The 126831-nt window shown below is 53.1% G+C and overlaps 6 protein-coding genes across 7 annotated transcripts; 3 read left to right on the plus strand and 3 right to left on the minus strand.

Annotated features, from left to right (window-relative positions):
* Positions 1–36367: 36367 nt before the first annotated feature.
* Positions 36368–53075, plus strand: RUSC2 (RUN and SH3 domain containing 2). Of its 2 annotated transcripts, none has more exons than XM_086629432.1 (11): positions 36368–38339; positions 40706–41494; positions 42025–42225; positions 43504–43647; positions 44732–44808; positions 46790–46964; positions 48159–48264; positions 49321–49367; positions 50754–51729; positions 52420–52593; positions 52895–53075. In XM_086629432.1, the coding sequence occupies exons 1-11, from the start codon at positions 36368–36370 to the stop codon at positions 53073–53075; spliced, it is 4842 nt and encodes a 1613-aa protein (XP_086485558.1). The 2 variants fall into 2 exon arrangements, with proteins under 2 accessions (XP_086485558.1, XP_086485559.1); XM_086629433.1 differs by having other exon boundaries at positions 36368–38237.
* An 8849-nt stretch (positions 53076–61924) lies between these two features.
* LOC104373568 (receptor-type tyrosine-protein phosphatase S) lies at positions 61925–88447 on the plus strand. The gene is made up of 29 exons (XM_086629766.1): positions 61925–62027; positions 69328–69510; positions 70058–70285; positions 71129–71371; positions 72451–72693; positions 74065–74355; positions 74708–74805; positions 76175–76354; positions 76538–76665; positions 76789–77035; positions 77313–77352; positions 77895–78000; positions 78181–78248; positions 78527–78669; positions 78809–78896; positions 79642–79712; positions 81034–81070; positions 81822–81919; positions 82087–82203; positions 83343–83500; positions 83579–83714; positions 84459–84608; positions 84767–84866; positions 85405–85484; positions 85918–86052; positions 86490–86615; positions 87197–87354; positions 87617–87752; positions 88367–88447. Exons 1-29 carry the CDS (start codon positions 61925–61927, stop codon positions 88439–88441), a joined length of 3966 nt encoding a protein of 1321 aa, XP_086485892.1. The 3' UTR covers positions 88442–88447.
* Positions 88448–90922: 2475 nt separating this feature from the next.
* Positions 90923–98446, minus strand: LOC104384739 (uncharacterized). The gene is made up of 11 exons (XM_086629502.1): positions 98300–98446; positions 96619–96861; positions 94975–95265; positions 94618–94715; positions 93055–93247; positions 92756–92867; positions 92387–92633; positions 92070–92109; positions 91691–91790; positions 91565–91611; positions 90923–91022 (listed from the first exon to the last, which is right to left on the minus strand). Exons 1-10 carry the CDS (start codon positions 98409–98411, stop codon positions 91569–91571), a joined length of 1479 nt encoding a protein of 492 aa, XP_086485628.1. The 5' UTR covers positions 98412–98446; the 3' UTR covers positions 90923–91022; positions 91565–91568.
* A 3509-nt stretch (positions 98447–101955) lies between these two features.
* On the minus strand, positions 101956–113149 carry LOC104374306 (uncharacterized). The gene is made up of 9 exons (XM_086629233.1): positions 113038–113149; positions 106816–107058; positions 104360–104650; positions 104044–104141; positions 103633–103825; positions 103102–103210; positions 102656–102702; positions 102174–102245; positions 101956–102035 (listed from the first exon to the last, which is right to left on the minus strand). The coding sequence occupies exons 1-9, from the start codon at positions 113147–113149 to the stop codon at positions 101956–101958; spliced, it is 1245 nt and encodes a 414-aa protein (XP_086485359.1).
* A 5946-nt stretch (positions 113150–119095) lies between these two features.
* Positions 119096–120379, minus strand: LOC104377653 (avidin). Its single transcript, XM_086629719.1, has 4 exons — positions 120308–120379; positions 119677–119887; positions 119198–119318; positions 119096–119129 (listed from the first exon to the last, which is right to left on the minus strand). Exons 1-4 carry the CDS (start codon positions 120377–120379, stop codon positions 119096–119098), a joined length of 438 nt encoding a protein of 145 aa, XP_086485845.1.
* A 3469-nt stretch (positions 120380–123848) lies between these two features.
* On the plus strand, positions 123849–125219 carry LOC147526321 (avidin-like). The gene is made up of 4 exons (XM_086629630.1): positions 123849–123956; positions 124088–124295; positions 124774–124894; positions 125177–125219. The coding sequence occupies exons 1-4, from the start codon at positions 123885–123887 to the stop codon at positions 125217–125219; spliced, it is 444 nt and encodes a 147-aa protein (XP_086485756.1). The 5' UTR covers positions 123849–123884.
* The last annotated feature ends 1612 nt before the right edge of the window (positions 125220–126831 follow it).

The following is a 126831-nucleotide window of genomic DNA, read 5'->3' on the forward strand; positions in this document are numbered from 1 at the left end:
CCAGTGCCTCACCACCCTCTGAGTGAAAAATGTCTTCCTTACATCTAATCTAAATTAATCTAAATTAGACAGGATTATCTTAAAAGGGTGTGTGTTTTTTTTCCTTCAGTCCCTTAGGGCAAGCTGTTTTGATATGGAAAGGCCTGAGACTGCTGTTGTCCCTAGGGATGAAGGACAGTCAGACTTGTCAGTCTGGTGCCTTCTTTCCAGCAGACCTGACTGGCGTTTAATGCTTCACCTTCCCCCACCACTGCACGCCTTTGTTGGCGATGTATAGGGAAAAGAGATGATGACCAAAAAGCACCTACCCCTGCTGGATTTCCCTGCAGTAACCAAGGACAGATAAAATAGGAGGGCAGCAGCATTATTCTTCTCCCCTGGCTGGTGTTTAGGCACAACCATTCCCTTTTTAGCCCACAGCAGCTGGGGTGTGCCTGCCCCTTTACACACAGCCACCCACCCTCCCCAAGCTTGCTGTACCTGGACTTCCCTCCATGTGTTTGAGAGTCTCCTAAACATGACAGACAAGGATGTCAGGCCTTATGGAGGTGGTGGTTTACTTATGCGGACTAGCTCAAACAACAAAGTATGTTTTAGAGCCCCTCTTTATCCCTAGTTGCTAAGCTGTGAGGAGGGAAAAGGGTCCTCTAGCTTTCCCTCCTTAGCAGATCCTGCTGTGCTGCCAGTGGGTGTATAAATAGTGCCCACAGTATACTATTTTGGTGACAAGCTCTTCCCAGAATTCATCCAAAGAGTTATGTGAGCAAGTGTTAAAAATAACAGCAAGCCCTGCCCAAATGCTGGTGTCCTTTCAGCCAAAGTGTTGGAATCTTCCAGGGAGAGCAGCCTTGGACCCTTGGGAGGGGGCAGCAGGAGGGGGTCCGGCAGGGCTCCCCATCTTTCCATGTTCTAGCTGCTCTGCTGACCACAGAGGACGCTGACCCTCAGGTTGAGCAGATGTGCTGGTCACCAAGAGGATGTGAGACTTTTGCTTCTAGCTAGGTTATTTCCTACTGAGCTTTCCCTGTGCATTCTGAGTATTATCACTAGGTCTGATGAAAGGTGCAGGAAATGCCAGGAGGGGTTAACCTGAGCTTTAATCTAGCCTGCTGCCAGGGACCTGCTGGTGGCCAGATCTAGCCGCTTCAATAAAAGGTCTTGGGCTGCAGCAATGGCATATGTAGGGATTCTGACCTTATGTTAGGTTTATCCTGAGGACTGGCAGGTGGAGATTAGTTTAATTGTGGAAGTCCTATTAAATCTGTATGTCGAATTAACAGCTATAACTGTGGACATTCTTGCTATTCATATAAACACAGAAGCAATTCCAAAATTCTACCCATGTGGTGGGGTCAGTGCCTATAACTGAGGACCAGACCATACTGCAGAGATTGCTGGGCGACCATGCTCCTTGGGCTATGTGGCCACTGCGGGGTGCAACGACCGCTGAGGAGCTGGAAGCTGCAGTTTGTTTCCCTCAGGCTGGGTTTTGCCTTTTGCTGGTCAAGTCCTGTGCTAGGTATGCAGTTCAGCTGCTCTCATGCTGCTGCAGCATCAGCTGTGTGCTGGAAAACAGGAGACCTCACTGGAAAACAGCAGACCCCACTGTGTCCTTGTGTTCAGTGTATGGAGCCTAGAGCTCACCAAAGCGCTTCTTGGAGGGCTCATGCTCAAAGAAGTCCCATGTGAAGACAGAGATACTCCTGCTTGCCGACAGACGATGTGGTTCCGCTCTTGCCTGGTCTAATATGAGACGCAGAAGTTACTCTCCGTGGGAGTGCAGCCCTCATTGCTGTTACACGGCTTAATAGACGGAGCCTTGCACACAGAAGAAGAGGAAAAGAGCCAAGATGTCTCCTGGCTACAGACCTGGAGGCAGTGCTTGAGTTGACCTGTTTGCTCTGAGGTGAAGACAGCAGCATCATGGACAGGGAGACCACACTTCTCTTTCAGATGCTGGGGTTCAGGGCTAGAGCATTAGTCCTCCTCTGTAGCTGCTCATGTTTCCATCCCCAGATACATCTGTGCTAGTTTCTGGCTTTGCAGAGGAAGGGCCAGATGCTTCTACAATCTCTGAGCAGTTTACTTTCAGAAGGGCTGGATTTGTTTTAAGCTGACACAGAAAGGTGCTGTGAAACCAGCAAGCATGCATAAATTGCTGCAAGGGTCACAAGCGCTGCTTGGCGCTCCATGCTTCACCTCCTCTGATATGGGATTACTGATTCTGGCGGACGTTCCCAGGGATGGAGAGGAGGTCCTGCTAAAACGTCGCAACCGAGAGTTTTCACCAGCCATTGCACTGAGAATGAGTGAGAGCAGAGCAGCCACTTGTCTTCTGGCTTGGATTGTTGTATCTCACCTGTTCAGCCCTTGCTAGACCTCCTCCCCATCTCACCATTTAGTGTATCTTCTCTTTTCCTTGCTGTGTTGCAAGTTGCTCAGGGCCATGTCCATTCAGGTTTTGGATATCTCCGTTGTGGAGAATCTACAGTCTCTCCAGGCAATCTGTTCCCTTTTTTGACTATACTCACAGCACTTTTTTTTTTCTTATGTTTAAATGGAATTTCCTGCATTTCAACTGTTGCAGTGCAAACATGAAACGAAGGGTGCAAATGTTGCTTTTACCACTACAAGACATTTGTGAGGCAAAAGACTTGCCAAGAAAAAAGTGTATCCAGAGGAAGGGGAGGATTTGACATATAGGTGATCATCACAGGTCTGTCTCTTCTATGCTAGCGCTGTATATACTATGTAAGAGTCCTTCACGGTGCTGTTTTCCACAAGTTGTCTGTAAATGCTCACAGCTAACTCGGTAAATCCTTCTGTGTGGCAAATTACAGTCATTAAATACGAGACGTCACCTCTGGCAAGAAAGCTCCTAACCCAAAGATTCCTCAAGATCTGGAGAGTGTTCTGGGTACACGTTGCCACATAAGCTCTCTCTTCCTCTGTTCCTCCACACACAGCTGTTTTGGGCCACTGCTGGAGACATGGTACTTTGGGCTGGTTGTACCTTTGGTGTAATGCAGAATTGTTCTTCCTCATGCACAGGACGGAGTGCTTTCTTAAAGGTGTGTTGAAAGCACAGACTTCAGAATAATCCGGAGATGGAAATATGTCATGGAGATGCAAAGCATGTTTCAGTTTTTCCAGGAACATGCTATGGACAATCAGTCCTTCATCAGGGGCTTCCTGCTTGCTCCTCCTGTTCCTCTCCTATGTCCAGCTAGCAAAGGAGGTCTCTGAGTCACCAGCATTGCTGCTTATTATTAGACCTAAGCTGAGGCTCATCATACATTACAGAGTTCTTGAGGGCTCTTTCAGGGCTCTTTCCACCCTGGCATGCTCTTATTGCCCTGGCTGGAACGTGTCTGGCGTGCATGGGGACACATGACCTTGTTTGTCGTCTTTAAGCACCTCTTTGCCGGATGTTTCTCAATAATTTTCTGTGCAGTGCCAGAGCCCCACACCACAGTTTCCAGCAGTTCCTGAAGTGCTGAGGTATCTCCATGGGGAACCCTGTAGAGCACTGCACCCAGCTCTTTTGTCTGCTTCACATGAGGCTGAGCCCTGTTCCAGTCCATCCAACACAATCTAAGCTTGGCAGGTTTACCAGCCATCTCCTGTGACCTGCTTTCCCTTCGGGATCTGCCTTGTCGCTGGTACCACATCATAGGCACTCTGTGAACCTGAGCTTTGCCTTTGCCAGCTTTGGGTTCTATCTTAAAGAACATGGCAGAATTTCCTCCCGTGCATGGATCCTCTTTATCCCTATAGCATTTGCTTCACCATGGGTCTTTCTCCAACCTGAGCAGTCGACAGGCACGTACTTACCATTGCTGCCTCTGTGTGCTGCCTGAGTGTGGGACGGCTGCCTGTTAGTGGAAGAGGTCTTTTGGAGGAGGTAGACCTTGCACAACTGGCTCCACAGCAGCTAGGTGCTGCAGGTTAGACTCTTTGTGCCAGCTAAGCGTACACCGATAAGCACACACAGCCAAAATGTTGTTTGCTTAGTCATGGGCTGACCTGACATGGGGACCTCGAGTGCCACTGACTGATGATCCAGGACAGCCTGCTCTATTGGATAGGAAGAGGTTAATAATAACCAGAGAGAAACTTAGAAGGGTTCTCAGCTGTGGTCAAGGATCGTCTTCAATGAGACCAAATTCATGAGAAAAAGCCTCTTCACTGGGGTGGATGAAAGGAGGATGAATCCACCGGCTGAAAGCTGATGCTAAGCATATTCCAGTTGGGAAAAAAAACCCAAAACTGCAGTATGTTTTTAACAGCCAGGTGGATTAGCTACTGGATCAGCTGGCATGGGATGCTTTTCTACTCTCAGGCTATACCTGTAGGTTTGCTGTGTCTTTCCAGAAGCGTGTTTCTGTTTCTCCATGTGTTCTGCCTCAGAGAATAAACTGCTCTAGGCTTTTAATCCTGCATTAGAGGCTTCCTGCTGCTCTGAGTCAAACAGAAATTATACAAGAATAAGACCTCCAGAAGCCATATAATTACATCTTCCTTCCCGGAACATAGTGGACTGAGGCTATGCCATTACTTGTGTTTCTTCGTTTCATCTCTTTCTAGAAGATCGCAGTCCAGTCCTTTCCCTCCATCCTGATGCCATGTCACACTGGCTTGGCCAAGACCCTAAGATGTACATTTGTCAGTGGCAAACCCAGAAAAAGAAATTATTTCCAATTTCTGACGCTAAGGGCATGTGAAAACTAACAGGAATGCATGCCCCTACTTAAGTATACTTCTCCTGTGAAGCCAGGCTGAGTTGAGGTTGTTCAGCCTGGAGAAGAGAAGGCTCTGGAGAGACCTTCTAGCAGCCTTCTGGTACCTAAAGGGGGCCTACAAGAAAGCTGGAGAGGGGCTTTTTACAAGGGCGTATAGTAATAGAACAAGGGGTAATGACTTTAAACTGAAAGAGAGCAGATACTGATTAGATCTAAGGCAGAAATTCTTCACTCTGAGGGTGGAGAGGCACTGGAATAGGTTGTCCAGAGGGGTCGTAGATGCCTCATCTCAGTGTTCAAGGCCAAGCTGGATGGGGCTTTGAGCAACCTGACCGAGTGGAAGGTGTCCCTGCCCATGGCAGGGGGATTGTAACTAGATGATCTTTAAGATCCCTTCCAACCCAAACCATTCTATGGTTCTATATAAGGCAAAGAGCTTCTGAGACAAACAGGACCATGCAAAATATTAAGAAAACCAGTCTTATCTCCTCACTGCTATGGTGGAATAATGAATGGCTGCTGTCGTCTGTTATACCTGATGTCTAACCTAAACCTCCCTGTCTGCTCCTGAGGAGGCCCATTCCTGCTGTGGGGGATGTGGAGCACAGCTCATTCACTTGTTCTTGGCAGCAGCCTTTTACGTGTTTCAGAACTGCTTTCATGTACTCTCCAGTTTTCTATGGAGAACTAACCTGCTTGCTTTGCGATTTACTCCTCTCTGGTTCTCCTTGCTCTCTTTCAACTGTCACCACTTTGTCCATAGAGGACGTGTCCATGAGGCACGTGCCAGGGTTGGGCACAGTGGAAGGATTACTCCACGTCTTGCGTGTGACGTGCCTATTTATACAGCCCTACATACTTTCGCCTGCTTCAAAGCAAAATGCCACTCTTGCTCAAGTTCTGCCTGTGACCCACGGTAACCACAGATGCCTTCTGAATGAGCAGGTCATGCGTGATGATTATGGGTGGGGATGTGCAACCTCTGCTGTGTGAGGTCTCATGGTTATGATTATAATTTATGTCACTTTGATGTTTATGTGTAGACCTTATCCCTTCAGCTAACAGTATCAGTACTGTAGATGATAGAGATGAAGGGTAAAAAACAACTGCTCCATCTGAGAGCCAGCAGATTAAACACACAAGTGGTGGATGGGGTCTGCAGGATTTAGCAACAAGCAAGCATTACAGAGGCTTTTCAGCAGAAGTTTTCAGTTCTAAGATTCTCCCTTAGCTCTCCCATTTCCTCTCCTCTTTGCAGCTTTTCTAGGTGCCTGCTGGCATGTAGGAGCTCAGGAGCATGGCCAGTCTGTTGGGTGGGACTGGAGTCCTGTGTCTGCACATCTTGTGCTGCCAGTGAGTGATTCTTGAGTGTACCTTCAACAGCCTCTTCTAATCACGGAGTGCTTTGCAGAAGCACAAGCTGGCCAGACATTGCTTTATTTGCCACTAAAACGTAGCTAGCTAGAGCAAGTAATGCTGCAGAGCAGTGCTATGTGTCCAGTTTGGGTAGTAAGTGGAGAAACCTAGGGAAAAAAGTCAGTGCAAACAACCATAATTAATATCACATGTCTCTAATAAACCAGCGGGTGGTTATGTGCTCCCTGGGTTTCGTTGCTGAGGTGGCAGGGCGTGTTTGAGAGCAGGGAGGTCTTCTGAGGACTCATTTTGTGGTGAGCTGACGGATCTCACTGCTTGACTTTTGGTGCTGCCCCGAGTGGTGATGGCAGAGGAGATGGCTTTGGCACGCGCGGAGCGATGTGAGTATGGCTTTTCCACGTGAAATCCGGAGCAGTTTTCATACTTGCAGTTGCCTTGGAAAACTGGAATACTGATGACTCAGTACTGAAGCAGGAGGGCAGGAGGCTTTTTCCGTTCTTGGCTGTGGCCTCGCCTGTGTCCAACAGCGATGTTTTTCTTCTCCTCTGCTTGCTCTTTCCCTGCTGCGTCCCTTCCGTCGCAGTCTCCGTGAGCAGAGGCTTGTTTGCAGTGCTGTCACCCCTGCTTTGAGTCAGCTGGGCGATGCCTCTGGAATGGGAAGGGAATGTCACTTTGGTGTATGTCGCGGGGTCCATAAGCGGGGTCACCTTCCATGCGCGGTGCGTGCTGTGTACACAGCGATCTGTGGTTGTACTTGGTATGTGGACGGTGAACCGTTTCAGGGCTGCAGCCCTGCAGCTTTTCAGCTGCTTAGTTGGAAGTACGTGGTTCTTATTTGAGGTCAGAACACAGACCGGTGAACATAGCAGAACTGTGGCTGCCAAATTCACCAGCTCCAATATAGTATGTAATATGACAATTTAAGGTTTTCCCTGTGACAGTGGGGAACTAGTAAGTTATGGTGAAACTAATGGGTTTGGTAAATTGTGCTGTAGAGGCAGCATTAATCCCATTCTGGAAAATATTTTTAATAGGAGTGAAGCCAATAACACCTTAATATCCACGGTTACCATGAGTGACTCAGAACAATTGATTGCCGGATTAGAGGGTGTGCCTTCTTTTGGAATCATACCCTTTCTGCCCCTTTTGCCATGGCTTTAATTGGTGAAAGAGTTTATATTCCTGCTCAGCATATCACCACTGTCATCTGAAGAAGCTGGGTTGCTGTTAGAGCTGAGCTCCTGCTTCAGACACTCTGAAATCTCAGGCTGGATCAGTTATGCCTAGGCTTTGCTTTAATTCAGGGGTTTTGGTACAGCTTTATGAGCTTTGTTCATCAGATTGAAGCTGAGACTTCAGGCATGATTCAGGAGCTACTCTGTTGTTTCTGTCCTGATTTCTCTCTACCTAAAAGTGCTCAGCTATTTCTTTGTGCTCCTGCTTGGGGAGCGGTAAGTAGTAGTGCTACAAGATCATCGGTGGGGTTGTAGGATTGGTTCTGCCTTTCCTACAGCCTTCCAAGCAATTCACCTCTCCTTGCTGTCCCAGTCTCCAGCACGTGAAATGTTGATCACAGCACTTTCCTAGAAAAACAGTACGAACCTACTAGAATCCTGGGCTGGAAGGGACTAGGGTCAGACAGCTGGCTGAGGGCTGGGTTTGGTTTCCCTGTAGACATCTTGGTATTGTAGAGTTATGTGGAACTGAGCCCAGCCCTGTGGGGAGCCTTGCCAGTGCTAGCCCTATCTGGTAGTTGTGACTTTTTATGGAGCTTGTGAAAGCCGCTGTTCTGGGCAGTGAGGCATCAGTTGCTGGTGATAGGAAGGGTTTGACTTTAATAAAGGAAGGTGGAAATCACTATCGTGATTGGGATGAAGGATCTACCCAGCCCAATGTTATTTTTTCAAAAGGGGTTGCTAGGGAAGAGTGAGAGCAGGTCAAGCAGATATCATATCTTAATATTTTTTTTCAGGGAATTAGCTAAGTCTGTTATATTTTATCTGCTTAGTAACCTGAAATGGATCTCTCAAGTGCTTGTTCCCTTGACCCTATGTGGACTTTTTTTGTCCATCATACCCTTTGCTGAGAAGGAAGAGCAAACAGACTAGAGGAAGATAACAGGAATGTTGAGAGGAGAGCTACTCATCTGCAGGGAAGTTTTTAGTAGAGAGTAGCCTCAAAATGGAAGCTCTTCAATATGTCAAATAATGCTCTGAACATTAAAAAGTAAGATCTTGCCAGCAATGTTTCCTAAAGATACAAAGCTAGGAAGCGACATCAGAGGCAGTTCAGGGTTATTCAGCAGGAAGAGCTTGCATGTCCTTAAGGGATAATCCAAATGGGAACAAGATAGTTCAAAATCACATGGCTGTGTGCATAAGAAATAAGCAAAAAGATCAGCACCAGCTGGGAGCTCACTGGGGAAAGTGAAAGAGACGGGAAAACTCAGTGACGTGCAGGATAACTGTGAGCATCTAGTACGATGCAGTCATGAAAAAGATAAATGTCATCCAACATGACACGTTGGGCAAGATATTTGTAGCAGAGATGGGGAAATTTTAGCATGTTAAGGCATGGTGAGACCTTGCTGGGAAGACTCTGAACATTTCCAGACGCTCTCTGAAGGCTGTATGCAAACTGGGTCAGGTCCAGAGAAGGGATACGGGTATGATCAAAGAAATGGAGAGCCTACCTAATGCGAAGTGATTAAAGAACTCAGATGATATAACTTTAAACACAGACTGGACAAACACTGACGTTAAAGCTCATTTTTGGAACATGAGTGAACAGGGGTGTGCTGCGCATGGGTAAAGATAAGCTAGAAATTTAGAGAATGTTCTTAAACATCAGAGGAATGAATTTGAGGAATTAATTCTGTTAGAAGACAACTAGCAAGCAATGAGAAATGTCCAATTTTGGGGAAAAAAACAGCAGTAACTTTCTCTTTTCAAGCCATTTTCCTATTTGGAGGTGTGAATCCTGCCTTGGGTTGCTAGCCCTGTAGAAATCAGTACTGCTGTTCTGGGCAGCAGGCAGAGCTCGCTGGGACAGGATCGTCACGGGGGGGGCTGGTGAATCCTGCGGTTGTGAACGTGTCTGCAACCAGCATAGCTCCACAGACTCCTGGCCTTTGTCCTCAGATCCTCTTGGCAGGCAGGCTCAGTGGGGATCACTTAGTGACCCCCTGGGGAAATGTGAGGACTGAGGGCAGGCATTGTCACTATGCTAACGTGTGCTTTTATCCATCTGCTTGGATTTTTGACCTCTCGTTCAAAAGCTCCCATATTTGTTCCCAATGAGCAGAAAAGTTGTCAAGCATGTGTTGGTAACGATCAGCCTGTATTGATGCCTGTGTGTTCGAGAGAGAGATGTTTGACCTTGAAGGCCAGGGCTCATGAGGATAGAGAATTATTTTGGGTTTCCCTTCTGAAGATTTTTAAAGTTTTCTGCATCTCTTGCTTTCCTGTTGGCCTCTGCATTCCGGTCCCCCTTGCTCCAGTTAAGCAGGACCATGCTCGTAGTTCAGCTCTCACCAACATCCCTCTCTCTGGCGTTGCTGAAGTGGCCTCAATGGTGATGGACCCACCTTGGCGATGAGCTGATTGTTGCTCGTACCACCTTCTGTTTGCTTGAGAGGCATGGACACATTGAAGGTAACGAGGACTAGGTCGAAATATCCATCCTTTAGGAGGAGGTGGCAGGCAGCTCCTGGTGCTGGGTTATAGCTGTGCGCTGCAGCCGAGAGGCAGCAGCCCTGGGGCTGTCTGGCCGTTGCGAGGGTGGTCAGATTGTGCACCACGCTTGATGGTGAGGGGTGATTAAAGACCTGATCCTCCCCGGCGCTCGGTGTCAGAGCTACAGCCCAGGCAACCGGCGGGGATTGGAGCTGAGCTGTTTCCAGTTCACGTATCACCAGAGCAGATTTGCAGCAAACGAGTGGGAGGCTTGGGCTGCTGGTGAATGATTTTGCTGTACAATTGCAGTAAAAATGGAAAAGTTCCTTCTTTCTTGTATATGGAGGCGTGCTGACCTTAGCGGCCAATTCCTGCATGGCCTGTGAAGGAAGGAGCCCGACGCCAAGACAGAAATGTGTTGGGCTTTTTTTCTGCCCAAGTGTTCTATTTGTGTCCTGGTTGTTGTCAGCAAACGCTCCAGGTGCAGACACGGCTCGTGTCCAGTGTGAGTGCAGCACATGGGGCTCCCTCAAAGTGGTGAGCGGTATGCACCTCGTTACTGGAATTCACGGGTCGGAGAACCTGTTGTGCATTGAGTTCTTACTCCCTTGGAGCAAGGGGGAGGGAGGCGAGATGGCAAAAACCCTGCCCGATACCCAGGATGCCTGTGAGTAATGAGACTGACGTTGCTCGATAAGTGATTTTCTCCCGTGGAGCTGCACCTCGCAGTGCTGGGGGGTGTGAGAAACACCTGTCCCTACCTCTCCAAGCCAAGCAGGATGGAGACCCCTGTTACTTTAGGGACAGGAGTGTTCTGACACCTCCATCTATCTCCCTCACCTCACTTCTCTAAGGAGTGCAGTCATCAGCCTGCACTCTCCCTGCTCCCCTCCCTGCATGAGACTGTGGAGCCAGCCATGCTCCCCTTCTCGCACCGACTCATCTCTGTGATCAAAGAGAAGTCAAATCCTAGAAGACAGTCCCCAGGAAAGAGCTTTCTTCTTCCTCGTTAGTGCCTGTCATCTCTTACTGCCTATGAAGGTTTGGGACAGCGTGTCAGTTTTTGCCACTGTCACTAAGAGTGCCAGATGCCGGGAGAGGGATGCAGCAAAGGAATGCGTGCTGCAGAGGTGCACGGCCACGTGAGCTTGGGGTGGGGGGAACGTGCTGAACGTGTTTCGGGGAGAAGGATGCAAATGTTTATATTGGGAACAGGTACGTAAACAGGAGTGTTTCTCAGGGAGCCCCTTGTCTACTGCGTTGCCCTGCCCGATTTTTAACAAAACAGCCCCCGACTCCATCTGCTCTGGGGTGCATGTCTGCTGCACAAGGCAGGCATTGCTGTCAGTGAGTTGGTTAATGCCAGGGTCCTGTGGCAGGGACAGGGATGCAGGCAAGTGCTCAGCCTGCCAGCATTTATACCTCCTGGCGTCGGCATTGGCAGTGCTCATGGAGGACTGGGGAGGGCACTGAAATAGTTTCCATTCTCCTCTCTGCTGTGGGAACGGGTCTCCTGGGTAACAAATGCTCCTTGTTCTGCACAGAGCTCTGCAGCTGAGACTCTCTGTCTCCTTCCTCGCTGCTGCTCCCCGACTGTCCCAGCTGAACGGGCCGGAGATGTCTGCTTGAGCCTGCCTTAATTAACGCTGACAATACAATGGGACTGTCCATACGGGGGTCCGGGGGCTGCACGCTAATGGGAGTACAGTAAATGGTCTCATTTACTGCAGCTCGGGTGGAGCAGAGCCCGGCAGGACTAGCTTTGTGCTTGCTGTAATGGCCAGGCGAGGAGGCACGTCCCTCACTCCCGCCTCCTCCCTGGAGCTCGTCCCTGCTGCTTGAGTGGGACCAGGTGGTGGTGTGGGCTCCGAGCACCCAAGGAAAGGCAAGCAGCGAGCTGGGGAACATGAAGGACCGTGGATGGGGCAGATGCATTGGCCTCTTGGGAGGGACTGACAGAGCCTGAACTTTGGGACAGGCTGACGGATCATTGCCAGTGTTTCGGAGGTGAGTAGCGGAGGTGCATCTGCGATGCTGGCTCCGGTGCACACCCCACAGCCAGCCCAAGGCCCTTTCTCTTTTCTCACTGGAAGTGTCTCTCTGCAGGGGGGAGTCCTGGACTCCTGCCTCCGGTGCCCTTGGTGGGAGCCATCCACCAGCCACTGTGTTTTCAGTCAGACATCTGATTTGAATCTTACCCGAAGAGGTATTTTAAAGGTTTCTAGTGGTCTGGGATCTGAGACAATTGGCAGACGCTTCCAGTAATGAGTCTAACATTTTTCTGGCGTAGCTTTTTATGTTGGCCTTTCCAGAGGGAGAAGCTTCTGCAAAGTATTGTGTTGTTGGGGCTGTTGTATTTGTTTTATTTGTTTGCTGCTTTGGGTGTGTCATGGCATAGAGCAAAAAGTACTCAGGCGTGTGACGGTTCTTCATTTTTTTGGACTATGTGTCTGTGTGACTTTTTTACTGCTTCTCTGACTGACCCACTACCCATGGAGCCTCGGTTTAGGAGATGTGGTTTGGTTCTGGCTCGTAGGAGTTGCTTTTTCCAATGCAGACGCTCCATTTTCTAAGCTCGGCTTAGCTCTGCACAGGGCAGTGGCTGTAGGAGTGGGGCTGGATGGCAAAGTGCAATAACACAAGTGGGTCCCTCCAGGATGGTTGTCTCAGGGCAGCCGCTCCAGCGCTGGAGACATCTCCCCTGGTATAGCCTGGAGCCCCGGTGAGTTTCTGGGGTCTGTGGTCGTGCCCAGACTGTGGTAGAAGAACAAAAGTAGCCGCGTGTGTCCCTCGGCGAAGCTACCTGTGCTCTCTTGGGAACTGCACTGACCTGCCTATGGAGCAGGTTGCAGCTGCCTCTGGTGGAAGGGGGTGATGAAAAAATCTTTTCACATGGCCCCAGGACAGCAAGAGAGCCTGGGCTTTTGCAGGTGGTGATCTCTTGTTTCTGGAAGAAGAATCTGCTGTGGATCACTGTGCACAGATGCTGGGATTTAGCCCAGGTGACGCGCAGCATTTTAATTTTGAACTGTAGTTAATAGTTGCTGGGATCTTGATTTGAAATTCCCTGTGAATGGGGATTTGATTTGAGATTCCCTGCCTCTGTCAGGTGGGTTCAGCACTGGGGGAAGTGCTGGTGGTTGTATCTCGCACTGGGGGTGGCTGCATTTCAGGGATGCTGTGCGGATACTGTTGATGGAGCTCTTCAGGACAAGACACTACAGAAATATCAAAGAAGCTTCAAGAAGCTTCTTGTAGTTTTCCTGATCTCTCAGTTCTAAGTCCTCCCATCCTCCTCCTCCTCCTCCTGTGTGTTGCTTTGCAGACTAGCATTTTTATCTCCAAGGGTTCTAGCTGTCATTATCAATGGTAGGAACAGAGTACTCTATTCCTTTTGCTTTCCTTTGCAAAGCCAGGAGAAGAGATCAGACAGCTTGCAGCTACCCAGCATCTGAAACCCAAGCTCATCACAGAAAAAGATGTGGAAGCTCTATCTTAGGGCATGGGCTTCAGTCTTTTTATTTCTCGTTATGCTACCTTCATGATTTCCCAGTTCCTGTAAGAATCAATCCTCCACCTTCCAGCTCGACTTGTCTCCCCTCCTCTCTGTCTCCACTCCCTCCCATTGCCTGCCTGGTCTGATGTCCCGCAGGGACTGATGGCAAGCTGGAGCGGCAGTGCTGTGGGCATGCTTGCTCCTTCACACGCAGCCACGTCACGGCAGCAGCAGCAGCAGGAGCATTGGAGATGTGATTGCGCAGACCCTCTGCATTGCCGGGGGTGCAGCTGTGAAGAAAAAAAAAAAAAAAAAAAAAAATTAAAAAAAATTGACTCTGTGTCTCCCACAGCATTCTGGTGAGAGAGCACAGAGCTGGCTGGAATCCGAGTGCTCAGCAGTGCCGGAGCAGAGCGTGTTCAGTGAGAGGAGACAGGGAACGGAGGATCTGTGGAAAGGTGAGATGGAGAAACTATGGGGGTGGACGTTGGTCGTACTGTTGGGCTTCGGGCCGTTTGTCCTCCGGCAAAGCAGCTGCTTTGTTTTTGTAGGGATTGCCAGCTACCCGATGAAGCTTAAGGATTTTAGGATTGCTTTGTCTCTCCGGAGGCTGCGTTGCTTGGAACTGCTGCGATTATAAGGGACGAAAGTGAGTGAGGAGGCTGGTGTTGCTGCGCAGAGCGTGTGTTTGTCCATTGTAGCTATGAAATAGTGGTTGTCATGCCCAGGGCTGGGTGTGCAGGGGCGAGCCGTGCTTCGCCCCGGCGATGCAGTCGCACAGCTCTCCATTGTGCCTGCCATGACAGCCCAGCCCGTGCAGCTTGTTGTGGTCCGCCGCCTCCGTGCTCCCTGTGCATCCCTGGCAGCGATGCTGCTGTGCGGCTCAAAAGCTGTTTTGACAGGCAGCGCTTCCATGAAAAGCCAGAAACAAAGGACACAGACAGAGGAAAGCCTACTGTCAGTGTGCCTTTTGGCTTTTTTTTCCTTTTCTTTTTTTTTCCTTTTCTTTTTTTTTCTTTTTAAAATAATGGTAAATCAATTGCTCAAAGGCGTTAAGATATAATATTATGGTGGGTAAAAAACACTGCTCTTCTGCTAAGAGATACGCGGGGCTCTGTACAGGCTGGAGTCCTTTGTGTTGCCAGGGTGTGTCTGTGCTGGCTGTGTAGATGGATGCTTTCTCCCTGCCGCTTTTCACAGATCAGATGAGACAGGTTATCTAGGAATGGAGGAATTACTGCTTTTAATTACTGAAATGAGGGGTCCAGGCTGGGTACCAGTTTCTAGAGCTTAATTAAATGGTCTTGTTATAGCCAAATCTCTCTTTCCCCACCCCCCCACCTTCCTTCTTCTTCCCTCCCCCACCCTCTGCACAAATCCTTCCATCCAATTGCCTCTGTAAACGCAAAGGCAGAAAGGCTTGAACAAAGAAGGGTATATGTGGGAGAGGGGTATAGATGCTGGAGTGGCAATGTTCAGGATGACAGTCAGCGAGAACAATAAGACAAAGGTACAAAAGAATGAGGTTTCAGTGTATGTGTTACAGTGACGTGACTGTAGGGGAATGTACACATGGGAATGTAGTAACAAAAGGGGATAATCAGCAGCTGCAATCTTTTGGGGTTATGGAAGATGCTGAGCGTATGGAGTTGCAGTTGCAGGTGTTTTGGGGGAACGTGGTGTTAATGGGAGTCCATTAGCATTGATTGTTAAGGAACAGATCATACAGGGTCTGGATTGATGGGTGTCATCATACATAGATGTCATTCCATACACATAGAGGTGTATGGAATATGGGGGATGTGGAGATCTGTTTTTTACCTCTGGACACCTAAAGCCTTGTATACCAGTGTTGCTAATGAGGGGGCTTGGTGGGTCTAACCTACTCACAAAAGCTTTCTGCAGTTTTCCAGTGATGCAAGAATAATACAGATAAAGCATCTTTAGGACTTGTGAGGAGCAACAGGACAGTAGGAAGAATGTCAATAAAATGGTAAATGTTTGGCAGAGCTGTAGAGGAACCTCGGAGCGGAAGAGACAGGTGTGAGGGGCATTGCAGAGCTGGAGGAACAGGGGGGTGTGGGTCAGAGAACAGCAGTAGAGGGCACCGAGGGGGATCCAGGGCTGTCATTGTCAGGGAATGTAAATGTATCATTTGTACTGTCATTCTCCAGCCTCTCACTGTGTTCCCTGGCATGGTCAGTGCTTGTGCAGCCCCAAGGGGTTTGTGGAGGTGGGAGCGATCCTCAGCCCAGCCTCTTCTGCAGCGGTTTTCTGAAGGAACCATTTTGCTGCTATAGGTTCTCCGTTGGTTGTTCCTTCTCTATGCCTATGGAGAGGCAAGGCTTGCTGGCCTTTACACCTGGTGAAGAAGATAAACCCAGAGTTTCAGTGCAGGGTGCCAGGTGAGAAGGAGAGAGCTTCCAGCAAAACCATGGAGCAGGGTGCATTCTGCTCACGGCTCTGTCACAACGTTCTGGAAACGCCCATGGGGCTTCCTGAACCACAGCTCCTCATCCCCTGGAAACTCTCTCTGTGTCCCCAGGTCCCTGTCCCATTCAGTCCCATGGGAGCAGGGATACGGTCATGCAAACGTGTACCGGAGTGCATTTGTGCTGCTGCTGCAGAATGGGCTCCTGTGGGAGCTTGGTTGGGGGTAACAACAGCACATGTGTGTGTTCATAGGTACGTTGTGGCTGGAGGATGGGACATGCAATGAGACATACCTAAGCAGGATACACATGCTTGTGTCAGGGTGTAGAAGAAAAATTGTGTGTAGTTTGTGTGTAGAACGCTTGCCTGAAGGAATAGAAAGAAGGTGAGGCAGCCTCCTTCACTGTGTGGGTTGAGAACACTCCCCGGGCCATGTGGACTGTTGAAGGTACCACTCTTACAAGAGCATCTGTTAAGCAGTGAGAGTGCACAGATAATCTCTGCCTTGAGATGCTTAAAAGATGTGCAGGAGCTTCTGGTGACTGGAGCTGACCAAAGTGGTTCACAGGAGACAAAATTGCTGCCGTATGTCTTCCTTACTGCATCGATGCAGAATGCTGGAGAAAAAGTGCAGCTGGATCTCTGGATCCGAGGGACCTGGACCTGCATTGCAGAAAGTGCAGGTAGCCCAGGAGAATATGCAGTGGACTCAGGAACGGCCTGCCCACAGCTCCGTTGCCACCTCTCAGGTGTCTGAGGTTGTGATAGCAAACAAAAAATGAGTTCTCTGTCCCAGAGATCTTAATTTTCTTCCAGCCTGATGCTCCTGGTGAGTCAAGGTCTTACTCTGGTATTATTCCTGATAGCCAGACAATAATCCACATTTAGCAACCCCATGTTGTGTTTTGCCCCGTTTTTCATTTATTTCCCAGACTTATTATTCTTTTCCAATGTTTTCTGAAAGCCTTATGTAGTATTAAGGGCAGGCTGATAGATCTAACATGGGTCACTTTCCTTCCTCTTTCAGAACAGGTACAGACTTTACTTTTATTATTTGCCAGTCACACAGCTTCCCCTCTTTCCTCTCTTTTGTCATGGGTATTTTTATCAGAAGCCCTGTTGCCAGCTGAGATCATGCAACTATTCTTTCATTGTTCTGGGATCAAGAATATCTTGTCCCTCTGACTTGAGTGGATTCATCTTCTTGAATTTGTTTCCACTTCAAAAGCTCATTTCCTTTTCTGCACCCTCTTTCCTCTGTATTATCTAACTTGTCGCCACAGCTTCAATATTATTCTTGCCAGAACAGCATCAAAGATGCTGTTTTACTTACCTCTAATATCCTTCTTGGTGTGGTTATTCATTCAGATTGGTCAGGAGCCCTGCTCTTCTAATTTCCTCACCTTGCTTGATAATACCAGATCTTGTTTTTTTTTACTTATGATGTACATTCAAAGTCTTTTCTGAAGTATGTCTCCAAGCTCTTTGTTCTTGTTGGCTTTAATAACTATTTTTCCTGATATGCCAGAGATCTGCTCTTTAAAAATTAAAAAGGCTTTGTTACAGAGCTGTTTGCTTTTTACCCTTCTGTTTAATATAAACTAGGTCAGCTTGAGATATTCAATCCAAAGCCACTTCTGTGTCTTAGATGCTGGACTATCACTCCTCTCAGTAGGCATGGTTTTGATAGATCGCTGGTGCAACCCAAGGAAAGCAAACCAAAAGTGAGAGGTGTGGAGATCTGTGCGGGTCGGTGAGACGTGGAGGATTGGAGATGGAGGTGCTTCCTTGTCAGCTATGGAAACATGGGATAGCACTCAACGAGAACATTTTGTCCCCACATTTCTGGAAGCCATTAAAATCCAATTGGTAGTGGGAAAAGTCGCTTGTCCGCTACCTGTGCTGCCTCATGGGAAGAGTTCCGATGTGGATAAAGCGCGTCTGGCAGTCCAGTCTGTAAGTCCGAAAGAGCCAGAAGTTCGCCCCATTCCAGAGCTATGTGAAAAGCTGCAGGATGAGGCTTGAAGGAGCTGAGAGAGCTTGGCTGTTGGGGGTGAAATCCATAGCAATGATCAATGACAGCTGTGTTGGTAACGAGCCTTAGCAGGGATTTGTCATGTTATCTGCTGAGCAGGTTCCCTGCGTGCCCTAGCACTCCTCTGAAAGTTGGTTGCTCTCCAAAGAGAAAGAAGCAGGCTGTCAAAATGGCTCTAGTCCCTGTTTCTGCTCCAGTTTTCTCTCCTGATGAAGATGATTTTGATGCTCATTTTCTGAAAGAAGTGGGTCAAAGCAGGGACATACCTGTTAAGGTGGGTGCAAGAGCCAGCAGTCCACAAACTCTTCCTCTCCCCACCACAGTTGTGTTGCAGACTCACGATCGTGGAGACAATGGGGTTTTTTCTGTCTATCAGAGGCATACGAATATTTCATACTGGGCAAGGCTTCTGCTGGATATATCAGCAGAAAGGGGAAAAAAAAAATTAAAAGAGACTGCAGTTATTAACTCCTGGAAATGAGAGAGAGACAGGAGGCAGAGCTGTAATGTAGGTGAGTGGCCATAATATTGGTGACGGCAGCTTCTGGCTCTGGATCACCCTCTGGGTTTGAACTGCTGGGAGAGAGACTGTGCGTTGGTCTTTGTGCAGTGCTGAGGGTGTGGGGCTGGCAGTAACTCTGGGTGATAAATAATAAATATTTGAGTGGTGGCAGCAATGCTTTGTACTGGTGCTTGGAAAGTGGTGGGAAACCGGCACAGCCACCAAACCTGCTCTCTGCTCCAGCACAAAATGCTGCCTGGAAGCAGAGACTGTCACTGCCCTGTCGTTGCACTTTTCGGGCTAGTGGCACAGGTACCTCAGAGTGATGAGAGCTAACTGTTCCTTCTGGCAAGAGGGTATTTTTCTCCTCTGTCAATTACAGGGGAAAAAAAAAAAAAAAAAGAGCCTGTAGACCTTGACAAACATGCAGCATATTTTCACCTGATACTTCCTTAGGACCCACTGTTACCTCAGACTAGACCATACTGTGTTCTTGGAGAAGGGTGGAACACGTGGATATGGGATGGGTACTGAACGGGGAGAGTCTCCCTTCCCCTTGATTCCCAGATGTTCAAGAGACTCACCTGAGCACCTGTGGCTTGGCAAACACTCAGGAGCTCTCCTGCATACCAATGCCAGAAAAAAAAAACAGCATACAGTTGCAGGAAAATGAGTTTTTCATGAGAAATCAAGTGGTCATGTGAGGTTTGAGCTGATGAGTTGCTTAACTGTGATGCAGCCAGCCCTGGGGAAAATTTGTGCTCCTGAGTGTTGACTAACACAGTCCAACAGGTTTTTTTAATTCCACAACTGGAATTTATTCTTTATAAACTGGCAGCAGGTGCCATCACTTCTGGAAAAGTGTGACCTAAATACATTCAGTGAGCAGGTTCTCCATTCTGCTCTGCCTGTGTTGCTGCAGGAGCAACTGCATGCTTACTAAGCCTCCTTTCACCTAGTAGGTGCAATTCACCTGAATTGTTCACCAGGCCACCTTCTTTTGGTCCTTCTCTCGTTTTCCCATGGTGCAGAGCAGGGACATGTGCCTCGTGCTGCATTTTCATCTGTTTTCTGTGTAACTCAGATAGCGTAGCTGTCCTCACAGATGTCCTTCTCAGCAGGGAGAATGACCTGTCTGGACCATTGTGCTAGTGCCATTTTCTATTCTTAGTAGTGAGACTAGTTCCAGTGTCTGCTTACACAGCGTTTTTCCTTCTAGTCCCACCCTCAGACCTTTTCCAGCCTGCATATGAAAAGATCCAGTGGGAGATATTAATAATTCATATCTCTGGTCTCAAGATATTATTGGCCCACACAGCATATCTTTCTTGGCTTTGCCTAATTCATTCTAATGATCAGTACCTGGAGTGACGCATCTGCTCTGGGGTTTGGTTTACTCTGGTTGACTTCTCCTTCACCACTCGTTAGTATGTGAGTTGTTGTAATCACTTCTAAGGGATTTCATAGAATCATAGAATGGTTTGGGTTGGAAGGGACCTCAAAGATCATCTAGTTCCAACCTCCTCCCTGGCTTATTGTGAGCAGTGATTGTAGCTTGACCCTTCTGAAGTGGATTTGAGCATGCATCTGCACTTAGCTGCTTTCTACTGGCAACAAGCTGTTCTCTCTTGTCCACAGCCAGTGGCATCTAACGTAACCTACTGCTGAGTTTTGTCCTCCAGCTACAGGTCATAGGGCTCGAAATGGCTGTTGAGGACAGCATCTTCCTTTCCCAGATGTCTCCTCCTTGCCTTCAGCTCCCAGTCGTGTACCTAATTTTCATTTCTGCAGACACTTCCTACTTACAGTTACTGTATTTATAAAGCACTCTGAAGGTGGTGACTACTTATTACAGTAATCCTGGCAGCCTTTTCAATCCCACATTCTTCCTTTCCCTCTTTCCTCTTAGATTGGCTGTTTTGGGGAAGGACTAGGGGAGAGGAAGGGTGAGGCTGTGTGAAGCACAGGGGAACCTCAGACATCCCTGGAGGTCTCTAGAGCCTAGTACAGTAGGGCTTACCAGTTCATGGCAAACATAACAGAGGAGGAACTGCCAGAAATAGGTGTGTCCCAGCACTGAGAAGCAGCGGCATGAGGGTGGTTAAAGCACAAAAGTGGCAATGCTCTTGTCACATGTCACTTGTTGAGGCACTGATAGTAGTGGTTGACCCATTGGGGTTGCTATCGTCTGTGCTTCTGTTGGTGACTTTGCACAAGCTTTAGAGACTCCAAAGAATGTTTCCATCTCCTTAACTCTCCCAGGCTTCGTGCAGCTGATATGATTTGATACTGCAGGGTGGAGAAGCACCCCAAACTGAATCAAGGCATTTGTGTTTGTCCTGGAGGCACCGAGAGTTGATTCCGCTCTGTACCAGAGCATGTTCCACAGCAAAATTTTAGTCTACTGTCTTGTTGTCTGTTTAACCCTTGGCACAAGTCGAGGTTGAAAAGACAACACAACGACCTCTTGGCCTGCCCATCAAAACAAAAGGGGAATCTTCTTTCATGGAGGCAAGCCACCAGATCTCACTGGTTTAATGAGGAAAATTCACCAGTGTCAGCTGAGTTCTTCTTTTTAACAGACAGAAGAGCTCTGTGTTTTGGTTTTAGTCTGGGATTTACTGTGAGAAGAATTTTGATAGTGCACTGGTGTTTATAGTTGGCACTGAGACCTCAATGACCTTTTAGCTGCCGTGTTCTTGCCAGTGTGCAGGAGCGCAACAGGATAGGGGGGAACATGGCTGGGACTAAGGGTCCACGACTCCCCTTGTGATTTGAACTTAGACTTAGGATTGAGGGCCAAATTGGCCAATGGAGTATTCCATATCATGCAACGTCATGCCCAGTATAGAGATGAGGGTTGACCAGAAAAAGGGGCTTTTGCTCTTCCGGGGTCTCTCACTTGTGGTGTCTCAGGGTGCTATCTCTCTGTCACTCTCCTGTTGGGCCTCATGCTCATCTGGAATGGCAGTGTCAGAACTTACCTGGTTTGGGATCATTAGCTGGAATGGGACAGGCCTTGGTCACCGGGCATTGAGCAATTACACTGTGTATCACTTGTTTGTATATATTATTATAATTGCATAGATATATGATTCATCATCACCATTATTATTATTATTATTCAGTTGTTCTTATCTCAAACCAAGAGTCTCCTTCCCTTTTCCACTTTAATTCTCTTCCCCATCCCTGGGGGCGGGGGAGGGTGAGCGAGCAGCTGTGTGGCATTCAGTTGCTGGCTGGGCTAAACCACAACAACCATGGAAAATATCCTTCAGTCCAGACCTTAGTCAGACATTGAGGACCCTCTTATGTCTTGGAAGACCACGAAGAGTTTGCATGGGGACATGGAAAACTCTCCCCAGACGCCTACATCAAGAATTTGTGCAAATTGGGGAAGCAAACCCCCAAAAAACCACATTCCACAAACAGTGAAAAGAAACTCCTCTCTTCAGACAACGGACATGTAAGAAAAATCCCCTGGTTTCTTCTAGACTAGTCTTGTTATAAACCTTGATTTTTTGAGCTTGATGCTAAGTTATGTAAATGTGTGTAACAGAAAATAGTCACAAAAGTACACTTTTTCACGTTCCAAATCATTAAACTGATTAAATTGATTAAATTCATTCCAACTCATTAAACTGATGTCATTAAACTACAGAAAGTACCTGGATGTCACCCTGGTCATAAGGGACTTTATTTGCTGAGCATCTGTATATGAATGTTAAGCTACATAAGAAATGGAATGGAAAATTGTGCTACAGAGTCTTCTAATGTTGATACATAAAGCAGGAGGCATCCCACTGTTGATTGGGAAACTCTGCCATTAGTCACCCCAGCTCAGAAGCATGACTACAGAGTTGGAGGGAACTGAGAAACTGCCCAGGAAACTGCACAAAGTCCTGGAAAACTCGAATAAGAGGAGATACTGAAGAAACGGGAATTATTTGTGTTAAATGGGAAATTGTAGGGTTTGTGATATGAAATAATGAACGGTCTGGAGAAAGACAATAATGATTTATGAGGTGTTCTTTTTGTAACGTGGAATTATTACAGGAAATTAAGGAGGATTATTTGAAACTGGTGATAGGAATAATTTTCACATACTGTGATTAATTAGTCCACGTATCTTGCTGTCAAACTTCAAAGCCCAGCAATATTCCCAAATGGCTTGGCATTTGTGTGAATAAGACTACCCGATGTATTTATAGTACGTGTTCAGAAGTTACAGAGTTTTGAAACCTCCTGGTTGAGTTGAGGCCCATATCAGTGCAAGGTCTTAGGAGAGGCAAATTCTTCCTCACTGATTCTTGCAGGTACTTGTTGTCTTCTCTGAGATACCTGGTACAGAAAGGGCACAACAGCTTCAAGAAAGGTGGTGTCCAAATGTGAGTGTGTCCTAGCTGGGAACATTTGGGAACTAGAGTCTTAGAGTGTCTCCTCAGCCCTCTCAGAACACCCTGGAAGTAATTAGAAGCAGAGTGGTCATCCCTCCAGTAGACTTGGTGTGTCCCCTGGGACTCTGACCTGCTCTTCCAGGACAGGGCCAAGGATCATCCCCATGCATCCTCTGCAGCCTAGCAAGACTTTTCTCAGCAGAAGACCTTGGTTAATCCAGGGTTATCAGATTTAGTTAGTTAGACCCTTAATGCTCTGTTGAACCCAGTCATTCCAAGCCTAATTAGCACATGAGCTGTCTTGTGGAGCGATATCCTAAAATAAACTGCCCCAAATAGTGCTTTACAAGCTGCGTTTGGTTTGAGTTGCCAGTCCCTGCGAGGGATAAGTTTCTCCTCTCAGAAGAAAAGTATGTGTAATCATTAGGAGTGCCTGGTCTGCTTCATAAGTATTTTATTAAGGTTCTGGCTTGCCTTTTGTTAGTTCTGTTGCATGGAAAATATTCTGTTACGTAAATTGATGCTGCAGTTTCATCCAGATCCTCTTGAGTTCTGCCTTGCTACTGGCCATGAGAACATATAAAAACACCCACATATCAGGAGGACACTTGGAGAGAGGTTGGTGACCAGACCAAGGACCAGGGAATACTCTTGTACATGAGCAGAATTAACAGCTTGGGACGGCTCAAAGGGGTGGCAAACATAGTAGAGAAGATGATACTGTCCCTACCCTAGCTACTGTCCCTACCTGTCTGCTACAGGCCAGCCAACCAGGAGGACCAAGTGGATGAGGTCCTCTATAGACAGATAGGAACAGCCTCATGTTGACAAGCCCTGGTCCTCATGGGGGACTTCAACCACTCCGATAGCTGTTGAAGGGACAGCACAGCAGGGCATAGGCAATCCAGGAGGTTCCTGGAATGCGTTGGTAACTTCGTTCTCCAAGTGATAAAGGAACCAGTGAGGAGAGGCGCTGTGCTGCACCCTGTTCTCAGCAACAAAGAGGGGCTGGTGGGGAACGTGAAACTCAAGGGCAGCCTTGGCTGCAGTGACCATGAAATGGTGGAGTTCAAGATCCTTAGGGCAGCCAGGAGGGAGCACAGCAAGCTCACTACTTCAGGAGAGCAGACTGGCCTCTTCAAGGATGTGCTTGGTAGAGCACAGGGATAAAGCCCTGGGATAATATTCAAGGATCACCTCCTCCAAGCTCAGGAGCAGTGCATTATAACAAAGAGGAAGCTGGGCAGAAACTGCAGGAGGCCTGCATGGATGAACAAGGAGCTCCTGGACAAACTCAAACACAAAAAGGAAGCCCACAGAGGGTGGAAGCAAGGACAGGTAGCCTGGGAGGAATACAGGGACATCAAGGGCAACAAGAAAAGCTTCTGTAGGTATGCGATGGATAAAAGGAGGAAAGGAGGACTAGGGAAAATGTGGGCCCTCTCCAGAAGGAAACGAGAGCCCAGGTTATTACCCAGGATATGGAGAGAAGGCTGAGGTACTCAATGACTTTTTTGCCTGTTTTCACTGGCAAGTGCTCTGGCTGCACTGTTCACGTTCCAGAAGGCAAAGGCAGGGACTCAGAGAATGAAGAACCACCTGCTGTAAGAGAAGATCAGATTCAAGATCGTCTAAAGAACCTAAAGTTGCACAAGTCCACGGAACCTGATGAGATGCATCTGCAGGTCCTGAGGGAACTGGTGGATGAGGTTGCTAAGCTGCTATCCATCATATCTGAGAAGTCATGGCAGTCCAGTGAGGTTCCCACTGACTGGAAAAGATGAAACATAGCCCCCATCTTTAAAAAGGGTAAAAAAGGAAGACCCAGGGGACTTCAAGCCAGTGAGTCTCACCTCTGTGCCCAGCAAGATCGTGGAGCAGATCCTCCTGGCAACTATGGCACATGGAAAAAAAAGGAAGTGATTGGTGACAGCCAACATGACTTCACTAAGGGCAAATCCTGCCTGACCAGTTTGTTGGCCTTCTACGACAAGGTTACAGCATTAGTGAGCATAGGGAAGAGCAACTGTCATCATCTACCTGGACTTGTCCAAAGCGTTTGACACTGTCCTGCACAAGATCCTTGTCTCTAAATTGGAGAGACATGGATTTGGTGGATGGACCACTCAGTGGATAAGGAATTAGCTGGATGGTCACACTCAAAATGTTGCGGTCAATGGCTTGATGTCCAAGTGGAGACCAGTGACGAGTGGCATTCCTCAGGTGTCGGTATTGGGTCTGTTGCTGTTTCACGTCTTTGTTGGCGACATGGACAGTGGGATCGAGTGCACCCTGAGCAAGTTTGCTGACAACACCAAGCTGTGTGGTGTGGTCGACAAGCTGGAGGGAAGGGATGCCATCCAGAGGGATCCTGACAGACTGGAGAGGTGGGCCTGTGAGAACCTCATAAAGTTCAACAAGGCCAAGTGCAAAGTTCTGCACATGGGTCGGGGCAAACCCAAGCACAAGTACAAGCTGGGTGGAGAATGGATTGAGAGCAGCCCTGAGGAGAAGGACTTGGGATTGTTGGTCAATGAGAAGCTCAACATGAGCCAGCAATGTGTGCTTGCAGCCCAGAAAGCCAACCGTATCCTGGGCTGCATCCAAAGGAGTGTGGCCAGCAGGTCAAGGGAGGTGATTCTGTCCCTCTACTCTTCTTTCGTGAGACCTCACCTGCAGTACTGCATTCAACTCTGGGACCCCAGCACAAGAAGGACATGGAGCTGCTGGAGCGAGTCCAGAGGAGGGCCATGAAGATGATGCGAGGGCTGGAGCACCTCTCCTATGAAGACCAGCTGAGAGAGTTGGGGTTGTTCAGCCTGGAGAAGAGAAGGCTCCGAGGAGCCCTTATCGCTCTCTACAACTACCTGAAAGGAGGTTGTAGTGAGGTGGGTGTCGGTCTCTTCTCTCAAGTAAGAAGTGATAGGACAAGAGGAAATGGCCTCAGATTGTGCCAGAGGAGGTTCAGGTTGGATGTTAGGAAAAATTTCTTCACCGAAAGTGTTCTCAAGCATTGGAATAGGCTGTCCAGGGAAGTGGTTGAGCCACCATCCCTGGAGGTATTTAAAAGACATGTAGATGTAATGCTTAGGGACACGGTTTACTGGTGGTACTTGGCTGTGTTAGGTTAATGGTTGAACTCGAAGATCTTCAAGGTCTCTTCCAATCCAAATGATTCTATGATTCTGTGATTGTACAGGCTCCTAACTTGCTATGAGAGGGTTATGAAACACGCTTCTAGACGTAAACTCTTCCTATGTGGAGGAGGGTGCCTGTGATCGGTGAGGGGAACGGAGCAGCTGGTCGCTCATTTGCCCACTTTGCTTTACCTGTCTGATTCAGTCCACAGATGTCTGTGTTCCTCTTCTGAAAGCAAAACTTCCCTGTAGCAATTGATCCATGAAGACTAAATGTGTTCATCTTGCCATTGCTTCTTTCTTCCTCCTCATATTTCTGAGCTAGTGGCAACATTTGCCCTTAATTTTGTCTTTCTTGAGAAAAGCTTTCTTAATAGACGTGTTTTGGCCAGGGAGGTCTTGTCAAGACCTGCTGTGTTGTGCAAAGGGTAGTTCTAATCTTTTACAGTCTCACTGTGGTCCAAGGATTTGTTCCCAGATTGGAAGCTTCTTGTCCCATCATCTTGGGAATCATTCTGCCTTTATTTTTTTGCCCACTCTGAATTCTGCTGAAGTGACATTCAGACAGTATTTGGCCATGATTACAAAGGACTTGTTTGCTCAGGGACCGGGCCAAAAAAAGGTCAAGAAATGCACAGTATGAACAGTAATCAGGCAAATTCCCTTTTCAAACCTGTGTGCCACAGGGTCCTTTCCTCCAGCTGCCTTCAAGGGACTGCAAAATCCAGCCTGTGGTACAAAAGCAGTGGGATATGAGCAGCAAAAGTGTATGTGACCCTGATATCCTTCAGAGGGCAGGATAAATTTGATGAATTAGTCTTCACCAGATGCTGCTTTTATTGGGCTGATGATACTCAGCCTTTTGGCTTCGTAGCGTGCTACCGTCCCCAAATTAGGGTGCTGCCAGCCTCCTGACCATAGAATTGTTTATTGCTTATGTCTGCTTTGGAGAGAGAGAAAATTTCTTCCTGTGTATCCAGTTTTTGCTTCTGATCTTGGCAGAACTACCTAGAGCTAGGAAGGGCTAAAGTTCCCTGCAGTCGTAGCAGAAGTCAGGACATAGCTGTTCTTTGAAAAAACTATTTAGATGTGCAATGTGAAGACCAAAAAAAAAAAAAAACAAACCAGGCTGCTGCTGGGATGTTTTCTATTTGTCCTTGATTTTGGAGCTCCTGCTCTGGTTGCACACAGTGTGTATTAAATGCCATGTTGGATTGCATCATTTTAGAATTATAATAATACAGCTCTGCAGATGCAGGCATTCTGGCTCTCTGACAGAACTGGTGCCCATCACTGCTAACTAATGCCATACCTGCATTGCTTGTCCTGTTCGCTGAGACCTGGCTGCCCAGTCCTGGTGGCAAACCATTGCAACACCGCTGTGTTCAGGTCTGAAAAGAATGCTGCTGAGGCTTTTTGACATCTCTGTCTGCTTTATTTACGGTGGCTTGTGGTGTGATATGTTAGTTATTTCAAGAACTTGGCCCTGCTGTGGTTTTACTTCACTCTCCTGTAGCCACCTTTGCTGCCTGTTCTTCTTTTGCTATGTTGCTACACGAGGTAGTACATCTGTAATCTGCTATCCCAGAAATGTTTGGTTTTCACTTGGTTTTACGTGGAGATCTGGGCTGAACAGACAGTAAACGTGATTTTACATCCTCTAAACTGGGTTATCTTAAGACTGAGTTCCTTATTTCTCAAGCTTCCTCCAGTGATCACCGATGCTTTTGCCTTGCATGGAGCGTTCAGGATTGTTTTGGTGCTGTGATTCCTGCAATGCATGGTCTGGACAGAAAGGAAATGCCAGTTTTAAGCAGGACAGAGAGGAAGCAATAGCGAAGATATGCAGCCATGGAGTGGCTGGAATGTGTATGGATGTGCTGACCTGTACTGCAGGCCAGGTTGGATGAGGCTTTGGAGAACCTGGTGTAGTGGAGAATTTCCCTGCCCATGGCAGGGGGGTTGGAACTAGATGATCTTTGGGGTCCCTTCCAACCCTAACCGTTCTACGATTCTATGATTCTATAAGTCATGAAGGTGATAGGAGATCTAGAACTACTTGAGATGGAGCTGTCCTCATGTGCTTTTTCTTTGTGCAGATGAAACTTACTTCTGAAATTATATCTTCCCATAAACCTGGGATAAGCAGGGCCTCTCCTTTGCCATGGTCTGGGCCACACCAAGTTGTCTGAAGCCAGATTCCAGTAAATGTTAGGGAGGAAAGTTATGAGGGCCCAGTTGAAGTGATTCGTGACGTCTCATTGAGAGATCTTTCCAAAATATAGTATTCTAGGGATGCTTCAGATCTCTAGAAACCCATGAAATCTCCAGCGCTGTTGAGAATGTCCCCATTGGTACAAAGAGTTCGTGTCCTCCTCACTTCTTGTTGTGACCTCGGGAGCCTTTGCCCCTGCAGCGCACCCCTGAGCAAGAAGAGCTGCTCATTCACCTTTGCATGCAGCCATATAACGGACTTTGGGAGAAGCTTTGTTGTCTTGTGTGCCTGCAAGCGCGGCTCGGAGAGCCGGCTTTGGTGCACGACGCTGCACTGAGTTCAGTGCCTGCCTCCCTCGGCACGACGCTTTATCCCCTGCCTTGCTGTGGCTGTTGTGGCGGAGTTTTGAGCTCGTGTCATGCAGGTTGGTGGGAAAACCTTCAGTCCGCGCTTCTGCTGGCTTCGACTCCGCTTCACCCACGACTGCGGGATGTGATTTTGTCGCTGCTCAGCTGCAGCCCCTGGTTCTCAGCATCCTCAGTTGGGCAGGTCTGTGAAAGGAGCATGTTCATGGGACAGCCAGCTGATAGTCACAGCGCTGCTTTGCAGCAAAGCCCTGCTCAAACCTGCGCGGTTAAGGAGGAGTTAACCTTGGGCATCTTAGCGACTGATTCCACCCAGCTATTTCATTTGCTTGTAGGATTTTTTTTCTTTTCTGCATGGGTTCTCCAGCACTCTGGGAGCCCTGCAGCAGCCAGGCTCCTGCACCCAGACAGATCCACATTTCAGAAAGGAATTGTGTCATTTCTGCTCTTGTAAGGTCCTCAGTGTGCTTACAGAGTGCTCAGGCAGAAAGGTGCTATAGAAGTGTAGTCGCTTCTCCTGCTGCTGCTGCTATTGGAGTGTCTGTGATAAAAAGGGATTTACTGTGTCTGCAGTTTAATTCAGCAGCAATGTCAGTGTGATATTAACAGCTAGAAACATCAGTCTTCTTTTTCCTCTCTGGATTTTCACATAGTAATTAGGAGCATATGTGGTGGGGACTGGGGCAGAGGAGGCAGAGGACGGCCAGTGGGGAGAAGGAGGAGCAGGTTCCAGCCCAGATCACCTCAGTGGATGCTCGTGAGTCACGGCCTATAAGTGGCTCCTGCCGAGTGCCACATGCCAGATGATGAATCACGGGGCAAGAGAGCACAGAAATGGAAGAAACTGGTTCGGTCACTGTCCAGATCCTGTGTTAGCTGTTACAGATCTGCTGCTTGAGCTATTTCTGATGTCTTGTGTAACTCAAAATGCCCAAAGCAGCTGGGGCTTCTTTTCTTCTGACTGGGAGGCAGCACCTGCCTCCTGCCAGTTGTGTCATCGGCAGGAATACACATACTACCTATTGCTTATTTCGTCTCCCGCACCCTCTGGTCTCTGCTGGCAAGCCCCCTGTCCCTGAGCTGCGCAGCTCCTCGCTTTCCTGTGCGCAAGGGCTGTGATTGATCGTCATGTGCTGCAGTTTCCATTTTGAACACATCATAATCCTGCATAGTTCTGGGATGTCATGATATATTAATCACAGGCTTAGTCAGACTGTCCTGGAAACCACTGGAAAAAGCCCTGGCCCAGGCAGAACCTCATCATGGAAAGAAAAGAGAAGTGGTCTTTTCAGGAATGGCTGTTCGCTCAGCACCACAAGAGGAACCAGCCTGAGCTGAAGCAGAAATTTAGGAAGTATTTAGTCTTTCCATCTTGCTGCAGCCCCCTTTAAACACTAAATGCTGGAATATTCACCCTGGAACCAGACAGACCACCCTCCCTGTCTCCCTGTTCCCGGAGGCAGGGAAGGAGTGCTGAAGTCTAACAGTTTAGGGTGAGTCAAACAATTAGTATTTCCTCTTACACCTTTTGTTTCATTAAACATGCTGGATGATTTACTAAAACATTTAATGAAGGCGTGAATCTGGCAGAGATGTATTAGCTGGTGAGAAATAAATGGATGTCAAAACAAATACCACTAGCTAGTCCCACCCCACAGCAATTTACAGGCTTCCTCACCTCCACCCTCTTCTTACTCACCCTGATGGTTCAGGCAGGTCCCCAGGCCACTCATCCAGTGCCCCTCGCCTCATCCTCTACACTCACACTGCTCCCTGGATGCCCTCCTGGAATTTTCCTGGGTTTTTTTAAACCATCCAGTGCTTTCTGGCAGCTTTTGGAGTGGCAAGGCTGGGGCAGGGCTGAACTGCCTTAATGGGATCCTGGAAACTGGTGCTGGAACCAGTGAGCCCTGAGATCCCCCAGAACGTCTGAAGAGTGGCTTTTGTTTTGGGTTCATCTCCGAGCCCTTTTGCCTGGAGGTACACTTACAGCCAGTAAACTGAATATATTTCTCGCCGTGGAGCGAAGAGGAGATGTCTGTATTGTGTCCCTGTCTGCAAGCTCACACAAACCATTGCTTTTTGCAGCATTTCTGCTCGTGCTTGTTCTGTAGAGCTGTGCAGTTTCTTCAGGCATGTTAATGTGAATGCTTTGTACAAGTCAGGGATTCATGTGGAACAACCCTCAAAGAACAGACAGTTCCAATACAGAAGGATTTTTGCTGGCTCATCTATGAAACTGAATGCCCAGCTTTTAACCCTGTTTTTCCGTCTTTCACCCTTGAGTGACGTGATGGATCTTGGTCTTTCTAAGGATGATGAAACCATAGCCAATCAGAAAGAGTCAGCAAGAACCTTCACAGTTAAAGGTTTGCATTGGGCATTCAGTTTCATAGATGAAGTGACTGAGATTTGTAGAAACAATAATCTATTCAGAAAAGCCAGCCTCCAAAAAGCCAGCATTGCCTCCAGCTGACAGTTCCAATGATCTTGCTCCTGCTGCTTCATCCTCTGTGCTGTATGTGCAATCTTTTTGCATTTAAATCACATTTATTTCTTAAATTTCTGCATGCCTCCCCCAGTATTGCATTACATTCTGTGAGGAAGCTTGTGTCACTGTGTGTTGAACCCCGTCACCCCACATGCGCAGCTGACAGCGCGGAGCAGAGCAGAGCTGGGTATTAAACAATCGGTGATGGAACTCCAAAAGCGTAGCTGGAGCGGTGACAGATAGTGAGGTATGCCTGGAGGTATGTGACCACCACATCATCAGCACTTGGAGGCAAGGCTGTGTTCGCACTAGCCCCCTCTAATTGAAGCAGAGCCTTGCAGGTCAGTTTGGAGCCAGCTCTGATGGCTTCTGCATCTAGTGGAAGGTGTCCCTGCCCATGGCAGAGGGGTTTGAACTACATGATCTTTCAGGTACCTTCCAACCCAAGCCATTCTATCTTTCTATGATTATCAGCAGTGTCGCAGAGGCAGGAGGTTGTACTCCAGAAGCCATGGAGCTGCACCAGCCACCCTTAAATTAGCACAGTGTCCTCCGTCTCGACAGAGAAGGGATTTGGGGGCCTCTCTGTAGTGCTCAGCAAGGACTTATACAAGGCATGAAGTGCAGAGCCTGAAGGGCTCAGCTCTGCAAGGTGCTGCCTGCCACTGTTATCTGCAACGTGCTGCCTCCTTTCTAAAGTGCAGACAGGGCTTGGCAGGCAGCTCTCAGATCAATGCTGAGCCATCCTTTGTTGCTCAGCATTCGCCTCCATCTACTTACCTAACGCTTTGCCACATCTAAGGAGTCTTTGTCTTGTATATATTATATACATGGGGGTACAAGTATTGATGAGCAGTTCCACACCACACCATAGGTCCCTCACAAAAAGCCATCCTCTGCTCTCTATTATCTTGACTGGAATGAAGCATCCACAGCTAATGAAATGTCTGGCCCTCTCCTTCTCCAGGTAACCCTTAGCACCTCAAGAAAGAGCTGATGGGATAACCCATATCTCTCATGTAGCAGCAGATGGTGTCAGTGTGGAGAGTGCAATTTTGACATTTGCAAATAGAAGAGCTGTTGTACCGATGTGTCTAGAGTCATGGTGCTCCCTGCATGCCTCCCTGCCTTGCGCTGCCATACACGCTTTTCTGGGCAGGGATTGTTGCTGGATGCTGTGTTTGCTGTTGTACGTGTAGGATTGAGTAGGATTCAGCACACTGTGGGCTCATGCTATTGAAAATGATAAATAAGAAGAGTGAACTGATTTGGCACACAGTGTTCGGGTACAGACTGCCTATCCACATCTGGAAACTTCCCCTTGCAAAGAGGTGTGAGGGCTTTACAAAGAGCTGATCAAAGCCAGTAGAATCTGAAACTACACTGCTTGCTGGATTTTATGCCCCAGTGTCAATCCCAGCCTACCAGACCCTGGAGAGGATGAGAGAGGATCCTTCTACAGTCTTCCAGAATCAGAGGGGGAGAGTTGAGGGATGGAACAAGCCACTGAGGGTGTTCTGGTGCGGGAAACTGAATAATCCCTGTGCTGGCAGTGCCGTTGCCAGCCTCCTTGCATACCTAAGACAGGAGGAAGCCAGGAGTGGTGTCTCAGAGAAGAGAGGAGGGGTATCTAGGGCACAAAAAAAGTCATGCGTATCCCTAGGGAAGCTGTCAGAACGGCTCCTGGCAGGAGCTGGCTGTGTGCCACCTGTGATATTGGACTTCAGAGCCTTGTGCTGGGAACAGCGTGCGGGTGCAGGCAGAGTGGGCATCCATCTGCTGCAGCATCTGTGAGAGCCAGTGAACCGCGGTCCAGCCGGGGAGCCTGTGCTGCCACTGAAACCAAATAGCTGGGCAGAGCTGCATGTTGCAGCCAGAGTTCCAGGGAGACAGCTGGGAAATGGCTGTGTGTCAGCTCTCTTGACATTTTGCTGTCAAATGTCAAAGTGTGCCTGCACAAACCTTCTCCTCCCACAGCAGCTTCTGCACCAATATGAAGTGTGTGTTGCTTAGAAGGGCTTGTCAGCAGATTGCTGCTGATGCTGGGAGGTGGCTCCGAGCAGCCGTTTCCCAGAGGCAGCGGAGACACGGTACTTCAGCAGTGAAGTGCGCTGTCATCACGGTCTGTATCCTCAAAATGATGCTTTTCAAGTGGTTGCATTGTGCCAACATTCAAATTCACAGAATCATAGAATGGTTTGGGCTGGAAAGGACCTTAAAGATCATCTAGTTCCAACCTTCCTGCCATGGGCAGGGACACCTTCCACTAGATCAGATTGCTCAAAGCCTCATCCAACCTGGCCTCGAACACTTCCAGGGATGGGGCATCCACAACTTCCCCGGGCAACCTGTTCCAGTGCCTCACCACTTTCAGAGGGAAGAATTTTTTCCTTAGATCTAATGTAAATCTCCCCTCTTTCAGTTTGAAGCTGTTGCCCCTTGTCTTATCACTACATGCCCTTGTAAAAAGTCCGTCTTCAGCTTTCTTACAGACCCGCTTTAGGTAGGGAAAGGCTGCTAGAACGTCTCTCTAAAGGCTTCTCTTCTCCAGGCTGAAGTGCCCCAACTCTCTCAGCCTGTCTTCATAGGAAAGGTACTCCAGCCCTCGGATCGTCTTTGTGGCCCTCCTCTGGACTCTCTCCAGCAGCTCCATGTCCTTATGTTGGGGGCCCCGGAGCTGGACGCAGTACTGCAGGTGGGGTCTAACGAGAGCAGAGCAGAGGGACAGAATCCCTGCCCTCAACCTGCTGGCCACACTGCTTTTGATGCAGCCCAGGATACAGTTGGCTTTCTGGGCTACCAGCGCACGTTGCCAGCTCATGTTGAGCTTCTCATCAGCCAACACCCCGAAGTCCTTCTCCTCAGGGCTGCTCTCAGCATATGTAAACAAATATATATAAAATATGTAAACATATATATGTAGCAAAGCCTTATGGATAGATGTGATCTAAGCACTGCAATCAGCTGCAAAGGCAGTAACAATGGCAGGGGATGCCTGCATGAGCAGATAGGCACTGTGGGACCAGCTTTTTTCCTATAGTGCTGAGGAGAGGAAAAATAGGGGCTCCTGCTTCTACATATACTATGAATGGTGCACAGGGTCCAGAATGGGGCGTGAACATTACCCCAGCTGTTGAACCCCACTTCCAGCATGTGCACGCATGCTAGGCACAGTCAGGAGCTGCGGTTACCCACAGTGGTTCTTAGACAATGTGATCTTGGGAATCCCTGATGTAAAAAATCTACCCCCAGGAGCCAGACTGAGGACAGACTCATTCCTTTCAGCCTCTGCGGCAGCGGCTGTGGGAAAGGAGCCAGAGGCTCATGAGATAGTCACTGAAAGGAGAGTGATACAAGCATTAAGGGTGATACAAGCATTAAGGAGTCTATAGGTGGGAGAGAGTTTAGAATCTCTAGTCCAGCTGGATGTGATCCCAGTGGTCCAGGTGACCTCTCTACTTCAGAGCCTAATCCTGGGTGAAGCATCCCAGCAGAAGCATCGCTGAGGGTGAGTGTGCCCTTCACATAGGTCTCATGATGATCTCTGGTGGAGTCTATGAGAAGGCTTGTCTGTTTGCTAACACTGGTGTCAGCATTACCTTTTACATCACTGAGTGTTTACTGTAAGCACTAGGTCCATTTCCATCTTTGTATATTTTTTCCTGCCAGCATCATCCTGTGTCTGTGAGAAGGACTAATATGCGTGGGAGGAAAGTACTTCTTTTGATCATTTTTTTTTTAGCATCTTATAATTGCTATTCTTACGCCGTGAAGCTGAAAGAACTGAAGTTACTGATCTTTCTGTGGAGCTGTCTCATTGCTTACACTGTTGTTTTAGCTTTACTTATTCCACATTTCTTAGTTTCCCTCCTGGGCTCCCATGTGCCTTTGCAGCTCTGCTCCAAATCCATTATCAACCCATAGTCACAAATGCTGGGGTTAGGTAGGCAAAGACAGACACTGTGAATGCTCCTTTCCAGAATCTGAAGGTCAGTGGTGGCAGCAGACCTGGGGTTCTGGAGTCTGGAGCAGGATCTCGGTATGTGGTGTCAGGGTGCTGTGAGCACTGAGGATGCCCGAATGAGATACGGGGTGTGGATTGCTGACCAAGGGTGTTTGGGCCAGGGTTTTCAGAGCAATTGATGGATCTATGAGAGCACTAGGTAATTTTTTAATCCCTCAGGATCATCCTGGATCACTGTTGTCTTTTGTGGTTTCTCCCTCTCCTTGCTGCCTTAGCTACCTCCCATGCATGGGCTTCTCTGATGTGAAGGGAAGGCAAGAGGGAAAACTCCTCCAGACTGTCCTGCAGGCGATTGCAGGTTGAACGTCTGGGTTAGGTGGAGAAGAAGGAATGAATATGTTCTCTGCTCTCCCATATCGAATGCTGGTGAACATCTTCCTCTAGTTTTACTGAGCACTGAGGGAATAGGACTCTCGGTGCCTTGCCTGTGCAGCTCCTGGGACTGTGGGCTGTGGCAGTCATACTGCTGTGAAGTGCAGCAGGTGGTAACATAAGCAGATAAGTGCCACAGATAATGTGGCAGAGCGTTAGAGAACTGTGAACCGGGCAGCCCGGACCACAGGAGGAACCAGTTTGAGCTCAGGTTTAACCGTCAGCAGAAGGCAATGTGCTGTATGAGACCAGCGTAACCGTCACCAGTGACTCCCCATGGCCTCACTGAAGTCATCTGCTCCTTTCACATGGGAGCCCCTTGTAGGCATAAGTAGTTGCATACTCTGGCATGTTCCCCTGGCACCATTAAAAGAGCTCAGGACCTCATGGGTGCTCCTGGATTTTGGAGTGGAATGATTGTTGCTGCTTTCCTGTTCCAGTCTGTTCCTACTTTCCAGTCTGAGCCTGGGCTTGTGTTTCTCCAACGTTGCAAGGTCTGGCAGTGCTGTTCAGTGTTTGGTTCTTGAAGGAAAGTTCGAGGTACCTAAAGGCAGGCAATGATACTGAATCCAGTGTGAGAAGTCGGACTGCTCTCATCAGAGCACAGCACTTTGTTTCAGACCCTGGGCCTGCATGTTTTCCTGTGAGTGTACAGTGCCATCCGCAGTGAGGTCTTCATTTGGCCCAAAGCCTGTGCAGCCCTTTGGCTACTTGAGTGGTATCAGTAGCTCACTGCAGATAAGCTTGACAGGGGTCAGTGGGAAGCACAAATGTTGTCCCAGGAGTCTGCAGGGAGGGGAATGTGTTTGTCTTACACTGTGATGCTTTCTTTCCCTGAAGAAGCACAGCTCAGGACCTTGTACTTGAGTACTTGTGCTGACAAGGACCAGTCTTTTTAGTGTGCCTTCTTTGAATTGAAGCCTTCAGTCGAACCAAGGATGCTTTAAATAGTTGCTGCCTTTCCTGAGAGGTGACTTCCTTTGTGTTTTTGTCTCTCTAGGTATCTGAATTCCCCCATGAGAAGTGTCCTCCCTGCCTCTCATGTGCAGCCCTACCTGTCCATGGGTAGCACCAGCTTAACTGATGTCCTGAAGAGCATTCCTCACCATGGATAGCCCACCCAAACTGACTGGTGAGACGCTGATTGTCCATCACATTCCCCTGGTGCATTGCCAGGTCCCTGATCGACAGTGCTGCTCCGTCAGCAAGAGGACCAATCCTTTCTGCCAGCCAGAGCTCAGCGTTACACGGACCTCTGCCCTTCCAGACAGAGACCTTTCGCAGACTGACTCCCTGGTGTACAGTAGCTTTCTCCAGACCTCCGAAACCTCAGCAGAGGCCTCAGACAACAAAGAAGGCAAAGCGAGGGATTTGATTGTCCCTGGTGTCAGTAAGCGACACAACCCTTTCCTGCTGAGTGAGGGTGAAGACCTGAGCATCTTTGGGGATGACTTGGGTCAAAAATCTTTCCACCTTCACAACACGCTTGTGTCAGGCAAACCTCCCTTTCATCTGCAGGAGCTGGCCTTGCCCCCTTTCCACCTCCACGACTCCAACCACATTGTGAAATCCTGGAACATGGCCAGCCGGTCCGGTGTGGTAGATGGGCAAGAGGACAAGATGAGCAGTGACGACGTCCAGAAGAGGAACAATGCCAACAGGTGCCACCAGGCCTCAGAATGCATGGAGCTGGATGAGTGCAGCTGCCATCGCGGCAGCTCCTCCAGCTTCTCCTTCGACAGTGGTGACCAGGAGTGGAACCAGAACACCGGTGAATCACTGAGGAATCAGGATGCCCTGCACAGCCGGACGTGCAGCTGTTCCAGCTCAGAGCTCCAGCACTGTCGCTGCTACAGTTCCTCAAGTCAGTCTGAAGCGATTGACCAACAGATGGGCTACATCAGTGACTCCTCCTGCAACAGCTCCGATGGGGTGCTGGTGAACTTCAGTGCTCTCTACAACAAAATGAATGGCCATTCTCGATCTAACCTGAATTCAGCCAACCTGTCCTGTGACTCTTCCTTCTGCAGCCACTCAGACACAGGAGCTTTTTACCTGGATTTGCATTCGTCACCCACAGAATCCAAGATGTCTTGCGAGTCGCATCACCCAGAGAGTTCAGGGAAGGTGTGTGGATGTCAAAGCTCCTCCTCACCTGTCCTTGATGCTAACTGCAACTCCTACCACCTCCACTGTGAGCCTTGCACATCAGAGAGCTCAGACCTCACTGCCTGCTTCCAGAGCCAAGCACGGCTCGTTGTGGCTACTCAGAATTATTATAAGTTAGTCACGTGTGACTTGTCTTCCCAGTCATCCCCCAGCCCAGCAGGATCTTCCATAACTAGCTGCTCGGAAGACCATACCAAAGGTAGCCCAGCCCAGCCCACTGAGTACTATCTATTCAGAAGACCCGACCCGAGGCAAGAAGAAAGCAATGGGGAGTGCGGTGAAGAGGAGGCAAAGGGAGAAGCCACCGAGAACATGATTGAGGGTCAGGTCTATGTGAACGTGTCACCACCTAACCTCAACACAAGCCGGCAGCGCTCCAGGAGCTATGATCAGAACCTGGACAGGAGCCCTAGCAGCAGGCTGGGCTCATTGGAGCGCATGGTGAGCTGCCCAGTCAAGCTGAGTGAAAGTCCAGCAATACCCATCCAGAGCTCCCCCCCGAAGCGAGTGACATCTTTTGCTGAACTGGCTAAAGGCCGGAAAAAGAACGGCACCTCCCCACCACTCCGGTCCAGCGGTGATTCCTCCTTGGAGTTCTCCCCTATCCCTGAGACACAGCGGGATTGCCCGTCCTTCCTTGAAGAAAGAGCTCGCCGCAGCCAGAGTCTTCCACCCATGCCTTTCGTCCATGGCCTGAATCGGAGCTGCGAGGGCTTCTGTCTGAATCACGCTTTTGGGGACAGCCAGGCTTTGTGTTCCACCAAAGACTCAATCTCCCGTGAGAAGGTCCCCAGTGGGCATGGGGCAGGTGAGCAAGCCTCTCTCTCCCTGCTGACGGAGGCAGATGCCAGCTTCTCAGGTGGCTCTGCCAGTGGCCACGGACAAAGAGATGTTAGAGCCCAAGCAGATGGTAAGGAGCCAAACTAGGCAGAATGGAGAAGTAAAAAGAAAGGCTGCTCTTTGGGACATGAGGAAAGCAGCAGAGGAACCTGCATGGCGATGGGAGACCAGTGCCGGTGCAGCTTGTTTCCTGGTCTGCTGCTCGCTGGGACAAAGCCCTGCCATGCTTGTTTCAGACCTAGATCAGTGCAAGTGTCTTGTCCTCATATTTGTAAAGCCTCTTGAGGGTTTGTGCAAACGTCTCATGTCATGTAAGAGAGGACACAGCATTAGTACTCAGGGTCTGTGCAGCTTCAGGGATTGTCTCCTTTCCAGGGAGTTGTACTCCCTTAGTCCATGAGAATCACCTGCCTTTAGCTGCTAAGACAGAGATGTGAAGAGGCTCAGCAGAGCCATGTTCCCAGCAGATGAAGGAAAGGGAAGCACTGAGGAGATTTTAGCCTTTCTCCTTTGGAGCCACATGGGGTAGAGATGGGGAGGGAAGAGGCGTAGCCAGCAGTCTTCTATCAATGCAGGGTAAAGGAGCTCACAAAGTCTCTCCCAGGACTTACAGCATGAGTCCTGCAGAGATTAGAGGAGTTGCGGTGTCTCTGGTGGAATATCCTGGTCATATCCTCCATAGTGCGTTGGATTGAAGCAAAGGTTCCTATGGAGAGTAGCTATCCCAGCTGCCTCTGCAGGAGAGCTTCTAATAATATATTAATTGCTTTCCACCTTGATATTATCATCACTTGTCCTGGCAAGGAAGCTGTGCAACAGCCCCACTAGAGGCATGACCATCTTTCCAGCAAGGCAGGAGACCTCTGTCTCTGCCCTAGACAGTTCTGGAACCTGCTTCACAGGTAAGAGCCTGTCCAATGCAGGGCTCTGACCAGCTGTAGATAGCTGCAGTAGATAGCCCCTAACATGCCAAGGACCAGACTGTCTCCCTTTAATGCCCTGGAGATTTCTGGCAGGAGATAGGAAGAACATCTCATTCATTGCCATAGCAGGTGTGAGAGAGATTTTGGCCTTTGGAGCAAGAATTTTTTAGGTATTGTCCTGTTTGTTTCTTGAGTCTTGAACATGTGCTTGGTGTGGAATGTCAGGGAAGGCAGGTCTCTCCTGGGAGAAGGCAGCGTGAGAGCAGCCCTCTCGGTTTTCTGGGGGAGTGCTTGGGAAGAGCAAGAGCTGGTCATGGAGGAGGGGGCAGACAGGAGCTCTCAGGGCAATATATCCCAGGGGTTCCTGCACCCCGTGCTGCAGTCCCTTCCTCTGCGCTGTGACCACTGTGCACAAAGCCTGCCTGCGGCTGGAGACAGGCGGAGCAGCCTCGCACCAGCTGGGAAGCAAGCCCTGCCAAAAGCTAGCTGCAGGGACAGCAGCCTGGCACACCCCATGGGCAGCAGGTGACACCAGGGCTGTGCTGGGCACGCTTCCTTTGTCCCAGGATTTGCTGTGGGCTGGAGGAGTTGGGGGGGAGGCAAGGCACAAGGTGCCGCGCTGCACTGGGATGCGGTGTGGCTGGCAGTCAGGGCTGCCAGTCAGACCCACGTATGCATCCGGCGTCGTGTGTGTTGTGCACTGTGTGCACAGTGTGTCACGCTTCAGCTGTGTCCCGTGGGATGGTGTGGCCCCACCAGAGCCTGGACGCATGCACACATAGATCAGCCCAGTGCGCTCCTTAGGACATCCCCATCAGTTGTCAGCTGTTTTCTGGAGCAGACCTGTCTTTTCCAGGGTTGGAAGCTTCTCTAATTCTGCTGTGGTCCTGGTTTGGTTCGGAACACCCTGCTTGGGTTTGGTACAGGCAGGGGGAACAAAGGGATCTGTGTGCTCCATGGTGGAACAGTCGCAGGAGAAAGAGGAGGGAGGGAGAAGGGGAAGCGAGTGGCTCTTCCGACAGCACTGCATGCCGTGCTTGTGCTTGGCTGGGTGAGTTGCCAGCAGGTGTGAGAGGGGATGGTCCTTTGGGATAAGAAATCTCACTGTGCTGCAGGGCACTGGGCTGTGCCTTTGTGGTGCTGCCTGGGGAGAGGCAAGTCGAGGGCAGGCACCTGGGGCCATGACTTTGTGCTGTCCTGGGAGCAAGGGATGGGGAAGGGGCGTGAAGCTGGTGAACCTAGTAAGAGAGACAAGCTCCTGGTGCAGCACTCTATTCTTCTGGACAGCTGTCAACAGCTGGAAGCTGCATTTGGGGCAGCATGTCTTCACTCTGCCAGCTCATGATGTGTGTAGCTGGTTCAGACTTGACCCTTTCTGCATGTGTCACTGGCCTCTAGCTCATCCTCTTCCTCCTGTAGCTGAGAGCACATTCCCTTTTTCCTGCGATCTGCTGGGCTGATAATGACTGTCCCTCTGCCCATCCTCATGCTCTGTTCCCCTTTCCCTCCCCAGGTGGTGGCACAGACAGCAAGCCTGTGGTACGCTACAGCAAGGACCAGCGTCCCACAACTCTGCCCATCCAGCCCTTCGTTTTCCAGCACCATTTCAGCAAGCCACCTAAGGCCCGTGCCCTGCACAGCCATTTTGCCTCCAGCCTTTCCCAACTCTACAGCTTGTCCAGCAACCGTTCTGCCAGCCAGCAGATCTCCTACAATTCCCAGTCCTCAGCCTCTGCCATCTCAGCAGAGCAGTCAGCGGCGGTGGGGAGCCAAGCCCACAGCACGCTCCTGACCCAACGCTCCGTGGACGGAGCTGCCTCCCGCGACGATGGCTGTGTTAAGAAGCCTGCTCCCGAGACGACCCGGCCGTCCCCCCTGGGGAGTTACTCTCCTGTGAGATGCAACGTGCCTTTCTTTCAAAGCGTGGACTCCTCTTCCTCGCCCACGACGGAGAGAGCTGGAGAGAGCCAGCCCCCCAGGAGCAGGTCTTGCCCGATCTCCGCCAGCCTGCTTCCCACAAGGTCTTCCCCTGCTGTCAGCGCCATGCAGCCCTCCCAGGCCACCAAAGCTGATGCTGTGAGGCAAAAGGAGAACCCCAAGCCGGTTCCCAAGAAAGAGGCACCACTGGAGCCAAGCCCACCGCTCTCTGAGTACCGACTCCACAGCGGGTCCCTCCCACCCCTCTCCATGGGTGGTATGCCCCTAAACAGAGTGGGAGGCCACGCAGATCCCCACTGGAGAAGTGGCAGTGAGACCAGCAGCTCTGGTCCCCTGAGCAGCATGGGAATACGGCCCCTCAATGGTAGGTACTCATATGCCAGGACATGCTAGTCTGGAATATCTCCGGCTCCCTATGGCTGTGGCTGCTCCCTGTAGTACCAGCCTCCCTTATAGCCACAGCCCGGGGCAAATTTACGTCTGAGTGCTGCAGTGCCCAACATCCCTTACTGTCACTCTGCCTGCAAAAGAAGGTCTTACGCTAAAAGCATGTCCCTCCAGTCCCGACTCCCACACTGTGTCTCTGGAGAAAGCAGCGTGGAGCTGCTGATCTTACAGCACCCCAGGCCAGGTGCTTGCAGCCCAAACCTGCTACCTCTATGCCCACAGCCACGAAGCCACCCGGGCTCCTGCCCTGCCCTGCCAGGCTGTGGCATCTGCCTCCCTTCATGTTGGTGTGCTAACATCCTGAAATGCTGCTGGGCTTTTAACTAATATGCTGTCTCTCTTTCTCTGTCCTTCCTCTTTCTCGTCCTCTCTCTCCCTGTTTCCCCTCCACGTCCTCCCGTCTGCTCGTGTCCTCCCATCCGGTGCTCACTGCCTGTGGCATCCTAGCGAACCACCTCTCCCCCCAAGCACTGAAGTGGCGGGAGTACAGGCGGAGGAACCCCCTCGGTCTGGATCGTGTTTCGGGGCTGGCCGGCTTAGCAGGCAGCCTAGACAGGAGGGAGCAAGAGCCTCGACTGAACCGGGGGAACCCCGTCTTTGAGCTCCCTGGCGCTCTCAACACCAGCCATTTCCACTGCAAGCTAAACGGTGCGCACCACCTTTCTGCTAGGGGGTCTTGGGAGGTGACCTTGTGGTTCAGGTTTGGTATCCGTTGTGGTTCAGGTTAAGTATCCCTTGGGGCTCAGGTTTAGCCTGGCTTCATTACAGCTCTGCCTGCTCCAAGCAGAAGAAATGATGCATCTGCTCACAGCGGGGCCAAGGAGTACAAGACAAAGGTGGAAATTGCCTCTCTGATGAGTACAACCTGTGTGGATCCTCTCTTCTCCATGAGATGAGAGCAGTCAAGTCCAGCTCTGGGCTGGATTGAAGGGGAAAGCGAATGGCCCAAGAGCCTGCTCAGACCTCAGCAAGTGCTCCTGGACTGTGTCCAGTGTGTAGTTCATGTACTGCACAGGAGCTGTGTCTGTGTCTTGGAGATCTTGTGTCTGTGCCCCACAGTGTCCGCCTACCTGCCCCAGCCCTGGTTGCATGCTAAGTGCTGGGCGGTAGCTTTCATGGGGCAGCTGGAAACACTGTCTGGCAAAACTGGCTCCGTCTTCTCCATGCACTGCCCTTAAGGTCCTTCCTGTCTTCCAAAACCTGTGCAGGAAGGACTGAGAGGTGCAGGCTGCTTTCAGTTGAACCTTTGAGAGCTCTCCAGGAAGAGCAGTGTGTTCTGTCTGTGGGAGAGCAAACGTTCTTCAGGCCAGCCCCAAGTCATGGAGGCAATTCCCCAAAGCTCTGAATCTCACTTTGCCAACCCAAACAGTTTCTCCATGCCTCCTTCATGGGAACATGCCTAGCACAGAGATGGGGAATCAACCAGATGGAAATCGAGCACATGAAAGGGCTCGTGCAGAAGTCACACCTTGAAAACAGAGGCCATCCCAGCGGACAGACAGAAGACATGTCATTTGTTGCCTGTGCATGCCTGTGTGTCACAAGTAGGGGTTCTATCTGTGCTCTACTTTTGATGCCACTTGCTGGGGCTGTCAGCACAGCAGCCCTGAGAGTCTGGTGCAGCAAGGTTTCCCTCAGCACCAGCCCATAACGGTGAGCCTCCCACAGCATCTTCCAGTACTCACAGGCTCCCACACAAGCTGGAGCTAGATGTTGGGTGGGCTGTGGGGTTGAACTGTTCAGGTTTATGTTGCAGACCGTTGCTGGGACAGTAACATGCCTGTAGCCTGGCTGTCCCAGTCTTGGACAGCCCAGGTGAAGACTGCTGTTGGTGCAGGTTGCATGTGGGAAAAGCAAACCATGTGGAAGAAGCTTTGGTGTAAGGACTTGGGTCTGATCCTTCTCCTCCCCGTCTTGGCCCTGCAGGACAGTCTATGAGGCAACTCCAGCTTACCTACACTGACTTCTTCCCTGACTACTTCTCACTAGCAGAGAAACCCCCTGCTGAGTTCTGCCTCTCCCCAGATGGTAACACAGAGTCCGTCTCCATTGACTTGCTCCAGAAGAAGGGTGAGTCCATGCATCTCTTGTGGACAAGAGTGTGGCATAGCACAGCATGAGGTGAACAGTGCTGCTCTCTCTGTCATCTTTGTAGACATAGTGGTTTCTTTCCCTGCCCTTCTCTACTGTAGCATCATAACTACGTGTCCCTGGACTGATGGCTGTTTCCATGGCAGGTTCTTGTGATTTCTGCACCAAGCAACGTGTCACAGAATGTGTTTGAGCTGCTTGTCCCAGGAAGTATGATTAGGAAGGATCTTAAGTCCGCAAGAAGGGTCAGAGAGAGCAGGCAGGCACGGGATTATGACCCTAAGGCAGGACGTGCTGCTACCTGTCTTAGTATACAAAGGTAGACCTGTCAGTCCGTGTGATGTTGCAGACGTGGTAGCCCTAGATTTTGTAAGTATAAGGTCTGTTGGGTCCTACATGGTGAAGTATTTATGTAAAAGAGTGGGAGAAAGGATTCCAAAGCAGGACAAGATGGCTGTGATGAGACTCATGCTGGAGGCAGGGTTGGGGACTGGTTTGTTGACAGCTGACTCGGTATCATTTCAGAGGCAAGGGATGTGCAGAAAGGTTCCCATGCCTTTGCCGGCTATGTGTTGGTGATTACCAGATGGCAGCTTTACCCTCTATTCCACTCTGTTCTTGCGTCATACTGATGCAGATGTCAGATTACCCACCACTGGCTTGTTACTGAAAATCAATACATAGCTTGCCCAATGCATGGCTTCCACCCTGCTACTCTGCATTATCAAAAGCAAAAGACTTACTGCCTCAGACTCCATTTCTCATCCTTTAAGGGATGGTGTGTGGAAGTAATGGTCTCTGTCTTTTGGGAATATTGGCAGGGTATCTTAGGATTCAACCATTTCTAAATATTGTTCTACTGTCAGGCTGATGGGTGAGTGTTGGAACTAATAGGGGTAGATTTGGTGAGGAGTTAGGAGGGGCTCTGCATGCTTCTGGCAGAGAGGGCGCGTGCACTGACGTGGGCTTGAAATGCCCTTGCCTGATTTCTTTGTGAAGGGTTTGGTCAGGGTCTGTCCTAGAAGCCCCTCAGGCAGCTCTCTGACTGGGTCTTTCCCTCTAGGTCTGGTGAAGGCAATCAACACTGCTGTTGACCTGATTGTGGCTCACTTTGGAACCAGCAGGGATGCAGGGGTGAAGGTAAGTAAGTCTTGACTTTCAGTATGGCTTCTGACCACCAGGAGTGACACGGAGAGGATGGGGAAAGATTACCTCTCCATTCTTGTCCAGTTCAAAAGCTATGGGGTATCCAATTAAGGTAGTAGTACCAAGAGCAAAACAAAGGCGATGGTACATCATGCAGCAGATCGTAAACCTGTGGCAGTTCTTGCTGCATGATGCTGGAGATGATAAAAGATTATGTGGATTTAAGGTGAGATCGGAAAAATACAGGGAAAAGAAATTCATTGAGGTCTACTAAACACATAGGAATAATGTCCACCTTAGACAGTCTCTGAGTCAAAAGTATTTGTAGGTTGGGAAACTGTTAAGGGGAAGCTATCATATTGTATATGTTTGCTCTGGTTTGACTCTTTCTCATGTACTTACTCATGACTTTTTATGAGAGAAAATAAGAGGCCAGCTGGACTTCTGGTCTGACATACCAGTTCTCTTTTCTCGTATAGTGGAGAGTTGCATCTCCCTCTTCTACCCATCCCCCGACAGTGCAGTGTCCCCAGTCCCAGGGCTCCATAATGATAAAAAAGTGCACCAGTCATTGCCCACCTGGGGCAGGTGGGCATCCTCTATAGCAGCCCTTTACCATGAACCCACTAGCTTCAGACTGCATCTAGGTTGCCCATGGAGCTGACTGTCCTTGGCCTGTGCTTCCCTCTTCTCCCATTTCTGGAATAACACAGAAGCAGAGCAAGCTCGCTTCTGTTTATACCAGCCAGTGTCTGCAGTCCTGTGACACCCAGCATGTTTGTGATGCCTCCTCTCAGAGCTGAATGCTCTGCTTTAGTTGCAGGGACTCTGGGGCAGCAATGTGACACTAGTTGGACATGACAACAGCCCTGGAGTACCGTCCCCAAAGAGGAACCTGACTGGGACAGATTCCAAGCCCATTCAATCTTACCTGACAGCCTAGAGTAATTTGCTCCTATTTACAATTGTTAGTGATGCAGAGATGGCTGTGCAGCTTAGCCAGAGCTGTTTGGATACCCACAGCTTTTGCGAATTTCCTATTCTTGCAGTGCTGTTTGGGGAATAATTGCAACATTTGCCATTACTTTACTTACCGGACAATGCTGTGATTTTGACCTAAAGTTTATTTTTATGCGTCAGTGTGCCACGGGCTGAGCATTCACCTGTCAAAAGGCAGCACCCGGCCCTGATGCTCCCACGCTCAATGGATCTGACGGGATTATTCCTGACCCAGAAGTTCAGTCTCAGTTCAGGGCCTTTGTGGACCTCTGCCAAGTGGCCAATGTAATTCCAGCTCAGCTGGTAAAATCTGTGCCCTGAACACAGCTGCCTGGGACTACCAACATGATGTGGAAGGCCTGGGGCTGACCCCCTCTGGATTGACCCCCTCGGCAGCCGAGACCGTATGCAGCAGAATATGTCCCTGCTCTGCTGACGCTGGGCTCTTACGTGCTTCCTCACCTCAACCTGAGCTCTGTCCATCCATTTCACCCTTACCCTGTTTATTTATAGTAATCCCTAGGAATTATAGCTCTGCGTGTCATGGAGTTAAGTGTTCCTTAACCCCTCGGTGCTGGGAGTTCCTGTGTCACTTGCTGCTTCCTGCTTCAAAATAGCAACAAGAAAATCTAGAGCAGCAGAAAAATCCCCTACTCTTTTCTTCCTCTGGCAGGACAGCCTTGTTATACCTGTAGGGAGAACCAGGCATCCCTTCTAACTGCAGTATCCTCTTCCCAAGCTGCTGCCTCATCTCAGTCTTGAGCAGACCTTGCAGAGAGAAACCCAGAACTGGTGTATGAGGCAACAGGGGTGAAGGGGGAAGAGTCTACCTGTTCCAGGAGCTACTGAGCATCATCGTAGCCTGGATGTTACCTGCTGAGTGTCTGTAGTAGGCAAGTGGGATTGGACTGTTTGCATGCATCTGTATCTTGTAGAGCAGTTACCAACACTCTCCTTGTTGCTTCTTGTCCCTTAGGCCAAACTTGGGAACAGCTCTGTGAGCCCCAACGTGGGGCATCTTATCCTGAAATACCTATGCCCTGCTGTCCGGGACATCCTGAGTGATGGTCTCAAGGCTTACGTCCTGGACATGATCATTGGCCAGAGGAGGAACATCCCGTGGAGCGTGGTGGAGGCATCCACCCAGCTAGGTATGAAGGGTGTGCAGTGACGCCCATCACTTTGTGGTTCTCCTGTGTTGTGGCTGGGAGGTGCTGGGGAAGGCTGGCTATAAGGATGGAGATGCCAAATAATGTCTGGCTCCCTGCACTGAAAAGGGTGTACCTTGACCTTCTCTTGCAAGGAGGGAGAGGCACTACTGTATTCCAAATTCTCCTATAACAGGCCCGAGCAATGAAAAAAAAAGAAAAAAAAAAACACAGAAAGAATGCCCTTTTCCCCCCTGTAAGTTTCCAGCATGTTTCTAGACCTTCATCTTTAGCCTGTACAGCTACTGAATAAGGCAGAGTTGTGCTCTAGCCTGGTCTGCAAGAAAATTTGCACACACAGCTCGCTTGGCTCAAGCATGCCCACAGCACCTGCACCCTCTGCTAGTACCAGTCTGCACCCTGGATTGTGACAGTGACTACCATCCAGGAAAACTCCTTCCTGAGGTTACAGATAGCAGGGCCACACTGATTTCTGCATCATGAAGAGCTTACATCCAGGGCTGGTAAGCCTTCTAGCCTGCTTGTGGCAAACCTCCAGCTCTGGGGTTATCTCTCCAGTTGCAGACACCCTAAATTATATCCACACACCGCAATGTTCTGTTTACCTGCTGATTTTGAGCCAAGGGCTGTGATTGTCCCTGAAGTGTGGGAGACAGGTCCTTGCGGTATTGAAACTTTACCAAAGTCTTGGAGTGGCAGTCTGGGACAGACCACAACCCATCTCCCTTGTGGAGTCTAACTGTTGGGATGGAGTGAGCTTATCTTGATGAGTGGTGGAGGGGCAGTGCACATATGGGGATAGGCACCCAGCCAAGATCTATCTTTGCCTTGATGCTTCTCGAAAGGACAAGGGGCAATGGCTTTAAACTGAGAGAGGATAGATTTTGATTAGATCTAAGGAAGAGATTCTTCACTCTGAGGGTGGTGAGGCACTGGAACAGGTTGCCCAGAGAAGTTGTAGGTGCCCCATCCCTGGAGGTGTTCAAGGCCAGGTTGGATGAGGCTTTGGGCAAGCTGATCTACAGGAAGGTGTCCCTGCCTGTGGCAGGGGGGTTTGGAACTAGATGATCTTTAAGGTCCCTTCCAACGCAAACTGTTCTGTGATTCTTCCTGTGGTGCCCTTTTGGCTTTGCCAAAAGGCCACAACTAATCTTGACATTTCTTTTCTCTCCATAGGCCCTTCTACCAAGTTGCTGCACAGCCTCTACAGCAAGATCAGCCAGTACACGGAGCTCACCAACCACTCCATGAGGTTCAACGCGTTCGTCTTTGGCCTCCTCAAGTAAGCAGACTCCTTGGGCTGCGTGTCACTGTTGAGGACTGGCAGCAGGTGCTGGTCCTTGACTGCAGGCAGGCACAGTTGCCAGTGAAAAGGCTAAAAACCTGGGAAGCTACTCCCCAGCTGTAGGTGAGGGAAGGAAGAATCTGTGAGCTTCAGGGAACTCCAGAAGGATCAAAACCTACCCTACCAGGCCGGGACTGAGAAGGGGTGACTGTAGCCCACTGGAGAACATTGTCAGCTTGTTTTAACTCCAAAATATGGGGTGGGAAGAGTCTGTCAGGGTTCGTACAGGGATAGACATAACATGCGTAAATTCCTTCTGAAAATCCCTGCTTCAGTCACTGCTTCCTGGAGCTGCAGTGCATCCCAGTGCATGAAGCTCTGAAGGAGAAACTGCCCTGGTCCAGGACTCAAGGCTGACCCTTCCAGGTTGGATAAGGAGTGTGCGTGCTACTCTCAGTGTCAAATAGAAGGCGGCAGTGGTGAAGGCATGAGTGCTGCTAGGATATTTCCCTCATCCTCTCCAGTAGTCAGCAAGAGCTTTGGCAGTGGCAACAGAGTCCCCAAGATCTCCAGACATTGGGGGACCCCTAGAAGCAGGAGCAAACTCTGCCCTGCTCCCCACGCTGAAGGTGGCCCAGCTCTCCCCTCCTGGCACAGGATGCCAGCATACTTTATGTCAAGCCTGCAGCAATGGTCTCATGTTTGTAGATGATTTGCCTCTTCCATGTAAGCCCTTTTCAGCAAAGCTAAACTTTGCCAAAGACGTAGGAGCAAAATGGTGAGGAAACTTCTGGAAACATGGTTGTTAAAGGTTATGGTTGCACCATGCCTCCTATAAAGCAAACTGGATGGCTCCATAACAGGCTGAGTGGCTGTGGTCAATGCATGCTGATGGGAGTGAGCCGCTGTCCTTTCATGAGGTGTTGTGGTTCACAGGTTCATGCTGTGCAAATGCCCTTTTCCAGCTACAGTTCTTCTAGATCAGCTAGGATGAAGGGGATTAATTGATTTTCACTTTTTCTTTCTTTCTTTGCTTGTTTTCCCTTCCTCCAGTATCCGGTCCTTGGAGTTCTGGTTCAACCACCTCTACAACCATGAAGGTAAGAGCCTGAGGGCTGCAGGCTGCAGCAGGGAGGACCAAATTCTGCACAGTGTTGAGCACAGATGTAAGCTGTGGGGCACACGTGTCTCTTGTTGGTCTCTCAGCCTAGGCAGCTCCCTTCTGCCCTGAGCTGAAGGACCAGACTATACGCAGTCCCAGTGTATGTGTTGCTGGAAGGCTGCTCAGCTCGAGGGAGCGAGGTGAACGTTAAAGCTCCATGCAGCTCCCCACACCGGCACCTGGCCAGCCGTGTCCTTCCCAGCTGCTGTTAGTACCCAAGCCTACCAGTTCTAATGCAGATCCCTCAGTCTACTCCCAGGAGACCAAATCTAACCCTCCCCAGATTTTTGCCTTCCCTTCGCAGTGCCTGGAACCTTTGTACAGCTGGAGACGTGCACACTTAGTTGAAACCCTTCAGGCACAGGAAATTAAAAGAAATGGAAAAGAAAACCTCCTTACAAACAAAAAGCAGATTTTACTGGATGTATCTGTTTTTTCAAGCAGAAACATTTCTAGAGCGTGCAGATAACTCCACAGCATGACCAAGCTGCCCGATGCCTAGAAGCAGCATGACTCAGTGCGGAGTGCACAGTGAGACAGATGCCCTTGACCTGATGCATCCTCAGCCCAGGGCCCCATGCACTGCAGGAAGTCCAGCCCAGTGTCTTCTGGCAGGTTTGGGAGCTGACAGCAGACACTTCCTGGGTCTCCTGTCTTCTCTGTGGAGCAGGCTGGAGGGTAGATTTACCTTTGTACTGGGCAGCGAGGCAAGAGAAAGCACCCTGTGTTTCTGAAGCAGAAGACAACTATCTGTTTCAAGCCATCATTAGGAGCTGGAAGCATGAGCAATAGCTGGGGCTCTCAGGATGGTGAAGGCTAGGCAAAGGGGCTGGAGATAAGGTGCAAGTCTTGTCTGTGGTGCAAGTCCTGTTCCTGGCCCTCTTCCTGGGAGTGAGACGTGATAGACAACAAAGCTGGAGGAGGGGGGACACTGCAGATATGGTCAAATGAAGCGAAGGATGAATGCTGCAGGTAGAAATGCTAGTCCGGTTTCTGTTAGGATCCACAGTTCAGCCCAACCAGGTCTCTGAAAAAGCCTGTATTCAGCTGTCCCTGACACCTCTCTCTGCAGGGGACTGATACTGTCCAGATCTGCCGCTCCTTGTTCATCTTCAGGAGGTGGGGAAGAGCATTTTAATGTGTGCCAACCCTTTGATGCTCTTTATTCATGCCCTACTCCCATGGCGCTGATCCTCGTGCTGCAGCCACAGCTGTGACCACAAAGCTAGTGTCAAACTCCTTTCCCTGTAGCTTCAGCAGCTTCTTGGTGGCTTGGCACAGGTGGCAAAGGCCTCTCCTCTAATTGACGTCTCTTGCCCTACAGATATCATCCTGGCACACTACCAGCCGGTGGGCTTCTTGTGCCTGTCTCACAGCGTGTGCCAGCCCCTTTTCGAGGAGCTCCTGCTTCTGCTCCAGCCTCTCTCCCTGCTGCCCTTCAACCTAGACCTCCTCTTCGAGCACCACCTGATGCAGATGGGCAAAGAGCAGCAGCAGCAAAAGGAGCTGCTGCGTGTGAAGCAGGACCTGCTGCTTTCGGCACATTCCACCCTGCAGCTGATGCGGACACGGGGCAGCGGCGAGGACCCCGACGGCTGCAGCACCGCCCCAGAGGGACGCAAAGCGGGTGCCAGAGATGGTGACGCCTCACCAGCACACAGTCTCCAGCAAGCTGCCAGTGAGAGGGTCAAGGGGGTGGGGGCCTCCTGCGGAGACGGTGACAGGGAGGAAGAGCGGAGGAAGGTGCGAGAGAGCACATGGGAGGGAAAGAAGGACAAGCAGGCGGGCTGGTGGTACCAGCTCATGCAGAGCTCTCAGATTTACATCGAGGGCTCAGCTGAAGGCTCGAAGTTCATCCGCTATGAGAAGAAGAACAAGGCTTCGAATGCCTTGCCCAGGTCAGCAGAGACCCGCAAGGCACCGCCTCCCCGTGAAGGAGTGGTGGAGGGTGCAGAGGCTTGCCCCATTGCTGAGGGCACCTTGGGGGAGAGGCCCAAGGCTGCCAGCAAGCCAAGTCCTGAAGCTGTGGAAGAGCCCTTGGAAAAGCCCCAGCAGGTCCTGGTCAGCGAAGAGGTAAAGGAACGGAGCTGGCCCTTCTGGATGGGCAGCCCCCCAGACTCGGTGGTCACAGAGCTGAAGTGCAGCAAGGAGAAGGAGACGGGGTCTCAGCAAAGAGTGGGAGCAGCAGCAGCCTCGCAAGAGGAGAACAGCACCAATGCATCAGAGGGCAACCAGCCCATCAAGTGGGGATACTTGTTTGGATCCAGGAAGGTGCAAAAAGAGCCCAGGCAGCCTAACAGGTAGGGACAGGGATGGTTTGGGGCTGGAGAGGGCTGGTTGACCTGAGATTGCAGCAGTCCAGGTGGAAGTCAGGCCAGTGGCCAACTGCTGGGCTACAGTGTAGTCGTGTACCAGAGGCAGGGTGTGAATCTGTCTCAGAGAGATCTGTCACTCCTGCCCTGCCCCGCCAGCCTGCCTTAATTCCCACCACACCACCATTCCTCTCTTGGATGCCTACCCTTGTTCAAACCACCTCACTGGCGTTCCTCTCCTGCCTGACCTGTACCACTGCCTTGGCTCCTAAGCCTCCTCCTCTCCAGGGGGAAGAGCCCCTGCTGCACCGCTCCCATCATCACCTCATCTCTCCCAAAAGCATGCAGTAAGTGAGAACAGGACACGGAGCCATCCCCATAGCATACAATGGGTCAGGAGGAGGCGTAAAGATGCTCCAGGTAGCGGAGACCTCCCCTCATTGCCTCTCCATCTGCACCTTTTTTGGCTTCTATGGCCACTGGAAATGTCCTTCCCAGTTTAGGCCATGTTGTATCTGGAGGATGCTGAGTCTTCTCCTCCAGGAGACAGCCTGGGGGCCGCAATGCACTTTGTGCATGGAGCCAGACCTCTAAGGCACGACCTTGCCATGAGAGTGGCTGCTCCTTCCCCCCAGGTTTGCTTCCCTGCTGCTGCCTACTTCTGTCTCCTTCTTGCAGGTTGCCTTCCGGCTGGCTGAGCTTGGACAAGTCCGTGTTCCAGCTGGTGGCCCAGACGGTTGGGGCAAGCATGTGGCGAGAAGCGGCTCCTGAGCCGGAGCCCCCCAGGCCGGGGTCACCCAAAGTGGCCCCCGCGGCGCGGCCGGCCTGGGGGCTGTCTCCCCACCCTCCCTGGTGAGTGGCACCATGCGGCTGTCACGCAGGCGCTGGGACGTGGTGGGTCGGGGTTGCAAACAGGAACGTTGCAGTTGGCCGGGTACTGGTGGACCAGGGGATGGTCTGGGGCAGCGATGCAGGTCGTGCATCCGCCCCCTGCAACCCTGCAATCTGCAGGTGAGGGGCAGCTCGGAGCCCAGCTGAATGGGAAGTCAGGGAGTGTTCTCCTCACTCCTCTGCACCTGCGGTGGTCCCTGGGCCTTGGCAGGGTGAGTGTCCTGTGGTGGGCTAACCCTTCCTCCCCTCCCTCTGCCTGCAGCGAGGTGAAAGCTCTTTGCCATCACATTGCCACCGAGGCAGGACAGCTGAGCTTCAACAAGGGGGACGTCCTGCAAGTCATCTCCAAGGTGGATGGTGACTGGCTGCAGTGCAGCCTCGGCTCCGAGAAGGGACTGGTGCCCATCATGTACGTCACCCACCCGGAGGACGAGGACTATTGACGTGGCTGGGAGGCCAAGCACAGTACCGTGGGCTGATGAGGCCCCTTGGGGCGAGCCCACCCTGCCAGAGGAACAGACACAGCTTCTTGCTAGTTTCTTACCTTTCTTGCCATTACAGAATACAGTAACCATAGGTGGTTCCTTCTTGCTCCTCTTCGTGCAGCTGCCAAAGGCCGACTTGGCCCCCAAGGTCTTCTGCAAGCTGCACCCCATATTGCCAGGCATCACCATGCATGCAGCCACACCGGGGACCGCCCGAGCCCCCTCCACCCCGCGCCATCTCCAGCATCCGTAGGCCATGGACTCGTAGATAGTAAGAACCCGAGCAGCCCCAGCCAGGGCAGCGCTGCCTGGCTCAGTTTCATGCTGGAGGGTGCAGGATGCTGACCGTCTCCTCTCCAGGGGTGGCGGTGCAGTCTGCAGCCTTCAGCATCCCTGGCATCATCAGCCACAGGGGTGGGAGCACCGTGCGTTGGCGAGGTCTCTGCAAGGCTGGGCTGGTGGGTTGCGTTGTGGCTTGATAAGGGGCTGCAAGGTGGGTTCCTCCACACTGGAGCAGCCCTGTCTTAATGTCTTATAGTGATGTTTGATGGGTTGTACCGGGCCAAGTGGCCTGGCACTGCCACGCTGCAGGGCTGGGGCTGTGCCTGGCCACGGCCAGGGAAGGGGGAACGGGGTACGTGTGTGTGTGTGGAACAAAGGGGTGCGTGGGGTCGTGAGGAAGGCGTGTGGATGTTCAGTGTTACATAGGTCTGGGATGGGTAGTGCCACCCTGTGTGGAGATGGGTGCTTTGCGGGGGTGGCCCTGTGCCTCTCCACGCTGAGCCTGGAGCCAGTGCCTGGGAAGCCCTGGCATGCTCGGTGGAGGGGGGTTGGAGGGGAGGGGGTAAGGCCAGGGTCCCTAACTGGACTAGGGATGCTCTTTGGAGTTGGGGGCAGTGCTCCTGGCAGGCAGATTTGGGGATACTCCCAGAGGGAGCTGGGGAGCAGAGGAGAAAGGGGTGGTGCTCCCCTTGGCATAGGGTTTCTGGTCTTGCTGAGCAGTGCTGTGGGGTGGGGGGACAAGTGTGCACGAGCTCAAGGGGCTACTGGGGGTCCTGAGGTCCTCAGTAGAGGCAATGCCAGTCAACCCCTTCCTTGCCATGTTTATGCTGCCTGCTAGGGTGGGGATCTTCACCTGCCCATCAGTTGGGGAATAGTGTTAATGAAAGGCCGTGCCAGTATTTGGTGCCTTGGCTGGGTTGACGCTGCTCACAGCATCGTGCCTGGGCTGGCTTCCCCATGGCTAGGGACCCTGGTCTTGCAAGGTTACCTCCTGCTTGTACATCGCTTAGCGGACCTCGCACCATATTTAATTTGTATTTCCCCTTTAGAATGAGATGTCTTGCCTTTATTTATTTCTTTATTTATGATGCATATTAATAAAAAAGGTGCTGATTGAGCTCCCTGCTACGCAGCCTTGTGATTTCAGCCCGTCCCTGGGAAGGGTCTGCGGGTTACCTGTGCTGGGATACTGCACTGCAGGCTTCGTCTCACCTCCACCACCACCACCACCAGACCTTCAGAAGGAGATATGTTGCCCCCAGCTATGAGACGTGTCAGTTCAGGCTGGGGGTACTACATCACATAATCAGATGATGGTATGTCTCAGCGAGGCAGTGTCATTCAAGGTTCCTTGTCGTTGTTCCTTGTGTATGCCGATGGGGGATCAAGTAGGTTTCATACAGGAGTTCACATCGTTTCGGTCTGGCACGTGCGTCCCCAGGGTGCTCCAGGTGCTGTCAGTAAGGTGTCTGTGGGTGCAGCCAAACTGGAACTTGTGACCCGTGGGAAGTGGGAGGAAGTCTTGAGCAGCGTGGGAAGGAGACAATGAAGGATGAGTTGTGGGTCTGGGACCCAGAGCCTGGGACAACCTGTCCATGAGGCTCAGTGGCTGTGGGTCACTCACAAGGAAGAGCTCCAGGGCTTTCAAACTGAGACTCACACAAGTGTTGGACCTCCAAGTCCAGCAGGAATGAGCCCCAAGAGCGCATCCCTTCCCTTTACACCTCTGTAGCTGCCAAGAGAAGGGAAAAGCTCTGCTTGAGGCTCCAGCCTTTGCCGCAAGGACACCACGCTGGAGTTTGTTGCAATCATGTGGACAAATGGTCTGCAACGGTGGAGCGAGTCAAAAGAGTTGAAAAAAATCCAGAAACGAAGCAGCGTAAGCCTCTGTCCTGGCTTGAAGGGGCACAGAGCAGCCAGGGCTTCCACATGGGCTGCTTTAATTAACCTCTCAGAGCAGACAGTGGTCCGGGCTGTTCTCACCACGTGCCTGGGCTGGCCCAAATGGGGAACGGGACTGTGTGCTGGCAAACAGCCCTGCGGGGTGCTGAGTCAGCCCCGGGGGAAGTGAGGATTTCATAGATTTCATAGATTTCATAGATTTCATAGATTTCATAGATTTCTAGGTTGGAAAAGACCTTAGAGATCATCCAGTCCAACCGTCCCTAATCTCCCATTAAACCATATCCCTAAGTAGTTCATCCACTTCATTTCCAGCTGCCTGGGCTGCTGCTGGTGCTGACACGGAGCAGCTCGCTGGGTGCTTGCTGCCAGCACAGCCTTGGATGCAGGGGAGGCATAGCGGGGTGGTTAGGGTGACAGGCTGGATTTGGGGTTGCTGCTACAGGGTTTGAAGCTGCTGAAGTCTTCTTCAGGGTCATCTGGCTAAACTTAAGCAGGTCCTGGCTGGTGGCTGTCAGGTAGCCTGTCCCAGTTGGGAACTGGCCATGGGGCACAAAGCCCATGAAGCCTGCGAGGCTGGAAGGCATGCAGCAACGTGTATGGGGCAGTGGCTGCCAGCGCTGCTGCTGTGGCTGAGTGGCCCTGCTGTTGGCCTGGTCCTGGAGGATCAGCTGCAGGTTCCTGATGGGGACATGGGGCCGTGAGTACCTCTGGGACCAGGCTGAGCAGGGAGAGGAGCTGCCAGATGCTGCTGTGTCCTGGAGCTGACCCTGGTCTGTGGAGGGCAGCTCAGCCTGCCCCCCATACAGGGAGCTCAGCATCCCTTGGCACCTCTTTGGCTGGGACACAGCAGCAGAAAGGTGGGTGCTGTGGGGTGTGGAGAGAGGGATGGGCACTGCCCCATAGCCTTGTGGACACCTCCAGAGGACATGGGAGCAGGTAAGATGTATGCTGTATGCATGAGTGCTCCTGGGTGCTTCCCTGAACTCAAATGTGGCAACTCGTCACTAGCAAACAGTGCAGGTCCCTGGCCTCGTTACGGCACCAACTAAAGTCCTTTCCCAACCTTCTGTGCCAGGGAAAGCCCAGTGTCCCGCTGCCCTCCACGGGCACAGGGCAGAGCAGTCACCAGCCCCAGCACCAGTGCCACCCCAGCACCAGTGCCCACCTCACATGTCCTGAGGTGCAGAGCAAGGCCAAGGGCAGGTCTGGAGCAACAACAAGATGCACGGTCAGTCCTGCCCATCTCATGTCATCTGTGTGGCAACATCCTCCACTCCTGCTCCTTGCAGGCAGCTCTCAACTGCTGCTCGACAAAGCTGCTCCTGGCCTTGGAGGTGTAGGAGTATGTCTTTGCAAAGAAGTGCTGGGCTCTGGGGATGAACCCTGGGAGCAGAGTATCTGGCATGCAGGAAGCAAAGAGGAGCCCAGCTTCACGATACAGGGGTCTGCTTTGGAGTGGTGGTGTGAGACTGTGAAACCCAGCAGTGGGCAAGGTGAAGGCGTGGAGTAACTGTGGCTGGAGGCACGTTAAGTGTGCAGTAGGACTCCAGACATGCATGACAACCCGAGAGACTTGAACCAGCTGAGAGGCAGAGACCTGCTGGTGCCAAGTGCTAGGGAGTCCTGGCAGGTCCCCTTGGACCTCCTCTGCCCAGGTCATCAGGACCTGGCTCATCTTCAGAGAAAAGACTGTGACCATGGCCACTGGATGCCTGCCAGGGCTGAAGCAACTCTCAGAAGCTGCTGTGGGAGACTGGGAAGGGAGGGAGCATGTGAGCACCAGCAAACTGCCCAGCTGCCTTGGGGACAGGCTGGGAGAGCTGAGAGGGGAATGGACGTTTGGGCAGGACAGGCAGGGAGAGGTGGGACAGGGATGCCCATGGAGTCAGGGCAGGCAAGGAGGTGGGACGAGCATGCACACAGGGCAGGATAGGCAGGGAGAGGTGGGATAGGGATGCACGCTGAACCAGGACAGACAGGGAGGGGCAGGATGGGGATGCACACGGAACCAGGACAGGCAGGGAGGGGTGGGATGGGGATGCACGTGGAACCAGGACAGACAGGGAGAGGTGGTACAGGGATGCCCATGGAGCCAGGGCAGGCAGTCCCAGGGTGAGCATAAGGCCCTGGGGGTCTTGCAGCCAAAGCAAGAGAGTTGCCTTCAGAGGGGGAACTCTGTGACTGAGTCAGGATGTCATGAACAGTTTCTAAGGACAGACCTGCAAGTCATGCCAGCCAGCAAGACTCATGGGAAAACAGAGCGTGTCTCATCAAACAGACTTGGCAGCAGCCAGCATGAGGCCTGGCAAAGGACTGTCGTGTCACCATGACTGCGTGGCATCCGACAGAGAACACAGAAGGAACCGCATTAACACGGCAGCTTTTCGAGGCGCTGAAAGCTGAGCAAGTGGGGAGGCGTCAGTGTGGTGGGAAACAGGCTCATTCTCTCCTGGGGTTGAGCCTTCTCTTGCAAGGGCTGCAGAGCCCTTGCTGCAGAGCTGGAGGGCAGTGGAGCGGCAGACGTCTGCGCAAGGGAGTGCGGGGCACAAGCGGAACATGTGAAGGACAGGCACACAAATGGCAGGAGGGGAGGGAATGCCCTTCCTTCCCGTGCCCCTCCTGGCAGCCAGACGCAGTGCTCACCCTGCCAGCGTCCAGCAGGCAGTGACACGTCCCCAAATCCCATGAGGCTCCATGCAGCAGCTGTGCCAGACAGGGCAGGGACTGCCAGGCCAGGGGTGGGCATGGAGGTGGCTCTGACACCTCTTTGACCACTGCTTTGGGGACATCAAACCGTGTATGAGCTCATAGTAAATCCTGAAATCTTTGTGCCTGCTCAAAACAGCTGAACATCCAGCTTTCAGGCTAGCCCAGCCGCAGCATAGCCTGGGGACAGACTAACTCCCTGCACGGTGGCCATCCCAGCCTGGGGCCACAGGAGCTGCTTCCGGGGTCCCTGTTTGGCATGACTGCACTCTTGGCAGTGGCCCAGGAGTGCTGCGGCAGGACCAGATGCCGGGGGGCAGCCCTGTTCCCTCTCAGCCAGAGGAAGGACAGCACTGTGATTGCAGCACTGTCCTGGGAGTCGGCACCAAAGTCGGCATCTGCCGTGCAGACTTCCTTCCTCGGCCCCGTCACTGACTCCCTCTCTGCCTCAGTGCTCCCACCGCTGCAGCGAAACCCACAAGGTTTCCTCTGAATGAACTTCAGTGGCAGCATTGCCCACGAGCAGCTTTCATGGCCCGGAGCCCCCGTTTCTTCTCGCTGCAATGCTCATGGGGTGAGTGCCAGGCTCCGTGCACCAGCAGCTGCGCGCGGTCCTTGGGTGATGGCATGGGGGAGATTTAGGTGAGGATGGGCAAACCAGGTGCCACTCCTGGGGATCAGCACATGCGGGTGCAAGCACCGACTTCCAGCTGCAGGCAGGAGGCCAGGAGCAGGCAGAAGCCCTTTCTCCAAGGTGTGGCCCCAGCAATGGGGTCCCCACTTTAAAAGAGGGATGCAAACCCCTTTTTGCCACAGATGATACTACTTTGGGAACTAGAATCCCAACAAAATAGAAGAGGCACGATATAGTCATACCGTTGTTATTCTTCAAGCGTCCCAATGGCTGGTTTGCAACACCAGGCAGAGGCAAGCAAGGCATCTGTGTGTGGCTCCTCCACATGCACCACAAGGCCAAGGATGAAGATGAGAAACTGAGCCCTGTGCAGGACTAGGCTAAGCATGTTCTCAGGAAAGGGCTGGTGACAGCCACAACACGCTTCGTTTCCATGACCCTGCATAATCAATCGCCACAGATTGAAAAAAGTCCACCAGTGGCATCTTGTTCAGAAAGGGTAAATGCATGAGATGTGGAAACTTGGATAAACTGATGCTAAAAGAAGCAACACGGTCACACAGTGTCCAGTAGACTTGCAAAGATTTAAGGAAGCCTTTCAGGGCTGCTGGTATCAAAAGATGGAGAGGAACCAGCAGAGCTAACCACTAGGGCCAGAGGTTATTCGAAACAGAGAGGCCCCTTCAAAGAGGTTAAGTCACATCTAAGTGACAAAAAATAGTATCAGGCAGGTACGGTGTAAAAGCTCAATAACACAAACAAAAAAGAGAGCAAAGAACATCCTGTGGAAGCAGCCAGCAGTCCTTTTTGCAAACACTTCAAGAGCTTCAAATCTGCCACGAAATCTATAAGGTCGATAGGAGATCATGCCCTCATAGCAGGGAGTGATGTCCCCCCGGGTGGAAAGATTGCCACGAAACGTGGCTCAGATGCCAGTGCACTGTGAGGTTTATGGCTAAACAGGGCACGTCCGTGGCAATGTGCCTGGACCCTGGCATCACAGCAGGATGTGGCTCCCTGCCTACACCCCGCTGAAATACACATTGCCTATCCTCCCGGCTGTGCTGAGTCTGCGGGGTGAGCTCTGCAACAAGGCAGCACAGGGGACGCGGTGGGACCTGCCAGACCAAGGAGGCTGGGGACACCTGTGTCCTGTCTCGCTGCAAACAAGCCAAAGCTGTCTTTGTGGCTTTGGGTTTGCTTTGCAAGACCAGAACATGTAGCTGCTGGACCTGCTGGAGAAGGCAATGCTGGCCTGCAACACCCCTCTGTCCTCTTGTGCAAGAGCCTAGGTTATGCTCAAGGCTGGATTTTTCTGATATGGAGCAAGGGGAAGTGTGAAGAGCAAGAGAGAGAGAGGACTTCCTGGCAACTCCTTGGGCCACGCTTCCTCTGTGGCTTTTGAGGTTTCAGATGGAGTAATGAAGGGCTTTTGGAAATGCCATGTGCTGTTAACATTAGAGCTGACAACAATAGTGCTGAAAGTGGTGCACAGAGGGACTGGAATGTGATTTTTTTTTAGTCTCTTTTAATGTATGGAATTTCCCTACTCATTTTCCGAAGATCCTCTGAACGAAGAGCCTGTTCCTACTGATATGGTTTGCTTTCACAGCCCTTTAATTATCTTCTGAAAGACCCAGAAATAATCAAGGGGCAGAGAGAGGTGATGTCTGAGTTGCTGTTCTTACTGGAGGCAAAGGAGCAGTTGCTTCTTCCCACCCCACAAACCTCCCACCCTACTCGAGGTGGTGCACAGCTGCCTCTCAGCTATCTCCCAGGTTGTGCCCTGCTGCCCTGCGGGGTCCAGATCATGGACTTGCAGCCCCAGGACACTTCTTCCAGGACAGGTGTGTTTGGGTGTGGTAAACTCTCTATGGGTGAGCTTCATCAGACTGTCACTGAGAGGTAAAAAACTGCTGGAGTATCTGCTCTCAAGCACCATCATTGCAGAACAAAAAAATAAAACAAGACTTCTACCATGTTTTGCTCATGGTTAGATTTTTGGGGTGGCTGGGAAGGGTGTTTTTGGAGAGGGCCACCCCACGCTGTCCTACCCAATGCTGCTGAATAAAAGTGTTGTGGGGTGTGAAAATCAAGCAGAATGTGCATCAGCAGAAAGCAGAGCCTGACCCCAGGCTTGGGATTACCAGGCCCTGCTGAAGAGCATAGTAAAGAGGAAGGCCATCACAAGGGGCGCAGCCCTGCTGCGAAGCCTCAGAAAAGATTTCAGGGCTTGTTTTTCTCCCAGCTGTGTGTTTCAGCTGGGAAATGGGCCAAGCATATTCAGCAAGGGCTGCTGGGTGGCTGGGGTGGCTGGACCACAAATTATCATATTAAAGATCGTCTAGTTCAACCCTCCTGCCATGGGCAGGGACACCTTCCACTAGATCAAGTTGCTCAAAGCCCCATTTAACCTGGCCTTGAACACGTCCAGGGATGGGGCATCCACAGCTTCTCTGAGCAACGTTCCAGTGCCTCACCACCCTCCTGCGCTGGGCCAACTCTGATGGTTGAGTCCGCTGCCATGGGTGGTGCCACCAGCCTTCAGCCACACAGACAGACTAGATTCACTGGCAGCCCCTTCCCTGCCAGCTGCAGTGCCTGTGCAACCTTCTTACCCCCTCATGGCCATTCCCTCTTCCAGCATGTGTTGGCAACACATCTGCCACAACACTTGGGCTCCAGGTTCCCAGGACTCTCATCAGCTCGTTCCTGAGCATCTGCTCTCAGCCCAGTCTTGAGCCCACCGCACACGTTGTGAGGTAATTAAGATGATCGGTGCGCTTCAGAAGTCCTTTTTATCACAATCCGTATCAGGCAGTGACGAGGTGAGGGTTATCCTGATGTAGTGTCTGCGTGACTTCACCACGTGAGTATGGAAGCTCACATCTTCCTGCAAAATCCCAGTCATGAACCAGTACAACTCACAAGTCCTTCTGGGACTGCTGAGATCTGTGCCGGGAGAGGAGGCAACCCAGCTGTTGTGGCCGGTAGCTGCTCATGCCAGAACACCTGAAAACTGTGGTTCTCAAAGAGATCAGAGAGCAGCAAGATTGTAAAAGAGGCGTGAAGCTGCCCCGGTGCACAGAAGAGAAGAACGAAAGCAGTGCTGACACTGGCGGAGGTTCCCTCTCCAACGAGGAAGCCTCTTGTACCATATGTGATTTCTCCACGTGGCTGTTTCCTTTTTGTGCTTGCACGTCCTGCAGTCAGACGGGTGTGCGGCCAGGCAGCCAGCCGGGGCTGAGACCTCAGTCCTGCCCCGGGAGCATAAGCAAACATGGATCTGCGATGGATGTTTCTCCTGGTCCTCACACCAACGCTGGCAGCACAGGACGGGGAAGAGCCAGATCTCAATGCCTCTGGAGAGCCCCAGGAAACAGGTAAGAAGCGCTCACTCCTCTCCCCACAAGAGAAGGTTTACCTTCTCTCCTGCTGCAAGGTTGCTACTTATCTTTACCGTGTGCAAGATGCAGTAGCTCTATCAGAGAGGACCGGAGCTGATGTCCATACCAGGGTCCAGACACTTGGGCAACAGCCAGGTTGTGGTGGGGTGAAGCCCTGTTTGGGGATGGATGGCAGTGAACCTCGGTGCTGAGAAAGGCTCTGCAGGAGTTGTATCATTCATCCATGGAGTGGGCATTGTCCCTGGGAGCACAAGGTAGCTGTCTCTCTTTGCAGTGTGCAGGTGCCATGTCCTCACCACAGCAGAGATGGGTGATGGTGCCCAGCAAAGACCTGGGGAACCGTGAGCTGAGCCCCTGTGTGTCCAAGATACCATGGGGGTAGGAGCTATGATGTGCTGGGATGGCTCTTTGAGGGGCTTCCTTGGTGCTGGAAGGCTTTCCCTACACAGGCTGCACGCTTTCACCTCAGCAGAGTCAGTCTGTGGGTATCGGCAGGCTCACACATTATCTGACCTCCCAGGAGGCCGGTGAATCAGTGCAGCACTGCCTGGGGTTTGAGCTGTCGTCCAAGGGCCATGACCTTGCGTTGCTCTGCACTTGTCTGAAGGGGAGTATTTCTCTAAACTAACCTTGCCGGAGCCAGATGATGAAAACCATTACACTAGCATCTGCTTGTGTCGTGCCAGCCCTTTGTGGGGATGTGTCTGGGCTGATACAGGCTTGAGAAACCTGCTGATTAAAGACCCAGGCTATGATAAAGGCCAGGGAAATGTGTCCCTGCGGTTGCAGGGAACATGAGCACAGTGTGCTGTCACTGAAAAACCAAGGGCTAAGCCTATGGCAGAAGATATCCTCCAGCCCAGAGTGGCTTCCTATTGCCCGTCTCTGCCACTGAAGCTGTCCTACCAGGCCAGTCTATGCAACTGTGCCCAAGTGTTGCATGGCTCTCCAGCTTGTTTTCATGGTGCACAACAAGGCCAGGACCTGCTGTACTGTGTGCACTGGGACGCAGCAGGGACGTGGTGGCCGGCAGAGCCTTGGCACGGTCTGCACATCTCAGTCACCCAGCTGTCCCTGGAGGAGCCTGGGGCGGCGTGCGGCAGAGATAGTATTGCTGAGTTTGCACCTTGGTGTTCGTGAAAGGAGGAACCAAGACAAAAACATCTGTCAGCCACACCCACCAGCGCGGGCAGCCCTGCCTGCATCCTCAGCACGTGGGCTTGTTCCATCCAGGGACCTGTGCCAAGGTCCCCCCACCTGATGGATGAAGGGGGGCCTTCTCTTGCTGAGGGACAGGACAAGGGGGATGGCCAGGATGGGGCAAGAGGGTCCCTCCATCACCATTAGGGTGGAACGGGCCTCTGTGGGGCAGACAGTGGCAGTGGGGCAGAGTCAAGCTGTTGGGCAGAGATGAGGGACACGGAAACAGAACATGACCCAAGAGTTCCCCTTTCCAGGGGTCCCTGAGCATCTCCCATGAGCCAGGTAGATGTAGGGTACGGCTGGGGAGAGGGAACAGCCCAGTGGAGACAGTGGACAAGCTGCTTCCACTGCACATTGCTGTCCCCTTCCAGGCACCTACAAAGACCCCCATGCTGGGGGTACCAGGTGCCAGGAAGTGTGTGGCTGTCCCCTTTCAGCAGGGCTTCTGCATGCCAAAATTGATGAGCCAGCTTCTCCCGCTCACCCTGTTCCCCTTGCAGTGCTGAGCACTGGCGGCACAGGCTCCTGAAAAGTCGCTGACATGGCAGTAATTTGGGGGCAGGGCTGTGGGCCACGGGGCCAGCAATCGGCAAGGAAACAAGGCAAGATGGCAGAGCCGCATCCCGCTGCTGGGCAGGAGGTGAGGGCACACTGCAGTGCCGCTGGAGCCCGGGTAAGAGCAGAGCAGCTGCCAGCAGAGGATGTGGTCGGTGCCTGTGGCACAAGCATGAGCTGCTCTGCTCACTCCGTCACGGGGCACTGTGCACTGAGCAGGGTGCATTGTCTCATTGTCCTATTGTCACCTTATTGTCTTGCTGTACTGTTCTTACAGGGTTTTTTCCTCCTCTGAGATGCCCCACCCGTACAAAATTCTCATCTCCTTACAGTCTCTATGCACCTGGAAGGCAGGTGGAGAATCTTCTAGGGAAAGTTTACCCTCCAGACGCAGGGTCTGTGATCCAGGCTGGCCCTGGCCCCTTTCTCATCAGCCTTGCTTGATGTTACGCAGTAATTTAGTAGCAGCTGACAAGGAGCCCTAACTAGGAGTGCAGCTGCAATGGCTGGTGGGTGGGAGGGTGCTAGGCAAAACAAGGCCACATTCAAAACGAGGGTTTCTGTTAGTGGGACTGGAATTTTAAACAGTGCCTCGAGTAAATCCTGTGGGGAACACAAACACTAAGGGATGCTGCAGAGGAGTGCCTTGGTACTGGATACCCTTGGGGCAGTGAAGTGCTTGCTCCACCACGCTTCTACTTCCCGTTACCAGAGTACAGATTCAGGAAACAAGTATCTCACCTCCTCAAAAGTTCTTAAAAACTTCTAAAAGGTTCTTAAAAACTTCTAAAAGGTTCTTAAAACCCTGACAGGTGCCTTTCTCATGGCAGAGCAGTACGGGTTAAAGCACTGCCATTCCCTTGCTCTTCCCGCAGTGCCTTGTTCAGTGACCTGCTTTGCCACCTCCTTCTCCTGGCACTGCTCCAGAGCAGAGCAGCCCCGAGATCTCTCTGACCTTTCCCCATCCTCACGCTGCCCATCGCTCTTAAAGGCCCGCTCGGCAGCTTTTGTTGTTAGAGACGAGCACCAAGATGCTGTAAGACCTGTGCGTGTCTTCTGGGTGGCTTGCAATGCCACTCTCCACTGTTGGAAATAGTGGCTGCTTTTCTTAGCTCCGCGCAGCAAGCACCCGGCATCAAACGCAGCAGGACTCAAGCGCGCTTCGCTGTCACCTCTGTGAGCTGCTGAGCTGCCGTGGGAAAAGGGTTGATCTTTGCCTTCCACCCCTTAAGATTTCACCCTGCCTTTTATTCTTCATATATGAGATAGTACGACGGAAGAAAGTACATCTTTTGCTGGTAAGCAAAGGGCTGAACCCAGGAGCCTGACCTGAATTACCAGCATAGCTATTTCTCCTTTCTTCTGGTCTTCCCTGACATCTGCTTTTGGGGCATGCTGGGGCTTTGTTTTGCCTGCCAGACTCATAACTCCTTTACAGCAGGGGCAGGCAGTCCAGATTCTTCTGTAAAATGCTTACTATATCCATGAGTATTAAACGATATTAAGGAAGGTATTCATTTAGCAGCATCAACAGAAAAAAAATGCAACAGTTAATCTCTGACTGTATGAGGCAAATAAGCTAACCTTTTGTTATCGCTCCTGCCTGGGCATTCAGCATTCTCCATTTCACAGTGAGCACACATCGTACATTATAAGAAGTGCTTGTTTGGTCACATATACACCATATTTTCCATGCTGCAATTTCACTTGTCTCAGCCTCTTTCCTATAGTTGGGGGTGGAGGGCCTGTGGGTGGCTGTCTGCATACCACAGCACAGGGTAAAAAACAGTGTCTGATAACTGTTTCTTTACCCTCCCGGATGCTGTTTTTCCCTACCAGACTAGAAGCTGAGTGTTTTTTTCCCCTTTCTCTCTGAGCACCCTCCCTCTCCAGCACAGCCCCGTCCCCTTGTGCACAGGTATGTGCATCCATCTCCTTTGCATAAGGCTGGTGAGCTCCAGCCTGGTGCAGATCCAATACCCTCTGACTCGCATGTGCCACATAGCTTCCCACGGCCACAATCAAAGCACACAAACAGTCACTCTGGCTCAGAGCAAAAGGCTCCTTTGCCTGGAGGAACTCTTTTCCCATGGCAAACATTACAGAGCAATTGGGGAAGGAGTGTAAGAAAGAGGATGAGGACAGAGGTGCCCCCTCAGCCTGTGCACCTCGTCTGCACCCAGCAGTCTTGGATTAGTTCTCCCAGTGAGTTTTCAGTGGTAATCACATGCCTGCTAGGCTTGGACTTATTGGAGATGTGAGATTGAATTGGATTGTATTCAGCTACGTTCTGGAGACAAGAACAGAAGTGCACTTCAAACGTCTTCTCTTCCTCCTTCTGTGGGGAAGCAGAGACTTCTAGGCTTTATCCTCAAACAGCCATCGGAAATGCCACCAGGAAGGGCTCTAGAGCACCTGCATATGCCTGAATGCAGACGATGCTGGTGCTGTGACACCCTGCAAGTCTTCAGCTCCTCTGCAGCGCTAGGGATGCGGGTAGGAGGTCAGCCATGGAGGGGCTGTGATGGCACAGGCACTGCTGGCAGGGTGTTCTGTGTACAGGAGGTAAACAGGCTTTGGCAGCCTCCCAGGCTGTCTCGCTGGTGTACACTACCCCTTTGCAAGGCAAGCAAGTTCATTTTGTCATACCTGTCCCTCTGTCAGACAGTGTTAATTCCCAGGCTAACTTCTGAGGCTGGTGCACTCCCCAAAGCAGTGCTCTCCAGGCTCTGGCTCCTCTGAGGATGAGCTGTGTGCTCTCCTTGCCTTTCCTGATCCATCCCATCCAGCCCACAGGCTCTGCCTGGCATGGTCCATGCCTAGCCTGGGTCTGAGTGCTGTATCAGCCCCTGCCTGCCACATGCGTGAGCACGACAGGACCACATCAGGCGGGTCAAAATGCACAGAGGAGCCTGCGGGGAGGAAAAAAGGGGGCGAAATGACCACTCCCACAGCTCTGAGGGGTCAGAAAGGACAGGACAAGTTGCAGAGGACAGGCATCCTTCCAGCGCTTGCAAGGGGCTCTGCGGGCACAGCCAGGTACAAGGAGGGAGCAAGAGGATTTGCCTTTTGCACTGCTCCCTGCTGTAGTCCTGGTGACCGAAGGGCAGATGTGGCCACTGGCGTGCTGCTGGCACGTGTGTGGTCTTTGCAGAAGTGCGTCTCAGCTGTCTGCCCTTGCCTGAGCCACACTGGAAACCACACCAGATCACAGCAGCATTCCATCACCCTCTCCTAGCAGACTCCAAGAGGAGGGCTGAGGAAGCCTAGGAGCAAAACTGCGCCTCTGCCAGCCCCTTTTCACCTGAAAAAAAAAAAAAGAAAAGCGAAAAGATGCTGATGTCTCTGGCAAAGGATTAGGGCTGACAAATGCCCAGGTTTAAGAGAAGTGATTCACTGGAGTCCTGAGGAAGGTGGCCAGCCTAGTCAGAAACATGTGGCTGGCCAGCTCAGTCCAAGTTCCCTTCACACCTGCTTCCATCCTGGGAGCCTTACACAGCTCCTGTACTGTGATAAAACACCTATAACTAACAGAAAGGCTGAATCAATCCTAAGTGCCTGTCAACAGTGGTTATTATAATGCTGAATACACCTAATTTCAGCAAGCAGAAGCTTCACTTTTAGTTAAAAGACATCATAAACTTCAAAGACTAATTCTCTTTTGTACTACAGTAAGTCTGCAGTGTACGACACCCCTAAAGCAGCAACGACAAGATGTGGCCTTTTTAAGCACAGCATTACTCCTGGCCTCTAAGGAACCAACACACAAGGCCAAAAACCTCTAGAGAGGTTCATTCACGGTTGCATCAGCAGAAAATGCTTTCCTACACAAAAGGCACCAGAAGTCCCAGGGAGGGCTGGGAGCAAGGCAAAACTCCTGCGTACAGCTGCAACCAGCCCTGCCAGCAGACATCTCATGGGTGTTTGTAGGGGACCAGGGATCTACAGTGTTTGTAGATCACTGTCCCAGATCTCTCTTGAAATCTGAACCTGTGTCAGCAGGTTGTAAGCGAAGGAGCATTTATCTTTCCCTCCTCGTTTTCTGCCTGGCATGTTGCTGTGTGCTGTGCTGCTGGTGGGGCACAGGGACTGTAACAGCTACCAGGAGGTAAGGGAGCACCAAAGGAAAAGTGATGAGCCCCCTTTGCACGAAGGTCAAGACCAGGGCGGTTTGGGAGAGGCCAGCCATGCCCATCAGCACTCGCAGCCCCCCTGAGCTCCTAGGGCTGTCTCCACTGGAGGGGGTTTCATTCCCTCAAACTGTTTCTTGCTCGAGGTCAGGCCTCGCAAACCTCTCTTCAAGCAAGGATTGCTCATGTTTCCACTGTGACTAAGCTGGAAGGATATCCATCAATGAATAAACTTTGTACAAGCATGACTTTGGACCCTGAAAAGCAAAATGAAACGCTGGAAAAGCCTTCACGATTAGCTCTCACCCACCTGAAATAATTGATGTTCAATTTGCCAGTTTGGTGGGATTTTATTCCATTTATTTAACAGGGCCTTTTTTCTGGTTGAAATGATGCAGTTGCTGTGGTCTTCTGGCCTGTTGCACAAGAAGTGCAGGGCAACCATGGTTTCTTGTTAGGTCCTAATGCCATTTGGGCGTTCTGGGAAGCAGCGCACACTCGCTGTGCCTGGCTGGCTGCACCCCAGTAACTTTGGACAATGTTTGGGTACTTACAGCTGAGTTCGTTGGATGGAGAGCGCTCACAGAGAGGTACATCATTTATTACATGAAAACTGGTATCTGGTCAGAGGGTAGAGACCCAAATTAGTGCCATGCAGGGACACAGCAGCATTCCTGCCCAGAAGCTAATGAAAATGAATTTGAGGATTAACTCCCATCAATTGCCCAATCTACATGTTGCAAAATGCAACTGAAAATGCAGCTGGTTAAACACATACCGGCAGTCCTTGTCAAGTCCTTTCTGCCAACCTAGATGTGGGGCCGTTGCACCTCCTGGTTGAGGACGGTAGGGATATGGGACAGGAGGTACCCAGTCCTGGGAGCCAGCAGGTATTTTAGGCAAAGCATGGAGAGGAGAAAATAACAAGTGTAACCTGCAGAGCAAAAGCAAATTAGCAGCTTGAGTGGGCTATTTGCTGCAAATAAGCGTGCATGTGGGCATGAGCAGGTAGTGCCCAGCAAGATGATGGGAATGCAGGTGAATGGGGCCAGCAGAGGCTCAGTGGGGCTGGTGCACTCCCACAGCCCCTGTCTTTGGGGAAGAGAGCACAGGAGAGAGCAGCATCCACTGGACTGCTGATCCCTCTGTCTGGGATCCCTCTGGCTGAGATCCCTCCGCGGCAGGCGGGTGGACAGGAGGGCCTGTGGGTAACGCCCTGCCCTGCACCTGGGGGTGCAAGGAGGCTTAATGCACTGGGGATTTGGGGCCTCCTCCTGGGAGATGTTCATCCCAGTGAGGGGGACCAGCACCCCTCTGGATGGGGACCCCGAGGATGCTGCTGGAGCCTCGTGATCCTCAGCGCTCTCCCTCATCTCCTTTGCACACAGGAAGCTGTGAAGCTCCCTTCAACTGGCACCCCAATCTGCGGTTTACTCCTAACAAGAGCAGCTATGCCTTGAATGATTTGGTGCAGCTGAGCTGTGCTGGGGGGTATGTGCCATCAGTCCCCTGGATCAGATGCATTTCCAGCGGGACCCACACCTTGTGGAACAGGACTGCCACCTGCGAGGGTAAGCACAGCCCCGCGTCACCCCGACCATGGTGGCAGACCCTCCATGATATGGTTGTGCTTCAGCCCCTCCCAAACATGGATGGCTCGGATTTCTCCCCTGTCCTGACAGTGCCAGGGCACCTTTTGTCTCAGCACCTTGCCATGGGCAGCTGCCAGGGTCTGTGCTCCTGGAGTGGGGTTCAAAGGCAGGAACAAGGGTCCAGGCACTGGGGGTTACATGTAAGCCCCATGCCTTCCAGCAGTGCCTGGGCATATGGCCAAGATGGTGGGAGTGGAAGGACCTTTGTGTAAAGGCTGGTGAGGAGCCCAGTCCCTGGTCAGCCTTACCCAAATGGAGCCTGAATGGGGAAGCCTGTAGGGATGGATGGGACTGCTCTTGGGGTGGTCTGCTGCCACCTTTAACTCTGGAATAGGTTGCAAGAGAGGGATTTGGAGTTGAATGTGATAACCAAAGGATCTAGACAGCCTCAAAATCACGACAATAGACCCCACACCAGGCTCCTTCCCATCCTGCTTACACCCGGTCCTTCTCCTCTGTACTGCAGAGAGATGCCAGCTGCCCCAGAGGGACACAATTCTCCACTTTTCCCCAAAGCGGAAGTCTTACAGGCTCAATGAAGAGGTGACACTGAGTTGCTTTGTGAAGGACTCTCCTCCCCTTGCTGTGATCAGATGTGTAAAAAGGACATCTCCAGGTTGGAAGGGCACTTGGGAGGTGAAGGATGTTCATGGAAAATGGCAGGGGGTGGCAGAGAACCTGATCTGCACCGCTGGTAAGTGGGGAAGCAGTAGGTCTCCTGTGCCACATGTGGTTCACCCCAAGGAAGGGCCCTGGGCATCTCACCATATCCATGAGATGCCTTGGCCAGAGCTCAGAGACAGGCCTTGGTTGGGAGCAGTCTCCAAGATGGGGAGGTGCGGCGGTTAAATGCACGGACTCCGTAGATGTGATAGCAGAGTGACCTTTATTATTGTTATACAGGCAGCTTTTATAGATTATTACTCTGGCCACGATGTGTCCACGCGCCCCTCACCCAGCTGTGATTGGTTACAAACAATAGTGCAGGCACCTATTTTAACTTTACTATTGGCTATGCCTAAAAAGGAGCTATTTTCTACCTGCTAAACTAAACATCATTTTCTCACACACTCTATATCATCTTCCCATACTCCCCATGTCAGCTTCTCACACTCCTGCGTTAGCTTCTCACACTCCCTGCACCAGCTGTTCACACTCCTTTTTCTTTCTCATCCTCTTTATTGGTGTTTTCCAGCTTCTTCAATAACACAGGCTTAAATCATCAAGGCCGGGCCCCAACGGTAACTGTGTGTATGATTCCACAGGGAGGGACATAAGCCTTCAGATAGGACAGTTTTTCTCCTTGTTCCTGCATCTGCTCCCAGTCTGTTTTTAAACTGATGGCCATGGGGAAGTTGGAGGAGGCCAGAAGCTGCCCCTCAGTTCACCTCGCTCCCAGTGTCCTGTGCCACCAGCTTGTCCAGGCACACTCTCCTTTCCAACACTTGGGGGCCTCTGGGTTTCCTTGTGGTGTTAAATGCTAACATCAAAGCATCCCCTGTCCCTGAGAAGGACTCTCACAATTTCACCCTGACAGAAAAGTGCCCAAAACCTCAGTGGGATGAAAGGCTTTCGTTTAAACCAAGAAAAAAAATATACAGACAGAATGAGGAACTGACACTGACTTGCCATGAAGATCTCAAGCCATCCTTCCCCAAGGTCAAATGTGCCAGGAAATTTCTGCAAGTGAGTTCTGGAAAACCACTCTATGGAGATGCCTGGTGGGGCAGGAACAGCACAGGTTCCTGGATGACCATTGAGAGTCCTGTAGAGTGTACTGGTAAGTGAGGCAGCAGCAGCTCTCCCATGTCTCCTCTCCACCTTCAACCTTGATAGCTGGTTGTGAAGTTGCCCAGCTGAGCAGGCATGCCACCACCCGTCCTTGGGCCTGTGTTGCCTGTGCAAACTGTTGAAGAGGACAGCCTGGGCAGGAGATAAGACATGAGGTAGTGCCGGCTGGGCAAGCTGGCAACTCATGCCATGTTCCCCGAGCAGTACAGAAGGAGAACCCCCTCCCAACAAGTCTGGCTGACACATCATGTCCTGGCAGATGGACCAGTCACCTTCCCTCTCCCTTCAGGGGCTGTAGGGATTGCTGGGCATTGCTGACTCTCCCAACACCTACCCTGGCTGCACCTTCTCAACGCCTCCCACCCCAACTAACTCTCACTTTCAGCTCCGCCAGGAATGTGCCAAAGGCCCCTATGGAACCAAAGCCTCTGGCTGTCACCAGACCAGCAGAATTACAATTACAATGAAGAAGTGCTGCTGAGCTGCCCTGAGGGTTTCCAGCCATCCTTCACCAAAATCAAATGTTTGAGCGAAGTGCAGCCCATCAGCAACTGGAATCGCGTTTATGGAATAGTTTGGCACGGAAGGGACAGCAGAGGTGACTGGATCCCCATTCAGAATGTGGAGTGCATCGGTAAGGGATGCATCAGGAGCTCTCCTGGCTGTCCCACTCTGCTCTTCCTGAGCAGGGGAAGGCAGGCTGGGGAGGTGGGGGGGGCTGGCCATGCGTGGTGAGCCCAGTGCTCAGGGGAGGTGGGCACAGAGAGGCAACGAGTGAAATTCCCTGCTTGAGGCTGTGTGGCATGGCTAAGGGTGTCCAAGGACAGAAATTGGTGGGTGGATGGAGGAGGATCATGGATAAACGACCCCTCATGCATCAGGGGATGAGGGAGAGCCCCCTCCCAACAAGCCTTGCCTACAGGTCATACCCTGGCAGATGGATGAGTCACCTTCCCTCTCCCTTCAGAGGCTGGATGGGTTGCTGGGGATTGCTGACACCCCAGCATCTATCCATGCCCAAACTCATCCCCTCCCACCTCAACTAACACCCACTGTCACCTCTGCCAGAAACGTGCCAAAGGCCACAGTGGGACACAAGACTCTGGCTGACACCAGACCAGGAGAATTACAAGAAGAATGAAGAAGTGCTGCTGAGCTGCCCTGAGGGCTTCCAGCCGTCCTTCACTGAAATCAAATGTTCAAGTGAAGTCCAGTCCATCAGTCAAGGGAAACCTGTACACAGAGAAGTTTGGCGTGGGAGGGACAGCAGAGGTGGCTGGGTCCCCATTCGGTCCAAGGTGGAGTGCATGGGTAAGGGAGGCATCAGGAGCTCTCCTGGCTGCCCCACTCTGCCCTTCCTGAGCAGGGGAAGGTGGGATGTGTGTGCATGGGAGGTTCCAGGCTCTCTGCCTGCCTAGGGAAATGGTGGGTGCTGCTGAAGGCAGTGCCATGGCAGCCCCTGAGTCTGCCCTGTGCTTGCTGCAGCGCTCCAGGGGACCCTCAGTGGGGAAGGGACTGGTGCCAGCCTCAGCCCCTGAGGGTCTCAACAAGAAGGGGCTCTAGGATCAGGGTCACTCCCCTGAGTGCCAGGGACTGGAAGGGGATCTGGGGCCAGCACCAAGGTGCCCACAGAGGTCCATGATCCTTGCTGTGCCTCCGGTGCCACCCTGGAGTACACAGGTCTGCTTGTCCCCCTGCCTACTCATGCAGCTGAGGGACCCTGGTGACATCTCCTGCAGCCCCAAGAGTTGGTGTGGAGGGGGCAGACGGGACCCCTGAGTGCCCCGGGCTGGGTCAGCCCTTGGCATTGGAGCCAGAGGCTGTGGGGTATGCACATGGGGGAAGAGCAATGACCTCTCTCAGGGGATGGGGATGTGGGGCTGCCCTGGGCAGTGACAGAGCTGTGCCGAGTGTGGGGATGGCCGTGCGTGAGCAGCCCAGTGCTCAGGGAGGTGGGCACAGAGAGATAGTGTGGGAATCTCTCTGCTTGATGCTGGCGGGCTGGCTAAGACTGTCCAGGGACAGAAATTGCTGGGCAGATGAGGGACGTTCATGGATGAGTGATCCTACACACTTCAGGTGCAAAAGGATAGCCCCCTCCAAACAAGCCTTGCCTACAGGTCATATCCTGGCAGACAGATCATAGAATCATAGAATGGCATAGGCTGGAAGGGATCTCAGAGATCATCTATTTCCAAGCCCCCTTTCCCTTGGGACCAGTACTGTGAGTTCTGATGGCCATGGCAGCAGCTTCTGCAAGGCCAGGATGAAATGCGTCCCATTGTGCTCTCTCATGGCAGCAAAGCACGACTGCAACCACATGCCTCAGAGGGTGTGAGGACAGAAGGACCCCTTTGCTGCTCCCTGTGAGCTGTGATGTAGCCCAGCAGAGGAGATAGTGTCCTGCACTTCATGTTGCCCCTGCCATGTTCTGATGTTTCAATGAATGGGGGCAGATGTCTCACGGTGGGAATCTTCCCAAAAAGTCGGAGTTAGATTCTGAGCACACCATAACCCCAAACTCCTCCTGATCCCTTACCAGAGAAATGGAGTGACCAGTTTCAGCCTCATGCTTTCCATCCCACTCAGCTGGGTACAGAGCAGGGCTGTCTGACCACAGCACCCTTGCAAGGCTGGCTGGGGAAGGGAAGGAGTGACCCTCTTGCAATGTTTCCTTCACAGAGGTTCTCCAGGTTGTCCCTGGGACCTTGAAGATCTCCAGCACCAGCATCCAACTGGACTGGACTTGTAGGCACCCCGATGTCTGCCAGCACATGCAGGCCATGTGCCGTCTGGCAGTGCCTTCCTCCCCTCCCTGTGAGGCTGAGGAGGTGAAGGGAGAGGAGGTGCTACGTGGCCAGGAGGGAACATTTACCTGCCCACCTCTGCAGCCCTTCACTGTCTACAGTGTTGTCATCTCCCTACCCCCCCACACGATCCTGTACACAGAACATCTCATGACAAAGGAAACAGGTATGCGTCCACCCACGTGAAATATAAAGGTGCCCTTTGCTTAGCAGCTCATCCTGGTCATCCACTCCCTGCAGTGATGGTCCCAGGTTTGGGGCTGCTCAGAGCCTGTGAGGCTCAGAGGAAGGGGCTGCACAGGGCCCTGGAGCACAATATGTCTCTCCCTCCCCCTCCTAACCACACTGCTGCTGCTCCTACTGCTGCTATGGTACATGCAAGCTTTGTAGGGGATAAACCCTGCTTGGGGGGGGCCCTTTGGAGCCTGTCTCCTGGGCCAGGGGCTGACTGCCTACTGCTCTGGGCTCAGCCCCTTCTCACTGGCTCCGAATGTGACGCTGTCCTCCTGTGCTTCCAGTGCCGGACAAACCAGAGGAGCTGTGGCTGGATCCCAGCACGGGGTCCCTCAAGTGGAAGGCGCTGCCCTCCTGCAAAGGAGAGATCACTGGATACCAGGTACCAGGGGCCACGGACTCCCCGTGGTCCCCCTCACCTTGCCAGGCACCACCCTGCCTGGAGCTCTGCCTGGAGCCTCACCTGCTGGCAGGCAGGCAAGGAAAGTGGGGAAGGGAGAGCCATGATGACCCACAGCTCCCAGCCAAGCCAGGTGAACGTCTGGCTGTGATGAGCATGAGCATTTCCTGTCTCACCCTCCACACCCCAGTGCTGTGGAGTTGCCCAGAGAGGTGGTGGGTACTCCCTCCCCTCTGGGCTTCCTCCCTGGCTCTGCTCAGCCTCGATTTTGGCAGGCTTTGCAGCTTGGTGTGTGGCACTTGGTGACGTGTCTGCTGGGGTGGCCTCCCAGGGCTTCCTGTGCCTCTTGCATGCTCATTTCTGGCTCCTGCCACAGAGGAGCCTGTGGTTGGAGTCGTCCTCTGAAAACCCCTCTTCTTCTGGGATAGCTGCACGGTTCCTTTGAGTTTTCCTCAGCACGTGGCTGGAAGCACCTCCTCCGCCTGGGGTCTGGGAGTCTGCTCACAGTGCAGCCTTGCTCTCTAGCAGTGAGCTAGACCCTGGCCCTAGTGAGACCCTTACCAGGGTGCCCTGTGCCCTCCCTGAGGACAGACCTCTCCGTGTGGAGACAGGAACCCAGACAAGATGGTTCCTTCTGCCCCTCTTAGCTCTTTCCTGCAGAAATCAACAAATGGGGTCCCTGACGGCATTGCTTGAAGGTCTGTTCCAGCTGGCTGCCTGCTCCCAGACACCTCTGTTTGTTAAAAGAACCCTTTTTTGGCTTTCAGTTAGTTCCTATTTGCATATTCCCAAGATGCCATTTCCATAAAGATCCTGACAGCAGCAAGGATGGCCCGGGGTCTCGGGAGAAGTTCAGATGATGCCCTGGAAAATGGGGAGCCTCCATCTGTCTCCCTGTGGCTACAAAGCCTTCAGAGTCCAACCTTGCACTGGAGGAAAGAGAAGTCCAGGGCTCCTCTTATGGGGGACGTCACCACAGTGCCCACAGGGTTGTAATATCATACCAGGGACCTGGCCTCGGCCTCATCACACGTATATGCACCTCCTCAAAGGAACAGCCTCCCTCTTGCCCTCAGCTCTTCACAGAGGCTTGGTCCTTTGCTCACAGAGGCAGCCGCTCTGACGTCTTGAGCGTTGACTCCAAATTCCTGCTCTCCTCCCCTTGTCTGTCTTGAGGTCCACGCATGGGGCCATGGCTTCTGCTAGTTCCTCTCCGGGAGCTTTCCACAGCTGGGGCAGGCACAGGAAAGGGGAGGTTTTCAGGGGTGCTCTGCTCTGTCTTGTTGTGCTGTGGGCACGTTCCAGAGGCAGGTGGGAGCTGCTGTTGTCCAGCTCCGTCTCCTGCCCGCAGCTGAACATCACGACGAGGAGCGCGCAGGACGGCGGCTTCCTGGAGCTGGAGCGGCTGCGGCTGAGCAGCTCCGTCACTGAGCACCCGCTGCCGGAGCACAGCCCCAGCCGCAGCTACGTGGTGACGATGCGGGGACTCACGGCCGCCGGAGCCGGGCCGCGTCGCTGTGGGAGTTTCAGGCCAACAGCTCGGGTAACGTTCTCGTCGTCCCGGTCCCTCCAGGGTGGCCACAGCGTGTGCCCGGGCTGAGGCAGCTCCATGTCCCCATCCCTGCGGCCTCCAGGCCGGCGTGGGGGAGCCTGGGCACCGAGGGGCTGAGCTCCGCAGCCTGCACTGCCCCGCGCTGCCGCTCCTGCTCATCCCGGCTCTTCCCCTCCAGACGCCCCGCGCCCTCTCGACACCACCTGCCGCAGTGTCCGTGACATCTCCCCATCGCAAGGGACGGCCGTGCTTCCCCTCCGCCCCATCGCCCGTCCCCCCGAGGGGGCGAGGTGAGTGCAGCTCCCCGGCTCTCTGTAGCCCCCAGACAGGTTTCCCGCTTACCCGCTGCCGCCTCTGTCCGCTCCCCCCGTTCCCACTCCCCGGCCCTCTCCCTCTCCCCTCCTGTCTCGCAGGGAGCACCAGCTCATCGTGGCCGCGACGCACAACGGCTCGGCGGTGGAAGGTGCCTGCTCGGGGGAGCTGCAGCCCTTCAACGCCAGCCAGCAGCCTGGCACCTACCTGGCCGCCGTGCTCAACCTCACCGCCCCCACGGACTTCGTGCTGGGTGACGGGACCCACGGGCAGCGTTACCACAACCTTGTCCTCCAGCCGGGCTCGGACTACACGGCTCTTCTCCGCCTCGTCCGCCGCTCGCAGCAGGTACCTGTTGTGGGGGGTTCCTGCTCCCTGGGCACGCTGCCAGATGGGGCCAGCCCCCTCAGTGGGCTCTGTGCCCGCCTTGATGGAGAGCGGCAGTGCGACATGGGCTCCGCTCCCAGCCCCTGCACTGAGATCCCAGCCACCTTGGCAGGACAGTGTCCCCAGGGTCCTTGGCCACAGCTGGGGCATTTGGTGGCCGTGGGTGGGAGGCCTTTGCCTCCATGGTGGGCAGTGGGGCAGGACTGGCCTGAACTCTCTCTCCCATCTCCTCCCACAGGCAGAGAAGTTCACCTGCATCTGCTACAGCTTCTCTGTTGGTAAGTGGCTCTTCATTCCCTGTGCGTGAGAGTCTCTCCTACGTCCTCCCTTTTCCCAGCCTGGCTTCTTCTTGTGGAGAGGAGCTGTCTCAGCACAGGAGCATTAGATCTCATTTTCCTACTTCCATCTTTGTGGAAGTTCTCTGGATCTTGAGGCTATCTATGGTAGATGAGCTCTGGGCAACCTCAGGCCACCTGAGCAAGTGTGGCACCAGTAGCAGCTGGACACTGTGCTTCATTCCTGTCACCATCATGTATCGCGTCTTAGTCCTACCGCTCCCCTGATGCATGTGCAACCCCAGAAGTGCAAATACCTCACCAGGCTCTGGCCATCCCTGGGGCAGTCAAGGAGATTGAGACCACGCTGGAGGTTATCACACTGAGCAAGCCCCTACTGTTTCTGCACCAGCTTAGCTATTGTCCAATGCAAAGCCTGTGGTGGGAGATGAGAGAAGCTGCTTTTCACCTCATGCCTCTACGGGACCTCCTGATGCCTGGTTCAGGCTGTGCAGAAGCCTGAGTCTGGGCTGTGCTGGTTGCAGGGCAGGTGCCTGTGTCTCTGCTGGGCAGGATGCCTGTGGTTATGGCAGTGGTGCTCGTCATTACACTCCTGGCACTGGGGATTTTGCTGCTCTTTGTGCTCTTCAGGTCAGTATGTGACTCCCCTCTCTTGCTCTCTGTGAAGCATCCAGCACCTTGCAGTGCCAGGAAGTGTCCAAGTGGACCCTGAGACAAAGCAAGGTGGGAGGCAGGGCTGTTACGTCGGCAACAGCCTCTCCTCTGTTTCTCTCTTCTGCTGGTCTATGGGCCTGATTTGCTGTTTTGCAGGCGAAAGTTCAACAGCTCAAAAACCTCGGAGAACAACAGCACCATCCCCCTGCGAAGATGTCGACAAGGTGCAGTGTGAGCAGAGGCCCTGGATGCCTTGTCTGGACAGACTGTCTGCTAAAAGCACAGGCAGGGTGCTTGCAGGCTCTGTGTGGTCCTTACAGGAACAAGGAGATCAGAGCTGCCTGGCATGGGGAAAGGGACACCTTCCAGGAGAAGGGGACCTGTGGTGGGGAGGGATTATCTAGGGTTTGGTGGGGTCCTGACCACCACAATGCCAGCTCAGTCCCAGCTGCAGAGTTCCGGGCCAACCTTCAGGTGCATGCTAAACTCCTGGTATCTGTAGGTGTGTGCAAGCTGAACACACAGATCCCAGTGGAGGAACTGCTGGAGGCTCTGAAGAAGTTTAAGAGGGCAGAAATAGAGGCAGAGCAGGCAGAGGATGAATCAGTCCACAGGCATGGCGCTGGACGTCTGAGAGAGTATCAGGTCTGATTTAGCTTTGCTTTCCCACCCGGCTGCGCTGTCCACCCAGCCCTCACCCTTCCTTGGGTGTGTGACGCAGATGGCCTTGGCCAGCCCCAGAACATGTGCCAATGCAGTGTGGGCTTGTCTTCTTCCTCTGCAGCAACTGTCCTCCACTTTGTTGCATCCCTGCGATGCCGGGAAGGAGCTGTGTAATCAGAGCAAGAACCGCTACAAGAGCATCATCCCCTGTAAGCAGAGCTCTCCAAGGGCTGGCACAGGCACTTGGAGGTGGTTGGGCAGTACAGGGTGCTGGGCTGGTATACATGCCCCTCCAGCTCTTCAGTAATGCTGAGGTCCTCATCTCATCCTCTGTGGCCACTGAAACCCAGAAGGATTTTCCAGAATCGTCATGTTGGCCTCACTGTTTTATATCCAGTTGGAGAATCTTTGTTCTGCTCCTCAAATCTCCCTGCAAGCTTAAGCATTCATCACTGTATTCCTGTTCCTGCTGTTAGTCACTGCTGAACACTGCCGTGTCCCATCCAGAGGTGGCTATTTGTGGGAAAGCAGAGGAAGTGACCAAATTTCTGTCAAAACTTAAAGCTTCTCTGGGCTCCATATGATTTGGACATTAGGCCATTGCATTAACAGTCTTTCCCAAAAACATGTTGCATTTCCTGCTGCACCATGTCACCTTTTGTCTCGTTCACTGTTCTTTACCTCTGAACATGTCCTGAGGCCTGGAGTGCTGAGGAGGGAGCAGATGATCCCAGACTTTCATAGAATCATAGAATCATAGAATGGTTAGGGCTGGAAGGGACCTTCAAAGGTCATCTAGTCCAACCCCCCTGCAAGGAACAGGGATATCTCCAACTAGATCAGGTTGCTCAGGGCCTCAATTTCATCCTAAATTACATCCCCCTCCTTAAACAGTCACTTTGTGGCTGCCCCAAAGCTGACAGTCCACCGATTCCCACCTCCCTTTTCTTTCAGATGATCACTGCCGTGTGGTGCTGCAGCCTTCTGAGACGGGGAATGACTACATCAATGCCAGCTATGTGGATGTAGGTAGCGAGGAATTGCTGCCCTGGGCAGCGTAGAGGTGCCAGGGCAGGGTAAGAAAGATGCCTGGCTGCACTGGGCGAGGACAGTCCTGCTCACATAGGTGGCCCTGAAGTCTGGCACTTGCTGCCTTCAAGTGCTGGCAGATCTTGGGATGTCACTTTCCTTACGTCCTCTCTGAGCTTCCTGCAGTACTCTGGGTTTGTGTGCAGTTCTCATCTCTAACAAAAAGAGATCTGCATGAGGAGACAGGAGCCAAGATGCAGCCCTTGGATGCCCACTCTCGAAGCGGTTTTGTGGGACACACTGTGCCAAGGTCTCTGGGCTCTGGTGCCTGCGGGGATGGGTCCTTTATTTCATTCCCTGTTAATCGAGTGCACCCTCAGCAAGTTTGCAGACCAACACTAAATTGTGCGGTAGTGTTGATCTGCCTGAGGGTCGGGAGGCTCTACAGAGGAACCTGGACAGACTGGATCAATGGGTCGAGGCCAACTGTATGAAATTCAACAAGACCAAGTGCCGGGTCCTGCACTTGGGCCACAACAACCTCCTGCAGCGTTACAGACTTGGGCAAGTGTGGCTGGAAAGCTGCACAGCAGAGAAGGACCTGGGGGTGCTGGTCGACAGCCGATTGAACATGAGCCAGCAGTGTGCCAAGCAGCCAAGAAAGCCAATGGAATCCTGGCGTGTATCAAAAACAGTGTGGCCAGCAGGAGCAGGGAAGTGATTGTCCCCCTATACTCAGCACTGGCGAGGCCACACCTGGAGTACTGTGTCCAGTTTTGGGCCCCTCACTTCGAGGACATTGAGGTGCTGGAGTGAGTTCAGAGAAGGGCAACAAAACTAGTGAAGGGTTTAGAGAACTTGTCCTATGAGGAGCGGCTGAGGGAGCTGGGACTGTTTAGTCTGGAGAAGAGGAGGCTCAGGGGGGACCTTATCGCTCTCTGCAATTACCTGAAAGGAAGTTGTAGGGAGATGGGGGTTGGTCTCTTCTCCCACCTTATGAATGACAGGATGAGAAGGAATGGCCTCAAGTTGCGCCGGGGGAAATTTAGGTTAGATATCAGGAAAAATTTCTTTACAGAGAGGGTTGTGAAGTATTGGAACAGGCTGCCCAGGGAGGTGGTGGAGTCCCCATCCCTGGAGGTGTTTAAAAACCGTGTGGATTTGGTTTTGAGCAACACGGTTTAGGGACCCTGACAGTGCAGGGCGAATGATTGGACTCGATGATCTTGAAGGTCTCTTCCAAACAGATGATTCTATGATTCTATGATTAAATGTTTAACCCGTGTGATTGGAGCTGTTTGAACTTCTCCCCCACAGAGCTACCGAAGTCCACGCTTCTTCATTGCAGCTCAAGGTGAGTGCTCCCAGCCCTCACACTCAGGAGATGGCAGTTGCTGCCCTGAGCACTTTGGGGAGTGGGGAACTGGGACGCAGCCTGGGAGCTGTGGATGGCTCCTTGTCTCCTGGGCCACCGTCTTGGATGGTGGTTACGGCTGCTGCAGGACACAGAAAGCCTCAGTGGCAGTTTGGCAGTGGCCTGATGGAGCTGGTCCTTGCACTGTTCAGGCTGAGGACATGGTCCTTTTGCCCACAAGTCTAGTTTGTTCCCTTGGGCAGCTGGCGTGACAAGGACAAACCTGCAAATACCTGACACGTCTGCACTCAGGGCACTTGGAGACAGGCTCCTTCCAATGGTGCAAATCCGGGATGGGTTAGTCTGCTCTGTGTAGCATGGAGTGAGGAGATCTCAGGCTCCTTGCAAAGCTGCAGAAATGCTCTTCAGGAAAGAGGACTCTAAATGTGGAAGTAGCTCATGGTCGTCTTGAGGGTCTGGACAGGGAAGCCCCTGAAGCCGCAGTGAATCCCTGACATGTGGCCTCACCTGCCCTCCCTCTTCCTTGTCCCAGTTTCTAACATGGGTGATGAAGCCAAGGTGCCCAGCACTCCCTGCCAGGTGCTGCTGTGCCCGAGCTGTGCAGTCTTAGACCCCAGGCAGAGGGAAGTCCAGGGCTGCACATAGCCTGGGGATGTCTGAGCTGTGCCTGGGAGCAGCTACACCTCCATGGCTTGGACACTGACACAGGGCTCTCCTCTTCCTCCCCAAGGCCCCTTGCCTGGGACAGTGGTGGATTTCTGGCAGATGGTCTGGCAGGAGAAGACTTCGGTCATTGTGATGCTGACGGGCTTAGTGGAGCAGAACAAGGTAGAGAAACCATCTCAGCCCATGCTCAGCTTGGGCTTTCTTGCCTGCTTTGCTTTGCTCCCGGTGCAGCTGTCAATGAGGGCAGAGAGCAGCTCCACACCACTGCTGGCTTGCAACGCTTCCCTCATGAGTCTGCTGGTGCTCAGCAGTCTTGCTGCTGTTGACAGACTAAGTGCGAGCAGTATTGGCCAGAGCAGGAGGAGGTCTACGGGGACTTCACCGTGACGCTCAACAACACTAGGACCACCACGGGCCTCGTCACACGCATTTTCTGCCTGCAGAAGGTAAGCCTGGCATGTGGCTGAGATGGGCATGCAAGATGCTTTTGGCTTTCAGCAGCTGGTGGGAGCTGTCAGCTGAGAGATGTCCAGAGCTCCACGTCAGCATTGCTGTCACTGGAAGCCATGCCAGGGCATCGGCCTCAGGTTTCTGTGCCAGGTGAAGGCAATCGGTCAGCTCCGGTGGTCACCCCCGCTGAGTCTGGACTGACACCACGTGGGCAAATCATACATCCTTGAGGGCTTGGATGAGATGATCACAAAGGGTACGAAAGCAGTTAAAGGGCATAAAATGGCATCTCTGTACATCCAGGATGATGGTACAGGTGCCTGCCTGCCACCTGGGCCAGTCTGCAGAGGGTCCACATTGAAGCTCTGTGGTCACTTACAGCTCCTAAACCTGAACAGATAGTTTGTGGTTAAAGATAACTTACGTAATGACATTTCCCAAGATAACTTACATAATGACATTTCTCAAGACGGATACTTCTGCTGAAGTTACACCTCAGATAATAAGCAGAAACTGAAGGAGCTGCAAGGAGGGGAAAACAGGTACAATATAAAGAAATCACAGTTAGTCTTCTCATAGTCTTGTCTTTTCTTGTCTTGCCCAGAGCAAAGTATAGCTGAAAGGTAAAGCTGCAAGAGCACCTGATGGTGGGGCATAGCAGTTCAGGCCAAGCAAATGTGATGTTTAGGGAAAAGTACATGATGAGCTGGTAAGAAAAGTGACTATGTTCACATTAGTGCAGTGAACCAGCATTAGGAAATACCTTGTTTGGGGAAGCCAGAGCTTTTCAATGACTACCGAAACACTCTACACTGTGTTGTTTTTTTTTTTTTTTCCCTCTGGGGCACAAGCTGAATTTACTATTCACAGTTTCTGAGTTCACTGTTCACAGCATGGGGAAGCAGAGAACAAAGCGAGTCGTGTGGAAGTGTGCTGGGTGAATTTGCCTTTTGCTGCCTGATGAGCTATAGTGGAGCAGTCATTGTGGTGGGGGTGCTGGGGGGAAAACTGTGTCCTGGTGCCTCCCCAAAGTGGTTTTCTCCACTGCTCCCTACTTGTTGGCATGCAATTACTTTGCGCAGCTTTCCAGGTTGGTTCCTGCTCCCTGCTCCCAGCTGTGTCTCCTTCTTTGTAGGCAGGCTGTGCTCTCCCAAGAGTGGTGGAGCAGTTTCACTACCTGCTGTGGCCGGACCATGGGGTCCCCAGAAACCCTTCCCAGCTCCTGTGCTTAGTGGAGGTGGTGAACAAGAGGGGGTTGGAAGCGCCTGCCGGACCTGTGCTGGTGCACTGCAGGTACTGTGCTGGGAGCACTTGGGTGCTGCAGCAAAGCTGGCCGTGGCAGCACTGACCCCCAGTTTTCTGTGTCCTCAGTGCAGGGATTGGGCGCACAGGTACCTTCATCGCCCTGGACTTCCTCCTGAAGATGGGGAAGGCTGAAGGGAAGGTGGATGTGTTTCACTGTGTGCAGAGGCTGCGGGAGCAGCGGGTCAGCATGGTGCAGAACAAGGTGAGAAGAGTTGCCTGCTCCTTGCACACTGTCAGGCTGCAGATCCGCTTCCCACCCTTCCCAGCAATGTGGCATGCAAAGCTGTGCTGGCCATGCCATTTGTGAGCTAGCCACAGGGACTGGAGCTGCCAGGTGATGGATACTGTAGGATCTTGTTTTCAATGCTATGTCCAAACCTAGTCAGCATCTGTGTCCTCCCTGAGACCCTCTGAGGTGCCAGCAGCGTTCATATGCACCAGTCATCCTGGTATAGAAGGGCTGTTTTACAGGAAAGGAGCATGAACAAGAGTCTACATGTCCTTCAGGCTTTCAGGACATCTAGCCTTGTGGTATCTTCTGGGCAGCAGTGTCCTGGCTAGAGGACTATGTCCCCATGGTCCGCTCAGTGCTGGGACTCTTTGAAAGAAACTAGGTTGGGCAGGACCATTCAGCTGCTTGTAGGACGACTTAACTAGTTCACCAGTTTTCTGAGTTACCTTCCCCAGAGTAGAGGTCTGGCCTGAAAGGGAGCATTAAACCACAGGAAGATGGTCTTGTCCTGGTTGTTGCAGTTGCTAGCTGTTTCTCAGAGCAGGGCTGCCTGCGCTGAGAGGTGTCCAGCCTCAGCACTCCACAGCAGGAAGGTGAAGGATGGACCTGGCTCATTCCCGGCACAGGTTGATGCCAGTGAGCTGGTGGTCTGGAGTCCCAAGGCTCCTCATGGAGCTGCTCCAGACTGTGCAGCTGACCCGTATCCTCATGCAGGAGCAGTACAGCTTCTTGTATGAGGTGCTGCTCGAAGGCTTGCTCTGCGGCAGCACCGGGGTCCCAGTAGAGAGCATCGCTAGCCATGTCCGCTGCCTTCAAGAAGCTGAGACCTCGAGGCACAACAGCATCCTTGAGAAAGAGTTCAAGGTATCACCAGGATCTGGTGCTGTGAGGGCTGATCTGTGGTGCGTGCCCCCTACTACTCCCTGCTCCCCAGCTGTGGGATGGAGGAGCATTTCTTTAGGGTGGCTGAAGAAGGGGAGGAGCTGACAGGCAGGACTTGCTTGACTGAACAATCCCTACAGGCTCTGCAGAAGTTTTCCGAGTTGTTCCAGCTTGTGCCTTGCAGAGAAGCGGAGAAACCCAGCAACCAGCCCAAGAACCGCAAGCCAGGGATCCTGCCAGGTATCGTTGGCAGGACTGGCCAGCCCCTTGCGCTGCAACCCAGCACCTGGGAGCAGTGTGGGGGGATGATGCTGCCCTGATGCTTCCCTCCCCAGCACTATGCTACTGGCAGGTTCTACCCAGGGTCCAATCAGCATTTTCTGTTTGGCAATAAATGCAGATTAGGCTGGTCCCTCCATGGGAGCAAGACCTCATCCCAGCTTCCTTCTGGGCTTGCTGAAGGCATGTGTTGATGGGGTACACCTGGGATAAACTTGTCCCTGGGTCTAATTGTTCCCAGTGGAGGAGCCCAAATGAGGCATCAGAGAGTAATGAGGAGGGTGGACCTGCTGTGCCGCCACCCATGGGGTTTTGAGCATTCCATGTCAAGCAGCCCTGAGCTGTCATGACATGGGGCTGGTGGTGGCTGTTTACCCAAGCCTCTCCAGCCCACGCCGCGAGGAGCAACACTGACCCCACCCCTGGCAGGGAAAGCCCCATGGCTCTGTGTGGGGAAAGGATGGCTCATCATTTCTGCCTCTGCTGCTTGCCTCCGCAGCGGATTCTTTCCGGCCCATCCTGATGTCCTCGCTGAACGCAGATGGCTCGCCAGGTTACATCAACGCCGTGTTTGCCAGCGTAAGGCTCCAACCCCAGCAGAGGGGTGGGAGCTGCTGAGAGCAGCAGAGACGCCCCCCGCTCCGGGCACCACTGCTCAGCGCAGGGCTGGACCGTGCCACCAGGGTGTCCCAGCCCTGGGGCTTCTTCACAGCGCCTGCTTCCCAGCGGCTGGGGACGTGCTGCCGGGAGATGGCCCCCGCGATCAGCCTAAGCCCTGCTGGCGCGGGCAGCTCGACAGCTGCATCTCAGCTGCTGCCTTTTGCCCGCCGGGGGCGATGAGCTGAAGAGGCAGCGGGGTGCGAGCCTGCCTGGTGCACGGCTAGGATGCCCTGCGCTTCCTTGGGCTCTGCACCGGGCCTGCATACCAAGGAGCCGTTCCCGCTGTCGGAAGGGCTCTCAGGGTATGGATTTTGTGACTTTTTCCTCCGCTGCACCCCCGCGTGTTTTGCAGACGTACACCGAGGAGGACAGACTCATCGTCACTCAGCTGCCTTTCCCCGCCACGCTGGTGGATTTCTGGTCTTTGGTTTGGGATTACACCTGCACATCGGTGGTTGTGCTGAACCAGCTCCAGGAGCTGGACGAGGTCAGCAGCCCACACGCAGCCCTCCCCTCTCCACGGGGCCAGGCAGTGTGCTTTCTGCCTTTACCCCCGCACAGCTCTTTTCACTAGAGCCCTGCTCGCTGCAGGAGCCAACCGAAAGCTTGTGGGCTCCACCTGGCAGAGCCCTGATGACAGTCTCAGCATCATGGCTCTGCAGCGGTGGAGCGTCCCGGTCTCACAGCAAGGAAGCATCCCTCAGGGTTTGCTTACCCATATCCAGTTGTCCTCTCTGCAGGAGTGTTATTTTTCTGGCTGCAGCACTGCTGGGTTGATCCCCAGCAAATGGTGGGCAGAGCACCCAGGTGCATGCTATGACTTATGGGTGAGGGGCTGATGTGAGCACACCCATGCGTAGTGCTGAGCTCTGCCACGCATGCAGGTTGGCGCTGTGTGTGATCACATGCATGTCTCCCATCCAGACATACGTGGAGTTCTGGCCCACCCAGGGTGAAGCTGCCTATGGCCGTTTCCATGTCCACCTGATCTCTGAGGAGCCTGGATTTGGCTTCGCAGCCTGGACGCTTGCCCTTACCAACAGGCAGCAGGTGAGATCTTTGCACAGAGATGGCAAAGTCCTTTGAGAAGAGCCTTCACAAGAGCTGGGAGGCCCAGCTGGGGTCCAGCGTCAGCAGGCTTTGATTTGTGGTCAAAGTCATGGCAAGGGACAGCAGAGGCCACAATGGTCAGAGAGATCTGATGGGGTCCTGGAAGGGCACTGGCCAGAGCAGGGGCTTTCGCCTTGGAAGAGAGGGTAGTCCCAAGAGGGTGCGGCTGCAGGCAGTGGTACAAGGCAGAGGTACGTTTCAATACATTTCTGACTTGGAGGACAGCAGCCATGGAGAGAGTCTGTGCATCTCAGTGGTAGTTCATGGTAGCTGAGTGCTGGACTGGCATCAGTCTGAGCTGCACCTGATGCTCAGCTCTTTTCTTGGGTTCTGTCCATCTGCCAGTCTTGGAGCACTCAATGGAGAAGGGCAGAGCCTGGGACTGGGCCATCTCACTGCAGATTTGCACCCTTGATCCAGCATGCGTGGCTGAGCCGGGACTGACACGATGTCACTACCCTCTCTCCATGAAACCAACAGGTTTCTTGTCTGTCCAACCCACTGTCTTTCTTCCCCACTAGCCAAAGAAATCTGCACTGGAAGTCCGGTTCTGGCAACTGAAGGACTGGCCCATGCAGCAGCGTCTTCCACCACACCCTGCCACCATCATCAGCCTGTTAGGGAAGGTGGAGACACACCATCGGCAGATCCAAGATGGACATATCCTCATCACCTGCTGGTGAGTGATGTCTCTTGGAGGAGCAGCCTTGCACAGAGCTACCTCAGCCTAGGCTGCCTCGATGACCTTCGGTCACAGCTCCATCTCAGGTGGACATATGGACATGAATTTAGCTGTGTTCAGGGAGGAAGGCTTCCCTATGGAGGCTGGCTGGGTGTAGGATCTGTGGACAAGACATCCTGAGAGTCCGCATGGCCAGTGGCACACCTCTGAGGCTCAGCACTGACAGAGCAAGTGACTTTCCCCTTGCTCTCCTCCACAGGGATGGTGCCAGCCGGAGCGGGATCTTCTGTGCTGCTAGTTTCCTATGTGAGCAGATCCAAAGCGAGGGGCTGGTGGATGTATCCCAGGCTGTGAGGATGCTGAAGAGGCGGCGGAGACAGCTGATTAAGGATATGGTAGGTGTTGACCTCAAACACAGCCAGGATGGCAACACCAGAGCAAGAGCCATAGCCTGGACTGGCCCAGCAGCTGCCTTAGCACATCTATGCTCAGATCATCCTGGGGCCAGCAGTGGCAAATGAGACCTCTGCAAACCCTGTTTCCTACCGCTGGGACATACCCATTCACTCAGAGACAGGTTCTGCAGACCCAGATGGGCACTGAAGCATCCCGCAGGCTGAGTTGCCCCTTTCTGGTCCACCTGGCCTGCTCAGCTGGGCGCCACACTGGTGGGTGCTGAGATGCCTGTCCTGCACCCACCTCACTACACGGTTTAGGTGATAGAGGCCTTCAAAGGGTGAGCACCGCAGATGGGAGTGAGCAAGTAGATGCTTCACGCCATGAACACAGGCTCTCTTCCCAAGACCAGCTGGCTCCATCATTGGGGTAGCCCAGCCCTTAGCTACTGGAGCCTGTGATTCTACAGCAGGGGAAGGTGGGCTCCAACTGGGAGGAGAGGAGTGGGCTGTACCTGCATCTGGCTTGCTCAGGGAGCTGTTGGCAACCAAGGCTGGCCTTCCACTTCAGGTATCAGTGTACCAAGTTCTCACATGCATCCTTCTGTCCACAGGAGCAGTATGGGCTCTGCTACGAACTAGCCCTCAGTTACCTGAATTCATTTGAAACCTACGGGAATTTCAAGTAGAGGCATGGCCACAGCCCACTTCTGGCCAGGACTTTGACTCTCTTGACAGCCCTCCATCAGTAACAGTGGAAACCAGAGGAGACCGAGAGAGGTGTGCACAGCCCCAAGATGCTTTACTTTCCTGAAAAGCCACTCCAAGGGTCCTCTGCAGTTGCAGAGCACAGGCTGGACTGTCTCCAAATTGTGGTCAGCCTTTGAAGTGGGAACATGACCCTCTGCCCAGAGTTTGTGCAGGAACTTACCTGGAATCACAGCCTGAGCATGCAGACCAGAGCAGAGAAACCAGGACTTGAGCTCATCTGTGACGGGGATGAAGAGAACCAGCTGTCCCATCCAGACACCCTTGTCCCTTCAAGCAGCCTCAGGGTCAGTGGGGCAGCTCCACCAACACTCAAACTGTGTTTTGCCAGGGGAGCATCAAACCACTGTAAGATCTGCGTTGCTCAGGAGCACAGGCTACCTGTCCTACTTTGGAAGAAGCATGAAGCCCAAGGCCAACAAGAGCCAAGGGAGGGACAATCCACAGTCCTGTAGGGTTAGCCTGGTCCTTCCCTCTCCACACAGTCCTCTCCTGGAGCTCTGTTTTCCTGATGCTGATCCAGGTGCCACAGCCCTGCCAGCTCCAGCGAGGCTCCCTCACCAGCCTGTCTGGCTCTATCATGGCAATCCCAGGATGTAGCAGCTCAACTTAGATATCTTGGATGTGGTTCCAGCAGGGGCTGTTGCACCATGGAGACTGTTTCTGCCTTTGCTGCACAAGCACAAGGGGCCTGAGAGCCGGGACTGATTCCATGGCACTGTTCTGTGTCTCACCAACAAAGACTTTGTGCTGGCCATGGTGGTGGTGACCTTTGATCATCACTTTTCTTCCAGGTTTGACCTGGCACAGGGTCTGCAAAGGATCTGAGAGCACACAGGTCCCTCAGCTCTAGCCACAGAATGGACACAGAACACACTCTTGCCCAAGATGTGCTTTGAGGAAAATCACCCTTCACTGATTCATAGAATCATAGAATGGTTTGGGTTGGAAGGGACCTCAAAGATCATCTAGTTCCAACCCCCCTGCCATGGGCAGGGACACCCTTCACTATATCAGGTTGCCCAAAGCCTCATCCAACCTGGCCTTGAACACTTCTAGGGATGGGGCACCCACAACTTCTCTGGGCAACCTGTTCCACTGCCTCACCACCCTCTGAGTGAAAAATTTCTTCCTTATATCTAATTGAAATCTCCCCTCTTTCAATTTAAAGCCATTGCCCCTTGTCCTATCACTACACGCCCTTGTAAAAAGTCCCTCTCCAGCTTTCCTGTAGGCCCCCTTGAGGTACTGGAAAGCTGCTATACGATCACTCCGGAGCCTTCCCTTCTCCAGGCTGAACAGCCCCAACTCTCTCAGCCTGTCTTCACAGGAGAGGTGCTCCAGCCCTCAGATCATCTTCGTGGTCCTAACTTCAACTTCTCAGTGACTCAACTCTCGCCTTGCTGTTCATGCAAAGGATTATCTGATAAACTGCACCAGATGCCCTCACTAGCACCTAGAAGTCAGGACCCTTGTTCCATCCTTTGCAGACCTTGATCATCTCAAACCTCCAAGAGGGCTGCAATGTGGGGAGAATTGTGAATAAGGCTATCCCTCCGCCCTGCAGTATCGCAGATACCACAAAACTGATGAGTTCTGTTAGTTCTGCCCTTGTTGTAATCCTGCTCAGGAAGGCTTTGATAGCTCTAACACCTCACGTTGGTCTGTTAAACTCGGGAAGATGCAAATAAATAAAAAACGACCTAGACACCAATTCTTCATTGTTGTGTCCCACCATGCACCCCATCCAAACCCACATGAGAGCTGCCAAGCACAGCCCTGGGGGTTGGAAAGGCTGTCAGGAACTTCTCAGGGACACAGGTTCACAGCAGCCCAGCTCGTGGCCTCCCCTCAACAAGGTGCAGTTAGCTCCATGCAAGGGGATGTGACCCTACAAGGGCAATGAGGGGACTAGGCAGGAACTGTAGTGGGACAGGCAGCCTCTCCAAACCACAAGCCTTTATTGGTTGTCCAGAGCGAGCAGGCAGAGTCACAAAGGCAATCCAGTCAGGCCAAGCTCCCCTAGAGCTGAGGGTATGGCTGAATATTAGCAGATAGAGCAGGGAAATGGGCTGAGAGCCCAGGATGGCAGGAGCATGGACCATCCCTCAGCCCAAGCCTGTATGAATCAGGGCTGGGGAATCTCGTGTACAGTTCCTCTTTCCAGGAAAGCAAAAATGAAAGCAAAGCCTAAAAAAAGGTTCTACAGAAAGTCACTTTCAAAGGCCTTAAAACAGCAGCAAGCGAAAGCTGGGAGGTGAAGGAGATGAGGAAGGAAAAAGCCCACAACCCTCCTTGGCCTCCTGTTTTCCTCTTGCTCTGCTGAATCGGATGGGACCCCAGTGCTGGCCACAGTCACAGGAGAGCCAGGGGGCCTGGCAGCCATCAGCACAGAGCTGGGGTCAGCCTCCCATCTTCTCCGCTCCCTCACAGCTCTGAATGTCTCATGTGGTCCTGGGCAGAGGCTGGAGTGACTCTGATCTCCAGCCTGGCCACCTTTACCTGTGGAGACCAACAACACTCAGGGCAGAGTGTTCTCGGCTGCGTGGGGAGCTCAGGCCACCACAGCTGCCCACACACGTGAGTGACTGAGACAAGCTAGGGCACAGGGCAGTGCCCGCCACAGGCCAACCCCTTCATCTCAGCTGTGCCCAAGCACAGGTCCCCAGAGAAGCGAGAGAAGCAGTCCCTCAGCCTGACCCTGCTGAGACCTCTCAGGTGTAGGAGGTGACACGGCCATGGGTCCTCAAAGGGCTGAGCCGTGAGCCACCCTTTGGGATGCCCATCTTTGCTCATTCCTACTCCAGGCTGGGAGTGCCGCCTGGACCCGTGCTCTGCTGCCGCATGGGGATTAGTGGGCAGAGCCATCCTGACCGTCTCCGACACCACAAGACTGTGGCAAATGGGGAGGCGCATCAGTGAAGACAGATGAGCCGATGTTTCTGCTGAGAGGCTCTCCCAGGAGATCTCTGCTTTCCCTCCAGCTGCCACACAGCTCTACAGCCCTTTCTGTGATGATGGTTCAGAAAACTGCATTTTCCTACCTTTTTAATGATTCTCCTTAGCTTTGATGGGCAAAGAATTCCTTCTCCTGGAAAGGCAAAGGGGAGTCCTGAGTAAGAGACCAGCATTGCCCATGGCCCTGATGAACCTGTCTCCTTCCTACTCACCTGGAAAGCACGAACCACAAGATCCCTGCGAACAGGAGGAGGAGCACCAACAGCACAACCACGCCAATCACAGTCCCACGCCATGAGCCCAGAGTTTGCCCTGCAACAAACACACAGCCAGGAGTCAGTGCCACAGCCTGGGCCATGAGCTGGCAATGGCCCAGGCGATGTCAAAGGCTGTGTGGAAGCATGTAGATGCGTGTCTTGTCTTAGTTTCTTTTTGGATGGATGTTCATCCCATGAATAGAGTTTCCTCTGCCCTCCATGAAACTCTACAGTTCCTGTGCTCGACCAGCTCCTCTCCACAAGAAGAAGCCAGGCTGGGAAAAGGGAGGATGTGGGAGAGACTCTCACGCATGGGGAATGAGGAGCCACTTACCAACAGAGAAGCTGTAGCAGATGCAGGTGAACTTCTCTGCCTGTGGGAGGAGATGGGAGAGAGAGTTCAGGCCAGTCCTGCCCCACTGCCCCCCATGGAGGCAAAGGCCTCCCACCCACGGCCACCAAATGCCCCAGCTGTGGCCAAGGACCCTGGGGACACTGTCCTGCCAAGGTGGCTGGGATCTCAGTGCAGGGGCTGGGAGCGGAGCCCATGTCGCACTGCCGCTCTCCATCAAGGCGGGCACAGAGCCCACTGAGGGGGCTGAGCCCATCTGGCAGCGTGCCCAGGGAGCAGGAACCCCCCACAACAGGTACCTGCTGCGAGCGGCGGACGAGGCGGAGAAGAGCCGTGTAGTCCGAGCCCGGCTGGAGGACAAGGTTGTGGTAACGCTGCCCGTGGGTCCCGTCACCCAGCACGAAGTCCGTGGGGGCGGTGAGGTTGAGCACGGCGGCCAGGTAGGTGCCAGGCTGCTGGCTGGCGTTGAAGGGCTGCAGCTCCCCCGAGCAGGCACCTTCCACCGCCGAGCCGTTGTGCGTCGCGGCCACGATGAGCTGGTGCTCCCTGCGAGACAGGAGGGGAGAGGGAGAGGGCCGGGAGTGGGAACGGGGGGAGCGGACAGAGGCGGCAGCGGGTAAGCGGGAAACCTGTCTGGGGGCTACAGAGAGCCGGGGAGCTGCACTCACCTCGCCCCCTCGGGGGGACGGGCGATGGGGCGGAGGGGAAGCACGGCCGTCCCTTGCGATGGGGAGATGTCACGGACACTGCGGCAGGTGGTGTCGAGAGGGTGCGGGGCGTCTGGAGGGGAAGAGCCGGGATGAGCAGGAGCGGCAGCGCGGGGCAGTGCAGGCTGCGGAGCTCAGCCCCTCGGTGCCCAGGCTCCCCCACGCCGGCCCGGAGGCCGCAGGGATGGGGACATGGAGCTGCCTCAGCCCGGGCACACGCTGTGGCCACCCTGGAGGGACCGGGACGACGAGAACGTTACCCGAGCTGTTGGCCTGAAACTCCCACAGCGACGCGGCCCCGGCTCCGGCGGCCGTGAGTCCCCGCATCGTCACCACGTAGCTGCGGCTGGGGCTGTGCTCCGGCAGCGGGTGCTCAGTGACGGAGCTGCTCAGCCGCAGCCGCTCCAGCTCCAGGAAGCCGCCGTCCTGCGCGCTCCTCGTCGTGATGTTCAGCTGCGGGCAGGAGACAGAGCTGGACAACAGCAGCTCCCACCTGCCTCTGGAACGTGCCCACAGCACAACAAGACAGAGCAGAGCACCCCTGAAAACCTCCCCTTTCCTGTGCCTGCCCCAGCTGTGGAAAGCTCCCGGAGAGGAACTAGCAGAAGCCATGGCCCCATGCGTGGACCTCAAGACAGACAAGGGGAGGAGAGCAGGAATTTGGAGTCAACGCTCAAGACGTCAGAGCGGCTGCCTCTGTGAGCAAAGGACCAAGCCTCTGTGAAGAGCTGAGGGCAAGAGGGAGGCTGTTCCTTTGAGGAGGTGCATATACGTGTGATGAGGCCGAGGCCAGGTCCCTGGTATGATATTACAACCCTGTGGGCACTGTGGTGACGTCCCCCATAAGAGGAGCCCTGAACTTCTCTTTCCTCCAGTGCAAGGTTGGACTCTGAAGGCTTTGTAGCCACAGGGAGACAGATGGAGGCTCCCCATTTTCCAGGGCATCATCTGAACTTCTCCCGAGACCCCGGGCCATCCTTGCTGCTGTCAGGATCTTTATGGAAATGGCATCTTGGGAATATGCAAATAGGAACTAACTGAAAGCCAAAAAAGGGTTCTTTTAACAAACAGAGGTGTCTGGGAGCAGGCAGCCAGCTGGAACAGACCTTCAAGCAATGCCGTCAGGGACCCCATTTGTTGATTTCTGCAGGAAAGAGCTAAGAGGGGCAGAAGGAACCATCTTGTCTGGGTTCCTGTCTCCACACGGAGAGGTCTGTCCTCAGGGAGGGCACAGGGCACCCTGGTAAGGGTCTCACTAGGGCCAGGGTCTAGCTCACTGCTAGAGACCAAGGCTGCACTGTGAGCAGACTCCCAGACCCCAGGCGGAGGAGGTGCTTTCCAGCCACGTGCTGAGGAAAACTCAAAGGAACCGTGCAGCTATCCCAGAAGAAGAGGGGTTTTCAGAGGACGACTCCAACCACAGGCTCCTCTGCGGCAGGAGCCAGAAATGAGCATGCAAGAGGCACAGGAAGCCCTGGGAGGCCACCCCAGCAGACACGTCACCAAGTGCCACACACCAAGCTGCAAAGCCTGCCAAAATCGAGGCTGAGCGGAGCCAGGGAGGAAGCCCAGAGGGGAGGGAGTACCCACCACCTCTCTGGGCAACTCCACAGCACTGGGGTGTGGAGGGTGAGACAGGAAATGCTCGTGCTCATCACAGCCAGACGTTCACCTGGCTTGGCTGGGAGCTGTGGGTCATCATGGCTCTCCCTTCCCCACTTTCCTTGCCTGCCTGCCAGCAGGTGAGGCTCCAGGCAGAGCTCCAGGCAGGGTGGTGCCTGGCAAGGTGAGGGGGACCACGGGGAGTCCGTGGCCCCTGGTACCTGGTATCCAGTGATCTCTCCTTTGCAGGAGGGCAGCGCCTTCCACTTGAGGGACCCCGTGCTGGGATCCAGCCACAGCTCCTCTGGTTTGTCCGGCACTGGAAGCACAGGAGGACAGCGTCACACTCGGAGCCAGTGAGGATGGGGAGAGTGAGGTGGGGATGTACTGTGCTCCAGGGCCCTGTGCAGTCCCTTCCCCTGAGCCCCACAGGCTCTGAGCAGCCCCAAACCCGAGACCACCACCGCAGCGAGTGGATGATCAGGATGAGTTGCTTGTCAAAGGGATATTTTTCCACCTCCCTTAACCGTGACACAGCCCAGGACTGTCTCTTCTCTCCTCTACTTGTGTGCACATACCTGTTCCATCTGTGCTGATAAACCATGTGAAAAGGGTTGTGTTGGGGGGCAGGGAGATGGTGACACTGTAGGCAGTGAAGGGCTGCAGATGGCGGCAGGTAAATGTTCCCTCCTGGCCATGTAGCATCTCCTCTCCCTTCACCTCCTCAGCCTCACAGGGAGGGGAGGAAGGCACTGCCAGACGGCACATGGCCCGCATGTGCTGGCAGGCATCAGGGAACCTGCAGGTCCAGTTCTGTTTTATGCTGGTGCTGGAGATCTTCAAGGTCCCAGGGACAACCTGGAGAACCTCTGTGAAGGAAACATTGCACAAGGATCATTTCCTTCCCTTCGCCTCCCAGCCTTGCAAGGATGATGTGGTCAGACAGCCCTGCTCTGTACCCAGCTGAGTGGGATGGAAAGCGAGAGGCTGAAACTGGTAACTCCAGCTATCTGGTAGGCGAGCACAAGGAGTCTGGACAGGTATGAATGTGAGTGAATGTGTGGACACTGCTCAAGGCAATTTTCCCCCTCTAAGTCAAAACTGACATGTCTGTGGGTCTCAGCATTTCTACAGTCCAACAGATGCAGCTTTTGGAAAGACCTAGCCCTCACCTGCTCTGCGCAGATCCCAGGAGAAAGATTCATTTTCCCCAGCAGTATAGTGAGAGGTGGAGGTCTAAGACACCACATGGAGTAGCCCTCCTACACCACATCCCCAGGAAGGAGACAAGGGGGAAAAGGGCCCCAAGCTTCTACCCTCAGGCCTCCCAGGAAAGGCCAGGAGGAGCAGGAGCTCAAGGAACCAGGGCACGTACAAGGGTCTCATACTATGCACGAAGCTTGCACAGTGACTGATGGACCAGCATTTGACCCTTGTGCCTTGTGGCATCATCTAAGAAGCAGGTTTCATGCCTTAGGAACCTGCCACATAAAGTCAGCAAAGCACCCAATGGGACTAGGTGGGACACCCTGAAAGCTTGAGCCATGCATGGAACTGTCTGCAGAGCAGTGTCACAGGAGAAGCATCCCCTTCCCCTCCCACAGACCTCCTCACACTACCCATGCTCACAGCTGCCTGGAGAAAACCAGCCCTGAACGCCCTTGCTGTGGCCCAGGTCTCAGAGCACTCAGAGAGATGGGAAGCAGCAGAGGACTACTGTTTTCAAAATGTCAGGGACCTCTCACTAGGTTCCTAAATCAGCCCACTATTTCCCTGTTTCCCTTGGAGGGAACCTCAGTGCCCCAAGCTGTGAGAAGATGGTGCCAAGCCTGTGCCCGCCATAACACAGAGCCTGGAGGGGACCAGCCTATGGGGAGCACGCTGTGATACTCACAGCTGCACGGTCTGAGAGGACACAGGCAGCTGATCCTTTTGATCCCTCTGCCCCAACTGGGATGACATGCAGACCTTTAATGCCACCACGTGTAGCTCTCCCATACTTCTCTCCTTTGTGCACATGCTGTTGCCAGAAGACCCACTGGTCAGCCACAGGATGGAACCAGAGCAGGCTCAGGGGCTGCCTTGGCTCTGCCTTCAGCAGAACCCACCATTTCCCTAGGCAGGCAGAGAGCCTGGAACCTCCCATGCACACACATGCCACCTTACCCTGCTCAGGAAGGGCAGAGTGGGGCAGCCAGGAGAGCTCCTGATGCCTCCCTTACCCATGCATTCCACCTTGGACCGAATGGGGACCCAGCCACCTCTGCTGTCCCTCCCACGCCAAACTTCTCTGTGTACAGGTTTCCCGTGACTGATGGACTGGACTTCGCTTGAACATTTGATTTCAGTGAAGGACGGCTGGAAGCCCTCAGGGCAGCTCAGCAGCACTTCTTCATTCTTCTTGTAATTCTCCTGGTCTGGTGTCAGCCGGAGTCTTGAGTCCCACTGTGGCCTTTGGCACGTTTCTGGCAGAGGTGACAGTGGGTGTTAGTTGACGTGGGAGGTGATGAGGTGCAGCAGGGATGAGTAGCAGGAGAGAAATCCCCAGCAATCCATCCAGCCCCTTAAGGGAGTGGGAAGGTGACAAGTTCATCTGCCAGGATGTGACCTGCAGGCAGGGCTTGTTGGGAGGGGGTTCTGCTTGTGTACCCAAAGTGTGAACAATCACACCTATGAGAACCTCCTCCATCCACCCTTGTGTCCACGGATGCTATATTCCCTCCTCCACAGCCCACAGCAGCGAGTTTCTCAGGACAATCCCTCATACACTAGGAGATTCCATCATTCAACATGTCACCCACCCCAGCTCAGGCTGCCCTTGATGGGCCACAGTCCACCAGCCCTGCTGAAGTGCATGTCTGTCCAGCTATGGCTTATCCCTCCTACAGGGATCAGAAAGGTCCCTCTTACACTTCTGGGGTCCCTGTGCTGGCTCAGTCAGTCCCTCAGCTACTCTCCTCCTTCCCCACGCCACCATGCGGTGAGACATGGAGATGAGCAGTGCGTCTCCATGCACATCCCCTGCTTTACCACAGCCCCTACACCTTTTCCCTGCCGCAAGCCCTGCTCCTTCCTCCTCATTCCCTCCTCACCATATTCGCCATACTCTGGGCTGAGCAGGCACAGCCTGTCTCAGCAGTTCACTGAGTGCTGCGGGGGAAGGCTTTGTGGCAATGATTCCTACAGGCAGGGATGCTGGCACCCAGGAAGGAACACTTCTCTGTTTTAGCCTCAGCAACGGGCTCTGGGAGGCCACAAAGTGCTTCAAATACAAAGTTTCTTCCCCCAAAGGGGCAGAGAAGGGATCTCACAAGGTTCAGACCATCTTCTGCACAGCCACGAAGAAGTACGGACAGGCTGGTGAACAAGCCACTTGCGGTCAGCCCTTGCTCTCAAACAACCCCGGTTGCAGAAGACAAGAGATGCCCATCTGAGCACTGCAACCAGCAGCTGTGTCCCACTGACACACAGCCCATCCAGCTGTCAAAGCGGCACAAAGTTCCCTTTTGCTCTGCTCTCAGCAGGCACAGTGTCCCTCGGGAACACCTGGGGGACAGGATGTGCACAGAAAGTGGTAGCCCAGCTCCCTGAAAACCTTTCCCCTAATTCATGATGCGTGAATTCATGCCTGATTCATGCCTGCAACCTTCAGGGACCGAATGGTAAAGTGGCTCGGTGCAGGGCATGACCCATCCCCAACCATCCAGCCCAATCCCGTCCTTCCCACAGCACACCCTGTGCACCCACACCGTCTCCCAGAGGCAGCAGGCACCCTAATTGACACAGCCCTCAGGGATCCGCCTGGGCTCCAGCCCAGGGTTCCATGCAGTGAAGGTGCACGTCAAACTTGCAGGAGGAGGACCAGCAAAATGTCTCCAGGGAAGAAGAGGAACTGCTTCTTACCTGTTTCCAACGGGAATCCTTGGTCCTTGGGATCGGGATCTTTCTGGCCCTGCGCTGCCAGCAGTGTTACAAGAGCCAGGAGAAAGCTCAGAGCCAGCAAGTGCAGAGCCATGCTAGCTTGAAGTCCCCAGGCAGGACCAAAATCTCAGCCCCACTCGCTGCCTCTGAGACCAAGCATCTGTCACTCACTGCAAGAATTGCAACCACAGGAAGGAAATAGACACATGGGGCAATCTCCTGAGACACAGAAGACTTCCTCTTTGCAGAGGGAACCTCCCTTCACTGTCAGTGCCGCTGCCTTTCACTACCTTTTACCCCAGGGGCATCCAGGCTCTGGTACTCAACAGAAGAACCCCTGTCACCAGGATCTCAGACTTTCCCCAAAAAACCTTCCTAGTTACTGGCGTGCTTTCAAGAAGCACTGCTCCTGTTTCTGAGGCAATATCCATACACTTCTCAATGCCACTGTGTGGGTTTGAGAGTTGCGATGAGTCACTGTACTTCCCCTCAACAATCACAGGAGATGGAGGACCTTTGAGAAAGCACATGAAGAGCTGGCAAGAAGCAGGGATAGGAACACAGACGTGAACTGCAAGGAGTACCTCAAGGCCTGAAACGGTCCTTGGCCTTTCCAAAAGACACACTCAATCATAGAATCATAGTATCATAGAATCATAGAATGGTTAGGATTGGAAGGGACCTCAAAGATCATCTACTTCCAACCCCCCTGCCATGGGCAGAGAAATCCTCCACTACACCAGGTTGTCCAAAGCCTCATCTAACCTGGCCTTGAACACTTCCAGGGGTGGGGCCTCCACAACTTCTCTGGGCAACCTGTTCCAGTGCCTCGCCACCCTCAATGTAAAAAATTTCTTCCTTATATCTAATTGAAATCTCCCCTCTTTTGGTTTAAATGCATTACCCCTTGTCCTATCACTACACGCCCTTGTAAAAAGTCCCTCTCCAGCTTTCCTGTAGGACTCCTTTAGGTACTGGAAAGCTGCTATAAGATCACCCTGGAGCCTTCTCTTCTCCAGGCTGAACAGCCCCAACTCTCTCAGCCTGTCTTCATAGCAGAGGTGCGCCAGCCCTCGAATCATCTTCGTGGCCCTCCTCTGGACTCGCTCCAGTAGCTCCATGCCCTTCTTATGTTGGGGACTCCAGAGCTGAACACAGTATTCTAGGTGGGGTCTCACAACAGCTGAGTAGAGGCGCAGAATCACTTCCCTCGACCTGCTGGCCACACTTCTTTTGATACAGCCCAGGATACGATTTGCTTTCTGGGCTGCCAGCGCACATTGCTGACTCATGTTGAGCTTCTCATCCACCAGCACTCCCAAGTCCTTTTCCTCAGGGCTGCTCTCAATCCATTCTCCGCCCAGCCTGTACTTGTGCTTGGGATTGCCCCGACCCACGTGCAGGACCTTGCACTTGGCCTTGTTGAACTTCATGAGGTTCTCACAGGTCCACCTCTCCAGCCTGTCAAGGTCCTTTGGATGGCATCCCTTCCCTCCAGCGTGTTCACCACACCACAGAGCTTGGTGTCATCTGCACACTTGCTGAGGGTGCACTTGATCCCACTGTCCATGTCGCCAATGAAGATGTTAAACAGCACTGGCCCCATTACTGACCCCTGAGGAACACCACTCGTCACAGGCCTCCACGTGGACATTGAACCGTTGACCACAACTCTTTGAGTGCAACCATCCAGCCAATTCCTTATCCACCGAGTGGTCCATCCGTCAAATCCATGTCTCTCCAGTTTAGAGACAAGGATGTCGTGTGGGACAGTCCACACCCTCTCGCGTCCTCCCTTGCTCCTCCCTCCCCAGCTGCTTCCTCCTCTTCCTCCTCAGTCTGGCAACACTCCTCTGTCCCCAAGGGTGTAGAACGCCCTGCCCTCTCATGCCATCTGAGTGCCTGAGGAAACCCTCAGAGCTACTTAAATCACCCTTATTGCCCCTCAGCACCTCCTGTTTTTGTCTTCCTCCAGAACCTCCCATGTGCCCACCTGTGCCATCTGAGATCCCGTGAGGCCCGGATGTTCAGACACAGGGATTGTAGAGGAGCAAGGACCATGCTTGTCCCTCAGCTTTGCCCGTGGCACATGCACAGGACACACTCCTGCCCGGGATGTACCGCGGGGAGCACCACCACTCACTGTTTCCCAACACACACCCGATCCAAACAAGTGTCAGAGCTGCCCACCGCAGCCCTGAAGGGCTGGGGATCCTGTCAGCCACAGCTCCAGGGCATGGCAGCCCTGCTTGTGGCCTCCCTGCAGCATCCCACAGGGAGCATGATCCCACAAGGGCAATGGAGGGACTAGGTAGGAGCTGTTGGGGGGTGCACAGCCCTCTTTCCAAACCACGAGCCTTTACTGGTGGTCTGTCATAAGGCCGAGAGCCCAGGGAATATGGAGCGGGGACTGGAGAAATCCAGGAGATGGCAGGAGCACAAACCAACCCTCTGTTTTCCATGTCCCAACCCTGCATATTCCCCTTCCTCAACCAGCCGCAGCCACATGGGGTTAAGCTCCGTCTTCCCCTTGCTGCCTGACACCCACGGAGAGCAGCTCCATCAGGCATTCTGATTCTTTCACCAGATTCAGGGGCCAGCTGCAGGTACCACAATGATGGTCAGACAGCTCATGTGAAGGACTGTCAAAACATGTCTTTACTGGCACATGCAGGTCATGCCAGGCCAAACAAAAGGCTGGAGAAGACAGTGATTGATTGCCCTATCTCCCAGCAGTGTGCTCCTCACCAAGGAGAGCCTTTGGGCTGTCCCTCAGCATCCAGGCTGCACCAGGCATTGGCATCCTGCAGTGCAGGAGAGGCAGCAGCTGCTGGAGGCTGTGCAGGGGTGGCAGCAGCAGCCAAGAGGGAGTAGGTCCCAAAGGATGAGGATTTCAAGAGGGCCAGGGTCAACTGTAGCTCACAAAATGGGAGACAGGCACCAACACTCAAAAAGCAGCTCACAGACCAACACAGAGTTCCAGCTAGGTCTAGTCGAGACCGTGCTACTGGTAGGATGGGGAGGAGGGAAAGTGTCAACCCGAAGCATTGCGCAGCTTCTCAGATATGGTTCCTCAGGGCTGCTGGGTGCTGGAAAAGCCTAGTCAGAGCTCCTCCATAAAGATTCATAGGGACAGGGCTTTCACACAAAACAAGGAAGAACCACAACAAGGTGGGAGCTGCCACAGGGCAGGCAGCCCCTGCAAACCAGAACAATTTATTGGTTGTTTGGACACAGCAGCACAGCTGCAAGGGCAATGTGGTTGGGTCAACACAAGCAGAGGCTGGCGTCTAGATGGACATGGGGAAAGAGGGGTTGGGACCCAGTGAGATGCTTCGATCTCAGAGGACAGTTGCAGGCACCAGGATGTGGGTGAGGCAGCTTTGCCAAAGTGCTGGAGGACTACCAGAACACATCCTTGCTGGCACAAGTAGGTCATCCCAGGCCTTGGGCTACTCTTGCTCTGTGGCAGAGGATGGTGGAGCTTGTTGAGGAAGGAAATCTGAGGGCAAGCAATAACTCAGCACAAGCTATATGAGGTCCTGCTTCCAGTGGTGGAGGATCAAACCTTGAGAAGGGGCTATGGGAAGTGCCATCAGCACGGAGCCTCAGATGTCCACCCCATCTTCTCCTCTCCCTCACTGCTCTGACTGTCTCCTGAGGACCCGAGGACAAGGTAGGGGCTTGGGCAAAGGCTCTCCAGCCTGGCCACCTTTACCTGTGGAGATCAACAGCACCCAGGGCAGAGGCTGCCGCATGCCCTCAGCAGTGTGGGGAGCTCATGCCACCACAGCTGCCACTCTCCACCCTCTCCCTGCCATGTGTGGGAACACAGGCAAGGCATTCCCTCTCCTACCTGCATCTTCCTCTGCCAGAAGAGTCTGCTTGATCACACAGTAATTATCCAAGTTCTCATAGGGCTGGAGCTCTGCAGCAACAAGATGACAGAAACAGCCTGAGGGACTCAGGGGCCACGGGAGAAGGAGCGGGGCAGACTCAGGTAGGCAGGAGCACTGGGACTGGAGGGGACCCTGGGACACACCCCAGCAGGGCTGGGCAGAGACCATGCTTCCCTCAGGTGTGAAAGCGGGAGAGGCAGCTCCCAGCCCTCACTGGCACCATAGGGAGATCCCAGCCAAGAGCTGCTGGAAGAGGCAGCAGGAGGAAGGTCTTGGCTGGGAACAGCACGAGTGGGATATACTGCTCTGGCAGGATATCCAGAGCCAGCTGGGCTGCCTGCAGGAACCATGGGATGGCAACAGGCTCTCCTGCAGTAGACATGCTCCCCTCCCAGCTCCAGCCCCAGCCCTACAGCTGTCTCTGTGATGGGCACCCTACCTGTGTAATGATCCTCCTCCGCCTTGCTGGGAGAGGGCTTCCTTTTCCTGGAAAGGCAAAGGACAGTCCTGAGTCGGAGGAGAGTCCGAGGTGGCCGAGGGTCCTCCTGAGTCCAGCAGCAGAGGCATGGAGGGCTCTGCACACCTCTAGACCTCTCATGAGCTGGCAGGCATTGCCCATCAACACCCCAGGGGACAGCAGTGGCAGCAACAGCAACAAAGGACAGGGTCTCAGCACACACAGTCCCTGCCCCAGCCCTGAGGAAGATGCTTATGAGCCCCATCCAGGAGACCTACAGCTGAGCTACAGTAGGACCAGCCAGCTGCATCCTCCATGCCCAGAGAAGGGTGGGAGTAGCTATGGGAACCCCATCTCCATCCCCAGCCACCCCACAGCACAGCATGGCCTGAGGCAGAGCAGCTACTCCAAGCCTCCTGTCAACTCACCTGGACAGCACAAACCACAGGATCCCTGCAGACAGGAGGACCAGCGCCGACAGCACCGCCACCACCGTGACCGCCGTCCCTGGCCACGAGCCCAGAAGCTGCCCTGCCACTAATACACAGCCAGGAGTGGGTTCCACAGCCTGAACCATACACCAGCAGTGGCCCTGACCTTGATGTGGTGTGCATGTGTGTAGGTAGATGCACGTGTCCATGCTCTGCTGCCCTGGCTGCTGCAGGGACAGGCAACGAGGCACAGCCCTCCCTTGCCATCACGTCTGCTAGGCAGGGCAGAAGCAGGAGACTCCGGAGCACAAGGACTTGTCCTGTATCCCATACACAACTAGAGAGTCTGGAAACCCACCCAACCAGCCTGTCCACAGCAAGAGGACAACGACCCAGCTCAGAAGCCCTGGTGGCTCTCTCTTGGTGGGAACGGGATGGGTGCACATATAGCTCTGGAAGCTGCTCCAGGCTCAGTGCTCGCTCACAGGGAGGCCACCTCAGCCAGACCTAGGGTAGAACAACCATTACCTGAGACGTAGCTTTGAAATTCCAGCAGTGATGCTGCCCCAGCACCAGCTGCCGTGAGGCCCTGCACTGTCACCGTATATTTGCTTCCAGGTGCCTGAGGAGCTGGTATGTACTGAGTGACAGACTCATTCACCATCACCTGCTTGAATTCGAGGAAGCTGCCATTGTGCGCTCTCCTGGCCGTGATGTTCAGCTAGAGGAAAGACAGGGAGCTGCTGGGGAGCAGCTCAGGGCAGCTCTGTGGAGAGGGGCTGCTACTGCTGACTGTGGTCAGGAGGGGACCTGACCCCACCAGAAAGACCAGTGGTGCAGAGCTGGTGGGCTCTGGTCGAGGAGGGCTCACATCTCTCTCCAGGCAGGGCAGTGCCTGGCAAGGTGAGGGGGACCACGGGGAGTCCGTGGCCCTGGTACCTGGTATCCAATGATCTTCCCTTTGCAGGAGGGCAGCGCCTTCCACATGAGGTACCCTGTGCTGGGATCCAGCCACAGCCTCTCCGGTTTGTCCGGCACTGGAAGCACAAGAGGACGGGGTCACGCTCAGGGCCAGCAAGAACAGGGAGAGTGAGGTGGGGATGTACTGTGCTCCAGGGCCCTGTGCAGTCCCTTCCTCTGAGCCCCACAGGCTCTGAGCAGCCCCAAACCTGGGACCACCACCGCAGGGAGTGGATGACCAGGATGAGCTGCTAAGCAAAGGGCATCTTTACATTTCACGTGGGTGGACGCATACCTGTTTCCTTTGTCATGAGATGTTCTGTGTACAGGATCGTGTGGGGGGGTAGGGAGATGACAACACTGTAGACAGTGAAGGGCTGCAGAGGTGGGCAGGTAAATGTTCCCTCCTGGCCACGTAGCATCTCCTCTCCCTTCACCTCCTCAGCCTCACAGGGAGGGGAGGAAGGCACTGCCAGACGGCACATGGCCCGCATGTGCTGGCAGACATCAGGGAGCCTGCAGGTCCATTTCAGTTTTATGCTGGTGCTGGAGATCTTCAAGGTCCCAGGGACAACCTGGAGGACCTCTGTGAAGGAAACATTGCATGAGGGTCACTCCTCCCCTTCCCCAGCCAACCTCTGCCACCCCCACCATTCCTTCTCTAGCCTATGCAGATGAGGCCGTACTGCCTTCTCCCAGGCTACACTCAGGCACTGCCTGCATCTTCCTCTGGCCCTGGACCATTCCCAGGGGGACTCTGGGTGCTGCAGCATCTGTGTGGCAGTAACACCAAGCACTTGTGGCCTCTCTGCAGCTGCCAACCCTGGGGCTAGCAACTGATCCAGTGACTGGTCCCTTTCATACCAACAATGACTTATCCAACAAACCCTTCAGCCAGAGCAAGGCCCTGCCCTCCTGCTCCGGGGCTATCGTGTTCCCCTCCAGGCAGATCCATTTGACTGGCCTTGGCACGCTGCGCTGCATGGGGCCCTGTGGACAGTGGCAAGGACTTGTCCTCCTTGACACTGTGCAGGGTTCCCCAGCTGCCAACAGCACAAATCTGGGATGCATCAGCAGTAACTTTCTCTGGAGTGAACACCCGCACCGTGCCCTGACCCCTGCGAGCACAGAGCACTGACACTGTGGGACACATACATCACCACTCTCCCTGCCTGGGGAGAGAAGACTGGAAGCATTGGGAGAGGGGCCAGTTCACTCACTGACCTGCACAGGTCATGTTCCCCTCCGTATGGTGCCAGAGGCCAGTGCCATTCCTCACAATCCAGCCACTGCGAGGAATCACAGAACCTTCCCTGAGGTTCAGCATCACGCATTTGATCTCTGTAGCAGAAGACCAGTACCCTTCAGGGCACTTCATTGTCACCTCCTCATTGAAGCCATAGGACAACCGGTCTGGGGTAAAGACAAACCTGGGGTCCCACTGGGGCTTCTGGCATTTCTCTGCAGCAACAAGATGGGAAGGCGTTAGCAGGGTGGAGTGGGGGAATCCCCTTACCTGGCACAGCAGGACGAGGGATGGAGCTGTGGGAAACCACAACCCTCCCACACCATGTCCCAGGCAAGGGGATGAGGGCAAAAAGGAGCCTGTGCTGCTTCCCCCAGGCCCTCCAGGAAAGGCCAGGAGGAGCTGGAGCTCCAGGGACCAGAGGCATCATGCAATGCTCAAAGCTGCACAAGGATGGAGAGCTCAGCATTTGGCGCCGGGGCATCACAGCCCCCTGAGTTGAGCCTGGCAACCTGCAACATCCAGGGCTGGCACCAGGCTGCAAGGGAACACCCTGAAAGCTGGAGCCGCCCATGGAGCTGCCCCTGAGGCCCTGCTTAAGCATCCAGAGCAGGAGCATCCCTTTCCCCTACCACCCGCGTCCTCGTGCTCCCCGTGCTCACAGCTGCCTGCAGGGAGTCAGCCCCGAGCCCTGTCACTGCGGCACAGCTGAGGGGTCACAGGGCACGTGGCAAGCCAGACAGCACTGGACCACAGCTCTTTCCTGACTTTCAGCAGATTGTGTGGGGCTTCCCACACCAACACACACTGGCCATGGCCTCCCTCGCAGAGGACCACAACACCCTGAGGCCTCCTGAGAAGACAACAGCAGCTGAGCCATAAGCCAAAGCCAGCTGCTCCAGTGATGGGTATCCAGCAGAGAGCAGCAGGGGAGCCCAGCACGTGGGGAGGAGGCCAGGCCTTTGGCCTGGCTGCACGGGCTGGAAGTCAGAGCCCTGCAATCCTCCAGTCAAAACCATGATGCCATGCAGACCACAAGCTCCACTACACATAGCTGTGCAATGCACAGCGCTTCAGCTTCTCTCCCTCTTGCACATGATGTTGCCAGGGGTCCTCAGGGAGCCTCATGTAACCCACACACCTCCACCAGGAACCTCCCACCCACCTATGAATCACAGGCTGGAACCCTGCATGCCCAGAGCTCTGCCCTGGCCTGGCACGGGCAGCTCTGGCCATTGCCCCCAACCCTGATCCTAGAGCCCCTTCTTGTTGAGACCCTCAGGGGCTGAGGCTGGCACCAGTCCCTTCCCCACTGAGGGTCCCCTAGAGCCCTGCAGCAAGCACAGGGAAGGCTTAGGGGCTGCCTTGGCTCTGCCTTCAGCAACACCCACCATTTCCCTAGGCAGGCAGAGAGCCTGGAACCTCCCATGCACACACATCCCACCTTCCCCTGCTCAGGAAGGGCAGAGTGGGGCAGCCAGGAGAGCTCCTGATGCCTCCCTTACCCATGCATTCCACCTTGGACCGAATGGGGACCCAGCCACCTCTGCTGTCCCTCCCACGCCAAACTTCTCTGTGTACAGGTTTCCCTTGACTGATGGACTGGACTTCACTTGAACATTTGATTTCAGTGAAGGATGGCTGGAAGCCCTCAGGGCAGCTCAGCAGCACTTCTTCATTCTTCTTGTAATTCTCCTGGTCTGGTGTCAGCCAGAGTCTTGAGTCCCGCTGTGGCCTTTGGCACGTTTCTGGCAGAGGTGACAGTGGGTGTTAGTTGAGGTGGGAGGGGATGAGTTTGGGCATGGATAGATGCTGGGGTGTCAGCAATCCCCAGCAACCCATCCAGCCTCTGAAGGGAGAGGGAAGGTGACTCATCCATCTGCCAGGGTATGACCTGTAGGCAAGGCTTGTTGGGAGGGGGCTCTCCCTCATCCCCTGATGCATGAGGGATCATTTACCCATGATCCTCCTCCATCCACCCACCAATTTCTGTCCTTGGACACCCTTAGCCATGCCACACAGCCTCAAGCAGGGAATTTCACTCGTTGCCTCTCTGTGCCCACCTCCCCTGAGCACTGGGCTCACCACGCATGGCCACCGCCACCTCCCCAGCCTGCCTTCCCCTGCTCAGGAAGAGCAGAGTGGGACAGCCAGGAGAGCTCCTGATGCATCCCTTACCGATGCACTCCACATTCTGAATGGGGATCCAGTCACCTCTGCTGTCCCTTCCGTGCCAAACTATTCCATAAACGCGATTCCAGTTGCTGATGGGCTGCACTTCGCTCAAACATTTGATTTTGGTGAAGGATGGCTGGAAACCCTCAGGGCAGCTCAGCAGCACTTCTTCATTGTAATTGTAATTCTGCTGGTCTGGTGACAGCCAGAGGCTTTGGTTCCATAGGGGCCTTTGGCACATTCCTGGCGGAGCTGAAAGTGGGAGTTAGTTGGGGTGGGAGATGTTGAGAAGGTGCAGCCAGGGTAGGTGTTGGGAGAGTCAGCAATGCCCAGCAATCCCTACAGCCCCTGAAGGGAGAGGGAAGGTGACTGGTCCATCTGCCAGGACATGATGTGTCAGCCAGACTTGTTGGGAGGGGGCTCTCCTTCTGTACTGCTCGGGGAACATGGCATGAGTTGCCAGCTTGCCCAGCCGGCACTACCTCATGTCTTATCTCCTGCCCAGGCTGTCCTCTTCAACAGTTTGCACAGGCAACACAGGCCCAAGGAGGGGTGGTGGCATGCCTGCTCAGCTGGGCAACTTCACAACCAGCTATCAAGGGTGAAGGTGGAGAGGGGACATGGGAGAGCTGCTGCTGCCTCACTTACCAGTACACTCTACAGGCCTCTCAATGGTCATCCAGGAACCTGTGCTGTTCCTGTCCCACCAGGCATGTCCATAGACCAGTTTTTCAGAACCCACTTGCATAAGTTCTCTGGCACATTTGACCTTGGGGAAGGATGGCTTGGGATCTCCAGAGCAGGTCAGCGTCAGTTGCTTATTGTGTTGGTAAATTTTTTGCTTGGTACAAACTGAAGTCTTTCACCCCATTGAGGTTTTGGGCACTTTCTTGTTGGGTCAAATGTGTGAATCCTTCTCGGGGACAGGGACTGGTCAGGCATCGAAGGACGGGTGAAAGAGCTCTTTGCCATGGCTTTTCATTGTACCCATAAATTCTCTGCTCTGTGGCAAAGTGGAGCCTGTGTCCCATTGAGGTGCTGGCAGAGGGGAGGCAGACATCAGCACGCTGGGAAGGGGTCTACTGTGGATCTGCAGCTCCAAGGACATCACCCCAGTAAGGCAATGGCCTGCTGGTGGTTTGAGCTGGCTTGATGTTTTGAGCTTTCCTAGGAACAGGCAACAGGCAAGGAGCCTGTATGGAGCTTCTGAGCCAGGACCAGGAGACAGACCAAGTAAGTGTGATAACATGGTTCAAGTCTGCCCACCTCTCCAGGTGAGAAAACAGACAAAGACTTTTTTTAAACTACTCACAGACCAGCTTGGCTAAACAGGGAACTGAGCTGCAGCACAACAGGCAGCATATATGAGATGGAAGGAGGGGCTGCAAAGGAGCAAGAGAAGCACTTCCTATGCATGCAGAGATGGTGCTAGGAAAGCCCAAGCTCAGCTAGAGCTGACCCTTCTAAGGGATGTCAGGGAACCCTGCAGTCACCAGGCAGCGCTGATGGCTCATAGAAGGGGAGCACTTTCCCATCCCAGACTTTGCCAGGGTATCTCTGAGTCACAACACTGCTGAAAAGATGAGGTTTTCTGTCCTAACAGGATAGGGATAAAAGGAGAGGCTGAAGGAATGTGGCTTATTTATCTCGTTGAAGAGGAGGCTTGGGACAGCTCTCTCCTTCTTATGACTCTGACCACTCATGCTGACACACACAAGAGTCCCTCCACTCCCACTGTGTACCTAGGCACTGTTCAGGGGCACAAGGCTTAGCATCACCACTATCTCCAGGATTCTCAAGCCTCTCCTGGGTTCCAGTCACCCATGGAGTGCTTGAGACCCCATTCTCTCGGACTCCTCATGCCCAGGTGAGCAATGCAGCAGTGACAGCCTCCCTCACCACAGCTCACTCAAACCCCAGAGAAGTTTCGCAGGGTAACACTGAGAAGAAGTGAAAAAAGTGCAAAGTGCCAAAGCCTCAAGTTGAACCCCACCAGTTATTCCTCCTCCCCCCAGCCTCACAACTGCAGCTCTCCATGCAGAGGCAGAAGACATGGGCCAGGAAGGGCTCCTGCCTTTGAACCCCGCCCCAGGAGCACAGACCCTGGCAGCTGCGCACGGCAAGGTGCTGAGACAAAAGGTGCGCAGGCACTGCCAGGACAGGGGAGAAATCCGAGGCATCCAGGTTTGGGAGGGGCTGAAGCACAACCATATCATGGAGGGTCTGCCACCATGGTCGGGGTGATGCGGGGCTGTGCTTACCCTCGCAGGTGGCAGTCCTGTTCCACAAGGTGTGGGTCCCGCTGGAAATGCATCTGATCCAGGGGACTGATGGCACATACCCCCCAGCACAGCTCAGCTGCACCGAATCGTTCAAGGCATAGCTGCTCTTGTTCGGGGTAAACCGCAGATTGGGGTGCCAGTCGGAGGGAGCTTTACAGCTTCCTGTGTGCAAAGGAGATGAGGGAGAGCGCTGAGGATCACGAGGCTCCAGCAGCGTCCTCGGGGTCCCCATCCAGAGGGGTGCTGGTCCCCCTCACTTCAGAGGGGTGGCAGAGATGAGCATCTCCCAGGAGGAGGCCCCAGACCCCCAGTGCATTAAGCCTCCTTGCACCCCCAGGTGCAGGGCAGGGGGTTACCCACGGGCCCGCCTGCCCACCCGCCTGCCGCGGAGGGATCTCAGCCAGAGGGATCCCACAGAACCACAGAATCACAGAATTTCAGGGATTGGAAGGGACCTCAAAGGATCATCTAGTCCAATTCCCCTGCCTGAGCAGGACCACCTAGATCAGATCACACAAGAATGCGTCCAGGCGGGTTTTGAACATCTCCAGAGAAGGAGACTCCACAATCTCTGGGCAATCTCTTTCCCCAGCCAGAGGGATCAGCAGCCCAGTGGATGCTGCTCTCTCCTGAGCTCTCTCCCCAAAAGGCAGGGGCTGTGGGAGTGCACCAGCCCCACTGAGCCTCTGCTACCATTGCATATCCTCCCAACTTGGCCCCAGGAGGCAGCTGCCAGCATCAACAGTCTGCTCTCAGACCTCCACTTCTACATTCACAGCACTAGCCATAAAGCCCACACCTCACTCCGTGCACCCAGCCTTTTCTGTGCCCTTCACCCAAAATGAGCCTGCCTTGCTCTGCTCTAGTAGATGTCACCCAGACTTGATCACCCAGTGCAAACCAAGTCTGTGGGAATCATTCGGGTAGGAGGTAGCCTCCCATAAAATAGGATGAAGCATCTTTTTTCAGCTACGTGCATTCCTACAACCGCCTGCTTCCTGCCAGCCAGCACTCATGGGGCTGCAGTCCCTTACACTGGAAAAGAGGATTCACCACACTTCCCTTATCTGGTAGTAGATTTTCACACCATCATCTCAACCCTGCACCCTGGGCCTCCACCACAAAAGACAGACACCCCCATCCTTTGAGATCACCTCTGTTATCTAGATCAGAAACTTCTTCTCCCACAGCTGGATCCCTCCCAGCACCCTCAGATCACACACTTCGCTGTGACAGCCAAAAGCCTTGACAGACCTGAAACCCTTGACACAATCCAATACTAGTGCATCCCCAGCACGCACCTTCTCCACTTCTGTCATTAAACCCCCCTGAAGCACCACACAGGTCCTCACACTCCTGCTCCAGAGCGACATCCAGGACCCTTCTCACCCCAGGAGAAGGGATGCCTTGGGCTGCCTGTCCATCACCAAGCATTTGGCCAGGGACGCCAGCCAGCAGTCTGCGTCCAGTTCATTTCCTCTGCTGCAGGAAAATGAACCATGCTTCAAAGAGAAGATTTCCACTTGTGGGGAGGAACGTTTTTTTCCTATTGGCACTTGCCAGGAAACAGATCCCAAAGGCTGGCTGTCCCTGAGATGCTCTACAATCTGAAAGGCTAGGCAGTAACAACCTTACACAGAAGGAGGACAGGGGATGCAGTAAGAGCCCAGCCTGGCTCAGTCAGGAAGCTGAGGATAACCTGCAATGCAAGAAGACACAGTGGCAAGCAGGTTGCACTCCTAAGGGAGCAGAAATCAAAAGGCAGTGAGGAAACAGCTGGCAAGGCCAAGGCTCAAGAGGGGACGTAGCAAGTGAGAGCAATGGGAGCACGAGGCTGTCTCGTGCAGACCTCAGTGGGGAGGGGAAGGTGAGGAAAACTGGGCCATAGGCACTGTCAGCAAGAAATGTGAGCCTTTGTTGTCTAGGTCTGGTTTAGAAAATGTGGGTCATTCAGAGAAAAAAGCACACGTCTGTGGCAGACCTGATTCCTTGGTGACACTTGAAGAGCACTGACTGCAGCAAAAGCCCTTGACAGGGCTTGGCTTGACTTGGCAGCGGGGCTTTCCTCTCTGTGCAGGTGTAGGCAAGCTCTGCCTCTGCCTGCAGCTCTGCTGGGCTACCCATGATCCAGGCTCCCACAGCCTCCTTCAGTGCTGCAGATGCCAGCAGCACAGCTGTGGATAATGGCCAAAACCTCATTTTGGTGCCCCACACCTCTTCTGCACACACAGATCCAAGAAATCTCCCAAAGCTGCTGAAAGCCAATGCCTCTACTGAGCCCATCACAGCCTCCTCCAGCTGGGACTCCTCAGGCCAAGGAGGGAAAAGCCATGACTATCGACAGGGCTTCTCAAGGGTGGGCTGTGGGGAACAGAAGAAAGGTGCAGGAGCTGCTGCTGGGTCTAGGGGAACAGGCTCCATCCTACACTGGACAGCTGAAGGCTGCCCATTGCTGGAAGGGCAGCATCCCTCCAGCCACCAGAGATGGGTAACGTGACTCATGGCCCATCCGATGACTTGGCAAGCCACTTCTGCTCCCATTTCCCTGAAGGGAGAATGACTCACTCCTCAGGCACCCTAGACCCTGATGCAAAGAGAAGATGCTCCTGCTGTGCCCCATGGGCATCTCAATAGGTACCGGCAACTCCAGGGCACAGCTGGCAGTCTCTGTAGGAAAGCCCACAGTCTCCATAGGAAGAGTCCAGCAGAGACCCAGGAGGTGCCCCTAGCCCTCCTGGCACAGAGAAAGAACAAAACAACAGTGTTAAAGAACAGTCTCACCAAACTACAACTCCCTCAACCCCAGGGACTATGGGAGAGAGCAGGTGTCACAGGGATTCACCTCACAGCTCCCCATGTCTTTGCTGAACACCACCACTGCCTCCCCCTGCAACAGGGATGCTGCCTGGATTGCCCCAGGAAGCCCACCACTGCTTTGATCGCCTCAGCTTTGTCTGTCCACCATGCAAAAAGAATCAGCCACCTCCTGCTCCCAGGGACACTACCCACTCCCTGGAGTGACACTGCAGCTCCCATGCCCGTGGAGGCCTTCCCAGCACACTGAGGCTTGCTGCCCTCCATCCTCAAACAGAACTTCACCCCACCACAACCCAACAGATGCCTGAGTGTCTCAGGACTGATGCAGACGCCAGCTTCAGCCCTCCCCAACACAGCCGCTGTGTGCTGAACGGGTTAAAGTCGCATAGCAAACATGCAGGGAGAAGAACAGTAAAGCCTTTGCTGTAGGAGAGACGCAAAACCCGCTCTTACCTGCTTCCATGGCTCCCCCCTGGTTCTTGGGACCAGAGTCCTTTGGTCCCCGAGCAAGCAGCACAGGGGCAAAGACTAGGAGAAAGGCCATAGCCAGCCCTCGCAGGGCCATGATGGCACCAAGTCCCCGGGCAGGGCTCAGGCTGAGCCGCTCGGGAAAGGTATCTGTGGAACCCAGCACAGGAGAGGTGTAGACACAGAAATGAAACAGCCACGTAGGGAAATCACATGTGATGCAAGAAGCTTCCTCTTTGGAAAGAGAGCGTCCCACCGGCCGCAGGGCTGCTCCTCGCCCACCTGCCCGCAGGCAGTCGGTCCAGGTTCAATGGGTCTCCTGGGTGCCTCGGTCCAGTCTTTTTGCTGGCTACCTCAGGCCCCCATAGCCCCGCTCCCACAAACACCTCCAAAACCTTCTCAGGTCTGCCTCACTCCTCTCTCCCTTCAGATCCAGTGTTTTTTCCAGTTTTGAGGAAAATACGCCTGGGTCACGTGCCCAAGCCCACCCCAGGGTGTTGCCATCATGCATCACTTTTACCTTGAAATCTCTCTACTTATTACCTTGAACTGACTCACATTGCTGTCCAGCCCCATGAACTGATCATCCAGATCTGAGAAGCTCCCGAACTAGCCTGACGTGGCTCGTTTCTCTTCTCCTTCAAACCTTTCCTGCCACCCTACTCTGAGCTCCACTTTCTCAGTGCCTTCTAGGATGTGAAGCTCCTCGACATGGACAGTGCACACAGTACTAGGGGTAAGAAGGTTTTCCTGGAGCTGGATGGAGAAGACATATTCCTGTCCCTGGCTAGATCACGCAGTGTCTTTGGGTATGGGAGGGAATTCCCTGGACAGTCCTCGGTTTGGGCCATAACCTCAAGGCTGACTTGCTCACACTCTCCCAGTCTCCTGTCCCTGAAGACGCTACCACCAAGCTCTTCTCTGAACTGCTTTCCAGCTCACACATTGTTGCACATCTGCAACCTTCCATCAGTCCTGGCTCCCTGTGCTGTTTCAGCTCTCCTGGGCAGCTCCTTTTTCAATTCTGTGGTTTACACAGCCTCTCTCTCTCTGTTGCCCTGGACAGAGGAGCGTGTTTGCTCTATGGTCCAACACAATCAGTGTTCTGGCAATGGGTGCTGTCACCCAGAGTGCTCTTCACCATCCAGCTGGGACCAGTTGGCCTAGAGCTCCATGGCAGATCCTTCCCAAGGAACTCCAGCCTCAGCACCGCAGGACAGTGCTTGGTGTATCTATCTGCATCACTCCAGAGCAGCAACACTGAGGGGTTTCTGGAAGCTAGATCTGTCCTAAGATCCATTCAGGAACAACAGTCTTCCATACAGCTGTTGTGAGATTAATGGGGTAAAGTCTTCGAGCAAGCTTGCAGTAAGAGGAGCAGCAGCATTAAGTCATGTCCTCCTGATTCCTTGGCAGTTCCCTAGACTTTGGGAATCAGGCTTTTTTTGTCCCTGTGCAGTCAGCAAAGGTGCAAGCACCCAGGAGAATGGCCACAGCCAGCACTCACTGGGTAATATCCTCATAAAATGCCAGTCTTAGATGTAGACAGCCTCGCTGTCTCTCTTTACCATACGAAAAAAGCAAAAACAGTGAAAGAGCCAAGCTTCAAAAATGCACATGTGGTGCAAGAGACTTCCTACTGCAGTTGATGTATTTCTTTTCCCCAATCCTGAAATGCATCGGCGCCAAGCAATCTGTATTAGGCCTCCTCCTTCTTAGAAATTTATCATTTTTGAGATTTGTTGTCTTGCTGTATAGCATGCACTAGAAAAATGCTGGAGAGATATTGAACGCCAGTGCACTTGGTCATATGCCTAGCTCTTACACAGTCTAACGTCAGAGCTGCTAGTTCAATGGAGGATGCCTTGCTTCTCTGAGAACCACATAGCAGAGTTCAAATGAGGGCAGGTTTCCAAGGGACGGTCAAGTCACACAGCAACTCATGAATGTGAACTTGGCATGGCATGGTTAAGAGGAGATGATGAGCTCCAGCTCCATAAGACTACTCGCTGCACTTCCAAGAACACATCACGTGTGGGCTGCACATACTCTGTGTACACCACCCGAGCCCTTGCAGCAGGACTGTCTCATAGAGCCATCTCAACACATCTTAGGTGCTTTCTAATACAGATTTCCTGCTGTAGCACAGAGCTGATATGTACATTTTTGCACATAATAAAGCCAGTCAGCCACATACATTCGTCTCAATGGGACTGAGCCCCCAAGATGGTTGATTTGATCATTGCAAACATGATTGATGGGCTGTTTCCTGAAGGTCTGGTTCAATTGTTAATGAACCAACAGGACTCAGACCTTTGGAATGATGAGAGAAAAAGCCAAGCCACCTGCAATTTATAACCAGTTTTACTTCTGATAGGGAAGAACACTGAGGGCTCAAAACCATCCACAAAACAACAAGGAAAGGAGAAGTAACTGTGGCTTTTGAGAATCCGACTTTGTGGAAAGCACTGCTAACATATCCACTATGATCCCCTACAGTAAAGTCTATTCCTGTATGTTGTGGTTTAACCCGGCTGGACACTAAACACCATGGAGCCGCTCGCTCACCCACCCCCACTCCTGTGGAAAAGGAAAAAGAATTAAAGGGGAAAAGAGATGGAGACTTGTGGGTTGAGATAAGAACAATTTAATAATTGAAGTAAAATTACATTAAAATAATAATGATTAAAAAATAATAAGATAATAAAAACGTTGAGAATGTATGATAATACATTAAAATCATAATAACATATACAAACAAGTGATGCACAGTGTAATTGCTCCTGCTGACCAATGCCCAACTCATCCTGGCTAGTGATTTCGAAACAGAGAAGTTCCAATACTGCAATCCCAGAAGAGCAAGAGCCCTGAAGAGACATTTGAAGAGAGCGAGATCTGAAGAGAGACCTACCCGAAGAAAGTAAATTTCCTGGCCAACCCTCATCTATATATGGAGCATGATGTTGCGTGATATGACATAGTCCATCATCCAATTTGGGACTCAAACCTAAACCTAAGCTCAAATCCTAAGCTAGGAGTTGTGGGTCCTTTGTCCCAGCTCTGCTCCTTCCCAGCTTGTTATGCACCTGCACGTTGGTAAAACATGGGAAGCTGAAAAGTGCTTGATGTCTTAGCACCAACTACAAACATCAGTATATTAGCAACATTCTTCTCATACCAAATCCCATACTAAATCCAAAGCACAGCACTATTCTAGCTACTCCATCCCAGCCAAAACCAGGACACTGTGTCAGACATCACAAATAACAGAAACATATCTGAGGCTTATCGCCACCCCTAACCCACGCCTCCTCTTGAGGAAACCTGGTGTGTTGTGTAACAGATCATCAGACATGGCCATGGTGATGGAGGTGGGCTGAGGCCAGGCTGGGATGCCATCACACGGGTGGTGGGTCAGGATCAGGCCCAGGGAGGGTAACCCAGTCAGATCCAGACCTGGGATGGCCAGGCAGGGGTCTGCTCCCTGCATAGCACCAGAGCGTGTCCCTGTATGATCCAAGGGGCTGGCTCCCCATATGCTGCTGCTTCCTCTCCAGGATGCAGTGCCTTCCTCGGTTAGGGCTGCAACCTGTGCTGCCAGAGCCCAGAGACTCTTCTGGCAGGCAAAGCTGGAAAATGCCCACAGAATCCCGGCTAGACCCCAGCCCCCAGGCCTGCTGCAGGGGTCTTCCTCACCCCTCCAGCAACCTTCCCAACCCCACTAGCCCTGAACTTTCTTCCACACAGGGATCTTGCAGTGCCGTCAGGGGGCAAAGACCAGTGCACCGTACCACCCTCCGGCCCCTTCCCCAAGGTCATGATAAAACCCAGTTGACTCTGTCCCCTACAGCACATCTCCCCCAGAGCTGGGGGGAGAACCCCAGATCTATAGGCAGAAGGAAGATAAGGGGAGTCCCAATAGTGCCAGGGTGCAGAGGAATCCCTCCAAGGTGACAGCCTCGTCATGATGGGTGTCCTGGTTTTGGCTGGGACAGAGTTACTTCTTCTTTAAAGAAGCCAGAAGAGCTCTGTGTTTTGGTTTTAGTCTGAGACTCGTGAGAAGAATGTTGATAGCTCACTGATGTTTATAGTTGGCACTGAGACCTCAAGGACTTTTCATTTTGCTGTGCTCTTGCCAGTGTGCAGGAGCACAACAGGATAGGGGGAGAGCACAGCCGGGACAGAGTGTCCACGACTCCCCTTGTGATTTGACCTTAGACTTAGGATTGAGGGCCAAACCGACCAATGAAGTATTCCATGTCATGCAGCATCATGCCCAGTATAGACATGAGAGTTACCTGTAAAGAAGGGCCTTTGCTCTTCTGAAAGCCTTCACTTTAGGTCTCTTGGAGTGCTCTCTCTCATGCTGTCTTTTCAGGCCTCTCATTCATCTGGGATTGCAGTTTTGGGATTTATCTGTTTCGGTATTGTTTACCGGGACGGGACAGACATCAGTCACCAGGTGGTGAGCAATTACACTGTGCATCACTTGTTTGTATATATTATTATCACTATACATATACACACATATACATATATACATATATACAAATATACAATTATATTTATTTTATATTTATATTTTTTATTATTATTAAAAATTGTCTTATCTCAACCCATGAGTCTCCTTCCCTTTTCTCCTTTAATTCTCTTCTCCATCCCCTGGGGGTGGGTGAGGGTGAGCAAACGGCTGTGTGGCACTTAGTTGCCGGCCGGGCTAAATCACGATGATGGCTTATCACAGTGTGCCTTGGGCCCAGCAAAACATCTGGGAGGTCTGCAGGGATCTGTGATGGCCTGGGAGAGGAGTGGCACTGGGGCATCTTTGCTGTCACCCAGTTGGTAGCAGCAGCCAGGACAGAGACTTCCCTCTTGTGGCACTGGCCACCCGAGGCTGCCGTCTCTGCTCCCAGGGAGGCTTATGGAGCCTCCAGGTCTGCCCATGGTCTGTCCTCCACCAAGAAAGGTGGGCTGAGAGCAGGAGTGTGACGAGGGACAGCCCAGCCGGGTGCAGGGGTCCCAGGAGGACACTCCCAGGTGCTGAGCAGAGCTGTGGCAGGCCCTGAGGGCTGGACAACCATCCTTCCTTCCCCTCTGCTCCAACTGCTGGAGCCACCTCTTTCCAGGGGATGGAGCGGGACCTGCTGCCTGCTCTCCACGGTGAGCATCTCTCCACCTTTTGGAGTCCATCTGTGCATGCCCCTCTGCCATGCCTCTCTGCCATGCCTCTCTCCCCAGAAGCATGGACCCATGCCAAGCCCTGCCACCTCAGTTCCTGCCCTTCTGCAGCGACACCCAGGTTGTCCAGGCCCATCTGGCCTTATGCTGCAGCCCACACCCCACCCTAACACATCCCTGCTCCCCTTCACTCTCGGACTGCAACTCTCTCCCATCTGGCTGCGCACTTGCTGACTGCCCAGAAAGATATTTGTAGCACATAAAACTGGACATAAGCAGTTCACAGCTGGGAGCAGCATGGAGTAAGGCTGGAGGGGCGCAGGATGCTGCGTTTGGGTTTGAGGGAGATGTGCTCAGAGATGGGATTTCCAGCTCTGACCTCCAAGCAGCTCCACATCTGGTCCAGCCATTCCTTCTCCCATCTCCAGGGCCATGTTCAGCACATTCTTGGACAAGGAACCTGCCTAAGTCCAGGAGGTGGGAATTGTAGGATCTGGAGCAGCTTCCCCCAAAACCTGCTGCCTGAAGGTGCCACTTTCAGGGCAGGCTCTCTGCATCAAGATCAATACTTCTGACTCGCTCTTTCTGCCCCCGTGTTTCATAACCACATCCCCCCGATCTGCCCTCTGGTAGGGGTGGCATATCATGCCCGAGGTCTCTCTCACTGCCCGAGTGGAGCAGCTCTCTATCTCCCAGACAAACCCATCACTTTGTGCCTCCTTCATTGCACAAGTCTCTCTGTGCTTCTCCTGTTCAAACGCTCCACCCAGCCCCATGAGCTGGCCCCACACGTCACAGCCCTCTTGCATAGGCATCTGATGGAACGCATGTGTTTTTGTGTGGGCAGCTCCAGTGCCCACCCTCATCACTTGATGCGGGTGAAGACCGAGGTGCCGGCCCTGTGGGGAAGCCATGTCAGCGGGAGGGGAGGCAGGGCTGTGGGGCAAGTGGCAGGGTCAAGGCTCACCTGGTGGCTTTCCAGGCATCCCTGCGCGATAGGACCTCTTCCCACAGGAGCCACATGGTCTCCAGTGTCTCCTTCCTGTGGTGGTCCACAAAGCACTGGCCCACAAAGACAGTGGTGGAGTCTGGTGGGATTTGAGCAGGACAGAGGGGTCTCAGAGCCTGCGCCTCCAGACAGGGGAACCTCGGCCACCTGATCCTGGCAGACAGACAGACACCCCCTGCCAAGTCCCTTGGACAGACAGATGGACACTCCTGCCACCTCTCCCAGACAGACAGACACCCCTGCCACCCACCCCAGACACAGCCCTCCCCTCACCACGTCCCATGGCAGGAGCAAGTGCGTGTGGCCTGTCTGTTGCCACAGCCAGGGTTTATCTGGGTACCACAGTGGGTATGGGGGACCAATCGGAGGGCACCCACACCCAGCATGGGCAGGGTCTCACTGGCTGCCCCGAGATGCTGTGCTGGGTACTGCTGTACTTGAGAACTGCCACTGCACAGTGAAGCCAAAGGTGGGCTGCCCCTTGGTGCTGGGGAGCTGCTGGGCACCTTGCAGGGGTGACACCAGGATTTGCTTGTTGGTGGCCACCACAGCGGTGTGGTAGGAGCCCAGGAAGGTCCCGGCCATGTCAAGGGCTGAGAGGGTCATGTTGGAGCCGAGCTCGTTCTTCCACAGGCCCTGCAGATCGCACTGGGGACCAGGGGTTGTGCCGGTGCCTTGGGCAGTGCCTTGCCTGCCTTCCAGCTTGCCTGGGCAGTGGGTGAGTGCCCGGCTTATCTGGGGCTGACACTGTCCCTCCGCATGGCAGCTGGGACCGGTGGCACAGGCACCAGCTGGGACAGCACCTCTCCCCCTTGGGGCAGGGCAGTGCAGAGCTGGGGGTGCTGGGTACCCCCCCAAACCAGAGGCAGGTGATCAACACTACCCATGGGGACAGCACGGCCAGAGCTGGCAGCCCCCTGAGCACGCTGTGCCCTGGGACGGCACGGCATGGCATGGCACGACACAACATGGCACGGCACGGCACGACACAACATGGCATGGCACGGCACGGCACGGCACGGCATGGCACAGCAGGAGCGGACAGCATCCCCCCCGGGCTGCCCTTACCTTCCCAGCCGCAGCGATGCCGGGGCCGAGCAGGGCCAGGGCGAGCAGGAGGCAGCAGCTGAGGATCCCCATGGCGGCGGCGGCGGTGCCAGTGCCCGGGCTCTGCCTGCGCTGCCGCCCTGACCTCACTCGGCCCCTTTTATAGCGGGGGGGCCATGGCCGAGCCGCGGCCGCCCATGCCCGGCCTCCTGCCAACGACCACTCAGGGGGCAGACGGGCCACCGGCCACTGCCCGGGACTGCGTGGGGTCCTGCTCCCCCTGGGCAAGGCGGGGGTCCCGCGGGAGAGGGGCGGTGAGGGCTGTGACGGAGGAGCCCGGGCCGTGGGGGGGTCGTGGCGGGGGACACACACTGGGCGTTGGGGACGGTGACAGGAGGGGCCATGGGATGCCGCGGGGGGGAGGGGGGAACGTGGGCACTCAGCCATGACAAGAGGGGAGCCGGGTGGGTGTTTTCAGCAAAGCTTTATTGGGAGAAGCAGGCAGTGCGGCAGGAGTGTGGGGGTCTGCACCCCCAGCACTGCTGCCAGCCCAGGAGCCCCCGTGCTGCCGCCCTCACTCCTTCTGCGGGTGCAGGCGGGTGAAGATGTTGATGCCGACCCTGCGGGGACACGGGGAGGAGAACGTAAGGGCAGGAAATGCACCCTTGCACAGGGCAAACGCACACTCCTGGTGCCAAAGGCACACCCAGCCCCATCCCACCCCCCAAGCAGCATTTGCACCTTGGCTAGACCCCGGGGAAGCCATCTCTGAGTACCCCATCCTCAGTCAGCGCCACACTGGCAGCAGCTCTGCCAGGCGCTGAGCACTGCGAGGTGGGAGAGCCCCGACAGCCCAGAGATGCACAGGGGACCCAAGCAGAGTAGGGAGGGACAGCCATCACCCCCTTGCCATCACCCCCTGGGCATCATCTTGGTCCAGGGAGCTCCCACAGGGACTTCATGGCCACTGCTGGGCACATGGATGAGCAAAACAAGGTCTCCATGCTGGCACTGCTGCTGATCATGACTCACAGCTTGCTCCCAGCCATAGGTTTATTTTAACATCATGCTGAAGTTGGTGCTATCTGCCCACAACCTTTGTTTATCTCATTTTTAACAATCGCTAGCCCAGCGGCCTATCTTGCAGGTGCCAGTATCAGCTGCGTGTTCAAGGAGCTGGATTTGACCAGTCTGAGCTGAAGTCAAAGACAAAATGAACCAAGAGCTGCAGTATCTCGGCGGGGTTTGTACCCTCCGAAGGGCAGCCAGCGGAGCGGCTCGGGGCTCTGTGGCGAAAAGAGACTCAGCTACAAGGTTCAAGAGAACAATTTATCTGCACTGCACTTACAGGTTTAACTCTAAGGTCCAAGGTAACAATTTACTTGAACTACACTTGCAGATTCAATACGCCACTACTGCAGGTTTTTATAGATACAATGGAGAAATGCACTGTCACAATTTAAAAACAAAATATACAATATTACAACACACTATCACAACACACAAGACAGTCACAGAATGCACCATTACAGCACCAGAGAGTCACAGAACACACCATTACAGCACACAAAAAGACAAGGCACAAGCCACTAGACTTAAAGCATGCTAAATAGTCACTTGTCCCTCAAGGCAAGGGCTCTCAGTCCCAGGGAAGTTACCTTGGCCGGAGTCCCAGTCAAGGGGGGAAGAATCTCCTCGCAGACCAGGTGTGTAGTTGGAGAAGTTGGACTGTGAGGTTGAACTCCTGATTCCCAAACCAAATCATAGGGATTTTGTCCCCGATTTACGGGACTGTGTTGGTAATTAGCTGAGTCATCACAATTTCCCACAGTTCGAGGGATGCAACAGGGGAATTTCTTAGAATATTCTAAGTCTCTATAGCTTATGCTAGTTTTACATCCCATTGCTGGAGGATACGGCCTTGTGAAATTTTGACATAAGCAGGCAGCAGTGATTAGATGCCATAATGAAGGAATTAACCACAACCATTTTCTAGTTCCCCATCATTTGTACAATTGGTAATATTTGTACAATTCCACAGCGGGGTTTTTATATCAGGTTGTGCTGAGGACCTTTGTCGAGATCGTCAGGGATAGCACTCCTTCCTGTTTTCTTTTCTTTCCTCATGGGCTTGAGACCATAAACAATTAGCAGGTGGTCTTTTGTTACGTCAAATCACATACATTAATTACTGGGTGTTGAAGGAAACTCAAAGCACCACTGGGTGTTTATGGGTTCCACGTACCTCAGGACTAATAGTTTTCCCCAATATGGCTCATCCTCCTATCGTGTATCTGCCCAAGGGTGTTTGGAACACGGCTGTTGGGAAGATCGGGGTTGTTTGCTCCTGCATCCCAAAGTCTTATTCATAGAATCATAGAATTATAGAATGGTTTGGGTTGGAAGGGACCTTAAAGATCATCTAGTTCCAACTCCCCTGCCATGGACAGGGAAACCCTCCACTACTCCAGGTTGCCCAAAGCCTCCTCCAACCTGGCCTTGAACACTTCCAGGGATGGGGCAGCCACAACTTCTCTGGGCAAACTGTTATTGTCCCGACAAAGCGCGGCAGAGTAAAAACTTAGGCTCCAAAAGGAAGTTCAATCTAAGGTATTGTTAGATGGACACTTCCATCCAAATTCATGCCAAATGATACACTTGATTTGATTCCTGAGCCAATCCAAATTTTTACCGATAACCACCGGGAGACCAGTTATGGGGATCCCCTGAGTTGGGTGTATGTGGTAATGGCAAACAGGTAGTCGCACGAGAAGAGTTAAGCATGCGAGCAAAACCTTACATAATCTTGTAGACCACAGTGTCTGGTTGAGTGTCATTCACAATCAGAGAACCATCCACACATTCTTGAAAAGCCCGAGGCTGTCTACTTATGCTCGTGGTTATTTTAGGAGTAACGACTATTACTACAAAAAACTTTACAATTACAGCCATGATATACAACTTACTGTTAAAACTTAGATTTACAAATAATTACCAACAAAAGCTGGTTTGTGAAAAAAGCAACAAATCTTCACACCAGCCCCGGGTCAAGAGGAGATCGGATGCTTTGTAGTCTGATCTGCGGCTGCTCCAGTACCAGAGGGGATGAAGCAAAGCCCTGCAAGGAGCGCACTGCTGGGTGGGTTTGCATGAAGAGGTGCAGGCTGAGGCCGTGTGCTGCGGTTGATCCTGAGATGCATTGGGGTTCGGGCTGCTTGGCACCCCTGTGCATCCTGGGGCATGGCAGTGAGGTGGTAAACAGCAGGCAGAAGGGACAACAGCCCCCGAGAGGGGTTTTCCCTGGATAAGCATCCCCTGCTGGTAGTCACTGATCCGCAGGAATCAGGGCATCACCCGTGTTGCCAGGGAAGCATGAGCAAGGAGGGGCATTTTCAGCGGGCACTTCTGGGAATATCTGATTCCAACCACCCTCCTATACAGCTAGGAACTGCAAATTAGGAAACACCAGATTGTGCAATGCCCTGGCCGGAGCTGCCACCCAGTCTGGGCAGCAATAAAAAGACGAGAGAGCAGGCACATCGGCAGATCCCTGCCAGGACCACAACCTGGGTACGCCGGCTGCCTGCCTGCTGCAGAGATGGTGCACACGACTCCGTCCCTCCTGGTGTTCAGCCTGGCCCTGTTGGCTTCTGGCCTTTCTGCAACAAAGGTAAAGGCAGGGCTGGGACGCACGGGGCAGGGTGGGCAGGGGGGCTGCAGCTCCTGGGGGTGCCCACTCCTGCCGCCCTGCCTGCGCCTGGACTGTGCTGCAGCACCAACTCTGAGTCCCCTCCACTCCAGTGTGTGCTGACTGGGAACTGGACCAATGACCTGGGCTCCAACATGACTGTCGGGGCTTTGAATGAAAAAGGTGAGTTCAATGGTACCTACAACACGTCCGTGAGTGACACTTCAAACAAGACACCTGAACCGTCACCGCTGCTAGGGTCCCAACAAAAACAAAAGGGCCAGCCCACCTTCGGCTTCACTGTCAACTGGACCTTTTCAGGTACTTCTCCTTTCCTAGCCTCCCTGTGTCATGCCTAGAGCTCCCCTGCCCTCCCTGTGATGTCCCTGATGCTATTCTGCGCTCCCTGTGGTGTCCTTGATGCTCCCAGCCCTTCCCTACAGTGTCCTTGATGATTCCCTGCCTTCCCCTGCAGTGCCCCCAGTGCTCTCCCATCCCCTCTGGTGTCCCTGATAATCCACAATCCTTGACCCCGGAGCTCCTTGGCTGCTGTCACCTCCCAGTCCCAGGCTGCAGAGGATGCACTGGGGGCTGAAGCAAGCTGCAGCCTGCCCATCTCCACACAAGACCCCCAGCCCTCTGACCCCTCCTGCCTGCTTCCCCCATCACGCTGTCCCCAAAGGGCAGGGACAGCTGGGCTCCACTGTCCCTTGCGCTAGGGCAGGCTGCAGGGCCACGGCTCAGCACTGACCTGCCGCCTCAGCCACGCTCCCCTTCACCTCCCACCCCGTCCCCACAGACACTGTCACCGTCTTCACGGGCCAGTGCTTTGTGGACAAGAATGGAAAGGAGATTTTGAAGACCATGTGGCTCCTGCGCTCACGAGTAGACAACATCAACGATGACTGGAAAGCCACCAGGTGAGAACCCTGTCCCTGTCCTCCGTGGGTCCCCTGTGCATCTCTGGGCTGTCGGGGCTCTCCCACCTCGCAGTGCTCAACGCCTGGCAGAGCTGCTGCCAGTGTGGCGCTGACTGAGGATGGGGTACTCAGAGATGGCTTCCCCGGGGGTCTAGCCAAGGTGCAAACGCTGCAGGGGGGTGGGATGGGGCTGGGTGTGCCTTTGGCACCAGGGGAGTGACTTTTCCTTGTGCAAGGGTGCATTTCCCACTCTTACTTTCTCCTCCCTCTATGTCCCCGCAGGGTCGGCATCAACATCTTCACCCGCCTGCGCCCGCAGGAGTGAGGGCGGCAGCGCAGGGGCTCCTGGGCTGGCAGCAGTGCTGGGGGTGCAGACCCCCACACTCCTGCCCCACTGCCTGCTTCTCCCAATAAAGCTTTGCTGAAAGCACCCACCCAGCTCCCGTCGTGTCATGGCTGTGGAGAAAAGAGACTCAGCTACAAGGTTCAAGCAAACAATTTATCTGCACTGAACTTACAGGTTTAACTCTAAGGTCCAAAGTAACAATTGACTTGGACAGCACTTGCAGATTCAATACGCCACTACTGCAGGTTTTTATAGATACAATGGAAGAATGCACTATCACAATTTAAAACTAAAATATACACTATTACAATACATTGTTACAACACACTGGAGAGTCATGGAACGCACAGTTACAGCACAAGACCGTCACAGAATGCACTATTACAGCACACAAAAGAGACAAGCCACAAGCCACTATACTTAAAACATGCTAAATAGTCACTTCTCCCTCAAGGCAGGGGCTCCCAATCCCAGGGAAGTTACCTTGGCCGGCATCCCGATCAAGGGGGGAAGAAAAGTGCTGGGTCCAGTTCTGTTTAACATCTTTATCAATGACCTGGATGAGGGGATTGAATGTACCCTCAGTAAATTTGCAGACGACACCAAGCTGGGAGGCTGTGTCGATCTGCTCAAGGGTAGGGAGGCCCTTCAGAGGGATTTGAACAGACTGGATCGTTGGGCTGAGGCCAATGGCATGAGCTTTAATAAGGCCAAGTGCAGAGTCCTTCACTTGGGGTATAAAAACCCCAAGCATCGCTATAGGCTCGGGGAAGAGTGGCTGGAGAGCTGCCTGGCGGAGAAGGACCTGGGGGTGTTGGCTGACTACCGGCTTGATATGAGCCAGCAGTGTGCCCAGGTGGCCAAAAAGGCCAATGGGATACTGGCGTGTATCAAGAATAGTGTGACCAGCAGGAACAGGGAAGTGATCCTGCCCCTGTACTCGGCACTGGTGAGGCCGCACCTGGAATATTGTGTCCAGTTTTGGGCCCCTCGCTTTAAGAGAGATATTGAGCTCCTGGAGCGGGTCCAGAGAAGGGCGACTAAACTGGTCAAGGGGCTGGAAAATAAAACTTATGAGGAGCGACTGAGGGAGTTGGGGCTGTTTAGCCTGGAGAAGAGGAGGCTGAGGGGAGACCTGATTACAGCCTACAAATACTTGAGAAGGGATGGTGGGGAGGTGGGGGAAGGGCTCTTTACATTAGTGTTGGGTGACAGAACAAGAGGAAATGGGTATAAGCTTAGTCAGGGGAGATTCAGGTTGGATTTTAGAAAGTATTTCTTCTCTGAAAGGGTTGTCAGCCACTGGAATAGGCTGCCCAGGGAGGTGGCTGAGTCCCCATCCTTGAATGTGTTTAAGAAAAGGGTGGATGAACTACTTAGGGATATGGTTTAATGGGGGATTAGAGACGGTTGGACTGGATGATCTCTAAGGTATTTTCCAACCTAGAAACCTATGAAATCTATGAAATCTCCTCACAGACCAGCTGGGTAGTTGGAGAAGTTGGACTGTGAAGTTGGATTCCCAATTCCCAACCCAAATCATAGGGCTTTTATCTGCTGATATATGGACTGTGTAGGTACTATGCCTGAG

The sequence above is a fragment of the Tauraco erythrolophus genome, chromosome Z (assembly GCF_009769465.1).
Source record: "Tauraco erythrolophus isolate bTauEry1 chromosome Z, bTauEry1.pri, whole genome shotgun sequence".
NCBI classification, from domain to species: domain Eukaryota; kingdom Metazoa; phylum Chordata; class Aves; order Musophagiformes; family Musophagidae; genus Tauraco; species Tauraco erythrolophus.

Bases quoted from the DNA above. Each gene is read 5' to 3' on its own strand.
- RUSC2 (XM_086629432.1), top strand. From the start codon at position 36,368: ATGGATAGCCCACCCAAACTGACTGGTGAGACGCTGATTGTCCATCAC. The intron at 46,965-48,158 runs GTATGAAGGGTG...TTCTCTCCATAG, and splicing joins GGAGGCATCCACCCAGCTAG to GCCCTTCTACCAAGTTGCTG. The intron at 49,368-50,753 runs GTAAGAGCCTGA...CTTGCCCTACAG, and splicing joins CCACCTCTACAACCATGAAG to ATATCATCCTGGCACACTAC.
- LOC104373568 (XM_086629766.1), top strand. From the start codon at position 61,925: ATGGATCTGCGATGGATGTTTCTCCTGGTCCTCACACCAACGCTGGCA. The intron at 81,071-81,821 runs GTGAGTGCTCCC...TTCCTCCCCAAG, and splicing joins CTTCTTCATTGCAGCTCAAG to GCCCCTTGCCTGGGACAGTG. The intron at 87,355-87,616 runs GTGAGTGATGTC...TCTCCTCCACAG, and splicing joins CATATCCTCATCACCTGCTG to GGATGGTGCCAGCCGGAGCG.
- LOC104384739 (XM_086629502.1), bottom strand. From the start codon at position 98,411: ATGGCTCTGCACTTGCTGGCTCTGAGCTTTCTCCTGGCTCTTGTAACA. The intron at 96,862-98,299 runs GTAAGAAGCAGT...CACCTCTGCCAG, and splicing joins AGGATTCCCGTTGGAAACAG to AAACGTGCCAAAGGCCACAG. The intron at 94,716-94,974 runs GTATGTGCACAC...CTGTGCTTCCAG, and splicing joins TATCAGCACAGATGGAACAG to TGCCGGACAAACCAGAGGAG.
- LOC104374306 (XM_086629233.1), bottom strand. From the start codon at position 113,149: ATGGCCCTGCGAGGGCTGGCTATGGCCTTTCTCCTAGTCTTTGCCCCT. The intron at 107,059-113,037 runs GTAAGAGCGGGT...CACCTCTGCCAG, and splicing joins GGGGGGAGCCATGGAAGCAG to AAACGTGCCAAAGGCCACAG. The intron at 104,651-106,815 runs GTAAGGGAGGCA...TTTCCTTCACAG, and splicing joins GTCCAAGGTGGAATGCATGG to AGGTCCTCCAGGTTGTCCCT.
- LOC104377653 (XM_086629719.1), bottom strand. From the start codon at position 120,379: ATGGGGATCCTCAGCTGCTGCCTCCTGCTCGCCCTGGCCCTGCTCGGC. The intron at 119,319-119,676 runs GTACAGCAGTAC...AAATCCCACCAG, and splicing joins TGTGCAGTGGCAGTTCTCAA to ACTCCACCACTGTCTTTGTG. The intron at 119,130-119,197 runs GTGAGCCTTGAC...GCTTCCCCACAG, and splicing joins GATGCCTGGAAAGCCACCAG to GGCCGGCACCTCGGTCTTCA.
- LOC147526321 (XM_086629630.1), top strand. From the start codon at position 123,885: ATGGTGCACACGACTCCGTCCCTCCTGGTGTTCAGCCTGGCCCTGTTG. The intron at 123,957-124,087 runs GTAAAGGCAGGG...CCTCCACTCCAG, and splicing joins CTGGCCTTTCTGCAACAAAG to TGTGTGCTGACTGGGAACTG. The intron at 124,895-125,176 runs GTGAGAACCCTG...ATGTCCCCGCAG, and splicing joins GATGACTGGAAAGCCACCAG to GGTCGGCATCAACATCTTCA.